Source organism: Lathyrus oleraceus, chromosome 3 (assembly GCF_024323335.1).
Source record: "Lathyrus oleraceus cultivar Zhongwan6 chromosome 3, CAAS_Psat_ZW6_1.0, whole genome shotgun sequence".
In the NCBI taxonomy this organism is placed as follows: domain Eukaryota; kingdom Viridiplantae; phylum Streptophyta; class Magnoliopsida; order Fabales; family Fabaceae; genus Lathyrus; species Lathyrus oleraceus.
The window spans coordinates 302,809,405-302,953,583 of record NC_066581.1 but is presented as its reverse complement, the minus strand read 5'-3'; the positions used below and the strand labels follow the sequence as shown (position 1 = coordinate 302,953,583).

Genomic DNA, 144,179 nt, shown 5'->3' with positions numbered 1-144,179 from the left:
TTTGCTTTGCTTTGCTTAAGCAACTTGCATCGAGGTATAACTTCCTAACTTCATGTAGTCTGGAGACCCGGTCTGTTATTAGACCGGGCAAACTGTCTGAAGTCCTCCTTAAGAGGCGATGTTTGTGATTGTTTAATATTGTGCCTAAGCAGGTAAAGTCCTTAATCAAGGCAATTGGTGGAAGGTAGGGATATGCAATCTATCCCCCACTATTCTGTGAGTCGTCCCTCTGCTCACACTGCTGTGTGTTGATGCATTGGGACACAAACCCAAGATCTTGTACTTTGTACAGTTGTGTCAGAGTCTTTGAGCGTAGAAGGGTCCCTCCATTCTGGACCCACGCTCTTTTGTCAGAAGCTCTCCCTGGTCAGGGATAAGAGCTGTGAGGTCTCATCCTCACTTCACCTTTTCATCTGCTTCACCTTAGCCTCGTAATGGCAAGGTTAAGAGCAAACACAGCCTGTACAGATGACTTGCTGAGGCAGTCAAACCTATTGATTGAGCCCACTTGTTTGGTTATAGTGTGTGCTATGTGGATATCTGATTGACATGGTTGTTTGAAATGCTTGATGATTATATGCTTGTATGCTTGCTTCTTTCCTGGATAGGAGTAGCTTGCAGTTGTGCAAGTAGGATAGAAACCTGAACGTAGGGTAATGATGCATGACAACACTAGGCTCGAGTCCAGCTCCCTGGTAGTGTGTCTTCCCTCGGTTTCTGGCTAGATTTTCTTTCCCTTTAGGGGGAACTACATCGCCCTGATCCTTGTTCCAGACGAGGTATGTAGGCAGGTGGTCGTGCGAGACCACTCCGGGCAACCTTTTTCTTTTTGTTGGTTTATTTGCTATGTGTTGTTTGGTGTTTTGGGTTCGGATGCTGACGTAAGCCCAGTGATTGGCTGTCGGGCTTCATGTTTGCCCTTTTGAGTGTGTTTTGGTTCGGATGCTGACGTAATTCCATTGAGTGGTCGTCGGGCTCCATGTTTGCCATCTGTTGGTGTGTTTGCTTGTTTGGCGTGCGTAAGCCGAACTACAGTGGCTCTGATTCTCGTTCCAGACGAGATATGTAGGCATAGGACGCGATGTCCTATCGAGCTCCCTTCTTTTAACCCCACCTGCGTTGTCTTCGGTGTGTGTGTGTGTGTAATGTTTTAGCAACCTATTCTTTTTTTTAGAACGTGGATCCCGTCGAGTACGACGGACGTGAGGGGTGTTAATACCTTCCCCTTGCGTAACCGACTCCCTTACCCTTTCTCTTTGGTCGCGAGACCATTTCCTTTCCAGGTTTCTCTGAGCGTTTCCTTTCCCTATTTTGGGATAAATAACGCGCAGTGGCGGCTCTGTGTTGTGTTTTTATTTGAGTCTCGCCGGTTGTTTTTCGCGGATGCGACAGCTGGCGACTCTGCTGGGGATTGCAAGATGTTGACCTATGCTGGTCCATCGTCCCTAAGCGAGTCCTTCCTAGCGTTTTAGGATAGTTTAGGTTGCTTGTGATATGTTATTTATTGCATTTATTATTCTAACCAGTGTATATATTTGCATTAAATATGTGCATGCATCATACTATCATGTTGCCGTCCTCTGTGCAGGTGGTTCCTCTGTTTGGGGTGGGTGTTTTGAGTGGGGCTAAAACCCAGGCCCGAGTATACACCTAGGATTAGTGTGGTCTCATGTCGCCTCTTTCATGTTAGGTGAACATGTGCTTGGCAATGTGATGTACCACAAACCGGACGAGGTTCATTTGATAGTGCTTTCCATTGTGGAATACTTCACTTTGGTTGAGCGACTTCATTTGAGCTGTTGACTCTGGTGACCGATCATTTCCCGGATCTTTGGTTCAGACGGTCTTAAGGGAGCTACAATGGCACACCCGAAAGGGCAAACCCATTGAGTATCTCTGCCCGATTGTCGAGACTATTATCCGCCTTAGGATGACCTGATTAGAATTTACCTGTGAGGGGAGGGTGATTCTTTCAGATGCGTGTTCGGATGGTAACTTTGATGGTGACTTTTTGTTCCGTGGATCAGAGTCGTATTTATGAGTCGGGTTTATGGCCATTTATTGCTGAGACGCCGGAGTGCTGTCCGAGATTTGTCAGTGGGGATCCGTTTATTTCAGGATTCCCCGGGCCGAGTGATTTATTAGTGGGGATCCGCTTATTTCGGGATTCCCCGGGCCGATTCAGAGATTATGGGTGTCTGCTCAGAGGTTGTGATTATTTATTCAGTGGATCTCTGATGATGATGATGATGATGATGTATCTTTCTTCCGTTTATTTCGGAACCCGTGGGTCAGATTTGTGATGGTACATTCCTCAGATGGTTATGATCAGTTCAGAGACCAGATTCAGTGCAGATGATCAGATGGCTTGGAGGATGGCAACGCATTGCATTCATTCATCAGCATCATTACATTTTGCATTAATTGCATCTAACACATGTTTATCCATATGCAGGGACATTTTTGATCAAGATCCTGGTAGAGAGACTTTCCATTCAGATATGAGGATCGGTCTGAAAGACAACGTTGCCTACAGTTTCTTCAACCCAGAGATTGACGGGTTGAGAGATATGATAGCATTGATCACACCCGACTATGTGGGGATGTTCAGAGAGTCATACGGCAGTATCCTGAAGTTGGTTTTCAAACTCAGTGACAGTGATAGGAGTGCCATTCATACCCTTCTCCAGTTCTATGACCCAGGTCTGAGATGCTTCGTGTTTCCAGATTATTTGTTGGGGCCTCTGATGGAGGACTATGCTAGTATTCTGGGTATTCCGATCCGAGATCAGATTCCTTTCGGTGCTATTAGAGGAGAGCCTGATGTCCTTGGGATTTCCCGTGCTCTTTATTTGAGTCCGGAAATAGTCAAGGAGGGTTTGAAGGAAAAAGGAAAGTTACCTGGATTTCATTTGAGTTTCTTGGAGGCTAATACCAAGGAACATGCTGCAGTGGGTAATTGGAAGACGGTTTGCGCATTGATTGCTGTTAGCATTTATGGGATTGTTTTGTTTCCTAATCAGAAGAATTTTGTGGACCATAATGCTATCAGGTTGTTCATGCAGAGAAACCCTATTCCTACTCTGATCGGAGATGTCTATTACTCGGTTCATAACAGGAACGAGAAGCGGCGTGGGGGTTTGATCCGGTGCTGTGCTCAGTTGCTATTCCGGTGGTTTATGGGATATTTGCCTTCCCGAGGTGCTTTTGCTCAGATTGATCCCACTATTAAGTGGTCCTTCAGATTGATGGGTTTGCGGGCTGATGATATAGCATGGACTCACAATGGTTTGGTAGGCCAGGATTTTATATATAGCTGTGGGAGATTTCCCAATGTGCCTCTCATAGGTGTTCAGGGTTGCATTAACTACAACCCGACACTTCTTAGGAGACAGATGGGGTTTGCCATGGAGGTTCCTCCTCTCGAGCGGGAGATTCAGGAGTCCTTTTACTTCTCAGCTGAGGGCGATCAGGCCAAGTTGATGCAAGTGTCGGGGTCATGGCGCAACATTCAGAGAAAGGGCAAGGTTCCGTTTGGTAAGGTCAACTGTCGGTATTTTCCACTATTCGAGGATTGGTTGCGGAAGAGAATTGAGATTACACTTCTACCATTTCCTGGAGGTGATCCTGTGTGTCCTATGATTGAGGGTCCAAGTTCTTCTGTCAGCATGGAAGAATTCCTCGAGATGAAGAGGACCAGAGATCAGTTACTTGCAGAGAAAGCTGAATTGGAGAGGAGTGTTGCTCGGTTTCAGGCAGCTAATCAGGAGATCAAAGTAAAGATGGAAGATCAAGACAAGCGACATGCCCTAGAAGCCAAGCGCTTTGAGATGGATACAGCCTACTATGGGAAGATTAGTCAGGCCTTAGCATCATCCAACCGGGAGCATGACGTCACCAAAGAGAGATTGGCTAGAGCTTCACAGATCATTGAGGATCAGAAGAGGAGGCAGATTCTCGTAAAGGATCAGAGAGACGACAGAGTCAGAGTTCTCATTGCTGAGTGGGAAGCCAAGCTGAAGGCCAAGGAATCAGAGAATGTGAAGATCGTCACCGAGAGAGATCATTATATGGCCGAGAGAGATCACTATATGGCAGAGAGAGATCATTACTTCAGGCAGATGAAGATTCACCAGAAAGAAGTAGGGAGATTACAGCAGGAGAATACCGAGCTCAGGTTCGCCGCAGAGTTCGCGAGGATGGAAGACGAGATAGGGCCATCTGTGGGACCCTCATCCAGCTAGATCTTTCATTTGTTGTGGATTACCGTCAGGCTTGTTGACGGAATTCATTTGCTTGTATTTCTTTCTCTGATTCTGGAGGATTGTATTCGAATTTTATCTGATTTGATGTATGACTATGGCACTGATTGTGCACTCTTGGTTATGTGATGGTTATTTTCATTCAGTGTTTGGTTTTCAAGCTTTATTTGCTTTACCGTATGCACTCACACAAGCACACACATGGTTGGGGGTATCATGCTAAATCATATATCTCCGATCTGCACGATGAAATCAGATGCTAAATATCAGAATATTGATGCCGGATTGTTATTTTGTCTCGATGAAACCAGGATCAAGAGACAAAGTGTTCCTCATGTGGATAAACACTGCATTCATGCATAATAACTTGTTTTTGTTTTGCAGGTGTCAGTTTCTAACCTGTTTTGATTGACGCAGGAAGGATGAATCCGCCCAACGACGATATACTCGAGTTGAAAGAGATGGTGAGGGATTTGTTCAGTATTGTGCAAGGGCTTGCCTTGGGGCAGAAAGCCATGGCTGAGAGATTGGAAAGGATTGAGGGTTGGTTGATCAAGGAGAAAGTTCGGGGAAAGGCTCCGTCGTCCGAAGTAACAAATCCCCCTGGATCTATAACAAAGAAGCCCTTTGGCAATGGTCACCTTGAGAAGGAAGTGGAATCAGGTGGTGTGCAGGCCAAAAGAGGACGCGGTAAGGATCGTTATCACCCATATGTTGATACGGTAACAATCCCTACCAGTAATCAATCTGCACAACAGCAGCAACCACCACCTCAACAGAGGACACAAAGAGCAGTGGGCCAAGTGAGAAGGAGGACGACAGATCGTCATTTCAATAAGCCGCCCGTGACTTACGCCTCTCTATTCAAAAAGTTGATGGATCTTGGATTGGTGCAGCCAAGGATGTTGACTCTGTTGAAACCTGATCAGAGGCCTGCCAGTTACGATGAGAATGTCAGGTGCGAGTTCCATGCTGGGGCACCCGGACATCACATTGAGGATTGCAAAGCTTTTAAACATGTGGTCCAAGATTTGGTGGATTCTAAAGCCATCAATTTGGCGCTGATGTCGGATGTTAATGCTAACCCTATGCCGATGCATGGCCCTATGGGGGTGAATGTGATGTCCAAAGACAAGAGGAAAATAGATGAAACGAATGGGGATCAGCTAAAAGCTCCGATGTCTGTGGTTCAGAGACCTCTGATGAAAAATAGAGCTTTCCTTCGTGTTGATGATTGTTGTGCGGTCGTCGCCGCAGAGAGGGGTGTACTGATGGGGGATAGGACCCAGAAGATGAAGGGAGTGGAAATAGGCGGTGGAAAATTTGAAACACCTAGTCTGGTAGCTGGAGCCATCAAGGTGAAAAATGCCATCGGCATTGGAAAAGAGAAAAAACCGTCTGTGTCTTCTTACAAACAGGCACTGGAAATGTTGAGAAATGGAGGGATCCCAGGCTGGGGAAAAATTATAGGCATTGTGGTAAAGTCGGATATGTTTGGGATTGGCTATCAGCCAGGTCAAGATTCGTCTGAGCAAAACAAAGGACGTAGTTCGTCGTTCACCTTTGTCAGTGCTGGAATGTTGGATTCGGATCACGCCTGTGCGGTAGGTGGAGAAACTGGCAGTGACTGGGAGATTGATCAATGGATAAGATCGTGCGTACCAGGAAGCTGGAAGGCTTAAAAAGGGATCAACACTGTCACTCATCCGGAAGAGTAATGATTTCTGTTTTGATTTTATTTGCATGAAAGCCATACGTGTTGCCCGACACGTAATGGTTCATTGTAAGGGCCACATCATGTTTACATTTGCAAATTCTGCATCATGAATAAAAGGATGTTTTTCAGTCAAAAGCGGTGTTCCCTGTTTTTCATTTATTTTTGCAGTTTAAAAACAAATAAAAATGGCAATGTTTATTTTCATTTTTCTTTTTGTGTTTTGTCTCGTTCCGACTTCGAAACAATAATTCTCCGGATCTCGTTGATAACAATTTGGTTACACCTCTGTATGACTTCGACAAACCGATCTCTCATGCCGAAGAAGAAGGCGAAGAAGATTGTGATCTGCTGGAATTAGCCAGGTTATCAAAACAAGAGGAGAAGGTGATTCAGCCACACATGAAGCGAGTTGGGATTGTTATTCCAAGTACCGTCGAGGGCAGGAAGGAAATGGAAGATGAGGCCGCTTCAGAGGCGAATCGAGAGCAGAATGGTAGCCTTGTTGAAGGAGCACGTGGATACCTTCACCTGGTCATGTCAGGATATGCCAGGGTCGAATACTGGTGTCGTGGTGCACAAGCTACCATGGGAAGAGGACTGTCCTCTAAAGAAGCAGAATGCCGGTGCCACGTATTAGAGAGCCGTGGTGACTTTGTTTCATGATCTGATTCATCATGAAGTTGAATGTTATGTTATGACATGATAGCAAAGTCCCAAACAGGAAAGGGGCATCTAGCAGACCGGGGCAAGTCGTTTGACCAGTTGAGACAATTCAAACTGAGGTTGAATTCGAATCAGTGCACTATCAGAGTGTGGGGCCGGTAAGCCGATGGGGTTCATTGTAAAAAAGGAATCAAGGTTGATCCTGCTTAAAAAAAAAAATAAAAAAAAATGCCTGAACCGAGAAGAATAAAGAGAGAGGTTCGTGGTTTCTTAGAAAGAGTGAACTACCTGTCGTGGTTCACATCTCACCTAACAGCCACGTGGGAACCCATTCAAAAAAAAAATCAAACGGTCAGGTGGAATAATGATTGCCAAGGGGCATTGAAAAATAAAAGAATAAGTTGCAGGAGCCTCCGATTCTGATACATCCTATGGAAAGAGACTGTTAATCTGGTACTTGACAGCCTTCGAGGGGTCTACGAGGTGAATTGGGTCAGCATGACGAGTCTTGTCGAAAAGAGCATGCAATTTACCTTAGCAAAAAGTTTACCGACTATGAAACAATACATTCACTGATCGAGAAAACTTGATGTACTTTGGCATAGGCTGCTCGCCGACTGAGACAGTATATGCTGGTTCATACCACTTTGTGGATTTCGAGAGGGAGTTGATCAGGTAAATTTCTGAAAGAGCCAGCGATGACCGGACGGGTTGCGAAAGGGCCAGTGATCTTGATTGAATGCGATATTCAGTACGCCGCTCAGAAAGAAATCAAGGGGTGTATTGCCTGATTACATCTCTCAGCAACTCGTTGAGGATTATCAACCAAGGAAGTTTGAGTTCCCTGATGAGGACATCTCGAGGTGCTCTAATCGAAAGATTGAGAGTAACCGATCCTGGAGGAGGGGCCTGACCCTGAATCCGAACGGATTCTGATGTATGATGGGGAGGTTAAGGTGAATGAGCTTTTGTTGCCCGGATAACGTTTGAATACATCGATGGTGTGATCGAGTATGGAGCTTGTATCCTGGGTATCGAACGTCGGTACGCACGTCCACTGGGGCAACTCCTTTCTCATTGGTATATGGGATGGAAGCTGTATTACCTGTTGAGGTTCAGATTTCTTCTCTGAGAGTCCTGATGGACGTGAAGTTGCAAGAGGCTGAATGGGTAAGGACCCGGTATGAAGAGTTAAGCCTGATTGAAGAGAAGAGGCTAGCAGCCATTTGTCATGGGCAGTTATATCAGCAAAGGATGAAGCGTGCCTTTGACAAGAAGGTACGACCTCGGGTGTATCACGTGGGTGATATGGTGCTGAAAAGGATCCTTCCTCCTCAAAACGATCGAAGGGGCAAATGGACACCGAATTATGAAGGTCCATTCGTGGTCAAGAAGGTTTTCTCTGGTGGAGCCTTGTTGTTAACGACCATGGATGGCGAAGATTTTCCATCCCCTGTGAATGCGGACGCAGTTAAAAAATACTTCGTGTAAAGAGACCCGCTGGACGAAAAGAATAAAATAGTCCAGGCAAAAAAAGGGCATCCCGGCGAACCAAAAACAGAAAAGAAAAGGTTCGGGGAAAAATTAGGGATAAAATGAAAAAATGTACTCCCGGCGAGTCGAAAACCTGGAAAGGCGGCTTGGGCAAAAATGGGTATCCCGGTGGACTGAAAACCCGAAAGGGCGGTCCAGGCAAAAGAGGGATTGAAACGAACAACTGCGTCCGGCATAATCGTTTGCGCTTTGGTTAAAGCATCATGGATAATACTCGGTAGGGATCAGTTGGAATCGTCTTGTTCAGAAGGCAGAAAGCACGGAGAGTCTGAGGACATATGGGGTGTAACCGAGTTGGAACTCGATGAGATTACGGGTTTCACATTGCCATTAGGATAGATTTTTCCTTTTGCGCAATTACCTCTTTTCAGGAATTGCTTCCTTGGTATTGCTCATTTGAGCCACACTTTTCAATCAATAAAATGCACATTCAGTCAAATAATTTTGTTTTTGTTTCTCATTACCGCTTTGATTGCAAAAACATTCGATTATTTTGATATAGAATCTTTGCATTTTAAGACATACAGGTTCCTTCCAATGCATGCTTATAAGATTGAAAACTTGAAATCTTATTTGGAAGGTTGAGTGACCCAAGTGTTGAAATCTCGACACGCCTGGGGCACGGTTTTATCTAACGATCTGTTTTGCAGGAACTGTTAGATATTTTTCACTCACTTGCAGGTTGTGATTTAGAAGCTTTGTAACATTTCCCCAGAGAGTTCGCTCAGGAACGAATGTATGAAGGGATGACGAAGACGTTGAGACGTACGACGATACTTGATTTTAATCAAGAAGACTCTTCAAAATCTGAAGATTTGAAAGTTTGTGAAAATTCCCCGCAGGGTTCGATCAGGAACGAATGGGTGAAGAAGCAGTGAGAGACGTCCGACGACCTTTGAAATTAACCAAGAAGACTCTTCAAAATCGGAAAATTGAAAAGTATGTATAAATCCCAGGAGTACGATTTCCGTCGATCGCGGCGCGACCTTGGAATACAAGATGATGGAGCAGAAAAGGTCCATAAGAGTCTGGGAATTCTCAAAAGTGGAAAGCTGATACGAGTTTGGGGAGGTGTATACCGTGGTTCGACGAATCGATGGGTGTTCTGTACCAACTTTTCTCATTTCCCCAGCGGGATCCCCAAGCAGAATTAAAGGTCCAAATCCCTAGCAGATCGAGGTCTGTGGATTCCCCAGCCGAGTCAAGATGATTATTCCTGTCAGATTTAAGCGATGTTTCCTCAGCAGCCAGGCCTGAAGGTTGCTATTCCCCGAGTGGAGCGGGTTTCAAGGAAATATATCTCCAGCAGTGTGCATACCCAGCTGAGTTAGTTCTACCTATGGATTGCATGGGTTGTCCCCAGCGGAGTAGCATTCATTTTCCCTAGCAGGGTCAAGATGGTTATCCCCAGCAGGTGTCAAATTGATTCTTTCCCCAGTCACCAGGCCTGGAGATTGCTATTTCCCCGGCAGAGTATCTGTGAGTATTTCCCCAGAGAAGTCGTTGGGTGTCTGTGAGGGTTTCCCGAAGCAGGGTCGGGATTGATATCCCCAGCAAGTCAAAGACTGTTATATCCCCACAGAGTGTTGGTGGTGCTTATCCCCAGCAGTTTCTCGAGAGGATTGGGTGCAAAGAAGGTTCTTCCCCAGCAAGGGTTGCCTTTTCCCAGCAGCAGTACTTATTCCCCAGCAGGGCGAAATCGGAGTATTGGCGAGTTCCTCAGCAGAGTCCCTTGAGGGGGATACGTTTTTATGCATTCATCATGAAAAATAGCATAGCATATTGCATAGAAAAAATAATAAAGCGCGTAGCATTTCCATAATTATGGAGCATTACGCAGAAAAAATCAATCATGCATCATATTGCAAGCATAGAGCTAGTCTCAAGTTGTGGTTATCGTTTGAGAGGTGGTTGTGCCAGAAAGCGAAGATGTTACTCTGTGGAGTTTAGCATCACGACGTCCGGTCAGCAACGTTCCCCAGTAGTGCGATATTGGAGGAAATGTTTCCGTCGGACAGAGATGGAAATAACAGCAAAGGACGTTACGCGATCAGCGCGATTCAAGCCGTATTTAACGCTTGAGATTGGGTTTCGACAGAAAGAGGTGAAGATGATACTCCGAGGAGTTCGGCATTTGGAGTTTGGAGCAACAGTTTTCTCCCAGTCATCAGTAAGTGTCTGGTCGAGTTTTCTTTGGTGTCAGTAAACATCATTGTTCGATGTCCAGTAAACGTCGAGTTTTCTCCAAGTCATTAGTAAGTGTCTGGTCGAGCTTTCTTTGGTGTCAGTAAACATCATTGTTCGATGTCCGGTAAACGTCGAGTTTCTTCCCAGTCTTCAGTCAGTGTCTGGTTGAAGGGGTTACTCTGAGGAGTTTGGCATCAAGACGTCAGATCAGCAACGTTCCCCAGTAGTGCGATATTGGAGGAAATGTTTCCGTCGGACAGAGATGGAGATAAAAACAGAAGACGTTACGCGATCAGCGCGATTTCGGGGTTCAAATGGAGAAAAGGAGATACTGAGGTATTTTCTGGGGTTCAAATGAAGATTGGAGTTGAAGATTATATCCGGGATGAGGTCCTTAGGATTATCTTCTGTTCATGTGTCACCTTAGACTCCGGCTGAGGCCAATGGAGGTCGTTATAGGTGTCTTCTGAGGAAGAGATACACATGTTACCTTCCTTTGTGAAGGTTTACCCTCTGACATGTCGCCCTCAGAGTGGTTTGGTGTTATTTCCGTCATTGCCAGCGGAATTATCACGAGAGATAGGAGATACTGAGGTATTTTCTGGGGTTCAAATGGAGAAAAGAAATGCTGAGGTATTTTCTGGGGTTCAAATGGAGAAAAGAAATGCTGAGGCATGTTCTGGGGTTCAAATGGAGAAAAGGAGATGTTGCGGCATTTCCTGGAGAACGGGGTTCATATTGGCGATCGCGAGTTATCGTCAGGCGACTGGGGTTCAAATCGGAGAATGGGGTTCATTATTTTGGCAAACAGGAGAGCGGGGTTCAAATGCAGTGATCCGAGGATCATTCGCGCAAGAGAAAATTGCGGGGTTCAAGAAAATGAAAAAAGCAGAGCAGAGAAAATTTCGGGGTTCAAGAAAAGTATAAAAGAGAAGAGAGAATAATAATCCCGAGCGGATGAGTGGTGTTCAGGCCATGGTTATCCCTGTGTTACCATTTATTTTGGTATCCAGGTCGACGCTTCATTTCGGTGATCAGGCCGACTTCTCCGTGCCAGACGGATTTTCTTTCAAGATTGTGTTCTTCGCCGATTCTGATAGGCGTTGTTAATTATTTTCCCATCAGAGTGCAAATTGTTCGTCTGTTCTTGGTATTCAATCACTCTTCACCCTGATCATCTGAAAGCCGAGGCTATTCATATCGACAGGTTCATAGTGGATTGAATAGGGGCAGCTGTAACACCTCAAAATTTGCCCTCCTCTCTTGGGACTAGCATATCATGTTGCATATCATTTTTAGGTCATTAGGCATTGCATATTGCATATCATGTGGTTACATTGTGCAAAGTCATCCTCACAAGTCTTGATCAGAAGATGAAGAGGTCATGTGCCAGCTAGGGTTTTATTGGACTGATCATTAATCATCTGAGGATGTGGAGGTCCAAATTAGGGTTTCATGGTTCTCAAAGGATATTGGTCTTCATCTTGATTGAAGTGATACATCATCATCATCAGGGTTGGATTTCATCAAGAGATTGAAGCAGATTCCTTGAAATTAGGGTTTTGACCACTGGTCAACCCTAATCATTTGCATTGGGCCAATCAGGGCATAATCAGGAGATGGGGTCTATGATGGTTATGGGGTTCATTCTTTGATTATATTGTGCTTATTGAGGCTAGGGTTTCACCCTTGAGCCATTTCAGTTGAAGATTGGAGCTCAGTTTGATCTATGCATTGCTAAATTCATCTATCAGATGAAAAAGTCAACTGTGGTCAACTGTGCATGATCTGATGGATTTGGAGGTGGAAGTGAGTTGGATACACTTCATTCATGTTGGAACAAGTGTTATTTGACATTACAAAGCTTAAGAATGAAGAAAATCAAGTCAGGACAAAAACTGCCAAAAATAGAAAGTGACTTGTAATGGAAGTTTCCAAAAATGGAAAGTTTTTGACCTCAAGACCACGTGTCCAAAAATGCTTCAAATGAAAAATTGTTCAACATGAAAGTTGTAGATCTTGGTCTAACCTTTCCAAAAAGTCCAAGAACTTGAAAATCCCATGTATGGTTGGAAAATTATGGCTCAGTGAATTTCAAAAATGACCCATAATCAGGAGGCCATAATTTCCACATGGTTTGTCCAAATTGCAAGTTCTTTATATGCACAAACTCCATTTGACATGTACTTTTATGGTGCATAATTGGATTTTATCAAAAGTGGCCAATGCAAAAAGTCAAATTTCAACTGGACAGTTAAAATGGACCAGGGGCAAAATTGTCCAACTTGTGAAATATTTGGAATTTTTGAGTGGGGATTTTTGCAACATCTCATAAATGGTATTTGAAACTTGTTGGAATCATCATAACATGCATAGGCCTTGTGGTTTGGAAATTGGCTATTGGAATAAACTTGAACAATTGAATGCATAACCATCACATAGTGAATTTCCAAAATACTCATCCAATGAGAGTGAAACAAGTTGCAACAGCTCACACATGTCATTTTGAGAGTGTGTGAGCTGTCAATGAGCTGGCATTGGCTTATATGTGAAAGTACCATTTTGTCCCTTGCTTGAATTAACACATTTGCACTAATCTTTGCACTTTGGTTAATTGGAGTGATTAAGTGGTGATTAAGCACTCATATATATTCCTAATCATCATCTAATCATAACAGAATGACACACATCCCAAAATCAGATCTCAAATTCATCCAATTCTCTCAAATTCCTCAAGAACACCAAAACCAAAATTGGCAAGAACTCTCTCATTTCTTGATCAATCTTCGAATTTCTTGTTGCTGCAAATTCCTTTCATCATCATCATCAACTGTTTGTGGAAGTTGGAGTGAAAAGAGGTGCAAATCGTGACTGTCCAAAGTGCACTCATCAATGGCAAATCGAGTTTTCATGCACTAGGAGCTGATTTGTTCGAACCTGAGCACATCATTCACTTTCCTTATCACACTACTACATCTGTTTGTGGAGAAAGCACGAAAAAGAGCATCAGTTTCATCACTGCGATTTCCAGGTTCAATTTTTCGAATCTCAAGATTTGTTCAATTGTTGGATGCGTTTTGTAGAGCGTAGAATGTAGATCGTAGTGATATGATTGGTTTTGCAAATGGTGAACTATAGCTTATGAAATCTTGATTTGAAGATACGACACCAAACCCTAACTCCATCGATTTAGAAAACATAGGAAGAATTGGACAAAATCAGGTTGATATTTGAGATCCTCATGCTCAGACGGTTCCAACGAGTATTCGCACGAGAGTTTTGGTTGAGTTTCATGGATCATCGTGTTCTTGCGTGTTCTTGTAATTTCTGGGCGAAAACGATGATGAATAAGCCTTTTGATCCAAAACCTCGTTTGAAAATTCAAATAAGGAGTTTGCCGCTCCCGCGCTTAGGTATTTACCATAGTGCCATTGGTTAATTCATTTAATTCTAAAAAATTCTTAAAAATCATAAAACACTTTAAAAATTCACCAAAAATTCATAAAAAATCATAAAAATATGGGAATTTTTGTGTTGACTTCCTTTTTGACTGTAGAATTTTATTGACCTATTGATTGAAGTTGTGCTTGGTGGAAATTAAGTTTGACTTAGGGTTGTTTAACATGTATGTCATTTTGATACCTTTGGCCATTTTGATTGTGAAATTCTCATGGTTTAAAATAAATGCTTGAAAATTTTTGTGATGATTGTGGACTGGTTGATGTTTATTTACATGTAAATTTCATGAATTTTGGATTCCTGGTGATTGAGTTACAAATTTTTGAACTTAGGTGTGACAATGTGTGTCACACCTCATTATGTCAACTTGCTGGATTTATTTGAGTGACCTAGACTTGTTGGAATGATGTGAAATTTTGCATGAATGTTCACTAACATGTTAAGATGCTATGTGAATTTTTGTGGAATTTTATGTGGCATTTTCAAATTGATTGCTATTTTTCATCTATGTTGGTCAAATTTGCAAGTTCATGTGACATAGGTTGGTAGATCTTTTGGGAAATGCTCATATGGTATTGAATGATCATGAAATTTGGTATGCTGGTTAAAGACACATGATAGGACATGATGCTTTTGGTCCCATTCATTTCTTTATTGTTTTCATTGACTTATGAATTTTTGAAGTGAATGCATGTGTTGATGTTATGATTTGGAGCATATGATTGTGTTTGTTTTTCTTGATTTTCATTGACATGGTTCCTTTTGTCCAATTGAGCTAAAATTTGACATGCCATACCTTGAATATGTCCTGTTTAGGTGTAAATTATTTGAGGATTTTTGGAATTGTTTTGATATGGAATTGAATGCAATAGTTCTGTTTGGGTGTTTGGTGTTCCATTTGACCTAAATTGGATTGTTTTGTGCATAAAATGAACATGATGAATGATATGGACATGGGACTAATTGTGTTGGCTTTTGTTTGACATTAATTTGACTTTGGTTAGAGATACCTTGCTGTTTAGACATTTTTGTCACTTTTGGACCCTAGGCTTGGCCTAGTGGTCTAGTTTCTAACATTTGATTGAGTTTTCAGGATGAAAAGGTGCAATGCTTATGGAGAATGATCCAAGTCAATTCAATTGATGTTGTTTGATGTTTGTACACTAACATAACTTTGTTTTGTAGGTGGTGAAGCTTGGGCTTGAGCTTATAGCTTGCTTTGTTGTGAATTAGTTTGCATAGTCTGATTGACCATTTGCTGTTTATTTTTGTATGTCTGAGTACTAACTGTGTTTGACTGTTTCCAGGTACTTTTAGTTGCTCAGTTCCTTGTGAACTTTTGCTTTGCTTTGCTTAAGCAACTTGCATCGAGGTATAACTTCCTAACTTCATGTAGTCTGGAGACCCGGTCTGTTATTAGACCGGGCAAACTGTCTGAAGTCCTCCTTAAGAGGCGATGTTTGTGATTGTTTAATATTGTGCCTAAGCAGGTAAAGTCCTTAATCAAGGCAATTGGTGGAAGGTAGGGATATGCAATCTATCCCCCACTATTCTGTGAGTCGTCCCTCTGCTCACACTGCTGTGTGTTGATGCATTGGGACACAAACCCAAGATCTTGTACTTTGTACAGTTGTGTCAGAGTCTTTGAGCGTAGAAGGGTCCCTCCATTCTGGACCCACGCTCTTTTGTCAGAAGCTCTCCCTGGTCAGGGATAAGAGCTGTGAGGTCTCATCCTCACTTCACCTTTTCATCTGCTTCACCTTAGCCTCGTAATGGCAAGGTTAAGAGCAAACACAGCCTGTACAGATGACTTGCTGAGGCAGTCAAACCTATTGATTGAGCCCACTTGTTTGGTTATAGTGTGTGCTATGTGGATATCTGATTGACATGGTTGTTTGAAATGCTTGATGATTATATGCTTGTATGCTTGCTTCTTTCCTGGATAGGAGTAGCTTGCAGTTGTGCAAGTAGGATAGAAACCTGAACGTAGGGTAATGATGCATGACAACACTAGGCTCGAGTCCAGCTCCCTGGTAGTGTGTCTTCCCTCGGTTTCTGGCTAGATTTTCTTTCCCTTTAGGGGGAACTACATCGCCCTGATCCTTGTTCCAGACGAGGTATGTAGGCAGGTGGTCGTGCGAGACCACTCCGGGCAACCTTTTTCTTTTTGTTGGTTTATTTGCTATGTGTTGTTTGGTGTTTTGGGTTCGGATGCTGACGTAAGCCCAGTGATTGGCTGTCGGGCTTCATGTTTGCCCTTTTGAGTGTGTTTTGGTTCGGATGCTGACGTAATTCCATTGAGTGGTCGTCGGGCTCCATGTTTGCCATCTGTTGGTGTGTTTGCTTGTTTGGCGTGCGTAAGCCGAACTACAGTGGCTCTGATTCTCGTTCCAGACGAGATATGTAGGCATAGGACGCGATGTCCTATCGAGCTCCCTTCTTTTAACCCCACCTGCGTTGTCTTCGGTGTGTGTGTGTGTGTAATGTTTTAGCAACCTATTCTTTTTTTTAGAACGTGGATCCCGTCGAGTACGACGGACGTGAGGGGTGTTAATACCTTCCCCTTGCGTAACCGACTCCCTTACCCTTTCTCTTTGGTCGCGAGACCATTTCCTTTCCAGGTTTCTCTGAGCGTTTCCTTTCCCTATTTTGGGATAAATAACGCGCAGTGGCGGCTCTGTGTTGTGTTTTTATTTGAGTCTCGTCGGTTGTTTTTCGCGGATGCGACAATAGCATGTCATTAGCCAACATCAAAGCCTAATCTCATTCAAAATTTCACATGCACTAGCCAGTCATAAAACATCACTTGAACACATTCCATTAAGTTAAACAAATCTTTGGGCTGAATGTACATTCAAATTTTTGTTGGATTTTTCCAACCCAGTCCCCAATCTTTGGGCTTATTTCTGTTTGGGCTTGTCACATTCCAAGCCCAATGCAGCATCCTATCATCCCAATTTTTCTGCTGCACCCCTTGGTTGAAAAAATCTGTTTAGCATTGGGCTTTGGCAACTGAAGCCCATGAATTTGGACCTTGTTTTGCTCTCTTTTTCCTGCATGCATACAAACTAGGCTTGCATCCCCTGTTCTGCACAGGCCCATGCTATTTTATTTGTTTTATTTGTTTGATACTTGTTAATTAGATAACTTTGATTGATAGAATTGGACCAAATAGGAGTACAACTAGAATTTGCATAATTAGAATTTTAGATTCGATAATAATTGTCAAAAGAGAATTTTACCCTAATTTTGGACATTTTACTCATATAATCACATGCTCCCCTAGGATTAGGATTTTACATATAACTTTAACCATTTCTTAACAATAACATGTTCCCTTAGGAATTTTAACATAGGCTTCTAATCAAATTTTTAACTAATCATGACATGATCCCTTAGATTAGTGTGATTAATTTTAACCATTGTATTAGGTGCTAACATAGTCATCCCAATCAAAATAAACTCATGATTAAGTTGATCAAAAGAAAATTTGACCAATTAAATCCTTTGAACTTGTATAATCCCACAGTCTAATTTGAGTGACCAAAAGACCCTTGGTCACTTAATAAGACTTTTCTTCTAAGTTGTGGAGCTCGAAGCCTCAAGTCAGATTTGTCAATCAAGGCATCCTCAGTCATATCAAGCAGCGGATTATACAAATTCTTCAAAGGTGGAAAAGTACAAGATCTTGTTAAATCAAAGTTGGAATTGTGTGGCATGAGCCTTAAGCAATAGAGAAAGAATTGGACTAGAGAATTCCTACCCCCATTCTGGATATCTTTGGGTATGGGACGATTGACCTAGTGCTCATCGTATCCACCTCTATTCATAGACTTTAGCAAAATTCTAATCATACGATTGGCAAGTCTCTCTTCACAAAGCAACGCAAAGCAAGGACCACATCAACAACTTATCAATCATGAATCAAGTTGTACGACACGAGCCTTAAGCAATAGAGAAGGAGTGGGACTGGAGGATTCCTACCCCCATTCTGAGTATCTTTAGGTATGGGACGAATGACCCAACGCTCATCGTATTCACCTTTATTCATAGACTTTAGTGCAACTCGGATCGAACGATTGTTAAGGTCTTACTCAACATAAAAAACAACAAAGATTCTTCTCTCTTCACTTGAAGGTTAAGACGAGAGTTACATGCCACGAGCCTTAAGTGGTAAAGAAGGAATGAGCCTGGAGCTTTCCTACACTTATTCTAGATATCTTTGGGTGTGAAACTTTGGCTCGTTGCTTATGGTATCCACCTTTACCCATAGACTTTAGTGTGATTCTTATTCTACAACTACCAAGTCTACTCATTCTCCATTCTAATCATTTCTATTCAATCATTTAATCATCTCTTCTTGCCTCTTTAATCACCTTGTTTTTTGTCCTAGTGGGCTGAACTACGAAAGCTCTTATTTCCTTATTGCATTATAAGGATACATAGGCAGGAGGACCCAGTTTCTTCGCGAGCTACCCTATTTATAAATCAATCATTCTTCATTCATTTAATCAATACAATCTTTTTGAGATCAACTATGCTTCTCCTTAGACTCCTTATCTATCCTTTTGGGACGTCCTAACGACGGTCCACCTCATCAATCGAGAGTTGTTTGGCCCTGTCACCCAAACATTTAATTCATTCTTTTTTGGCTAAGACGCCACTTTGCTCTCCAATTCAGAATCTATCCCTTTCTTGGATCCAATATACCATTCTTAGTTGATCTTGAACTGTTTGTTCCCCATCCATTGATATACTCTTCCTTGTACACAACAATACTTTCTCTTGGGCCCCGCTTTTACCCCTTTGAAACATTGTAGCACTAGTTCATCTTGTGAATCAAGAGTTGTTTGGATCGTAACCCAGACATTTAATTCATTCCTTTGGTTGAAAGGCTTATTTACTCTTTGGTTCCAAGTTCCCTCCAGTTGTGGGTTCCCTTGATACCATTCTGTTGGTACAAGCTATACTTTTCATCATTGTGTGTCCCTCTCTCTATTCTCGTAGTCCCGAACTATGATTGCTCTGACTTTCTCATTGCACAGTGAGGGTACGTAGGTAAGAGAATTCAGATTCTTCATGAGTTATCTTATTTATCAATCTAACTTATCTATCGCTACCCTATTTATCAATCAATCATTCTTCATTCATTCAATCAATACCATCTTTTTGAGATCAATCATACTTTCTCTTGGGCCTCGCTTTTACCCCTTTGAGACGTTGTAGTAGCAGTTCATCTTATGAATCAAGAGTTGTTTGGCTCGTAATCCAGATATTTAATTCATTCCTTTGGTTGAAAGGCTTGTTTACTCTTTTGGGATGTCTTAACGACAGTCCGTCTCCTCGATCGAGAGTTGTTTAGGGGCTATGCCCAAACACTTAATTCAGTCTTTCTTTTTTGTTTTACCCTATAGTGGCGGCCTGCTGGTCCACGTATTGGTAAATGCCTACCTTGCTCTTTGATTAATAGTTTATCCCTTTCTTAGATCCAAGATACTATCCTTCGTTGATCTCGAACTGTTTGTTTCCCCAGTAAGTGATACTAATCTTTGTACTATCCGATACTACAATCATTCCTTGAAGTGGTGTTTGTCTTGTGAGCCCCCGTTGCATAGACAAATGTCTCTCTTTCTATTCTAGTGGTTCCGAACTACGATTGCTCTGACTTTCTCCTTGCACAATGAGAATATGTAGGCACGAGGATGTGAATCCTTTGCGAGCATACTTCTAATTATTCCTCTTCCACCTTAGGGCATCATTCATATCTTTCATTATTCGTCATCTACCTTTAATCATAAATTGTTCACCCAATGACATATTATTCCTTTTACATCGAAACACATTTTCTTTGGGATTCCATATACATCCTTTTAGGACACATAATGTAGTCCTCCTTTCTACCTAGAGTTGTTTGGGCTACAAACTCAAACATTTAATTCCTTCTTTTTTGGTTATACACCCTATAGTGGAGGCCTGATGGTCCACGTATCGGTCAAAGTTGTTTCCCTCTATGGTATGAATCCCATTTCTCTTATGGATTCTGATACACTTTCACCTTTCGATTTCAAACAATACTTCTTCGGTCACTTATCACCAAATATTCAATTATGTGACTTTGGTCACTTCATTATGTTCATCTCTATGATGCATTCATATTCTACCTACATTCACTCCATATGATATACCTTTTATTTGAGCCAAACACACTACACCTTTGTGCTCCATCTTGTATCTCTTGTGAACCAAGAGTTGTTTGGCCCGTATCCCAAACACCTAATTCCTCTCCTTTTTGGTTGTCTCAGTATATTGATATTGTGTTGTAGGCCCTCACTTGTTGGTTCATACCTGTTTACTCTTGGGTTCATCTTTTCACCCTTGTTGGAGCTCAAAAAACACAATCCTTTGGTTCAGACCATATTTCTATCACAATTCTCTTCATCTCCCACCTCTAGTTCCTTGAACTACGAAGCTCTGAATTCCTCATTGCACTATGAGGATACGTAGGCATGAGGGCTCCAATCCTTACCGAGCACTTTATCTATATCTTCCAACCCCATTCTTTTGCGAGTAATCTTTGAGATAACACCTATTCGAGTGAGAATAATTAAAATGGTTCCCATTAAGTACCATGGATGTTCGGGGTGCTAACATTTTCCCCTTGCATAACCGACTTCCTTACTAGTATATCTCTTTCCCCCAGGTTTTATCGATATTTTCCCTTTCCTTCTGGAATAAATAAAGTTCGATGGCGATTTTGTTGTATGTTCGAGCGTGCGATACATTCGGGTATATTTCTGCTAGCTTCAAGTACTAGTGGTTGTCCCAAGCTCAGAGTCCGGGCTTGAAGCTCAGAGTGAGAGCTCGGGGTTCGCAGTTGATTGGGACCTGGTTCGTATAAAGAACCAAATATTGAGTCGGTACCACATGTATATAGAGTTGAGTTGTGAGTCTGGTTCAGAATGGGGACCATGACGAGCATGAGTTTAGTCGATTGTTGTATTGCATTACATAAGGAATATGAAAATGAGATGCTTGTGTATTGATGGATACTCTTGTATGATTTGTGCGGGTTTAAGTATAATGGGGTGATATGTAAATACATGGTTTTGAGGTGCATATGTGATATGTGTATGACTCTGTAGTGTATAAATCTATCATGATTATTTTGTACATCATTTGTTATTTGATTGTATTCCCACCCTCTTTTGTGTTGTTGTGTTTGTGCCCCTCTGGAGTGAAACTAATTAGGTGATTGTGTAGGAGCTTGAGGTTAAGGACGATGTTGTGCCTCTTTAGTTGCTTGTCGTTCAAGTCTATAGTGGGAGTCACTCTGATAAGTAACATAAGGGAAACATGTTATTCTATTATTTACGTTTATGTTGCATATCTTTTTGTTAATTTTTTATGTTTGAACCACCTTTTCAAACTTATTTTCGTTGAGGCTCTTTGTGCCAAATGTTTGAAAATTCTGATGCTTATCAAATGAGTCAAGTTTTATTATTATGTGGTTCATTACATGTTTTATTGATGTGGAGTTACAACCTGCTTGGAGATTATTCGTTATATGCATGTTTTATTTATTTAGTTGTTGAGTCAGGAAGTATAGTGTTACTTTGTGGTATCAGAGCAAGTCGGTCAATCCAGGCAAGTTTTTGTAGATTTGTATATCCCCTGGTACGCGACATGTGTGTGAAACATTGTTGGTGCTATTTATTTTTCTAACTGCTTTCCAGCAAGAGCGGTATTGAAACAAATGAGGGAGAAGCTTCTGCTTCTCTAAGATGTTTCAGGTGTGGAGGATTGGTCCAGCATGCCACTGATTGCAAGAGTGCGGGCGTTGTTGAGGTTATTTTGTTTCTTGAACCCAGAGAGAGTATGGTTCAATGACTACTTCATTGGTGTGTGTGAATTATCCTTTGACAATTTATGGTAGAGATTTTGGGATTGACTTAGTTTGCTTTCCTCTAAGTCAACCTGATGTTATTATGAGAATGAATTGGTTGGAGCTCAACCACGTGTTTATCAATTTTTTTGATAAACCAATGAAGTTTCTTAAATCCGAGGAGAGTACGGAGTCGAGTTTCATGACCGTGAGACAGGTAGAGATGTTCTTGAGTGAGAGTGCTCAAGTTTTTATGGTGTTAGCATCCTTTAATGGGGGGAAACGAGAGAATGATTACGTATCTACTTGTTATGTGTTAGTTTCTTGAAGTGTTCCCATATGACATTAATGATTTTCTACCAGAGCATAAGGTGGAGTTTGTTATATACTTAGTACTTGTTACTAGTCCTATGTCGATGGCTACTTATAGGGTGTATGCTTCAGAGCTGAGTGAGCTGAAGAAACAGTTAGAGGATATTCTTGAGAAGAAGTTTATTCGATTGAGTTTTTCACTGTGGGGAACGTCGGTACTATTAGTTAAGAAGAAAGATGGTCGCATGAGGTTATGTGATGACTATTGACAAATGAACATGGTTACTATTCAGAATTATTATCCACTTCCGAGGATTGATGATCTGATGGATCAATTGGTTGGTGCTTACGTGTTCAACAAGATTGATTTGCGCTCGGGTTATCATCAGATTCGTGTGAAGTCAGACGACATTCTGAAGACTGCATTCGGGATGAGATAGGTCACTATAAGTATTTAGTGATGTTGTTTGGTGTGTCTAATGCGCCTAGAGTGTTCATAGAGTACATGAATAGAATATTCTATCCGTACTTAGATCAGTTTGTGATTGTGTTCATCAATGACATTTTGATATATTCGAAGTTTGATGAAGAGTATATGGAGCAATTTGAGAGTTGTATTGCATACTTTGAAAGAGAGGAAGTTATATGCAAATTTATCTAAGTGTGAGTTATGGTTGAAAGAAGTGAGTTTTCTTGGTCACGTGATTTCTAGTGGTGGTATTGATGTTGATCCATCGAATATCGATATTGTATTGCAATGGGAAACTTCGAAGTTTGTTACTAAAATTAGAAGTTTTCTTAGTTTGGTTGGTTACTACAGGAGATTTATCGAAGACTTTTCAAAGTTGGCATTGCCTTTAACTCAATTGACTTGAAGGGTCAAACTTATGTGTGGAGTGATCAGTGTGAAGAGAGTTTTAAAGAACTCAAGAAGAAGTTGACATCTGCTCCAGTTTTGATTTTACTGGGTCCAAGTGAATCCTTTGTTGTGTATTGTGATGCTTTGAAGATAGGTCTAGGTGGTGTTTTGATGCAAAATGCCCAGGTTATGGTTTATACTTCTAGACAAATGAAAGTTCATGAAAGGAATTATCCTATGAATGATCTAGATTTGGTAGTCGTGGTGTTCATGTTGAAAATTTGGAGGCATTATCTGTTTGGTTCCAAATTTGATGTGTTCAGTGACCATAAGAGTTTAAAGTACTTGTTCGGTCAGAAAGAGTTTAATATGAGGCAAAGAATATGACTCAAATTTTTTAAGGATTATGATTTTGGTTTGAGTTACGATCCTGGTAAATCCAATATCGAAGTTGATGCTTTGAGTAGAAAGTCGTTGCATATGTCGATACTTATGGTTCAAGAATTCAAGTTGATTGAGCAATTCATAGACATGAGTTTGGTGTGTGAAGAGACTCCTAATAATGTGAAGTTAGGTGTGTTGAAGCTGACTAGTGGTATCCTTGAAAAGATCAGAGAATGTCATAAAGTTGTTTTGGGATTGGTTAACCGGATAATGTTAATCAATCAAGGTAAAAGAGGTGATTTCAGGATAATGATAATGGTGTGATGAGATTCAGGGATGGAGTTTGTGTACCTGATGTGCCAGAGATTAAGAAGAGTATTCTTGAGGAAGTACATAGGAGTCGTCTGAGTATTCATTCGGGTGCTACTAAAATTTATCCATACTTGAAGAAAATGTTTTGATGACCAGGAATGAAGAAGAAAGTAGCTGAGTTTGTTTACGCTTGTTTGACTTGCTAGAAGTCGAAGATTTAACATCAGAAGTCGTCGGGTCTGATGCAACCGACAAGTTTGTCAAAGATGACAAAAGGATGTGATTCCATCTAGGTTATTATTGATAGACTGACTAAATTAACTCATTTCATACTGATTAAGATTAGTTATCCTTTGTAGAAGTTAGTCGAGTTGTATATTCAAAAGGTTATTAGCCTGCATGGTATTTCGTCGAGTATTGTGTCAGATAGAAATATGAGATTCACATCGAGGTTTTTGAAGAGTTTTCAAGAAGCGATGGGTGTTAAGCTGGAGTTGCGTTCTGCTTATCATTCACAGACAGATGGTCAGACGGAGAGTGTCGCATCCGCGAAAATCAACCGGCGAAGCTCAAATAAAAACACCACACAGAGCCGCCACTGCGCGTTATTTATCCCAAAATAGGGAAAGGAAACGCTCAGAGAAACCTGGAAAGGAAATGGTCTCGCGACCAAAGAGAAAGGGTAAGGGAGTCGGTTACGCAAGGGGAAGGTATTAGCACCCCTCACGTCCGTCGTACTCGACGGGATCCACGTTCTAAAATAAAGAATAGGTTGCTAAAACATCACACACACACACACACCCCGAAGACAACGCAGGTGGGGTTAAGAGAAGGGAGCTCGATAGGACATCGCATCCTATGCCTACATATCTCGTCGGGAACGAGAATCAGAGCCACTGTAGTTCGGCTTACGCACGCCAAACAACATAAAACACACCAACAGATGGCAAACATGGAGCCCGACAACCACTTGATGGAATTACGTCAGCATCCGAACCAAAACACATGCAAGAGGGCAAACGTGGAGCCCGACAGCCAAGCACTGGACTTACGTCGGCATCCGAACCCAACACACAATCAGATAACAAGTAAACACACACAAAAAAGAAAAAGGTTGCCCGGAGTGGTCTCGCACGACCACCTGCCTACATACCTCGTCTGGAACAAGGATCAGGGCGATGTAGTTCCCCCCAAAGGGAAAGAAAATCTAACCAGAAACAGAGGGAAAGACACACTACTAGGGAGCTGGACTCGAGCCTAGTGTTGTCATACAAAGTTACCCTAAGTTCAGGTTTCTATCCTACTTGCATAAGCAAGCTACTCCTAACCAGGAAAGAAGCAAGCATACAAGCATACATACATACATAAAATGAGAACAAGCATCTCAAACAAGCATGTCAATCAGATATCCACATAGCACACACTATAACCAAACAAGGGGGCTCAATCAATAGGTTTGATTGCCTCAGCAAGTCATCTGTACAGGCTGTGTTTGCTCTTAACCTTGCCATTACGAGGCTAAGGTGAAGCAGATGAAAGGATGAAGTGAGGATGAGACCTCACAGCTCTTATCCCTAACCAGGGAGAGCTTCTGACAAATGAGCATGGGTCCAGAATGGGGGAACCCTTCTATACTCAGAGACTCTGACACAATGTGCACTGCACAGGATCTTGGGCTTGGATCTCAATACTACAACCATGTAATGGGAGCAAGGAAAAGACTCACAGAATAGTGGGGGATAGATTGCTTATCCCTAACTTCCACCAATTGCCTTGTTTAAGGACTTTACCTGCTTAGGCACAAAATTAAACAATCACAATCATCGCCTCTTAAGGAGGACTTCAGACATTTATTTGCCCCGCCAAATAACAGACCGGGTCTCCAGACTACATGAAGAACAGAAATTATACCTCAATGCAAGTTGCTTAAGCAAAGCAAAGCAAAAGTTCACAAGGAACTGAGCAACTAAAAGTACCTGGAAACAGTCAAACACAGTTAGTACTCAGAAAGACAAACATAAACAGCAAGTGTTCAATCAATCAGACTATACAGACTAATGCACAAACAAAGCAAGCTATGAGCTCAAGCCCAAGCTTCACAACCTACAAAACAATGTTATGTTAGTGTACAAACATCAATCAACATCATTTGAATTAACTTGATTCATTCTCCATGTGCATTGTGCTATTGATCCTGAAAAATCAAGCAAACATTAGCAACAAGACCACTAGGCTAAGCCTAGGGTCCAAAAGTGACAAAAATTCCCAAACAGCAAGGTATTCACCAACCATACTCAAATTAATGTCAAACAAGAGCAAACACAATTGATCCCATGTCCATATCATTCATCATGTTCATTTTAAGCACAAAACAAGGCAAACTAGTTCAAATGAAACACCAAACATACAAACAGAACTATTGCATTCAAATCCATATCAAAACAAATCCAAAAATTCTCAAATAAATCACACCTAAACAGGGGATATTCAAGGCCTAGCATGTCAAATTTTAGCTTATTTGGGCAAAGGGAACCATGTCAATGAAAATCTACAAAAACAGACACAATTACATGAGCCAAATCACAACATCAACACATGCTTCCACTTCAAAAATTCATAACTCAATGAAAACAATAAAGAAATGGATGGGACCAAAACAGGGATGTCACATTATGTGTCTATTACAAGCATATCAAATTTCATGAACATTCAATACAATAGGAGCATTTCACAATCAATCTACCAACCTATGTCACATGAACTTGCAATTATGACCAACAGAGATGAAAAATAACAATCAATTTGAAAATGCAATGTAAAATTCCACAAAAAATCACAAAGCATCTCAACATGTTAATCAACCATCATGCAAAATTTCATTTCATTCCAACAAGTCTAGGTCACTCAAAAAAATCCAGCAAATTGACCTAATGAGGTGTGACACACATTGTCACACCTAAGTTCAAAAATTTGTATCTCAATGACCAGGTATCAAAAATTCATAAAGTTCACATGTAAATAAACCTTGATGTGTCTAGTATCACCACAAAAATTTTCAGGAATTTATTTTACACTATGAGCATTTCACAATGGAATTGGCCAAAGGTATCAAAAATGAGTACATGTGAAAGATCCCTAGGTCAAACAAAAATATTACCATGCACAACTTTGACCAATAGGTCAAAAATATTCTACATTCAACAAGAAAGTCAACACAAAAATTTCCACATTTTTTTGATTTTTTATGAATTTTTTAAGGTCATGGTAACTTTTTTAACATTTTATGAGTTAATTATAATTAATTGAAAAATGCCAATGGCAATCTGGTAAATAAGTTATGGCGGGAGCGGTAAACTCCGAGTTCAAAAATTCAAATCATATTTTGGATCAAACCAGTCAATTTTCCAGAACTTCATCGTCCCTAACCCAGAATACCTCAAGAACACTCGAATTTCAAACCAACACCAAAACGCACATGCGAGTAACCGTTCGAACCGTCTGAGTATAAGGATCTCAATTATCAACTTCATTTGACCTAATTGTTCCTAAATCATACGAATCGCGTGAGTTAGGGTTTGGACATGAAAATTTAAATCACGATTTCGTGCGCTACAGTCGTCTATTCACAAAACTACCTATATCATTGGATTCTACGTGAGATGAACTTTAGAACGCATATGAACATTAAGCATTTCGTGCGATTCGATTTTTACTCACCTGGAGATGGCAGTGATGAAACCGATGGAATTCTTGCGTTTTGGCTGCAAACAGTTCAACTAGAAGCTCCAGGGAATGGAATGATGCGCTCAGGTTCGAACAACTCTACTCCTATTGCACACAATCGTGATTCACCATGGATGATGTTGGTATGAACAGTCGAGATTCACCACTCCATATGCTCCAATAACCAAAAACAGTTGATGAGGATGATGAAAGGAGATTGATGCAACAAGAAATTCGAGAATTGGTTGAGATTTGATGAAGTTTGATGAACTTTTGTGTGAAGTGTTCTTGAAGAATTTTGAGAGAATGAAGAGTTTTTGGATCTGATTTTGGTGAATGTGCAATTCTGTTAGGATTAGAATGAGATTAGGATTATATATGTGTGCTTAATCATCACTTAATCATGTTAATTAACCATTTGGAGATTGTTAGTGAAATTGGTTTTTTCCAAGTGAGGGCAAAAAAGGGATTTCACATGCCAGCTCAATGCCACCTATTTGACAGCTCACACACTCTCTAAATGACATGTGTGAGCTGTTGCAACTTGGTGCACTCTCATTGGATGTGTATTTTGAAAAATCACCATGTAATGCCACTTTGTCCAATTTTACACTTTCATTTTTCAAGCCAAATTCCAAACCACAAGCCTTTGCCATGAAATGACGATTCCAACAAATTTCAAATACCATTTGTGAGGTGTAGCAAAAATCCCCACTCAAAAATTCCAATTATTTCACAAGTTGGACAATTTTGCCCTTGGTCCATTTTAACTGTCTAGTTGAAAATTGACTTTTTGCATTGACCACTTTTGGAAAAATCCAATTATGCACCATGAAAGTACATGTCAAATGGAGTTTGTGCATATAAAGAACTTGCAATTTGGACAAACCATGTGGAAATTATGGCCTCCTGATTATGGGTCATTTTTGAATTTCACTGAGCCCTAATTTTCCAACCATACATGGGATTTTCAAGTTCTTGGACTTTTTGGAAAGGTGAGAACAAGATCTACAACTTTCATGTTGAACAAATTTTCATTTGAAGCTTCCTTGGACACGTGGCTTTGAGGTCAAAAACTTTCCATTTTTGGAAACTTCAATTACAGGTCACTTTCTATTTTTGGCAGTTTTTGTCCTGACTTGATTTTCTTCATTTTTAAGCTTTGAGATGTCATATAACACTTGTTCCAACATGAATGAAGTGCATTCAACTCATCTCCACTTCCAAATCTATCAGATCATGTACAGTTGACCACAGTTGACTCTTCATCTGATAGATGAATTTGGCAATGCATAGATCAAATTGAGCCCCAATCTTCAACTGAAATAGCTCAAGGGTGAAACCCTAGCCTCAATAAGCACAATATAATCACATAATGAACCCCATAGCCATCATAGACCCCATCTCCTGATTAAGCCCTGATTGGCCCAATGCAACTGATTAGGGTTGACCAGTGGTCAAAACCCTAATCTCAAGGAATCTTCTTCAATCTTCTGATGACATCCAACCATGATGATGATGATGTATCATTGCAACCAAGATGAGTACCAATATCCTTTGAGAATCATAAAACCCTAATTCACTGCCCAATCCTCAGATGGCCAATGACCAGTCAATAAACCCTAGGCTTGCACTTGACTTCTCCATCTTCTGATCAAGACTTGGGAGAATGGCTTGCACAATGTAACCACATGATATGCAACATGCAATGCCTAATGACCTAAAAATGTATGCAATATGTTAATGCTAGTCCCAAGAGAGGAGGGCAAATTTTGAGGTGTTACAGAGAGGACTATTCAGTCTTTGGAGGATTTGCTGAGAGCGTGTGTTTTGGAGTAAAGAGGTAACTAGGATAGTTACTTATCGTTGATTGGGTTCACCTACAACAACGGTTTTCATTCTAGTATTGGAATGGCATTGTTCGATGTGTTGTATGGTATGAGGTGTAGAATTTTGTTATGTTTGTATGATTTTGGTGAAAGTGTTGTGCTTAGACGTGAGATAGTTCAACAAACTACTGAGAAGATCAAGATGATTTAAAAGAATATGAAAGCCTTGCAGAGTCGTCAGAAGAGTTATCATGACAAGAGGAGGAAAACACTTGAATTCTAAGAGGGAGGCCATGTATTCTTGAGAGTTACTTTGGTAACTGGTGTTGGTCGTGCATTGAAGTTTAATAAACTTACGCCGCGTTTCATTGGTCCATTCCATATTGGCCTACTGTGTGGCATTACCGCCATATCTTTTGAATCTTCATGATGTATTTCATGTGTCTCAATCGAGGAAGTAGATTCATGATCCATCTCATGTGATCCGGTTGGATGATGTGCAAGTAGAGGTGGAAATAGGCTAGACTGACTAACAGGGGCCTACAGTCTAGCCTACACAGGCTCAAGCCAGGCCAAGTTTTTTTAAATAGAAAGGGCCTAAGCTTTTTTATAAGCCTATTTAGTTAAAAAAGGTCGGACTTCAGGCCATAAAAAAACCTTTTAAGTCTATTTGGTCGACCTATTTAAATAAATATGAATATTTTTTATTATCATTATGTTATGTTTTGTATTTTGAATTAAAATACATAAATAAAACTTGGTTATCTTGGAAAACTTATGAAAATAAGATGAAAATATCTTATGAACAATGTCATAAGTTGTTTTCATAAGTTCTCTTAAACAAATGGACTCATAAAACTTATGCTAATAGGTAAGTTAAAATAAGTCAACGCAAACAAACTTTTAGTCTCATTGGTCTTTTAATTTGTTAGTCTATTTAAACATTATTTGAATTACTTATTTATACATGTATAAAATAAATAGGCTTTTATGAAGGCTAATAGGATAAAAGAGGTCAGGCTCAGGCCTAAAAATAAGCATATGACAGGCTACAAGTCAGACTTAGGCTTCGGTTTTTTTTGCAGACCATGCTTAAGCTTAGCAAAGCCTAACTCTGCTCAGCCTATTTCCACCCCTACGTGCAAGTTAGAGAGAACTTGACAGTTGAGAATTTTCCGTTGAGAATTGAGAATAGTGAAGTGAAACACTTGAGAGGAAAGGAAATCGCTTCAGTGAAGGTTGTTTGGAGAGGTCTTGCTGGTGGCAGTATTACGTGGGAGATCGAGAGTAGGATGTGAGAGTCTTATTCAGAGCTTTTTTCGTCATGTAATTTTTTAGGGTGAAAATTCATTAAATAAAGGATAGATGTAACACCCCAACTTAATTAGCTTTTTATTTATTCAATTATTTATTTGATTTAATTGTTTGAATAATTATTTTATTTAAATTATGACATGTTTGACCGGTGTCGACATTTGTGATAATTTATGCTAATTTAATTAGTTTTGCGTGAATTAATTAAATTAATTAATATAAATTAGTAGAATGGGATGAGTTTGTTTATTTTGATGAATTATTGGAAACTATTAGAATATTAGATAATATAATTTAAAATATTAGAGAATAATGAGGATTATTATTATTAAAATAAAATTAGAGTCAAAAGGGTATTTTGGTGAATAGGGGAATAAGTGAGGGTATTGTAGGAATCACTAATTGATAATATTAGGCTTCTAATAAAAAGGAGTCGGTAGAGAGTTTTTGGGGTTAGTACATGAAAACTGATTTTGGAAAAGAATATGATAAGAGAGCAAGGGCTTAGGAAGAACCTTCATTGTTAGAGCTTGAAGACACTTTTGCTGGAAATCCAAGGTTGGGGGGATGTTATTCAATTAAGGGTGTCTAAATCATGAAAGGGTGTAGATGTTTCTCTTAACCTCCAATAGGATATTGGTTTTCTCTATTACTTGATATGAATATGATGGATGATGTTATGTGTCATACGGTGAACTGACCTTATGTGTTTTTGCTTTAGAAAGCGAATGTCGCGGTTAGCAAGAGTCGCCACCGACTTTTCTTTTATCCCATAAGGAAAGGTGGAAAAGAACAGGAAATACCTTAATTCAGATTTAGGTTCGGGAGGTACATTATACAAAGGGAAGGGGTTAGCACCCTTTGTATCCATGGTTATTCATGGGCTCTTAATTGCTTAATCATTTATGTTTTTCTAGTTTGAAAAAGTGCTTGAGAAATGTTGAGAAAATTATTTGAAAAGGAGAATTTAACTTTGTAATGATTCTTGTATGAATGTATACAAAGTGGTTATCTCGTTTAGTTTTGAAAGTCGTTTAGAAAAATATAACTCGGCAATGATCCTAGTACGAATGTATGCCAAGTGGTGATTTTCTAGAAGATGTTTTGAAAGGTGTGAGGTGTGAAAAGTATTTTAAGTTATGAATAAGCAATTAAGAATTATACCTATCCAAGGTCTTTACGGGCATTTCCTATCCTTATGAGGGTAAAACTGTCCTTACTATTGAGAAGTAAGTAGTTTTATCCTTTGGATGTTAAAGGGTCATCGTAGGGTCATCGATTGGTCATTGAAGGCAACAGTTGTGAGGATACCTTAGCATTCGAAGGGACAATCATCATTTAACCGTGGGCTACACCGAAGGGTCATCGAGGGACAAAGGCAACATTCGAGGGACTATGATGATTTAACCGAAGGGTCTTTGGGTCTTTGCTAAGTGCATCCCATATTCGCGGGACATGACCATAATACCGTAATATCGTAGGGTAACAAAGAGAGGTCCAAGATCGCATATTTAAAGGCAAGGTTTTGCAATTAATTGGATAGCCGTAATCGATTAAGTAATTAGGTCTACATTAAAATCGATGAAATCAATACATTAAAATCAGCTAGATAATTTAGGATGAATCTCCACATTAAAATTAAGTAATTCAGAATCCATCTCCATAAGGATATCCCACACATAAAGTGGAATACTTAGCCGGCCATTTCCTCGGGAATATGTAAACCTTTACACAATTCAGCACACGGGTTAGAGCATCGAGATAAAGTACAATTGAAAATTGCACTACAACACAACAGTCATAAAGTCAGGCCAAATAATGCAAAATTATAATGAATCTTGATTAGATAAACATAAGGCAGAACAGAAAAGAAACAAAACAGCCACTGTCTCGTTCGCTCCTGCTTTGCCTAGCGAAGGCTTAGCGAGTGCTCGCTACAGGCTCGCTTAGCGATGTGCTAGCGAGCGGCTACGGGTTTTGAGTTTGACAGCAGCATGATCTCTGGAACCCTGACCTTTATGGTATTTAATTACAGGAATAGCATGGACAAACATTCAGGATATTCAAGCATACTTAAATTCGCATGTGAAGTCAAATTACATATCCGAAAATTTAATCATGATGCTTTATGTATATAGAGATTACCGATTAAAAGCATAAAATAGTAGCGATGCGCAAACCTGTTTGCAACTGAGCTGCGATGTTGAAGGGACTGACCACTCTTGGTATCGGATGGAGTTGGGCGGCGGTAGCTTCGGAGCGGATGAGCGGCCTTTAGGGTTTCTTTACTCGGAATTCCTTAAGCTGGTCTCCAGGGTTTCTATGCCAGGGTTTCCGTCCGTCTTCGTCTTCCCTTTTTCCGTGACTGAAGTGTCGGTATTTATAGTGATTGTGGTGATCTAATGGGCTCAGAATGAAGCCCGAAAATTCTGATATATCGCAAGCTTCGCTAGGCGAGTATTGTAGCGAAAGGTTCGCTAGGCGAAGGAGTTGCTCGCCTAGCGAGCAAGCTAGTCTGGGCCTTTTTCTGGATTGAGTCTGTTGTGAGTTGGGCTTCTGTTCCTTTAAGGTCAGTGCCTTGCAGAATAAGTTGGAGTGCTTCGAGAAGTGTTTTGCAAGATCAATGGGCAAATTTTGGGGTATGACAGCTGCCCCTGTTCGATATTCTTGAACCGAGAGAGTTAGGATGGCAAGTATGCCGTTCGCGGTCTGGAGGTGGAAGATTATTGAACACTAGAATGCCCCAAAAATTTGCACTTGTCAATCGAGAGGTGGGCTTAAAGATGCCCTCCAGGAAGTTTGATGATGAGAGCTTCAGAGTGCGTCGTACACTAGACGATATCTGAAGGCAGGGGTGTCGTACTGGGTCATACGCTAGACCGTATAGTGAGTCCTCCATTATGCTGTCGACTTCGCTGGGGAGTCAGAGTGTGTTATACGCTGCTGGGGATAAGGGATCAGAATGGATCATACGCTAGACCGTATCTGAATAGCAGAGTGAGTTGTTCATTAGGCGGATGACTTCACAGGTGACTCCACTGGGGATGAAAGATCAGAATGGATCGTACGCCAGATCGTATCTGAGTTGCAGAATGAGTCGTACGTTAGGCTGTATCTGACGAAGGTAGAATCAGAATGGATCATACGCTAGATCGTATCTGAGTTGAAGATCCAAATGGGTTGTACGTTAGACCGTATTGGAGTTGTAGAATGAGTCGTATGTTAGGCCGTATCTGAAGAAGAAAGTAGTCGTACGCTAGACTACACCCCGGAAGGTACCGTACGCTGGGCAGCATCTGAGGATTTGAAGATCCAACTGGGTCGTACATTAGACCGTATTGGAGTAGTTGAAGGTCAGAATGGATCGTACGCTAGATCGTATCTGAGTTGAAGGAGTCATATGTTGAGCTGGATCAGAATGAACCGTATGTTAGGCTGTATCTGATAATATTTGTTGTGTTTGCAGTAAATGTCTGGGATGGGCTTAGAGATGCCATCATTAGGAGAATGTCAGAATGAATGTTGACACGGAGTATATCTGAAAGATGTATCTGAACCTTGGGTGTGATTGATAAAGATCCGTCCGAATGAATCTTTATTTTGACTGTATCAGGAGGATAATTAACCTGAAAAATAAAGTTAGTTTCATGCAATGTCATGATGCATGAGATGTTTTATGCTTGCGAACATGGTATGCATGTGTATGCTATGAAATGATGTAATGTATAAGATGCGGAATGATGCATGGATGAATTATGTGTCTGAAATGTCTTGCCAGGGGAAAATAAATCCCCCTATTCTGGTCGGAGATATTTGTATTGATGACCCTTTCTCAGCTGGGGGTATTTGATTTCTGTCTGATGGCAGAAATGCTCAGCAGAAGCCTGGCTGGGGGCGGAAGAGATGACCAATTTGTCTAGTGATGCCAATTTCTTCTGGGGAATAACTGGCTTTTGTTGGGGAATAGAATTAGCAACTGGATTCCTTGGAAAGCATGGTTAGACCTTATCCTTGATCCTGAAGTCTTTTAGTAACCACTATTGCTATTTTATGCATGTATTTTTGGTAAAAAATGATCATATTCAAATGCATATATTAATTCAAATTAAATCAATGGACGTTTACGCAAACAGAACAGAAAAAGTAAAAACAAAATATCTTTTTGGAAATGACATTGTATTGATTTTGAAAGAGGGCCTATAAACAGGCAATTTGTGTACAAGGAGACAGAAATCCTAGTAAGAGGAAATTGTCAAGAAAACAAAGAGAAAGCTATGCAGAAAAAGTCCTGTTGATTTTAATTCCACTATTGTCATTATGTCTTCAAGCCTCTCATCTCCTGCGGTCGGATAAAAGTGATTAGCTTGTTCAGTCCTTTGAACTTGGGTGAAGCTGACTGAGAACGGGACATAGTCATACGCTTTAATCCCTAATTTTTGCCTGGACCGCCTTTTTAGGTTTTCAGTCCACCAGGATACCCTTTTTAGCCGCCTTTTCAGGTTTTCGACTTGCCGGGTGTACATTTTTATATGTTTATCCCTAATTTTTGCCCGAACCCTTTTGGTTCGCCGGGATGCCCTTACTTTTGCCTATATACGTCGACCTAGCGGGTCTTTCATGCGTAGTATTTTTTAACTATGTCCGCGTTCACAAGATGCGGGAAATCTTCTCCATCCATTGTAGCAAGCATCATGGCTCCACCAGAGAATACTTTCTTAACTACAAACGGCCCTTCGTATGTGGGAGTCCATTTGCCTCTGGGATCACCTTGTGGTAGGATGATACGCTTGATTACCAAGTTGCCAATTTGATACACCTGTCTCTTGACCTTTTTGTTAAATGCCTGGGTCATGCGCTTCTGATATATCTGCCCATGACCAACAGCCGCAAGTCTCTTCTCATCAATCAAATTTATCTGATCGAGCCGAGTCTGAATCCATTCATCCTCATCTAAGCCCGCCTCTTTCATGACTCTTAGAGAGGGAATCTGAACTTCCATTGGTAAAACGGCTTCCATTCCGTAGACTAAAGAGAACGGAGTTGCCCCTGTCGAAGTGCGCACTGAAGTGCGATAACCATGGAGAGAAAACGGTAACATCTCATGCCAGTCTTTGTACGTTACTGTCATCTTTTGTATAATCTTCTTAATATTCTTATTAGCAGCCTCCACGACGCCGTTCATCTTTGGCCGGTACGGAGAAGAGTTATGGTGTTTTATCTTGAACTGCGTGCAGAGTTCAGTAATCATCTTGTTGTTCAAATTAGTACCATTGTCAGTGATAATTCTTTCAGGGATGCTATATCGACAAATAAGACTATTCTTGATGAACCGTGCCACCACATTCTTGGTAACAAAAGCGAATGAGGCTGCCTCTACCCACTTGGTAAAGTAATCAATAACAACAAGAATGAAACGATGTCCATTAGAAGCAGTAGGTTTAATCTCTCCAATCATATCAATGCCCCACATTGCAAAGGGCCAAGGAGCTGTCAACACGTTTAATGGAGCAGGAGGCACATGTACTTTATCCGCATAGATCTGGCACTTGTGACAAATTCTGGAGTGATGGTGGCAATCAGTTTCCATGGTAGACCAATAATACCCTGATCTCAGAATCTTCTTGGCCATTGTATGTCCACTAGAATGGGTCCCGAAAACACCGTCATGCATGTCTTCCATAATCCTTTCTGCTTCCTTTCTATCCACACAGCGAAGCAGAGTCGAATCATGATTACGTTTGTATAATACTCCATTACTCAAAAAGAACTTAGCGGAGAACTTCCTCAGGAATTTTCTGTCATTGATGGATGCCCCTTCAGGGTATTCCTGAGTTTCTAAATATCTTTTCACTTCGTGGAACCAAGGTTTCTCCTCTACTCCCTCAGTATTAAGTTGATAACAATATGTTGGTTCATCTAATCGTTCAATGGTAATCCTGGGAGCTTCATTGTCCCATCTGACTCTGAACATAGATGACATGGTAGCCAATGCGTCCGCCAACTGATTCTCTTCCCGTGGAATATGTTCAAATGTAATCTCTTCAAAGTATGGGATTAACGTCAATACCCGCTCTCGATAAGGGATGAGATTCGGATGTTTAGTATCCCATTCTCCTTTGATATGACTGATTACTAAGGCTGAGTCTCTGTACATGCTCAAAAACTTGATTCGCAGGTCTATAGCAGCCTTGAGTCCCAAAATACATGCTTCATACTCAGCCATATTATTGGTACAATGAAAACATAGTCTAGCGGTGAAAGGTGTATGGTAACCCCTGGGAGAAATAATTACAACACCGACGCCATTGCCCAATGCATTAGAAGATCCATCAAAAACCATAGTCCATCGGGATCCCAGTTCGGATCCTTCATCCGGTCCAGGTTTTTCATAATCAGTAACAAGCATGACATCCTCATCTGGGAACTCAAAATTCATAGATTGGTAATCGTCCACCGCTTGATGAGCCAAATGATCAGCTAGCACGCTTCCTTTGATTGCTTTCTGGGTAGTATACTGGATATCATACTCTGTTAAAATCATCTGCCATCTTGCTATCCTTCCGGAGAGAGCAGGTTTCTCAAATATATATTTGATAGGATCCATCTTAGAAATCAATAAAGTGGTATGATTCAACATATACTGTCTTAGTCGGCGAGCAGCCCAGGCCAGAGCACAGCAAGTTTTCTCGAGCAGTGAGTATCTTGTTTCACAGTCGGTAAACTTTTTGCTAAGGTAGTATATGGCATGCTCTTTTCGACCAGACTCGTCATGTTGCCCCAACACACACCCCATTGAACTTTCTAATACGGTCAAATACATGATTAGAGGTCTTCCTTCAACTGGTGGTATCAGAATGGGAGGTTCCTGGAGATACTTCTTGATTTTATCAAAAGCTTCTTGACATTCATCATTCCATATCATCTCTTGATTTTTCCTCAGTAATTTGAAGATGGGTTTGCAGGTAGCGGTCAAATGGGAGATAAATCGGGCAATGTAATTCAACCGTCCCAAGAAACCTCTGACTTCTTTATCCGTACGGGGAACTTGCATTTCTTGAATAGCTCTCACCTTAGCCGGGTCGACCTCAATTCCTTTACCACTGACAATAAAGCCTAAGAGTTTACCGGATCTTACTCCAAAGGTGCATTTGTTCGGGTTCAATCTCAACTTGTATTTCTTCAACCTCTCGAACAGTTTGTATAAATGATCGAGATGTTCTTCTTCAGTATGAGATCTGGCTATCATGTCATCCACATATACTTCTATCTCATGATGGATCATATCATGGAACAAGACCACCATAGCACGCTGGTACGTTGCCCCCGCATTCTTTAAACCGAATGGCATTACTTTGTAACAGAAAGTGCCCCATTGCGTCACAAACGTAGTTTTCTCCATGTCCTCAGGCGCCATCTTAATCTGATTATAACCTGAGAAGCCGTCCATGAATGAGAATATCTTGTGTTGAGCGGTGTTATCTACCAGAACATCGATGTGCGGGAGAGGAAAGTTGTCTTTGGGACTTGCTTTATTCAAATCTCTGTAATCTACGCACATTCGCACCTTACCATCCTTCTTCGGCACTGGTACCACATTAGCAACCCATTGAGGATAAGAAGTAACGGCTAGAAAACCGGCATTGAATTGTTTCATAACTTCGGCTTTGATTTTCTCAGACATTTCAGGACGCATGCGACGAACCTTCTGCTTAACAGGACGACAATCTTCCTTCATCGGCAGCCGATGCACTACTATATCAGTATCCAGTCCGGGCATGTCTTCATAAGACCAAGCGAAAATCTCTACATAGTCATGTAACATCTGGATCAATCTTTCTTTGACACTGTTTTCCAAGCCCGCTCCTATTTTGACTTCTTTCCTGTCTACTTCAGTACCCAGATTTACAATTTCAATTGATTCCTCATGCGGCTGTATGGTATTTTCCTCTTGCAGTAACAGTCTGGCCAGTTCACCAGGGACTTCACACTCTTCCTCACTTCCCTCCTCGGCTTGGTAGATCGGATTTTCAAAGTCATAATGAACAGTAGTAGGACTATTATCAACAGGATCCAGAGTGGGTACGGATCTGCAATTTGTTACGTGAGTGTGTGTAAGAAAACATAGCTTGTTTGGAAGATGGCAAGAAAGATAAAGAGCGCAATATTTGAATGCAAAAAGTCCATTGATTTATTGAATGTGAATATGCTTATGAAATGACAAACCCTTAACAAACTAGCTATTGTGCCCCGGGCCTAGACACAATGCTTTAAGAAGTTCAATTATAAACATTAAAGAATTTGCAACACTAAAATAGACAATAACAATTACTCCTGACTAAAGGAAATCGGGATAGTGTCCTCAGCCTTCCAATTATTGAGTCCGTCACCAATTGTTGGGTAAATCCAGCTATCCAGGTTGCAATCGCTGTCAGCATCTTCTACGGCATTAATCTGATTCTTGACTACCTTCCTAGAGCTAAACCCTAGGCCAAATTTATCAGACTTGTACGGTACATCGATCAGTTGACCCCAGCCAGTACGACCACCATCTTCAACCACGGCTTGAGCATCTTTCAGAGAAATCATGGCGGGAGGAGCACGAACAACCTTGGGCACACGGGGAGTCGGCTTAAGGACATGACTGGTTGGAGGAACTACTTCAAATGACTGAGAGGGAGTCTCAAAGAATTCACCATCCATCTCGACGTATCTGAAGGTATGCACACTACTGACCATATACTCTTCTTCTCCACACACAATGACAATCTTACCCTCTATTGGATACCTCAGCTTTTGGTGGAGAGACGAAGCTACAGCACTTGCCCCATGAATCCAAGGGCGTCCCAGCAAGTAGGAATAGGCGGGACGAATGTTCATTACATGAAAGGTAGTGTTGAAAACCTGAGGTCCTATCTTGATAGGGAGAACCACTTCACCATGGACAACACTCTTCGCACCATCGTAAGCACGCACCACAATGTCACTAGGCTTCAGTTCAATGCTCTTGCAGTCAAGTTTATCGAGCACGGCTTTCGGTAGCACATTCAAAGAAGAGCCATTATCGATCAACACATGAGACAAGGTGATCCCCTTACACTCAATGGAGATATGCAGAGCTTTATTGTGATTCTTCCCTGCTGGTGTCAGGTCAGCATTAGAAAAACCTAGGCCATCGTCAACAGTCAGGTTAGCAACATAGTTTTCGAACTGATCGACGGAGGTCTCCTGAGGTACATGGGCAGTCTTCAAGAATTTTATCAAGGCATTGGCATGAGATTCAGAAGATAACAACAAGGATAACATCAAGATCTTAGACGGGGTATGCCCCAACTGTTCTACCACATCAAAATCACTCTTGCGGATGATTTTCAGCACTTCTTCCATTTCTTGTTTGGCAATATCTTCAGTAGTAACTTCGACCGGTGTCTCTGACTGAGAAGGGTTGACTGGTTCCTTTCCTCGGTTTTCGGGAACTGGAGGTGAGATCTCTGGAGAAAAGATCCTTCCGCTTCGGGTAATTTTACTAGTCCCAACAATGTCATTAGGATTAGCAGCATTACCAACTTGCTTTACGCCATGGATGTAAACATCACCTCCGTAATTCCACGGAATGGCTTTGCTTGAGGAATACGGTACTGGGCCAGGTGCAGTAATGATTAGGGGAGCTACCTTCGGCTCAGCAGTAATCTTTACAGGTACTCTGGGAGCCGTAATCTTCACTGGAACTTTGGACCTTGCAATCACAGATATTTCTTCAACAGTGTTTTCCACCTTAGGAATCCTTTCAAAGAGAATTGTACGATCATCTATCAGTCGTTGAATACCATTCCTCAATTTCAGGCAATCATTGGGTCGGAGTATACAGAGATCGCAATTTTCCGCACAACCTGGAAATAAACCAGCTTGCAACAACTTCTTCTTGATGGCCAGGAGAGGAGATGCTAAGTCAGCTACATTAGAAATATGAGAGTAGTCATCCACAACATTAACAGCCTTGTCATGATTAGGCATAGGTGCAGTGATGACATTAGGAATCTCCGGAGGCTCAAATTCAATTTCCCCAACATCGATCATATCCTGGATTTTATTCTTCAACGACCAACAATCGTTTGTATCATGCCCGGGGCTATCGGAGTGATACGCGCACCTGGCATTGGGATTATAACGAGGGGAAGTGGTGTTGGGATTCGTAGGAGGATCTTTGAGGGTGATCAAATTTGCTTTTAGCATACCCTACAGTGCCTGTGCTAAAGTCATATTGATCTTGGTAAACTGCCTTCTTGGCCTGTCTTGTCTGTGCTGGAAGTTTTGAGATGGCGGTGCTGCAATCGTAACTGCTCCAATGGTATGGTCACGATTCTTCTTGCTACGACCCCTTTGACTGTACACAGCATTTGATTCGTTCCTCCCCTGATAGGACCTTTTGGCGCTCGCAGAGGTAGTCGCCTGTATCTTTCCACTTCGAATGCCGCTCTCCACCCGTTCACCTGTCAGTATAAGTTCAGTGAAACCCGATGAAGAACTTCCCAGTAGATGGCTGTAGAATGGGCCAGTCAGCGTACCAATGAACATGTCTACTAATTCCCGATCCGTCATAGGGGGTTTGACTCTGCCAGCCAAATCTCTCCATTTTTGAGCATATTCTTTGAAACTTTCTTTAGATCCCATAGTCATATTCTGCAACTGTAGCCGAGTAGGTGCTAGTTCAGAATTATACTGGTACTGTTTATAGAAAGCTGTTGCTAAATCAGTCCAGGTGCGGATATTAGAGCTCTCGAGCTGATAGTACCACTCTAACTGTGTGCTAGACAGACTCTCTTGGAAGAAATGGATCCATAGCTTCCTATCAGTGGTATACGGCTGAATCTTCCTCACATAAGCTCTCAGATGCATCTGAGGACAAGACGCACCATCGTACTTAGTGAAGGTGGGGATCTTGAATTTGCGGGGAATGACCACGTCGGAAACCAGACCCAAACTTTCAAAATCTAGACCGGGCGCCTTCTGGCCTTCCATAGCTAGCATACGTTCTTCTAGCAACTTGTACTTGCCATCTTTTGGAGAGTACTGTTCATTCTCATAATCTTCATCGTCGTCCTCAGGGTTGAAGAGATCAACATTCTCCTATTCTGAATCATTCTCTGTTTCCTCTTCTTGATCCTTCGGCATTCTGATCTTGATTCCTGCAGCCTGTCCTTTACGCCTCCTTCCCGGGTTAATGTAACTCACAGGTTTCGGGTCTTTCTTCTGCTCGAGCAAGAGAGCCTTCAGTTCTTCCTGCCCCTTGGATAAGCTCAGCATCATCTCCTGGAATTGAGCATTCTGAGCCTGGAGATCTTTGACAGTTTGTTCGAGAGCCATTTTTCTATTTAAGAGGAAGACTGTGAGAATATGGTCTTTTGGAATACCTGTTATGCAATGTTATGTCATGCAATGCAATGTATGAAATGTTTTCAAGGGCTTTTGGAATTTAACTTTGCGTAAACTACCAAAAAGAGAGGAACTTTTATTACTAATTTCTTGATCAATGTTCATTACAAAAAGAAAATAATAAAAATACAATGAAAGCTTAAGTCTCCCAGGGGCGGCTTCTTTTTGGGCGAAGATACGCATTGAGTCTTCGCTCCTCATTAAGCTGGCTGGTGAGCTCTAGTACTTTCTTCTTTTCTGCATTGAACTGAACTTCGAAAGTATCCCTTTCCTCTCTCAACTGGGTCCAGGATCTCTTCAATTCCTCAACATCGGTAGGCATATCTGGATAAGGAATGATCTGAGAAACATCCCCTTCAACTCCTGGTTCAACAATCAATGGCCCAACTGCAAGATATGGCATGACAAGTTCACGAGCTCTTGCGCGTACCCATCTGAGATAAGGCTCCATAGGAATAAAGTTTTTCTATCCTAAAGTACTTCTTTTCACCATGCCCCAAGCTCGTACAAACCTTTGACGGAGACCTTGAGAGTCATTGTCATAGTCAAACACTGCACCTTGAATAATCATTTCATGTGGACCATCTCTTCGAGCACAACCAAACTGACGTAAGGCTAAGGCAGGATTATAAGTAATACCTCCTCTTATCCCCATGAGTGGTACATTAGGGAATTCTCCACAACGGTCGATGAGGATAACATTTTCTCTGAGATGAGGACACCAGCGGATGTCTGAATGGGAGAGCGACATTATCCTTTGAGACCATTTCAAGTTTTGATCATTCTTCAAGACTGATTGAGGAAGGTGCGAAATAAACCACCTAGACAATAAAGGTATGCAGCACATGAGAGTCCCTTGTCTCTTCATAGTACGGGTGTGAAAAGAATGCAAAATATCTCCGAGCAAAGTAGGCACAGGGTTATGAGTGAGGAATATCTTAATAGCATTCATGTCTATGAATTGGTCTGGATTAGGGAACAACACCAAACCATAGATTAGTAATGCTAGGACATCTTCGAAAGCATGGACATTCATAACCTTTAGGAATTCTCGGGCCTTATTTATTAGAAATTTGGCAAGTAAACCCTTACCTCCACTTCTTGTTACCCAATTAGCTTCAATGTCAGACTTTGTCATGTGTAAAGCTGCGGCAACTTCTTCAGACTTCGGAATCTTTTCTAAACCACTGAAAGGTGTTTGATCAAGAATAGGTATCCCAAGCAGCCTGGAAAATTCTTCTAATGTGGGTACCAACTGATAATCTGGGAAGGTGAAGCAATGATGTTTAGGATCGAAGAACTGGAATAGAACTCTCATCATATCTTCTTTGAAACCAGTGGTAACCAAATTGAGAATAGAACCATGTTTCTTGATGAACTGAGCATGGTCGGGAAGTTCCGACACTAAATCCTTGAGTTGAGGAGAGATTGCTACAAGATTGATCCGGATAGTTTTCCTGGAAGCCATAACCTGTTTAATAGAGCAAAGCTAAATCCCTAAGTCCTTGAAATGGTTAGTATGATGCCATGGTGTTATGATGTTATGATGTTATGATGTTAAGTAAATAACAAGCACAAGCAAGTCACACAACAATCATTCCTAGGTTTTAAGGCTTGCATGAGTTCCATAGGTAAGTACCCTCCCCACTGAAGTTTGGTTGGTTCAACCTGTCCTAGAATAGTAACCGGGTTCTAGAAGGATCTCCAATCATTGACCTTTATTTAAGTCCACTTCAGTGCAACACCAGGTGGTTGACCGAAGCTTCCCTAAAGTCCAATCTCAAAGAGTGTAGTATCGAGTCTCAACCAACCTCAGTCGGAACTGAAGTCAGTTATCTCACTACTTTCTAATGGCTAGGATGAGTCAATTAGGGTTCTAAAGGTCTGGTTAATGCTTTGATGACGCCACGCGAATGCCAAATTTTTCCTCAAGTAAACATGAGGAACATCAGGACATCCAAAGTGTCACATTAACCGTAGCCATCATTTTGACCATTCCAGTATACGCCGGATAGTCGTGATGATCTATTGCTACTTACCTAAGGTACACTAGATCCGGGTGTAGGATCTTTCACTCAAAAATACCCTTAAAAGAAGGAACAATCTGAAAACATAAATGATTTTTTTTTTAAGGTGACCTCTCTTTGTGTCCCCAGCAGAGTCGCCAGTTCTGTCATACGGTGAACTGACCTTTTGTGTTTTTGCTTTAGAAAGCGAATGTCGCGGTTAGCAAGAGTCGCCACCGACTTTTCTTTTATCCCATAAGGAAAGGTGGAAAAGAACAGGAAAGACCTTAATTCAGATTTAGGTTCGGGAGGTACATTATACAAAGGGAAGGGGTTAGCACCCTTTGTATCCATGGTTATCCATGGGCTCTTAATTGCTTAATCATTTATGTTTTTCTAGTTTGAAAAAGTGCTTGAGAAATGTTGAGAAAATGATTTGAAAAGGAGAATTTAACTTTGTAATGATTCTTGTATGAATGTATACAAAGTGGTTATCTCGTTTAGTTTTGAAAGTCGTTTAGAAAAATATAACTCGGCAATGATCCTAGTACGAATGTATGCCAAGTGGTGATTTTCTAGAAGATGTTTTGAAAGGTGTGAGGTGTGAAAAGTATTTTAAGTTATGAATAAGCAATTAAGAATTATACCTATCCAAGGTCTTTACGGGCATTTCCTATCCTTATGAGGGTAAAACTGTCCTTACTATTGAGAAGTGAGTAGTTTTATCCTTTGGATGTTAAAGGGTCATCGTAGGGTCATCGATTGGTCATTGAAGGCAACAGTTGTGAGGATACCTTAGCATTCGAAGGGACAATCATCATTTAACTGTGGGCTACACCGAAGGGTCATCGAGGGACAAAGGCAACATTCGAGGGACTATGATGATTTAACCGAAGGGTCTTTGGGTCTTTGCTAAGTGCATCCCCATATTCGCGGGACATGACCATAATACCGTAATATCGTAGGGTAACAAAGAGAGGTCCAAGATCGCATATTTAAAGGCAAGGTTTTGCAATTAATTGGATAGCCGTAATCGATTAAGTAATTAGGTCTACATTAAAATCGATGAAATCAATACATTAAAATCAGCTAGATAATTTAGGATGAGTCTCCACATTAAAATTAAGTAATTCAGAATCCATCTCCATAAGGATATCCCACACATAAAGTGGAATACTTAGCCGGCCATTTCCTCGGGAATATGTAAACCTTTACACAATTCAGCACACGGGTTAGAGCATCGAGATAAAGTACAATTGAAAATTGCACTACAACACAACAGTCATAAAGTCAGGCCAAATAATGCAAAATTATAATGAATCTTGATTAGATAAACATAAGGCAGAACAGAAAAGAAACAAAACAGCCACTGTCTCGTTCGATCCTGCTTCGCCTAGCGAAGGCTTAGCGAGTGCTCGCTACAGGCTCGCTTAGCGATGTGCTAGCGAGCGGCTACGGGTTTTGAGTTTGACAGCAGCATGATCTCTGGAACCCTGACCTTTATGGTATTTAATTACAGGAATAGCATGGACAAGCATTCAGGATATTCAAGCATACTTAAATTCGCATGTGAAGTCAAATTACATATCCGAAAATTTAATCATGATGCTTTATGTATATAGAGATTACCGATTAAAAGCATAAAACAGTAGCGATGCGCAAACCTGTTTGCAACTGAGCTGCGATGTTGAAGGGACTGACCACTCTTGGTATCGGATGGAGTTGGGCGGCGGAGCGGATGAGCGGCCTTTAGGGTTTCTTTACTCGGAATTCCTTAAGCTGGTCTCCAGGGTTTCTATGCCAGGGTTTCCGTCCGTCTTCGTCTTCCCTTTTTCCGTGACTGAAGTGTCGGTATTTATAGTGATTGTGGTGACCTAATGGGCTCAGAATGAAACCCGAAAATTCTGATATATCGCAAGCTTCGCTAGGCGAGTATTGTAGCGAAAGGTTCGCTAGGCGAAGGAGTTGCTCGCCTAGCGAGCAAGCTAGTTTGGGCCTTTTTCTGGATTGAGTCTGTTGTGAGTTGGGCTTCTGTTCCTTTAAGGTCAGTGCCTTGCAGAATAAGTTGGAGTGCTTCGAGAAATGTTTTGCAAGATCAATGGGCAAATTTTGGGGTATGACATTATGATTCTATTTTCACCATACATTGATGTGATAAATTGTGTTTGCTATTGTGTTATTGTTTGTTCATGAATCAATTGATTGTATGATGAAGTTTTGTTGAGGGTTGGGATTTTAGGGCATGATTATAATTGATCAATTCATGATAAAAATGATAGATAAATGTAATTGGTGGGTAGGGGGGCTAATTGATGTGTTGGTCCTATTAGAATGTGAAATTGTTGTGTTTTGAATGTTATAATGAAGATTGGTTTATCTATGAGATGTAGATGATGAGGGAGATGGACGTTGCTGCGAAAATTGGATTTTTTGGGAAAATTGTATCATGTCAATCGATTGACTCCATATGTCAATCGCTTGCTTTCTTGTTAATTTATAAATTTTTACTATGTCAATCGATTGACACAAGATGTCAATCGATTTCATGTGTGTATTTTTAGAGAAAAAAATTTGATGGCGATTGGTTGTCATTGTGAATTAAATTGATTGCATGAAGTCCTGGAGTGAATTTTTGGAAAGGTAATGAGAAAATGAGTTTAATGTCAGTCAATTGATATCTTATGTCAATCGATTGATGTTGAGTAATATTTGAAGAAAAATCTAAGTTTAACCATATTTATTCCCCGACGATTTTGACCATAAATTTGGTTCCGTGAGTCCAAATGAAGTGTCGTTCGAAGCGCTGGAGAGCTAACATACAGAGCTACCTCATGGTAGTGCATTATGATATGATTTTTATATAAATGTATATTCAATGTGTGAATATATGTTGTGTATTGTATGTATAATTGTGTGATAATTCTACATGCTTAGTGATGATTGATAAGACGAGTGTTTCAAAGTGAGAACGACTCGTGGCGCAGTGAATGTGTGAGTGATTTCAGGCAGAGTAGGGTTATAATATTTACCATGTTGTTCTTATGTGAGTGTTTAAAATCAAAGTGGGATTGTATTCATTGTTATATTATTGTCATTGCATTTTGAAATGTCATGCATCATGTGTTGTCGTTGTTGTGAAAAGGCATGTTTGATAGGTCATAGTGAGGACCAGTGGCTTATCCTAAGATCACATTGGAGGCTTGGAGATCGGACTAAGGGCTCGGGTCTCGCAGTTGATTGAAATTTGGTTCGTATGAAGAACCAAATGTTGAGTCGATATTGCATGCATATATAGTTGAGTTCTGATCCGGTTCAGGGTGGGGACTGTGACGAGTATGAGTTAAGTCGATTGTTGCATTGCATTACATAAGGAATGTGAAAATGAGATGATTGTGTATTGATGAATACTCTTGTATGATTTGTATGGGTTTGACTATGATGTGTGTGAGATGTAAATACATGATTTTGAGGTGCATATGTGATATGTGTATGACTCTGTAGTGTGTGAATCTATCCTGATTGTTTTGTACACCATTTATTATTTGAATATATTAACACCCCATTTTGTGTTATTGTATTTGTTCTCCTATGAAGTACAGATGATCAGGTACCTGGGTAGGAGCTTGAGGTTGAGGGTGGTGTTGTGCCTCTTTAGTTGATTGTGACCGAGTCTATAGTGTGAGTTGCTCTGATATGTAACACAATGGGGAACATGTTATTTTGTTATTTAATTTTAGATTGCATATATTTATGTTGATTTTTGATGTTTGAACCACCTTTTCAAACTTATTGTGGGTGTGGCTCTTTGTGCCAAATGTTTTAAAATTTTAATGCTTATCAAATGAGTCAAGTTTTATTATAATGTGGTTCATTACATGTTTTATTGATGTGGAGTAGCATCCTGCTTAGAGATTATTTGTATATACATATTTTATTTATTTATTTTTCGAGTTGGGAAGTAGGGTGTTACACATGAAGAATTTAGATTTTTTCAATAAAGAAACAAAAATATTTGATGGAATGAGTTTTTGTGAACAAATTAGTAATATGTGAAGTTGAATAAAAAATGGAAAAGTAATGGTTCCACTCTAAAAGTGATTATGAGTGAAATGAAAATCAATCTCGATATGTTTTGTACGCTCATGAAAGACTTAGTTATGGGAAATTTGAATCGAACTCTTGTTATCACAATACATATGAGTCGATCCAGAAAGAGAGACACCCATATTAGAGAGTAACCAACGAAGCCAAACTATTTCAATGGTAGTGGAAGACATTGCACGATACTCTGCTTCTATAGAAGCGCAAGAGAAGATGTCTTATGTTTTACTCTTCCAAAAGATAAGAGAGTCTCCTAGAAAGATACAAAACCACATGGCCGACTTACGATTAATAGGATCCCTAACCCAATCAGTATCAAAGTAAGCATGTAATTCTAAGGAAGAGGTTTACGGGAATAAGGGACTTTGAAATTACGTTCCTCAAAGATAACAGAAAATACGAAGTACAGATGCCCAATGTATTATAGTAGAAAAAAATGAGTCACAACATATACTACATAAGCAATATCAGGTCTAGTAATAGTAAGGTACACCAAACTTCCAACCAAAGTATGATACAAGGTGAGATCTGGTAGAATAACTCCATCAGAATAAGCATATTTCATATTTAGCTCAAAAGGGATATCTGATGCTCGAGTATCAGATAAGCGAGCTTGTTCAAGAATGTTAGCAATGCACTTGCATTGGGAAATAAGATAACCTTTAGCGGAGTAGGCAACTTCAATCCCTAAAAATAACGAAGAGTGCTTAAATCCTTCATCTCAAACTACTTAGATAATTGTAACTCCAACTTATTAATCTGACCAATGTCATCACCAATAATAATCATATCATCAACATACAAGGAGAGTATAATACGACCATGAGAAACGGACTTGACAAATAAAGCACAGTCATTATCACTAGGGTGGAATCCAAGAGATGTAATCACAATAGAAAACTTCTCATACCAAGCTTGTGGAGCTTATTTCAAACCATATAGGGCTTTCTTTAACTTACACACTTCCCCTTGATTATGAGAAACACCTTGAGGAGGAATCATATAAACTTCCTCATGAAGATCACCAAATGAATTTTTTACATCCATTTTAGAAACATGCCACTGACAAATAGATGCAACAACAATAAGGGTGTGAATAATGGTCATATTGGCAACAAGATGAGCTTTATATCGCTCAATTGTACCATCAAATTTAGTTTTGATCTTGCATACCCAATGAGACCCAATAACATGTTTCCTGGTGGAAGAGGTACTAAGTCCCAAGTATTTGTCTTGTGCAAAGAAGCAAGTTCCTCTGTCATAGCCTGTTTCTAAAGGGGATCAAGTATATCTTTTTCATAAGAAGACAAAATATACAAACTATAAATACATGTTATAAAAGAATAAAAATAAGTATAATAAGTGGAATAAACAAAATCATGAAATTTAGTAGACTTACAATCATGGGAAGGATAACGACAAGACCCAATAGCACATTTCCTGGTGGAAGAGGTACTAAGTCCCAAGTATTTGTCTTGTGCAAAGCAACAAGTTCCTCTGCCATAGCCTGCTTCCAAAGAGGATCAAGTATAGATTTTTTTATAGGAATATAGAACAAACAAGCTATGGATAAAGGTTAGAAAAGAAGAAAAATAAGTAGAATAAGTGGAATAAACAAAATCAGGAAACTTAGTAGACTTACAATCACACGAAGGATAACGACGAGGAAGATGGGGTGAAGAGGTGTTGTTGTTGTTGTTGTATGTGGAGTAGAACCAAAAATTGCAATAGGTTGTTGGAAAACCATGGGGACAAAAGGGAAATTTGTATCTGGAATAACATGGGTATCAACCCTGCAGTTCTCAACATTACAATCACTAAAAATATCATCACCAAAGGAAAAAGGATCTATATTAATAAGCTCGGACCTAGTATGAGTATGCAAATAAAATAAAAATAGTAAAATGATATGTGTTCGAGAAAGACAACATGATGATAAATATACATTTTTCTAGTTCCACCTTCGGTAAGAACTGGTGAAGAACCTCACACATCAGAATCAACTAGATCAAAAGGTGAATTTGAAACAAATACACTTTTATTAAATGGAAAAGTAGAAAATTTAGCAAGTTTACAACCACAAAAATCAGATATGTCACCAGTTTTCAACTTTCCTAAAGCTCCATTAGAAGCCAAGTATTTTAGTCTAGAGGCAGAAGCATGCCCAAGTTGAGAATGCCATAAATAAAAACTAGTAGAAGACAATCAAGCGAAATGATGGTAAATCATACATGGAAGTTGAAGCTGCAGTATCTAGAACTTTCAACTTATCCAAAATATATAGCCCCCTTTGTCTACGGCTTGTCCCAATCTTCCTCTCAGATTGTGAATCATACACATGACAAGATGTGGAAGAAAACACAAATGAATAACCAGAATCACACAATTGATTAACAGAAGCAAGAATCAAAATGAGGTTAGGAAATATAATAAACATTAGATAAATATAAGTTAGTTATGGAGACAGGCCCTACACTTGCCACGGGCATATGAGTACCCTTAGCAGTCAAGACAGACATGGATGATGCAAAATTTAAATATGCAAATGACTTATGATCATATGACATATGATGTGATGCACCAAAATAAAAAATCCATATGGAAGATGATATACTTTACATGTTATATGGGGTTAAACCTCTAATAGATGAGGCAGACATATCATGTGGCTGAGTGGCAAGAAACTTTTTTGACCTTTCATTGGTGGACATCTCAAAGGTTTTCAGGTTACCAATGAGTTCATCAACCTTAGTACTACTTAAAACCTGAGCTTCTTTAATATCAGTCACTTTCATATCAAACCTCTTAGGTAATGTTTTTCTGGCCAGCTTTTCTTCAGACATCTTTTCACCTAAGGCAAAAGAAGTGTTGGCAATATCACACAGCCTGATATAGAATTCAGAGAAAAATTCATCTTCATTCATCCTTAGGTTCTCAACGTTAGTGGTAAGGAGTTGCAGCCTTGGCATACGAACTTTGGAGGTGCCTTCATGTGCAGTTTTGAGAATCTCACATGCTTCTTTATCTTATGAGCATGTGTTGATCAACTTGGAAATGTTCCTATCCACACTATTGAAGATAACATTCAAAACCTTGGAGTTCCCAAGAGCTCCATCATCTTCTGTATTAGTCCATTTAGCTTCTTATTTCAAGCTAGTAGTTTCATCTTTAGAAGTAACCACTAGATGTTTCCATCCTTTTATCACAACTTTCCATGCTTTGTTGCCCATGGGTTTGAGAAAAGAAACCATCATGACCTTTCAATAATCATAATTTGTGCCATCTAAAACAGGTAGTTTGTTGACTGATCCTTCATATTTAATTATGTCTATTTGAGTAGAATTTATCTTCTCTGGAGCTCACCCAACTGGCTAGGGTGTCTGTGTAACACCCCGATAATAATAAAATAATTATTTGAATTGAGTTAATAATTTAATTATTAATTTAATTAAATAATTGGAAATTTTATTATTATTATTTTTTGGATTATTATTATTGGAAAATATATATATGTTGGAAATAAGAGAAAAGAGCCTCATTTGGAACAGAAGGGTTTTCACGTGAAAAGTTGAGAAGCTGCAGAGAAGAGGAAAAAGGGCAAGAGAAAAACTGAAGAGCACGGTTGAAGAACGGAAAAGCTAAAGCTTAGAATCGCCGGATTAACTCAGGTAAGGGGGGTTTATCGTCGATTAATGGGTATTATGGGATAATATGTAGTGGGTAGTGATAAGCCGTTAAGTTAGCCCTAATTGGAACTGTATATGCTGAAATTGATGTTGGTTAAACTGTGTAAAATCTGTAAATTGAATCGGTAGTTGTGTGAGTCTTGAATGTTAGACTAGGGCAAGAACCCCAACCAAAACTTGAATCGGTACTACCAATTTACCAAAACAAATTGTTATGTTTAGAGATGGTTTCAGATGAGGAAACGGCCGGAAAACCGGATCTGCGTAAGCTGACAGAACCCTGGAATAATGCAGAAAATCTGAGTCTGCGCGCGAGCGGTCGACCATAGGGTCGGCGTGCGCTGACCCGTGAGGCATGCGCCGACTGCATGCGTCGACGCAAGGGATTTTGCGCTGACCCGTGAGGCATGCGCCGACTGCATGCGTCGACGCAAAGGAGTTTCGCGCTGACTCCCTCCAGTTGGGCAGAGTGGAAAAATTGGATATTTAATGTGGTGTACATAATTGAGAGCTGAACTACGTTGGTACATGATGTGATAGGGAATTATACCCCTCTGTTGTGAGCAGTATAAGTATTAGTGGAGAATGCTAATACTGTGTTTAATTGATTTGCATAATAATGATGTGTTGATGATGTATGATGGCATGCATAGTGAGGTGAATGTATATATTATGTCTGTGTTGTGAATGGACTGCTGTATGGCTTATATGTGTGAGCTTAGGTCCGTTGTGAATTGTTGTTGATGCTGCATTGCTAGATGATTAGTGTGCATAGTCTAGCCTTCGGGGCTGTAGCTAATTCCCATGGTGAGGAATTAGTGAGTGAATCAGTGTGGATTTGTTGTTGATGTTTGCATGCTAGATGATTAGTGTGCATAGTCTAGCCTTCGGGGCTGTAGCTAATTCCCATGGTGAGGAATTAGTGAGTGAGTCATTAGATCTCAATGAGTGGGACTAGTGGGCTCAGTAGCCGTATCTGGAGGGATCGGTGAGCTTGAACTATATGTTCGAGAATAGTCGGTACCGCATTTCATGGAGTCTCATTGCATAATGAATGCATGGCATAGCCTGTGGGGCTGTAGCTAATTCCCATTGTGAGGAATTAGTGAGTAAATCGTTGTGTTGTGTTGTTGGTGTTGAATATGGTTTGAGGATTATACATATGATATATATTATTGTTGAATATGATGTTGGGACGGATATTGCCGTTGCTGAATGCGTAGTCTGGTTAGGGTGAATTGATGTGTTATTTACTTAGCATTACATGTTGTTCTATAATGCTTATTATATTGATTGAGGGACTCACCCTTACAACCTATTTTTCAGGTAACGAGAAATGAGTCGAGTAGAAGCTAATGCTTGGAGTCTAGAGTAGTTCTTATGGGTCATGCTCTGATAGATGTAACATCGGGCGGGAACACTTTGATTATTATTGTTGTTGTTGTTGAACTAAATTACATGTGATGTTACATGTTTTAGCATGATTGAGTTGATCTCTATCCGCTGCGTAATTGTGCAAATACTTTATATTTAAATTAAATAAAAGAGCATGACTGTTATATTGGCTATGGTGTGGAATGTTTGTGTGACACCCTTGGTGCACTAGTACTCTGATTTTATGTTTATTATTTTAATTAATTTTTGGGGTATTTAGAAGGGTGTTACAGTCTGCTCTGATGCCAATTGAAATTCTATTCCTTAGGGGATAAATGTCGAATGTGATGTCCTAGATAACTAGTTTGAATTTTTATAACATAACCCATACAATTAACATAATTTATGGAAAAGAAAATAAATAAATAACACAATAATTCGTAACCTAGTTTGATGCAACAACACTTACGTCTAAAAGGTTGACTTCTAACATCAGAAAAAAAATTAACTATTAGTAGTTTAATATATTTAGTCTTACAAGAAACAACAAGCCCTATGTTGTTCAATGATTCTTCCTAACACTACCTAATGACTTTCTATTTAGGTCTCGCCATAAATATGAGAACCCCTCTCACTTTTTCTCAATCACTAAACCCTAGTGATGAGCTTCAATTAACAACATTGAATGTTGATTTATAAGTCAGCTAGACAAACCTACAACTATGCCAAGTTATTGGAACATAGTATGGTGTATATACAACAATAACAAGGACTCAAATAAACCCTAGCACTCTAATATATTCAATGTATTGCTTTCTTTTCAATGTAGGTTTTGAGCTCTTTATATAGAAAAAGTATTTTGGGCTTTTCTCCTTGGATCTTTGATTTAATTTCATCCAAAATCTATGCACAATTTGTTGGATATGATTTGTTCCATAAATATCTCCAACAGAGAGATATGATTCGGTTTGTTTCAAGTTCAAATTTCAATCACATTTAAATCTAATTTGATCTTCACATCTGTCCAACCAATCATACAATCATATTGCTAAATAAAATAATAAAATCCAACTGAATCTTCAACAGAAATTCATCCCAAAACGCAACAATTTTCCTTGTTTAGCAAGGTCCAAATGTCATACCCATATTTTGTGACATCGCGTCCAACATGTGTCGCTTCTGCACTAGAAAAAAAAAGTAGCTTGATAATCTCAAACGCTTCTCCATGTTGTTGTTTTGCAAAATGCAGTCAATCCAAAAGGAACAATAGTTTATATAAAATTGAATATGATAGTATAACTATAATGCATCATCAATTACATCATTGTATCTCTACAACAAATTCAAAAATTATTGTCTTGTGTGAATACCAAAATGAATCTTTAGATTCTGTTTGGTGTAAATACGAAGATGCATCTCTGAATCAATTTATGTCAAAATGAGTGTGCTTCAGTTATGAATGCATGAGGTGTGTATAGGGTGAATTCAGAGACGCATCTCCGAACTATATTTTGGAAAAAATATGGGGTAAGACTCACTTAGGATGTGGTTTGGTGAGACAAGGGTGCGTCTAGAAATGCACTTATAGAATCAGAGGGGAATTTTTGAATTTCCTTAAGGTGTTTTTCCACCATTTAGGGTGGGATAAGCAATTCCCAAAATAAATTTTATTTTTCATTTTGCCAATCAAGTTGAGTAGTATTTAAATACATCTTATAAGTCCATGAAAGTAGGCCAAGTTAGTTAGAACTACTAAATAAACTTAAAAATAACTTAGAGACAATTAAGGCCCAAATAAATCAAATAAAATATTAACTAGTTTTAACACCCCCTCAAACTGGAATATATGGAAAACGTTCCTAGTTTGTGAAACAGAATAGAGAAAGGTCCATAGTGAAGGGCCTTGATGAATATATCAGCAACCTATTGTATGGATTGAATGGGCATGAGGTGAATAATTTGAGCTTGAATTTTGTCACTGGAGACATGGCAGTCCATTTGGATATGTTTCGTACGTTTGTGAAACATCGGGTTATTGGCAATGTGAATAACAGACTGGTTATCACAATATATTTTAACCGGGTTGGTGTGTTGAACTCGAAGATTATTGAGAAGATACATCAACCATTGGGCTTCACATGTTGCATTGGCTAATGCATGATATTCTGCTATAGACGATGATCAAGAGACGACATGTTGTTTATGGCTTTTCCATGAAATGAGAGAGCTTCCAAGGTAAAAATAGAATTTGGTTGTGGAACATATTATTTCTGAGCATAAGCCCCAATGTGAATATGTGAATCTTGTTAATGTAGTGTTGGAAGATGCTTTAAATAGGAGTCTTTATGCCGGTGCTATTTTGATATGGCGGAGAATGCGGAAGGATGCCTGGAGGTGAAGATTTGTTAGGTTTGACATATGTTGACTTAGCCTGGAAACAAAAAAGCAAATATCAGGCCGTGTGTGAGTTAGAAAAATAAGTTTCCCAATCAAACTTTGAAACACAATAGGTTTGAAAGTGGGGTCAAATTGTCAGATTAAAGTTTGTGAAATGGATCCATTGGTGTATTGGATGGTTTAGCACTAAGTAGGCTCGTTTCTTGAAGCAGGTCAATACTATATTTCTGTTGGCATATTGTAATTCTTTGAGAGGATTGTGCTACTTCAAATTCAAGAAAATACTTTAAGTTGCCAAGATCTTTGATGTTGAATTTAGTATCTAAGACATATTTTAAGTTAGAAATTTCTTCCATATTATTTCATGTAATCATTAAATCATCAACATAAACTAAGACAGTGGTAAATGAAGTGTTATGATATTTAGTTAATAAGGAGTAATTTGATTTATATTGAATGTAACCTAAGTTAGTAAGAGCATAAACGATCTTTTAATTCCACTGTCTACTAGTTTGCATTAGGCCATTGATAGATCTATTTAATTTACAAACTAAAGATTTGTTAGAGACCTTTAGGCAAGACATATTTTAATGTACACATCTTCCTCCAAATCTCCATGTAAAAAGTCTATATTAACATCTATTAGTGGAGATACCAATTGTAAGACGCAACTAAAAAGAGAAGGATGTGCATAGTAGTCATCTTCACTATTAGGCTAAAGGTTTCTAAGTAGTTAATACCTCCTGTTTGATTAAATCCATTAGCTACTAAACGAGATTTATACCTATCAACAGTCCCATTGACAAAAAAAAATATTTTGAAAATCCATTTGCAGACAATGGGTCTCTTGTTAGGTGGTAAAAGGACTAAATCCAAAGTATTATTAATGGTAAGGGATTGGAGTTCGTTATCAATCACAAGTTGTGTATTAGGATTAGTTATGGCTTGCGTGTAAGATGAAGGTTCAATAAGAGTAGAAAGATTTATATTAAAGCATTTGTGATAAGGAGATAATTTATCATATGAGATTACCTGTTGAATGGGGCATAAGGAATTACCTGACTAATGAGTAGATTGAAGGGGAATATCTTTGAGTAAAGAACAATGACAGTCCTCCAGGTAGGTTGGAGAGTAACTGATACATGAATATTTTTTGACAAAGTTCGGTGGGGTGGGTGTAGGAGGGTGGTTTCAGTTAGGTGTATGGGTTGTGTGTACAAAAGAGTAGGTATGGATGAAAGAGTCTCATATGTAATTGGTGTCTAGGTTGGGAAAGGTATAGTGATTAGAGGTGAGCTAGGTAATTTATGGTTCAGAGGTTGGTTGTGGGTGGTAGGGGTGTTGAATGGTATATAAGTAGGAGGATAGTCGAATATGGTTGGTTGGCCAGGAAAGGTGGTATGTGGGGGAATGGTTTGGGTGAATGTGTGGTAGGGAAAAATGTGTTCAAAGAATATGGTGTTGCGAGAAACAAAAATATGTCTATTGTGCAAATCAAATAATATGTTGCCTTTAATGTCATACCCAATGCCTAGATAAATGAATTTTCTAAGACAATAATCAAATTAAGTTCTACCTGATTTAGAGGAAACAACATACACAAGGCAATCAGATATCTTTAAAGCGGAGTAGTTAGTTAATTGGTTATGCATGATAAAATAAGGATATTTTTTGTTCAAAAACTTGGAAGGCAGTCTATTTATAAGAAAAACAACATGAGATATAACATGTGCCTAAAGGTATTTTGGAAGGTGAGATTGGAAAATGTAGTGGTAAATTCATGACCATTAAGCTATGGATAAACTTAACGTCAATAAAACCAGAGTCGTCGTCGCGCTTTTATTGTTTCCAAAGGAAAAGGAAAAAGTACGAACAAAACCCAAAGATAAGAAGTTTTCAAATCAAAACTAATAAAATTTCAGAGATTACAGGTAAGGGGGTTGGTTACACAGAGGGAAGGTGTTAGCACCCAAAGTGTCCTAGGTACTCCTAGGGAGCCCTTTTTTATGTGTGTATGTGTTTTTGGTATAAAATGATGTTTGCAACAAATAGTGCGGGGATGAAAAAATAATTCATTAATTATATTTTTGTGTTTGACAAGACCTTCGGACTTGTGCCTACGTACCAACATAAAATGAGGGATCAAAACCTCGTAGTTCGTGGTAACAATTTCAAAGTGAGTGAATTGCTTTTAACAAAAAATTTAAGTTTAAAAGAGGCACAAAGGGCCTAAAAGAGTTTGAATGAGTGTTAGTTCTTTTTGTATTTTGAAATTTTAAGTCATATATGGTTAGATTCATTTACAAACTTGATTAAGAAAAGAGTTTAAAAATGCAATGGCATAAGGTCAAAGTTTCTAACTTGCAATAAAGTCTAAGTTTAGAAACCTCAAGCAAAGAAGATTTTGAAAAGAGGGAGAGATTTGAAATTTAAGAAGTGGGAGGAGATAAAGAGACTAATCCTAAGCAAAAAATTAAAAGTTAAGAGTTGAAAAGATCTGACCAATGGGATGCAATCCAATAGACAAGAATGTCATATAGAAACCCACTTTTCCTTTGCACTTTAGAATCAAGCAATATCAATAAACAAGTAGCAAGATGAAGAGCAAGGCATCAAATAAAAATAGCCACATCCAAGCAAGCAAATTCATAGTCTTCTTCTTAATCCTCCCTTGCATCAGATGACATACTCCTTGAATGGCTCAAAATAAGGTATTAGATACAGGTTCAAAGTAACATTTGCATTAATACCATGTAGCAGATGAACTTATGTGGATCTCAATAATTGTATGAGATGAAAATTCAATTCACAGTAACTTGGTTTCAGAAATGTTGGCATTGGCCATGTCCTTTTGCATAGGGAATGTTGCCTAATTCTAAGTCCGAAGCTCAGATCAAATCCAATAGTCCACATAAACATTTTTTAGGGTTTTTGTTATTTATTATGTACTTTAAGGTCCTAAGACTACAAACACAAACAAGATACACAAACAAATATCTACAATCATAATATATGGCTCAAGTGAGCAAAGTAAAAATGACATAAACATAAAATAAGTTAAATGATATGTAAATGGAAAATGAAATGATAAATGACTTGAATTTAAATTGCATAAAGTAAATGACTTGAAATTAAAAACAAGAATTATAAGAGTTAGTCAAATGTTAGTTGATTAGATGTTAGTGGAGTTTTTGCTTTTCAATTGATTAAGTCATTCTTTGGAGAACACTCAACCCTCTATTCACAAGCATAGATCCTTGAACCAAGACATCTTCCAAAGGAAGGAAAAAAGGCCAAGTTTCCATACAATACCATGAGGGGGGGGGGGGGGGGGGGGGGGGGGGGGACTGACAATCTCGCTTACTAGAATGCTATACTTTTGGGTCAAAATTTAGCGCTATGTTAAGCAATCGTAATTGGACTTATGTAGAAGTCACAACTATTTGAGACTAGGCAATAATTTTTTTAGTGTTAATGCATGTTAGAAATATGGTATAATGAACCATACTCCTAAAACATACCACACACAAAAATAAAATGATCAAAGGATGGACCTAATCTCATCCATACTTGTATTGGTTCATCTAACACAAAATTATTGATGAACCAATTAGCCTTAGGATATTGAGACTTCATTGGTCAATGAGAGAAATGGAATAGAATGGGATTGAAGATGAAAAGGGAGGGGAAATGAGACAAACACAAATTGGTCATGGGATGGAATTTTATCAAATTAAAATCATTCATTCATTTTGGGAGATAAAATGTACATTTCATCAATCCCCTAAATCCAATGATTTTAATCCAACAAAAGTCAAATCAACCTTGACCAAGGCCCAAACACATATTCAAACTTCATAAGTCAATAAAAATGGCTCAACACAATTTCTATACAATTAATCAATTAAAAATCAAATTAAAATGCATTTAAATTAAATTATGTTTGATTAAAAACCTAAAACCTCTTCAAAACACCAAATAAATGGTCAAGAGATTTATCATAGGTCAAACAAGGTGAAAGGACCTTGGACAAAAAATTTCATTATTTTTGAAAAGTCAGAAGTATTTTTAAACAATTAAAAATATGCACAAACGCAATTAAATAATGAAAAATATCAAAACTAATCTAAAAAATAATTTTAATTCAGAAAATGAAAGAGAAAAATATTTGAATTTTTTTGGTGAAAGTCCCATATTTTTTGGATTAATAATGAAATTAATATGAATTAATTAAAAATAAGAAATTAAATGAAATAATCAGAAATTAAAAAAAAATGAGAACCATTTGATCTCCCTCATTAATTAAGGTGGCAGATCAGATGGTGATAAACGCGCGTTCCATGATGCACTGCAGTCAACGCGACATAAGTTTGGTAATCAAAAGCAATGCATGAGATTAAAACATTTAAATTGGATCCTATGGTTGAGATGCATGATAACACATCACCAGAGCCATAGCTCCGGTCTTCTTCTCCGGTGGACCTCACCGGACTGGTCCACCATCAACCATCACCAAAATGAAAAAGTAAGACGTGGATTTAAAGAAAAAAATGCTCAGGAGCTCGAATCTGGCCTCAATTTTGTCCAATTCCAAGTATATAAAAAGATACAGGGATTTGAATTTTGAGAATCATGAACTGAGTTGCTTCAATTTAACATCAAAGCAACTCAATCTTCTTGCCTACATTGATAGGACTTCAGACAGCCAAAAATCAACAAGAATGGTGAAGAATTGAGAGAGAATCGAAGAGAAGAAGTTTCTAAAAAATCACCTTCGAGTTGATCTAATTCCACTTGATCTTGATCTGGATTTGATTGCTTTCTCTTCCTATTGCTTGCAAAAGAAGTCAATTGAGATGAAATGGGAAGTGAATTTCTGGAGTTTGAACTTCTAAACAGAATATGAAGTTCAAGCTCGATTTCAAGAGAAATATTTAGAATTTCTATGGCAGTGGGGGTTTGAATCAATCTAGTAAAGCTTGGGCAAGGTGTTGATGATGAATCTGAAGCCTTAAGCTTGTTTAAATAGGCAATGCACTTGATATTTGCACCACTTAAAATTTGGTCAATTTTAGAAACCTTCTTGCATGGATGCATGGTCAATGATTTGGGCCTTAGGAATGATGCAATCCACTTCCAATTCGTGTGCAAAGTGTACGGAATCCATCATGTAGGAGCATGTAAAAGAATTTGATCACTTGAAATCCAATCTTGCCAAAACACTTCCCATAATGAAGCCATACGCAAGTCCCTCAATTTTGATCCAAATGATATGATCTTGGACTTTTTGGAAAGTTGATATCAAGGGGAACAACTTTTATGTTGAACACTTTTTCATTAGAAGCTTGGGTTATGATGAATTTTGAGTTGTAAGTTTGGGAAATCAAACACATTTGAAAATTTTCTAAGTCCCAAGTCAAATGTTCACTTCTTCCACCTTGAATAACTTTTTCTATGGACTTCAAATGAGAAACGTTCCTTCATAAATGTTGTATATATTTAAAACCTCTTCAATTTAGTCATAAATTTGACCTTATTTGGATTTGGCATGAAGGAGTTATGCATTTTAGAAGTTGAGGAAAATCACTTGTTCAATGGTATTGGCCCAAAATGACCTATAATGTTTCCTCTTGGCATATGCATTTTAAAGTTGAATTTGCACTTCCTATAAACATAAAAGTTGAAGTAGACATATTGAATTTTATCATGCAATTTGAATGTCTTTCATATCATAAACATTGAGCAAGTTATGGTCTTGGGAAGTTGATCTCCAAACTAAGGTTCAGACAAAATGACCTATAATCTTTCCCCATGAAAAATGATTTTCCAAGCAAAACTAGTTCTAGACTTAAACATGAAATTTGTTTGTAATATCATTTTGAGTAACCTTTCTCTTGAAATAATTTTCAGTGGACAAAAATTGCAGGAGATAGGGTCTTGGGAACCCCGGTTTTGACCAGTTGACTTTCTCTGATCAACCACCATGAACCATCTTGCTAGCTTGATATTCTCTTGACTTTTGGGACTCATGGGGGATCATATATGAATAAGATGATGTAATGTGGAGTATCCCTTTAAATATTTGATCAGTTGTTGAAGAAACTTGTTGAAGAAATCACACAAGATACCCAGATGAATTAGGATTTCCAGGGCAAACCAACTCCAAACATTTAATGATTTCTTAATCAAAATAACATGTGAAGATCATGAGTATATGATACTTAGATCCAATGTGGATCATTTCTTGATTGAGCTCCTTGCATTGAGGGTCTTAAACCCTAGATATGAGCTTGCTAGAGTATAGGTGAGCATACATACTACCTACAAAAGCAACAAACTATACATTGACATATTTTTGGTATTTTGGTTAGTAAATAATAGAAAATGAAGTATGATACAATCAAATTTGCTTGGTTATCTCTCCCAATGCAAACCCAATGAATGAGGGGTAAGGAGGATGCCAAGTTGTGATCCCAATGCTAATGCATATGATGACATAGCATGAGGGATCTTAGGGTCAAAATTGAGGTCTTACAGAAAAGAAGAGATCTAGTAACACTTAAAAGGTTTTGATGTTTATGCTCAATAATTCCATTTTTTAGAGTCTCAACTCAAGAGGACTGATGATGAATGCCATTTTGAAGGTAAACATCTTTGAATAAATTTTTTAGTCCATTATCACTCTTGATGGTTTTAACAGTTTTATGAAATTGTGTTTGAATGGGGGAAACATGGGATTTCACAAGTTGGATACATTCAAATTTAACTTTCATTAGATATATGCAATAATAATTATTGTAATCGTAAACAACAAGAAGAAAGTATTTATGACCCATCATGGATGGTGTGGAGTATGGATTCCAAATGTCCATGTGGATCATATCAAAATAAGCAATAGATCTACAATAACTAGACGGGAAAGGCAAACACTTTTATTTAGGTGAAAAACAACCCATGGGGAGAATGGTGTTTAACAAAATTATGCAAAGGGAAATTTTTATTTATGTGTGTGGTTGTGTTATGGGTAGGATATCCAAGTATATAATGCCACAAGTTACAATTGTCTACAGAATTCAACACATAAATCCTAGTCATATCACTGATGTGGGGGAAAGTAACTAGATCTCATCTTGAAGACTAGTTGCACCAATCATCTCCAGGGTAAGATTCCCATGTATAAGACAAGTGCTAGAGTTAAAAGTGATGTTGCATTTTAATAATTTAGTTAACCTAGGGATATAAATAAGATTGGTAAAGAAACTTGGGACATATATAAAACATCAGATAAGTAGGCCAATCAAGTGGAATAGTCTTTAAATATATCTCATATTCCCATGAAGGTAGGTCAAATTAGTTAGAACTACTAAATAAACTTAAAACTAAATTAGATATAATTAAGGCCCAAATAAGTCAAATAAAAAACTAACTATTTTAACATAACCAAATGTTTACATTATCATCACCAATATTGAAATAACAATAAAAGCTTTGAAAATAACACTCCATGTTGTTGAACCATGTGTCTTTTTATCAAAGAATACATTTTCTTTATTATGATACTTATTCATGAAAAAATATTATCAAAACAACTAGAGTGTCATTCACCTTTCTAATATCAATAAATGTATATTCCTAAATTTCACGGGTTGGTTTGGTGGTGAATGTTTGAGACTTAAAAGGGTCATTCTCTAAAGATCTCATATTTAAATATTGCATGTGCCAATAACTTTTGTGTTGAACTAATTTATAGATAACCTTGCTCCAGTTCAATTGGGTCTCCTTTTAGTGAATAGTGAGATTGGTCTTTCAAATTAGCCAATCATTGTGTTAGATATTAATTTTTAAAAAAAAATTATATTTCCTCCTTATCCTGAAAGTATTACGAGATATCAAATTAATTAAAGAATATAATAAAATATAAGTATAAATTTATTAATCATTAAAATTGGTTATATAGGTGTTAAAAGTAAGTGTGAGTGATAAAGTCATGCATCGACTAGAATTAGAGGAAACAATGACTATATGAAAAATGTGACTCATTTACCTAATATCATAAGATTTTTGGGAAATGTTTCACTTTTATCTTTTCTTTCGTGACCCTCAGATTGCTTGTTTGTTCACTACTTCATTATTAAAAAAATGAGTAAGAACAAAAAAACCTTCTAACTGCAATGAAATTATGAAACTCCTTAGGGATGCTCAATTATTGAAGATTGTTATGAATGTTGGTCCTTATTATTCTAAGTTGTTAAAAGAGTTTGTTGTTAATCTACCAAGTGGTTTAATAATGATGAAAGTCGGGAATACGTGAAGGTCCATGTTAGAGGATATTGCTCGGTGTTTTATCTTGATATTATTAGTGAATATCTTGTTAGAAATTTATTGTAAGTTAAATGGACCAAAGCTAGAACCGTGCATATGAATACTTTTCTAATAGTATTTCAAGTACTCTCTAAATTATCTTAGAATCTACATGCATGAATACTCAGGATAATTCAGCTTGTTTCAAGTTTGCACGAGACAAATCAAATGTATGGAAGAAGGAAATCTTTAATTAAGTAATGAAGATGAGAGTTCAAATGCATACATTTTTCTCAATCCCAAACAGTTTATTTATATACTAAATGGTGTAGTTTATTTATATACTAAATGGTGTACTTTTACAAGGTTGCGATTCTTGATAAAAATACACATTTCACAAAGTATTGCAACTCTTCCCACTAAGTGTTGCAACTCTTTACTAAGTATCACAACTATGCAGATTCAAAATGTTAACGTATTCACTTGCAAGGTGTCACGTTATTATTGGAACACAACTATGGTTATGTATGTAATTAATCTTTTAATAATTACAACATATCTTATCTTGAAAGACTGATCATTGTTGGTCGTCTTCTTCATTTGAAGATCATTGCTAGAGATATCACTAGGAATGTGCATGAGGATTGTCTGTCAAAAGGCATGTCGCTAACTACAAATCTAATTATGAAGCATGTCATCCTATATAAAATTGGACTGGCCAATTAGGCTCCATCATCTCATGGATCAGGTATCACTTCAAGCCTTGTTGGTCTTTTGTACCAAATAGGTACTCATGCAGTTTTTTATTTATTTATTTTGGAGAATGTGTGTTTGATCAATTTGTGAAACATGTTGAGTCATATCCTGTCAAACTTTCAATTATTTTTCCATCCCTAATTTATGGTATATTGAGTACTTAAAAGAATGATATTGTCACAAGTGAAGACGAAGATGGTGCTATCTCTTGTGTGTTGAAGTTTAATTATAAGCTATTTGTTGGGAAACATGTTGATATTGTCATTTATATTGTTTTTATTGATGGAATTGGTTTGAATATAGATGAAGATATGTTAGACGTGACTCCTCTCTTTAAACTTGTGAGAAGTCATATTCTTAAGGCTTTAATTCATGAAGCAAATGCTATGTGTCATACGGTGAACTGACCTTATGTGTTTTTGCTTTAGAAAGCGAATGGCGCGGTTAGCAAGAGTCGCCACCGACTTTTCTTTTATCCCATAAGGAAAGGTGGAAAAGAACAGGAAAGACCTTAATTCAGATTTAGGTTCGGGAGGTACATTATACAAAGGGAAGGGGTTAGCACCCTTGGTATCCATGGTTATCCATGGACTCTTAATTGCTTAATCATTTATGTTTTTCTAGTTTGAAAAAGTGCTTGAGAAATGTTGAGAAAATGATTTGAAAAGGAGAATTTAACTTTGTAATGATTCTTGTATGAATGTATACAAAGTGGTTATCTCGTTTAGTTTTGAAAGTCGTTTAGAAAAATATAACTCGGCAATGATCCTAGTACGAATGTATGCCAAGTGGTGATTTTCTAGAAGATGTTTTGAAAGGTGTGAGGTGTGAAAAGTATTTTAAGTTATGAATAAGCAATTAAGAATTATACCTATCCAAGGTCTTTACGGGCATTTCCTATCCTTATGAGGGTAAAACTGTCCTTACTATTGAGAAGTAAGTAGTTTTATCCTTTGGATGTTAAAGGGTCATCGTAGGGTCATCGATTGGTCATTGAAGGCAACAGTTGTGAGGATACCTTAGCATTCGAAGGGACAATCATCATTTAACCGTGGGCTACACCGAAGGGTCATCGAGGGACAAAGGCAACATTCGAGGGACTATGATGATTTAACCGAAGGGTCTTTGGGTCTTTGCTAAGTGCATCCCCATATTCGCGGGACATGACCATAATACCGTAATATCGTAGGGTAACAAAGAGAGGTCCAAGATCGCATATTTAAAGGCAAGGTTTTGCAATTAATTGGATAGCCGTAATCGATTAAGTAATTAGGTCTACATTAAAATCGATGAAATCAATACATTAAAATCAGCTAGATAATTTAGGATGAATCTCCACATTAAAATTAAGTAATTCAGAATCCATCTCCATAAGGATATCCCACACATAAAGTGGAATACTTAGCCGGCCATTTCCTCGGGAATATGTAAACCTTTACACAATTCAGCACACGGGTTAGAGCATCGAGATAAAGTACAATTGAAAATTGCACTATAACACAACAGTCATAAAGTCAGGCCAAATAATGCAAAATTATAATGAATCTTGATTAGATAAACATAAGGCAGAACTGAAAAGAAACAAAACAGCCACTGTCTCGTTCGCTCCTGCTTCGCCTAGCGAAGGCTTAGCGAGTGCTCGCTACAGGCTCGCTTAGCGATGTGCTAGCGAGCGGCTACGGGTTTTGAGTTTGACAGCAGCATGATCTCTGGAACCCTGACCTTTATGGTATTTAATTACAGGAATAGCATGGACAAACATTCAGGATATTCAAGCATACTTAAATTCGCATGTGAAGTCAAATTACATATCCGAAAATTTAATCATGATGCTTTATGTATATAGAGATTACCGATTAAAAGCATAAAACAGTAGCGATGCGCAAACCTGTTTGCAACTGAGCTGCGATGTTGAAGGACTGACCACTCTTGGTATCGGATGGAGTTGGGCGGCGGTAGCTTCGGAGCGGATGAGCGGCCTTTAGGGTTTCTTTACTCGGAATTCCTTAAGCTGGTCTCCAGGGTTTCTATGCCAGGGTTTCCGTCCGTCTTCGTCTTCCCTTTTTCCGTGACTGAAGTGTCGGTATTTATAGTGATTGTGGTGACCTAATAGGCTCAGAATGAAGCCCGAAAATTCTGATATATCGCAAGCTTCGCTAGGCGAGTATTGTAGCGAAAGGTTCGCTAGGCGAAGGAGTTGCTCGCCTAGCGAGCAAGCTAGTCTGGGCCTTTTTCTGGATTGAGTCTGTTGTGAGCTGGGCTTCTGTTCCTTTAAGGTTAGTGCCTTGCAGAATAAGTTGGAGTGCTTCGAGAAATGTTTTGCAAGATCAATGGGCAAATTTTGGGGTATGACAGCTGCCCCTATTCGATATTCTTGAACCGGGAGAGTTAGGATGGCAAGTATGTCGTTCGCGGTCTGGAGGTGGAAGATTATTGAACACTAGAATGCCCCAAAAATTTGCACTTGTCAATCGAGAGGTGGGCTTAAAGATGCCTTCCAGGAAGTTTGATGATGAGAGCTTCAGAGTGCGTCGTACACTAGACGATATCTGAAGGCAGGGGTGTCGTACTGGGTCATACGCTAGACCGTATAGTGAGTCCTCCGTTATGCTGTCGACTTCGCTGGGGAGTCAGAGTGTGTTATACGCTACTGGGGATAAGGGATCAGAATGGATCATACGCTAGACCGTATCTGAATAGCAGAGTGAGTTGTTCATTAGGCGGATGACTTCACGGGTGATTCCACTGGGGATGAAAGATCAGAATGGATCGTACGCCAGATCGTATCTGAGTTGCAGAATGAGTCGTACGTTAGGCTGTATCTGACGAAGGTAGAATCAGAATGGATCGTACGCTAGATCGTATCTGAGTTGAAGATCCAAATGGGTTGTACGTTAGACCGTATTGGAGTTGCAAAATGAGTCGTATGTTAGGCCGTATCTGAAGAAGAAAGTAGTCGTACGCTAGACTACACCCCGGAAGGTACCGTACGTTGGGCAGCATCTGAGGATTTGAAGGTCCAACTGGGTCGTACATTAGACCGTATTGGAGTAGTTGAAGGTCAGAATGGATCGTACGCTAGATCGTATCTGAGTTGAAGGAGTCATATGTTGAGCTGGATCAGAATGAACCGTATGTTAGGTTGTATCTGATAATATTTGTTGTGTTTGCAGTAAATGTCTGGGATGGGCTTAGAGATGCCATCATTAGGAGAATGTCAGAATGAATGTTGACACGGAGTATATCTGAAAGATGTATCTGAACCTTGGGTGTGATTGATAAAGATCCGTCCGAATGAATCTTTATTTTGACTGTATCAGAAGGATAATTAACTTGAAAAATAAAGTTAGTTTCATGCAATGTCATGATGCATGAGATGTTTTATGCTTGCGAACATGGTATGCATGTGTATGCTATGAAATGATGTAATGTATAAGATGCGGAATGATGCATGGATGAATTATGTGTCTGAAATGTCTTTCCAGGGGAAAATAAATCCCCCTATTCTGGTCGGAGATATTTGTATTGATGACCCTTTCTCAGCTGGGGGTATTTGATTTCTGTCTGATGGCATAAATGCTCAGCAGAAGCCTGGCTGGGGGCGGAAGAGATGACCAATTTGTCTAGTGATGCCAATTTCTTCTGAGGAATAACTGGCTTTTGTTGGGGAATAGAATTAGCAACTGGATTCCTTGGAAAGCATGGTTAGACCTTATCCTTGATCCTGAAGTCTTTTAGTAACCGCTATTGCTATTTTATGCATGTATTTTTGGTAAAAATTGATCATATTCAAATGCATATATTAATTCAAATTAAATCAATGGACGTTTACGCAAACAGAACAGAAAAAGTAAAAACAAAATATCTTTTTAGAAATGACATTGTATTGATTTTGAAAGAGGGCCTATAAACAGGCAATTTGTGTACAAGGAGACAGAAATCCTAGTAAGAGGAAATTGTCAAGAAAACAAAGAGAAAGCTATGCAGAAAAAGTCCTGTTGATTTTAATTCCACTATTGTCATTATGTCTTCAAGCCTCTCATCTCCTGCGGTCGGATAAAAGTGATTAGCTTGTTCAGTCCTTTGAACTTGGGTGAAGCTGACTGAGAACGGGACATAGTCATACGCTTTAATCCCTAATTTTTGCCTGGACCGCCTTTTCAGGTTTTCAGTCCACCAGGATACCCTTTTTTGCCCAAGCCGCCTTTTCAGGTTTTCGACTTGCCGGGTGTACATTTTTATATGTTTATCCCTAATTTTTGCCCGAACCCTTTTGGTTCGCCGGGATGCCCTTACTTTTGCCTAGATACGTCGACCTAGCGGGTCTTTCATGCGTAGTATTTTTTAACTATGTCCGCGTTCACAGGATGCGGGAAATCTTCGCCATCCATTGTAGCAAGCATCATGGCTCCACCAGAGAATACTTTCTTAACTACAAACGACCCTTCGTATGTGGGAGTCCATTTGCCTCTGGGATCACCTTGTGGTAGGATGATACGCTTGATTACCAAGTTGCCAATTTGATACACCTGTCTCTTGACCTTTTTGTTAAATGCCTGGGTCATGCGCTTCTGATATATCTGCCCATGACAAACAGCCGCAAGTCTCTTCTCATCAATCAAATTTATCTGATCGAGCCGAGTCTGAATCCATTCATCCTCATCTAAGCCCGCCTCTTTCATGACTCTTAGAGAGGGAATCTGAACTTCCACTGGTAAAACGGCTTCCATTCCGTAGACTAAAGAGAACGGAGTTGCCCCTGTCGAAGTGCGCACTGAAGTGCGATAACCATGGAGAGCAAACGGTAACATCTCATGCCAGTCTTTGTACGTTACTGTCATCTTTTGTATAATCTTCTTAATATTCTTATTAGCAGCCTCCACGGCGCCGTTCATCTTTGGCCGGTACGGAGAAGAGTTATGGTGTTTTATCTTGAACTGCGTGCAGAGTTCAGTAATCATCTTGTTGTTCAAATTAGTACCATTGTCAGTGATAATTCTTTCAGGGATGCCATATCGACAAATAAGACTATTCTTGATGAACCGTGCCACCACATTCTTGGTAACAGAAGCGAATGAGGCTGCCTCTACCCACTTGGTAAAGTAATCAATAGCAACAAGAATGAAACGATGTCCGTTAGAAGCAGTAGGTTTAATCTCTCCAATCATATCAATGCCCCACATTGCAAAGGGCCAAGGAGCTGTCAACACGTTTAATGGAGCAGGAGGCACATGTACTTTATCCGCATAGATCTGGCACTTGTGACAAATTCTGGAGTGATGGTGGCAATCAGTTTCCATGGTAGACCAATAATACCCTGATCTCAGAATCTTCTTGGCCATTGTATGTCCACTAGAATGGGTCCCGAAAACACCGTCATGCATGTCTTCCATAATCCTTTCTGCTTCCTTTCTATCCACACAGCGAAGCAGAGTCGAATCATGATTACGTTTGTATAATACTCCATTACTCAAAAAGAACTTAGCGGAGAACTTCCTCAGGAATTTTCTGTCATTGATGGATGCCCCTTCAGGGTATTCCTGAGTTTCTAAATATCTTTTCACTTCGTGGAACCAAGGTTTCTCCTCTACTCCCTCAGTATTAAGTTCATAACAATATGTTGGTTCATCTAATCGTTCAATGGTAATCCTGGGAGCTTCATTGTCCCATCTGACTCTGAACATAGATGACATGGTAGCCAATGCGTCCGCCAACTGATTCTCTTCCCGTGGAATATGTTCAAATGTAATCTCTTCAAAGTATGGGATTAACGTCAATACCCACTCTCGATAAGGGATGAGATTCGGATGTTTAGTATCCCATTCTCCTTTGATCTGACTGATTACTAAGGCTGAGTCTCCGTACACGCTCAAAAACTTGATTCGCATGTCTATAGCAGCCTTGAGTCCCAAAATACATGCTTCATACTCAGCCATATTATTGGTACAATGAAAACATAGTCTAGCGGTGAAAGGTGTATGGTAACCCCTGGGAGAAATAATTACAACACCGACGCCATTGCCCAATGCATTAGAAGATCCATCAAAAACCATAGTCCATCGGGATCCCAGTTCGGATCCTTCATCCGGTCCAGGTTTTTCATAATCAGTAACAAGCATGACATCCTCATCTGGGAACTCAAAATTCATAGATTGGTAATCGTCCACCGCTTGATGAGCCAAATGATCAGCTAGCACGCTTCCTTTGATTGCTTTCTGGGTAGTATACTGGATATCATACTCTGTTAAAATCATCTGCCATCTTGCTATCCTTCCGGAGAGAGCAGGTTTCTCAAATATATATTTGATAGGATCCATCTTAGAAATCAATAAAGTGGTATGATTCAACATATACTGTCTTAGTCGGCGAGCAGCCCAGGCCAGAGCACAGCAAGTTTTCTCGAGCAGTGAGTATCTTGTTTCACAGTCGGTAAACTTTTTGCTAAGGTAGTATATGGCATGCTCTTTTCGACCAGACTCGTCATGTTGCCCCAACACACACCCCATTGAACTTTCTAATACGGTCAAATACATGATTAGAGGTCTTCCTTCAACTGGTGGTATCAGAATGGGAGGTTCCTGGAGATACTTCTTGATTTTATCAAAAGCTTCTTGACATTCATCATTCCATATCATCTCTTGATTTTTCCTCAGTAATTTGAAGATGGGTTTGCAGGTAGCGGTCAAATGGGAGATAAATCGGGCAATGTAATTCAACCGTCCCAAGAAACCTCTGACTTCTTTATCCGTACGGGGAACTTGCATTTCTTGAATAGCTCTCACCTTAGCCGGGTCGACCTCAATTCCTTTACCACTGACAATAAAGCCTAAGAGTTTACCGGATCTTACTCCAAAGGTGCATTTGTTCGGGTTCAATCTCAACTTGTATTTCTTCAACCTCTCGAACAGTTTGTATAAATGATCGAGATGTTCTTCTTCAGTATGAGATCTGGCTATCATGTCATCCACATATACTTCTATCTCATGATGGATCATATCATGGAACAAGACCACCATAGCACGCTGGTACGTTGCCCCCGCATTCTTTAAACCGAATGGCATTACTTTGTAACAGAAAGTGCCCCATTGCGTCACAAACGTAGTTTTCTCCATGTCCTCAGGCGCCATCTTAATCTGATTATAACCTGAGAAGCCGTCCATGAATGAGAATATCTTGTGTTGAGCGGTGTTATCTACCAGAACATCGATGTGCGGGAGAGGAAAGTCGTCTTTGGGACTTGCTTTATTCAAATCTCTGTAATCTACGCACATTCGCACCTTACCATCCTTCTTCGGCACTGGTACCACATTAGCAACCCATTGAGGATAAGAAGTAACGGCTAGAAAACCGGCATTGAATTGTTTCATAACTTCGGCTTTGATTTTCTCAGACATTTCAGGACGCATGCGACGAACCTTCTGCTTAACAGGACGACAATCTTCCTTCATCGGCAGCCGATGCACTACTATATCAGTATCCAGTCCGGGCATGTCTTCATAAGACCAAGCGAAAATCTCTACATAGTCATGTAACATCTGGATCAATCTTTCTTTGACACTGTTTTCCAAGCCTGCTCCTATTTTGACTTCTTTCCTGTCTACTTCAGTACCCAGATTTACAATTTCAATTGATTCCTCATGCGGCTGTATGGTATTTTCCTCTTGCAGTAACAGTCTGGCCAGTTCACCAGGGACTTCACACTCTTCCTCACTTCCCTCCTCGGCTTGGTAGATCGGATTTTCAAAGTCATAATGAACAGTAGTAGGACTATTATCAACAGGATCCAGAGTGGGTACGGATCTGCAATTTGTTACGTGAGTGTGTGTAAGAAAACATAGCTTGTTTGGAAGATGGCAAGAAAGATAAAGAGCGCAATATTTGAATGCAAAAAGTCCATTGATTTATTGAATGTGAATATGCTTATGAAATGACAAACCCTTAACAAACTAGCTATTGTGCCCCGGGCCTAGACACAATGCTTTAAGAAGTTCAATTATAAACATTAAAGAATTTGCAACACTAAAATAGACAATAACAATTACTCCTGACTAAAGGAAATCGGGATAGTGTCCTCAGCCTTCCAATTATTGAGTCCGTCACCAATTGTTGGGTAAATCCAGCTATCCAGGTCGCAATCGCTGTCAGCATCTTCTACGGCATTAATCTGATTCTTGACTACCTTCCTAGAGCTAAACCCTAGGCCAAATTTATCAGACTTGTACGGTACATCGATCAGTTGACCCCAGCCAGTACGACCACCATCTTCAACCACGGCTTGAGCATCTTTCAGAGAAATCATGGCGGGAGGAGCACGAACAACCTTGGGCACACGGGGAGTCGGCTTAAGGACAGGACTGGTTGGAGGAACTACTTCAAATGACTGAGAGGGAGTCTCAAAGAATTCACCATCCATCTCGACGTATCTGAAGGTATGCACACTACTGACCATATACTCTTCTTCTCCATACATAGTGACAATCTTACCCTCTATTGGATACCTCAGCTTTTGGTGGAGAGACGAAGCTACAGCACTTGCCCCATGAATCCAAGGGCGTCCCAGCAAGTAGGAATAGGCGGGACGAATGTTCATTACATGAAAGGTAGTGTTGAAAACCTGAGGTCCTATCTTGATAGGGAGAACCACTTCACCATGGACAACACTCTTCGCACCATCGTAAGCACGCACCACAATGTCACTAGGCTTCAGTTCAATGCTCTTGCAGTCAAGTTTATCGAGCACGGCTTTCGGTAGCACATTCAAAGAAGAGCCATTATCGATCAACACATGAGACAAGGTGATCCCCTTACACTCAATGGAGATATGCAGAGCTTTATTGTGATTCTTCCCTGCTGGTGTCAGGTCAGCATTAGAAAAACCTAGGCCATCGTCAACAGTCAGGTTAGCAACATAGTTTTCGAACTGATCGACGGAGGTCTCCTGAGGTACATGGGCAGTCTTCAAGAATTTTATCAAGGCATTGGCATGAGATTCAGAAGATAACAACAAGGATAACATCGAGATCTTAGACGGGGTATGCCCCAACTGTTCTACCACATCAAAATCACTCTTGCGGATGATTTTCAGCACTTCTTCCATTTCTTGTTTGGCAATATCTTCAGTAGTAACTTCGACCGGTGTCTCTGACTGAGAAGGGTTGACTGGTTCCTTTCCTCGGTTTTCGGGAACTGGAGGTGAGATCTCTGGAGAAAAGATCCTTCCGCTTCGGGTAATTTTACTAGTCCCAACAATGTCATTAGGATTAGCAGCATTACCAACTTGCTTTACGCCATGGATGTAAACATCACCTCCGTAATTCCACGGAATGGCCTTGCTTGAGGAATACGGTACTGGGCCAGGTGCAGTAATGATTAGGGGAGCTACCTTCGGCTCAGCAGTAATCTTTACAGGTACTCTGGGAGCCGTAATCTTCACTGGAACTTTGGACCTTGCAATCACAGATATTTCTTCAACAGTGTTTTCCACCTTAGGAATCCTTTCAAAGAGAATTGTACGATCATCTATCAGTCGTTGAATACCATTCCTCAATTTCAGGCAATCATTGGGTCGGAGTATACAGAGATCGCAATTTTCCGCACAACCTGGAAATAAACCAGCTTGCAACAACTTCTTCTTGATGGCCAGGAGAGGAGATGCTAAGTCAGCTACATTAGAAATATGAGAGTAGTCATCCACAACATTAACAGCCTTGTCATGATTAGGCATAGGTGCAGTGATGACATTAGGAATCTCCGGAGGCTCAAATTCAATTTCCCCAACATCGATCATATCCTGGATTTTATTCTTCAACGACCAACAATCGTTTGTATCATGCCCGGGGCTATCGGAGTGATACGCGCACCTGGCATTGGGATTATAACGAGGGGAAGTGGTGTTGGGATTCGTAGGAGGATCTTTGAGGGTGATCAAATTTGCTTTTAGCATACCCTACAGTGCCTGTGCTAAAGTCATATTGATCTTGGTAAACTGCCTTCTTGGCCTGTCTTGTCTGTGCTGGAAGTTTTGAGATGGCGGTGCTGCAATCGTAACTGCTCCAATGGTATGGTCACGATTCTTCTTGCTACGACCCCTTTGACTGTACACAGCATTTGATTCGTTCCTCCCCTGATAGGACCTTTTGGCGCTCGCAGAGGTAGTCGCCTGTATCTTTCCACTTCGAATGCCGCTCTCCACCCGTTCACCTGTCAGTATAAGTTCAGTGAAACCCGATGAAGAACTTCCCAGTAGATGGCTGTAGAATGGGCCAGTCAGCGTACCAATGAACATGTCTACTAATTCCCGATCCGTCATAGGGGGTTTGACTCTGCCAGCCAAATCTCTCCATTTTTGAGCATATTCTTTGAAACTTTCTTTAGATCCCATAGTCATATTCTGCAACTGTAGCCGAGTAGGTGCTAGTTCAGAATTATACTGGTACTGTTTATAGAAAGCTGTTGCTAAATCAGTCCAGGTGCGGATATTAGAGCTCTCGAGCTGATAGTACCACTCTAACTGTGTGCTAGACAGACTCTCTTGGAAGAAATGGATCCATAGCTTCCTATCAGTGGTATACGGCTGAATCTTCCTCACATAAGCTCTCAGATGCATCTGAGGACAAGACGCACCATCGTACTTAGTGAAGGTGGGGATCTTGAATTTGCGGGGAATGACCACGTCGGAAACCAGACCCAAACTTTCAAAATCTAGACCGGGCGCCTTCTGGCCTTCCATAGCTAGCATACGTTCTTCTAGCAACTTGTACTTGCCATCTTTTGGAGAGTACTGTTCATTCTCATAATCTTCATCGTCGTCCTCAGGGTTGAAGAGATCAACATTCTCCTATTCTGAATCATTCTCTGTTTCCTCTTCTTGATCCTTCGGCATTCTGATCTTGATTCCTGCAGCCTGTCCTTTACGCCTCCTTCCCGGGTTAATGTAACTCACAGGTTTCGGGTCTTTCTTCTGCTCGAGCAAGAGAGCCTTCAGTTCTTCCTGCCCCTTGGATAAGCTCAGCATCATCTCCTGGAATTGAGCATTCTGAGCCTGGAGATCTTTGACAGTTTGTTCGAGAGCCATTTTTCTATTTAAGAGGAAGACTGTGAGAATATGGTCTTTTGGAATACCTGTTATGCAATGTTATGTCATGCAATGCAATGTATGAAATGTTTTCAAGGGCTTTTGGAATTTAACTTTGCGTAAACTACCAAAAAGAGAGGAACTTTTATTACTAATTTCTTGATCAATGTTCATTACAAAAAGAAAATAATAAAAATACAATGAAAGCTTAAGTCTCCCAGGGGCGGCTTCTTTTTGGGCGAAGATACGCATTGAGTCTTCGCTCCTCATTAAGCTGGCTGGTGAGCTCTAGTACTTTCTTCTTTTCTGCATTGAACTGAACTTCGAAAGTATCCCTTTCCTCTCTCAACTGGGTCCAGGATCTCTTCAATTCCTCAACATCGGTAGGCATATCTGGATAAGGAATGATCTGAGAAACATCCCCTTCAACTCCTGGTTCAACAATCAATGGCCCAACTGCAAGATATGGCATGACAAGTTCACGAGCTCTTGCGCGTACCCATCTGAGATAAGGCTCCATAGGAATAAAGTTTTTCTATCCTAAAGTACTTCTTTTCACCATGCCCCAAGCTCGTACAAACCTTTGACGGAGACCTTGAGAGTCATTGTCATAGTCAAACACTGCACCTTGAATAATCATTTCATGTGGACCATCTCTTCGAGCACAACCAAACTGACGTAAGGCTAAGGCAGGATTATAAGTAATACCTCCTCTTATCCCCATGAGTGGTACATTAGGGAATTCTCCACAACGGTCGATGAGGATAACATTTTCTCTGAGATGAGGACACCAGCGGATGTCTGAATGGGAGAGCGACATTATCCTTTGAGACCATTTCAAGTTTTGATCATTCTTCAAGACTGATTGAGGAAGGTGCGAAATAAACCACCTAGACAATAAAGGTATGCAGCACATGAGAGTCCCTTGTCTCTTCATAGTACGGGTGTGAAAAGAATGCAAAATATCTCCGAGCAAAGTAGGCACAGGGTTATGAGTGAGGAATATCTTAATAGCATTCATGTCTATGAATTGGTCTGGATTAGGGAACAACACCAAACCATAGATTAGTAATGCTAGGACATCTTCGAAAGCATGGACATTCATAACCTTTAGGAATTCTCGGGCCTTATTTATTAGAAATTTGGCAAGTAAACCCTTACCTCCACTTCTTGTTACCCAATTAGCTTCAATGTCAGACTTTGTCATGTGTAAAGCTGCGGCAACTTCTTCAGACTTCGGAATCTTTTCTAAACCACTGAAAGGTGTTTGATCAAGAATAGGTATCCCAAGCAGCCTGGAAAATTCTTCTAATGTGGGTACCAACTGATAATCTGGGAAGGTGAAGCAATGATGTTTAGGATCGAAGAACTGGAATAGAACTCTCATCATATCTTCTTTGAAACCAGTGGTAACCAAATTGAGAATAGAACCATGTTTCTTGATGAACTGAGCATGGTCGGGAAGTTCCGACACTAAATCCTTGAGTTGAGGAGAGATTGCTACAAGATTGATCCGGATAGTTTTCCTGGAAGCCATAACCTGTTTAATAGAGCAAAGCTAAATCCCTAAGTCCTTGAAATGGTTAGTATGATGCCATGGTGTTATGATGTTATGATGTTATGATGTTAAGTAAATAACAAGCACAAGCAAGTCACACAACAATCATTCCTAGGTTTTAAGGCTTGCATGAGTTCCATAGGTAAGTACCCTCCCCACTGAAGTTTGGTTGGTTCAACCTGTCCTAGAATAGTAACTGGGTTCTAGAAGGATCTCCAATCATTGACCTTTCTTTAAGTCCACTTCAGTGCAACACCAGGTGGTTGACCGAAGCTTCCCTAAAGTCCAATCTCAAAGAGTGTAGTATCGAGTCTCAACCAACCTCAGTCGGAACTGAAGTCAGTTATCTCACTACTTTCTAATGGCTAGGATGAGTCAATTAGGGTTCTAAAGGTCTGGTTAATGCTTTGATGACGCCACGCGAATGCCAAATTTTTCCTCAAGTAAACATGAGGAACATCAGGACATCCAAAGTGTCACATTAACCGTAGCCATCATTTTGACCATTCCAATATACGCCGGATAGTCGTGATGATCTATTGCTACTTACCTAAGGTACACTAGATCCGGGTGTAGGATCTTTCACTCAAAAATACCCTTAAAAGAAGGAACAATCTGAAAACATAAATGATTTTTTTTTAAGGTGACCTCTCTTTGTGTCCCCAGCAGAGTCGCCAGTTCTGTCATACGGTGAACTGACCTTATGTGTTTTTGCTTTAGAAAGCGAATGTCGCGGTTAGCAAGAGTCGCCACCGACTTTTCTTTTATCCCATAAGGAAAGGTGGAAAAGAACAGGAAAGACCTTAATTCAGATTTAGGTTCGGGAGGTACATTATACAAAGGGAAGGGGTTAGCACCCTTTGTATCCATGGTTATCCATGGGCTCTTAATTGCTTAATCATTTATGTTTTTCTAGTTTGAAAAAGTGCTTGAGAAATGTTGAGAAAATGATTTGAAAAGGAGAATTTAACTTTGTAATGATTCTTGTATGAATGTATACAAAGTGGTTATCTCGTTTAGTTTTGAAAGTCGTTTAGAAAAATATAACTCGGCAATGATCCTAGTACGAATGTATGCCAAGTGGTGATTTTCTAGAAGATGTTTTGAAAGGTGTGAGGTGTGAAAAGTATTTTAAGTTATGAATAAGCAATTAAGAATTATACCTATCCAAGGTCTTTACGGGCATTTCCTATCCTTATGAGGGTAAAACTGTCCTTACTATTGAGAAGTAAGTAGTTTTATCCTTTGGATGTTAAAGGGTCATCGTAGGGTCATCGATTGGTCATTGAAGGCAACAGTTGTGAGGATACCTTAGCATTCGAAGGGACAATCATCATTTAACCGTGGGCTACACCGAAGGGTCATCGAGGGACAAAGGCAACATTCGAGGGACTATGATGATTTAACCGAAGGGTCTTTGGGTCTTTGCTAAGTGCATCCCCATATTCGCGGGACATGACCATAATACCGTAATATCGTAGGGTAACAAAGAGAGGTCCAAGATCGCATATTTAAAGGCAAGGTTTTGCAATTAATTGGATAGCCGTAATCGATTAAGTAATTAGGTCTACATTAAAATCGATGAAATCAATACATTAAAATCAGCTAGATAATTTAGGATGAGTCTCCACATTAAAATTAAGTAATTCAGAATCCATCTCCATAAGGATATCCCACACATAAAGTGGAATACTTAGTCGGCCATTTCCTCGGGAATATGTAAACCTTTACACAATTCAGCACACGGGTTAGAGCATCGAGATAAAGTACAATTGAAAATTGCACTACAACACAACAGTCATAAAGTCAGGCCAAATAATGCAAAATTATAATGAATCTTGATTAGATAAACATAAGGCAGAACAGAAAAGAAACAAAACAGCCACTGTCTCGTTCGCTCCTGCTTCGCCTAGCGAAGGCTTAGCGAGTGCTCGCTACAGGCTCGCTTAGCGATGTGCTAGCGAGCGGCTACGGGTTTTGAGTTTGACAGCAGCATGATCTCTGGAACCCTGACCTTTATGGTATTTAATTACAGGAATATCATGGACAAGCATTCAGGATATTCAAGCATACTTAAATTCGCATGTGAAGTCAAATTACATATCCGAAAATTTAATCATGATGCTTTATGTATATAGAGATTACCGATTAAAAGCATAAAACAGTAGCGATGCGCAAACCTGTTTGCAACTGAGCTGCGATGTTGAAGGGACTGACCACTCTTGGTATCGGATGGAGTTGGGCGGCGGTAGCTTCGGAGCGGATGAGCGGCCTTTAGGGTTTCTTTACTCGGAATTCCTTAAGCTGGTCTCCAGGGTTTCTATGCCAGGGTTTCCGTCCGTCTTCGTCTTCCCTTTTTCCGTGACTGAAGTGTCGGTATTTATAGTGATTGTGGTGACCTAATGGGCTCAGAATGAAGCCCGAAAATTCTGATATATCGCAAGCTTCGCTAGGCGAGTATTGTAGCGAAAGGTTCGCTAGGCGAAGGAGTTGCTCGCCTAGCGAGCAAGCTAGTCTGGGCCTTTTTCTGGATTGAGTCTGTTGTGAGTTGGGCTTCTGTTCCTTTAAGGTCAGTGCCTTGCAGAATAAGTTGGAGTGCTTCGAGAAATGTTTTGCAAGATCAATGGGCAAATTTTGGGGTATGACATTATGATTCTATTTTCACCATACATTGATGTGATAAATTGTGTTTGCTATTGTGTTATTGTTTGTTCATGAATCAATTGATTGTATGATGAAGTTTTGTTGAGGGTTGGGATTTTAGGGCATGATTATAATTGATCAATTCATGATAAAAATGATAGATAAATGTAATTGGTGGGTAGGGGGGCTAATTGATGTGTTGGTCCTATTAGAATGTGAAATTGTTGTGTTTTGAATGTTATAATGAAGATTGGTTTATCTATGAGATGTAGATGATGAGGGAGATGGACGTTGCTGCGAAAATTGGATTTTTTGGGAAAATTGTATCATGTCAATCGATTGACTCCATATGTCAATCGCTTGCTTTCTTGTTAATTTATAAATTTTTACTATGTCAATCGATTGACACAAGATGTCAATCGATTTCATGTGTGTATTTTTAGAGAAAAAAATTGATGGCGATTGGTTGTCATTGTGAATTAAATTGATTGCATGAAGTCCTGGAGTGAATTTTTGGAAAGGTAATGAGAAAATGAGTTTAATGTCAGTCAATTGATATCTTATGTCAATCGATTGATGTTGAGTAATATTTGAAGAAAAATCTAAGTTTAACCATATTTATTCCCCGACGATTTTGACCATAAATTTGGTTCCGTGAGTCCAAATGAAGTGTCGTTCGAAGCGCTGGAGAGCTAACATACAGAGCTACCTCATGGTAGTGCATTATGATATGATTTTTATATAAATGTATATTCAATGTGTGAATATATGTTGTGTATTGTATGTATAATTGTGTGATAATTCTACATGCTTAGTGATGATTGATAAGACGAGTGTTTCAAAGTGAGAACGACTCGTGGCGCAGTGAATGTGTGAGTGATTTCAGGCAGAGTAGGGTTATAATATTTACCATGTTGTTCTTATGTGAGTGTTTAAAATCAAAGTGGGATTGTATTCATTGTTATATTATTGTCATTGCATTTTGAAATGTCATGCATCATGTGTTGTCGTTGTTGTGAAAAGGCATGTTTGATAGGTCATAGTGAGGACCAGTGGCTTATCCTAAGATCACATTGGAGGCTTGGAGATCGGACTAAGGGCTCGGGTCTCGCAGTTGATTGAAATTTGGTTCGTATGAAGAACCAAATGTTGAGTCGATATTGCATGCATATATAGTTGAGTTCTGATCCGGTTCAGGGTGGGGACTGTGACGAGTATGAGTTAAGTCGATTGTTGCATTGCATTACATAAGGAATGTGAAAATGAGATGATTGTGTATTGATGAATACTCTTGTATGATTTGTATGGGTTTGACTATGATGTGTGTGAGATGTAAATACATGATTTTGAGGTGCATATGTGATATGTGTATGACTCTGTAGTGTGTGAATCTATCCTGATTGTTTTGTACACCATTTATTATTTGAATATATTAACACCCCATTTTGTGTTATTGTATTTGTTCTCCTATGAAGTACAGATGATCAGGTACCTGGGTAGGAGCTTGAGGTTGAGGGTGGTGTTGTGCCTCTTTAGTTGATTGTGATCGAGTCTATAGTGTGAGTTGCTCTGATATGTAACACAATGGGGAACATGTTATTTTGTTATTTAATTTTAGATTGCATATATTTATGTTGATTTTTGATGTTTGAACCACCTTTTCAAACTTATTGTGGGTGTGGCTCTTTGTGCCAAATGTTTTAAAATTTTAATGCTTATCAAATGAGTCAAGTTTTATTATAATGTGGTTCATTACATGTTTTATTGATGTGGAGTAGCATCCTGCTTAGAGATTATTTGTATATACATATTTTATTTATTTATTTTTCGAGTTGGGAAGTAGGGTGTTACACATGAAGAATTTAGATTTTTTCAATAAAGAAACAAAAATATTTGATGGAATGAGTTTTTGTGAACAAATCAGTAATATGTGAAGTTGAATAAAAAATGGAAAAGTAATGGTTCCACTCTAAAAGTGATTATGAGTGAAATGAAAATCAATCTCGATATGTTTTGTACGCTCATGAAAGACTTAGTTATGGGAAATTTGAATCGAACTCTTGTTATCACAATACATATGAGTCGATCCAGAAAGAGAGACACCCATATTAGAGAGTAACCAACGAAGCCAAACTATTTCAATGGTAGTGGAAGACATTGCACGATACTCTGCTTCTATAGAAGCGCAAGAGAAGATGTCTTATTTTTTACTCTTCCAAAAGATAAGAGAGTCTCCTAGAAAGATACAAAACCACATGGCCGACTTACGATTAATAGGATCCCTAACCCAATCAGTATCAAAGTAAGCATGTAATTCTAAGGAAGAGGTTTACGGGAATAAGGGACTTTGAAATTACGTTCCTCAAAGATAACAGAAAATACGAAGTACAGATGCCCAATGTATTATAGTAGAAAAAAATGAGTCACAACATATACTACATAAGCAATATCAGGTCTAGTAATAGTAAGGTACACAAAACTTCCAACCAAAGTATGATACAAGGTGAGATCTGGTAGAATAACTCCATCAGAATAAGCATATTTCATATTTAGCTCAAAAGGGATATCTGATGCTCGAGTATCAGATAAGCGAGCTTGTTCAAGAATGTTAGCAATGCACTTGCATTGGGAAATAAGATAACCTTTAGCGGAGTAGGCAACTTCAATCCCTAAAAATAACGAAGAGTGCTTAAATCCTTCATCTCAAACTACTTAGATAATTGTAACTCCAACTTATTAATCTGACCAATGTCATCACCAATAATAATCATATCATCAACATACAAGGAGAGTATAATACGACCATGAGAAACGGACTTGACAAATAAAGCACAGTCATTATCACTAGGGTGGAATCCAAGAGATGTAATCACAATAGAAAACTTCTCATACCAAGCTTGTGGAGCTTATTTCAAACCATATAGGGCTTTCTTTAACTTACACACTTCCCCTTGATTATGAGAAACACCTTGAGGAGGAATCATATAAACTTCCTCATGAAGATCACCAAATGAATTTTTTACATCCATTTTAGAAACATGCCACTGACAAATAGATGCAACAACAATAAGGGTGTGAATAATGGTCATATTGGCAACAAGATGAGCTTTATATCGCTCAATTGTACCATCAAATTTAGTTTTGATCTTGCATACCCAATGAGACCCAATAACATGTTTCCTGGTGGAAGAGGTACTAAGTCCCAAGTATTTGTCTTGTGCAAAGAAGCAAGTTCCTCTGTCATAGCCTGTTTCTAAAGGGGATCAAGTATATCTTTTTCATAAGAAGACAAAATATACAAACTATAAATACATGTTATAAAAGAATAAAAATAAGTATAATAAGTGGAATAAACAAAATCATGAAATTTAGTAGACTTACAATCATGGGAAGGATAACGACAAGACCCAATAGCACATTTCCTGGTGGAAGAGGTACTAAGTCCCAAGTATTTGTCTTGTGCAAAGCAACAAGTTCCTCTGCCATAGCCTGCTTCCAAAGAGGATCAAGTATAGATTTTTTTATAGGAATATAGAACAAACAAGCTATGGATAAAGGTTAGAAAAGAAGAAAAATAAGTAGAATAAGTGGAATAAACAAAATCAGGAAACTTAGTAGACTTACAATCACACGAAGGATAACGACGAGGAAGATGGGGTGAAGAGGTGTTGTTGTTGTTGTTGTATGTGGAGTAGAACCAAAAATTGCAATAGGTTGTTGGAAAACCATGGGGACAAAAGGGAAATTTGTATCTGGAATAACATGGGTATCAACCCTGCAGTTCTCAACATTACAATCACTAAAAATATCATCACCAAAGGAAAAAGGATCTATATTAATAAGCTCGGACCTAGTATGAGTATGCAAATAAAAATAAAAATAGTAAAATGATATGTGTTCGAGAAAGACAACATGATGATAAATATACATTTTTCTAGTTCCACCTTCGGTAAGAACTGGTGAAGAACCTCACACATCAGAATCAACTAGATCAAAAGGTGAATTTGAAACAAATACACTTTTATTAAATGGAAAAGTAGAAAATTTAGCAAGTTTACAACCACAAAAATCAGATATGTCACCAGTTTTCAACTTTCCTAAAGCTCCATTAGAAGCCAAGTATTTTAGTCTAGAGGCAGAAGCATGCCCAAGTTGAGAATGCCATAAATAAAAACTAGTAGAAGACAATCAAGCGAAATGATGGTAAATCATACATGGAAGTTGAAGCTGCAGTATCTAGAACTTTCAACTTATCCAAAATATATAGCCCCCTTTGTCTACGGCTTGTCCCAATCTTCCTCTCAGATTGTGAATCATACACATGACAAGATGTGGAAGAAAACACAAATGAATAACCAGAATCACACAATTGATTAACAGAAGCAAGAATCAAAATGAGGTTAGGAAATATAATAAACATTAGATAAATATAAGTTAGTTATGGAGACAGGCCCTACACTTGCCACGGGCATATGAGTACCCTTAGCAGTCAAGACAGACATGGATGATGCAAAATTTAAAGATGCAAATGACTTATGATCATATGACATATGATGTGATGCACCAAAATAAAAAATCCATATGGAAGATGATATACTTTACATGTTATATGGGGTTAAACCTCTAATAGATGAGGCAGACATATCATGTGGCTGAGTGGCAAGAAACTTTTTTGACCTTTCATTGGTGGACATCTCAAAGGTTTTCAGGTTACCAATGAGTTCATCAACCTTAGTACTACTTAAAACCTGAGCTTCTTTAATATCAGTCACTTTCATATCAAACCTCTTAGGTAATGTTTTTCTGGCCAGCTTTTCTTCAGACATCTTTTCACCTAAGGCAAAAGAAGTGTTGGCAATATCACACAGCCTGATATAGAATTCAGAGAAAAATTCATCTTCATTCATCCTTAGGTTCTCAACGTTAGTGGTAAGGAGTTGCAGCCTTGGCATACGAACTTTGGAGGTGCCTTCATGTGCAGTTTTGAGAATCTCACATGCTTCTTTATCTTATGAGCATGTGTTGATCAACTTGGAAATGTTCCTATCCACACTATTGAAGATAACATTCAAAACCTTGGAGTTCCCAAGAGCTCCATCATCTTCTGTATTAGTCCATTTAGCTTCTTATTTCAAGCTAGTAGTTTCATCTTTAGAAGTAACCACTAGATGTTTCCATCCTTTTATCACAACTTTCCATGCTTTGTTGCCCATGGGTTTGAGAAAAGAAACCATCATGACCTTTCAATAATCATAATTTGTGCCATCTAAAACAGGTAGTTTGTTGACTGATCCTTCATATTTAATTATGTCTATTTGAGTAGAATTTATCTTCTCTGGAGCTCACCCAACTGGCTAGGGTGTCTGCTCTGATGCCAATTGAAATTCTATTCCTTAGGGGATAAATGTCGAATGTGATGTCCTAGATAACTAGTTTGAATTTTTATAACATAACCCATACAATTAACATAATTTATGGAAAAGAAAATAAATAAATAACACAATAATTCGTAACCTAGTTTGATGCAACAACACTTACGTCTAAAAGGTTGACTTCTAACATCAGAAAAAAAATTAACTATTAGTAGTTTAATATATTTAGTCTTACAAGAAACAACAAGCCCTATGTTGTTCAATGATTCTTCCTAACACTACCTAATGACTTTCTATTTAGGTCTCGCCATAAATATGAGAACCCCTCTCACTTTTTCTCAATCACTAAACCCTAGTGATGAACTTCAATTAACAACATTGAATGTTGATTTATAAGTCAGCTAGACAAACCTACAACTATGCCAAGTTATTGGAACATAGTATGGTGTATATACAACAATAACAAGGACTCAAATAAACCCTAGCACTCTAATATATTCAATGTATTGCTTTCTTTTCAATGTAGGTTTTGAGCTCTTTATATAGAAAAAGTATTTTGGGCTTTTCTCCTTGGATCTTTGATTTAATTTCATCCAAAATCTATGCACAATTTGTTGGATATGATTTGTTCCATAAATATCTCCAACAGAGAGATATGATTCGGTTTGTTTCAAGTTCAAATTTCAATCACATTTAAATCTAATTTGATCTTCACATCTGTCCAACCAATCATACAATCATATTGCTAAATAAAAATAATAAAATCCAACTGAATCTTCAACAGAAATTCATCCCAAAACGCAACAATTTTCCTTGTTTAGCAAGGTCCAAATGTCATACCCATATTTTGTGACATCGCGTCCAACATGTGTCGCTTCTGCACTAGAAAAAAAAAGTAGCTTGATAATCTCAAACGCTTCTCCATGTTGTTGTTTTGCAAAATGCAGTCAATCCAAAAGGAACAATAGTTTATATAAAATTGAATATGATAGTATAACTATAATGCATCATCAATTACATCATTGTATCTCTACAACAAATTCAAAAATTATTGTCTTGTGTGAATACCAAAATGAATCTTTAGATTCTGTTTGGTGTAAATACGAAGATGCATCTCTGAATCAATTTATGTCAAAATGAGTGTGCTTCAGTTATGAATGCATGAGGTGTGTATAGGGTGAATTCAGAGACGCATCTCCGAACTATATTTTGGAAAAATATGGGGTAAGACTCACTTAGGATGTGGTTTGGTGAGACAAGGGTGCGTCTAGAAATGCACTTATAGAATCAGAGGGGAATTTTTGAATTTCCTTAAGGTGTTTTTCCACCATTTAGGGTGGGATAAGCAATTCCCAAAATAAATTTTATTTTTCATTTTGCCAATCAAGTTGAGTAGTATTTAAATACATCTTATAAGTCCATGAAAGTAGGCCAAGTTAGTTAGAACTACTAAATAAACTTAAAAATAACTTAGAGACAATTAAGGCCCAAATAAATCAAATAAAATATTAACTAGTTTTAACACCCCCTCAAACTGGAATATATGGAAAACGTTCCTAGTTTGTGAAACAGAATAGAGAAAGGTCCATAGTGAAGGGCCTTGATGAATATATCAGCAACCTATTGTATGGATTGAATGGGCATGAGGTGAATAATTTGAGCTTGAATTTTGTCACTGGAGACATGGCAGTCCATTTGGATATGTTTCGTACGTTTGTGAAACATCGGGTTATTGGCAATGTGAATAACAGACTGGTTATCACAATATATTTTAACCGGGTTGGTGTGTTGAACTCGAAGATTATTGAGAAGATACATCAACCATTGGGCTTCACATGTTGCATTGGCTAATGCATGATATTCTGCTATAGACGATGATCAAGAGACGACATGTTGTTTATGGCTTTTCCATGAAATGAGAGAGCTTCCAAGGTAAAAATAGAATTTAGTTGTGGAACATATTATTTCTGAGCATAAGCCCCAATGTGAATATGTGAATCTTGTTAATGTAGTGTTGGAAGATGCTTTAAATAGGAGTCTTTATGCCGGTGCTATTTTGATATGGCGGAGAATGCGGAAGGATGCCTGGAGGTGAAGATTTGTTAGGTTTGACATATGTTGACTTAGCCTGGAAACAAAAAAGCAAATATCAGGCCGTGTGTGAGTTAGAAAAATAAGTTTCCCAATCAAACTTTGAAACACAATAGGTTTGAAAGTGGGGTCAAATTGTCAGATTAAAGTTTGTGAAATGGATCCATTGGTGTATTGGATGGTTTAGCACTAAGTAGGCTCGTTTCTTGAAGCAGGTCAATACTATATTTCTGTTGGCATATTGTAATTCTTTGAGAGGATTGTGCTACTTCAAATTCAAGAAAATACTTTAAGTTGCCAAGATCTTTGATGTTGAATTTAGTATCTAAGACATATTTTAAGTTAGAAATTTCTTCCATATTATTTCATGTAATCATTAAATCATCAACATAAACTAAGACAGTGGTAAATGAAGTGTTATGATATTTAGTTAATAAGGAGTAATTTGATTTATATTGAATGTAACCTAAGTTAGTAAGAGCATAAACGATCTTTTAATTCCACTGTCTACTAGTTTGCATTAGGCCATTGATAGATCTATTTAATTTACAAACTAAAGATTTGTTAGAGACCTTTAGGCAAGACATATTTTAATGTACACATCTTCCTCCAAATCTCCATGTAAAAAGTCTATATTAACATCTATTAGTGGAGATACCAATTGTAAGACGCAACTAAAAAGAGAAGGATGTGCATAGTAGTCATCTTCACTATTAGGCTAAAGGTTTCTAAGTAGTTAATACCTCCTGTTTGATTAAATCCATTAGCTACTAAACGAGATTTATACCTATCAACAGTCCCATTGACAAAAAAAAATATTGAAAATCCATTTGCAGACAATGGGTCTCTTGTTAGGTGGTAAAAGGACTAAATCCAAAGTATTATTAATGGTAAGGGATTGGAGTTCGTTATCAATCACAAGTTGTGTATTAGGATTAGTTATGGCTTGCGTGTAAGATGAAGGTTCAATAAGAGTAGAAAGATTTATATTAAAGCATTTGTGATAAGGAGATAATTTATCATATGAGATTACCTGTTGAATGGGGCATAAGGAATTACCTGACTAATGAGTAGATTGAAGGGGAATATCTTTGAGTAAAGAACAATGACAGTCCTCCAGGTAGGTTGGAGAGTAACTGATACATGAATATTTTTTGACAAAGTTCGGTGGGGTGGGTGTAGGAGGGTGGTTTCAGTTAGGTGTATGGGTTGTGTGTACAAAAGAGTAGGTATGGATGAAAGAGTCTCATATGTAATTGGTGTCTAGGTTGGGAAAGGTATAGTGATTAGAGGTGAGCTAGGTAATTTATGGTTCAGAGGTTGGTTGTGGGTGGTAGGGGTGTTGAATGGTATATAAGTAGGAGGATAGTCGAATATGGTTGGTTGGCCAGGAAAGGTGGTATGTGGGGGAATGGTTTGGGTGAATGTGTGGTAGGGAAAAATGTGTTCAAAGAATATGGTGTTGCGAGAAACAAAAATATGTCTATTGTGCAAATCAAATAATATGTTGCCTTTAATGTCATACCCAATGCCTAGATAAATGAATTTTCTAAGACAATAATCAAATTAAGTTCTACCTGATTTAGAGGAAACAACATACACAAGGCAATCAGATATCTTTAAAGCGGAGTAGTTAGTTAATTGGTTATGCATGATAAAATAAGGATATTTTTTGTTCAAAAACTTGGAAGGCAGTCTATTTATAAGAAAAACAACATGAGATATAACATGTGCCTAAAGGTATTTTGGAAGGTGAGATTGGAAAATGTAGTGGTAAATTCATGACCATTAAGCTATGGATAAACTTAACGTCAATAAAACCAGAGTCGTCGTCGCGCTTTTATTGTTTCCAAAGGAAAAGGAAAAAGTACGAACAAAACCAAAGATAAGAAGTTTTCAAATCAAAACTAATAAAATTTCAGAGATTACAGGTAAGGGGGTTGGTTACACAGAGGGAAGGTGTTAGCACCCAAAGTGTCCTAGGTACTCCTAGGGAGCCCTTTTTTATGTGTGTATGTGTTTTTGGTATAAAATGATGTTTGCAACAAATAGTGCGGGGATGAAAAAATAATTCATTAATTATATTTTTGTGTTTGACAAGACCTTCGGACTTGTGCCTACGTACCAACATAAAATGAGGGATCAAAACCTTGTAGTTCGTGGTAACAATTTCAAAGTGAGTGAATTGCTTTTAACAAAAAATTTAAGTTTAAAAGAGGCACAAAGGGCCTAAAAGAGTTTGAATGAGTGTTAGTTCTTTTTGTATTTTGAAATTTTAAGTCATATATGGTTAGATTCATTTACAAACTTGATTAAGAAAAGAGTTTAAAAATGCAATGGCATAAGGTCAAAGTTTCTAACTTGCAATAAAGTCTAAGTTTAGAAACCTCAAGCAAAGAAGATTTTGAAAAGAGGGAGAGATTTGAAATTTAAGAAGTGGGAGGAGATAAAGAGACTAATCCTAAGCAAAAATTAAAAGTTAAGAGTTGAAAAGATCTGACCAATGGGATGCAATCCAATAGACAAGAATGTCATATAGAAACCCACTTTTCCTTTGCACTTTAGAATCAAGCAATATCAATAAACAAGTAGCAAGATGAAGAGCAAGGCATCAAATAAAAATAGTCACATCCAAGCAAGCAAATTCATAGTCTTCTTCTTAATCCTCCCTTGCATCAGATGACATACTCCTTGAATGGCTCAAAATAAGGTATTAGATACAGGTTCAAAGTAACATTTGCATTAATACCATGTAGCAGATGAACTTATGTGGATCTCAATAATTGTATGAGATGAAAATTCAATTCACAGTAACTTGGTTTCAGAAATGTTGGCATTGGCCATGTCCTTTTGCATAGGGAATGTTGCCTAATTCTAAGTCCGAAGCTCAGATCAAATCCAATAGTCCACATAAACATTTTTTAGGGTTTTTGTTATTTATTATGTACTTTAAGGTCCTAAGACTACAAACACAAACAAGATACACAAACAAATATCTACAATCATAATATATGGCTCAAGTGAGCAAAGTAAAAATGACATAAACATAAAATAAGTTAAATGATATGTAAATGGAAAATGAAATGATAAATGACTTGAATTTAAATTGCATAAAGTAAATGACTTGAAATTAAAAACAAGAATTATAAGAGTTAGTCAAATGTTAGTTGATTAGATGTTAGTGGAGTTTTTGCTTTTCAATTGATTAAGTCATTCTTTGGAGAACACTCAACCCTCTATTCACAAGCATAGATCCTTGAACCAAGACATCTTCCAAAGGAAGGAAAAAAGGCCAAGTTTCCATACAATACCATGAAGGGGGGGGGGGGGGGGGGGGACTGACAATCTCGCTTACTAGAATGCTATACTTTTGGGTCAAAATTTAGCGCTATGTTAAGCAATCGTAATTGGACTTATGTAGAAGTCACAACTATTTGAGACTAGGCAATAATTTTTTTAGTGTTAATGCATGTTAGAAATATGGTATAATGAACCATACTCCTAAAACATACCACACACAAAAATAAAATGATCAAAGGATGGACCTAATCTCATCCATACTTGTATTGGTTCATCTAACACAAAATTATTGATGAACCAATTAGCCTTAGGATATTGAGACTTCATTGGTCAATGAGAGAAATGGAATAGAATGGGATTGAAGATGAAAAGGGAGGGGAAATGAGACAAACACAAATTGGTCATGGGATGGAATTTTATCAAATTAAAATCATTCATTCATTTTGGGAGATAAAATGTACATTTCATCAATCCCCTAAATCCAATGATTTTAATCCAACAAAAGTCAAATCAACCTTGACCAAGGCCCAAACACATATTCAAACTTCATAAGTCAATAAAAATGGCTCAACACAATTTCTATACAATTAATCAATTAAAAATCAAATTAAAATGCATTTAAATTAAATTATGTTTGATTAAAAATCTAAAACCTCTTCAAAACACCAAATAAATGGTCAAGAGATTTATCATAGGTCAAACAAGGTGAAAGGACCTTGGACAAAAAATTTCATTATTTTTGAAAAGTCAGAAGTATTTTTAAACAATTAAAAATATGCACAAACGCAATTAAATAATGAAAAATATCAAAACTAATCTAAAAAATAATTTTAATTCAGAAAATGAAAGAGAAAAATATTTGAATTTTTTTGGTGAAAGTCCCATATTTTTTGGATTAATAATGAAATTAATATGAATTAATTAAAAATAAGAAATTAAATGAAATAATCAGAAATTAAAAAAAAAATGAGAACCATTTGATCTCCCTCATTAATTAAGGTGGCAGATCAGATGGTGATAAACGCGCGTTCCATGATGCACTGCAGTCAACGCGACATAAGCTTGGTAATCAAAAGCAATGCATGAGATTAAAACATTTAAATTGGATCCTATGGTTGAGATGCATGATAACACATCACCAGAGCCATAGCTCCGGTCTTCTTCTCCGGTGGACCTCACCGGACTGGTCCACCATCAACCATCACCAAAATGAAAAAGTAAGACGTGGATTTAAAGAAAAAAATGCTCAGGAGCTCGAATCTGGCCTCAATTTTGTCCAATTCCAAGTATATAAAAAGATACAGGGATTTGAATTTTGAGAATCATGAACTGAGTTGCTTCAATTTAACATCAAAGCAACTCAATCTTCTTGCCTACATTGATAGGACTTCAGACAGCCAAAAATCAACAAGAATGGTGAAGAATTGAGAGAGAATCGAAGAGAAGAAGTTTCTAAAAAATCACCTTCGAGTTGATCTAATTCCACTTGATCTTGATCTGGATTTGATTGCTTTCTCTTCCTATTGCTTGCAAAAGAAGTCAATTGAGATGAAATGGGAAGTGAATTTCTGGAGTTTGAACTTCTAAACAGAATATGAAGTTCAAGCTCGATTTCAAGAGAAATATTTAGAATCTCTATGGCAGTGGGGGTTTGAATCAATCTAGTAAAGCTTGGGCAAGGTGTTGATGATGAATCTGAAGCCTTAAGCTTGTTTAAATAGGCAATGCACTTGATATTTGCACCACTTAAAATTTGGTCAATTTTAGAAACCTTCTTGCATGGATGCATGGTCAATGATTTGGGCCTTAGGAATGATGCAACCCACTTCCAATTCGTGTGCAAAGTGTACGGAATCCATCATGTAGGAGCATGTAAAAGAATTTGATCACTTGAAATCCAATCTTGCCAAAACACTTCCCATAATGAAGCCATACGCAAGTCCCTCAATTTTGATCCAAATGATATGATCTTGGACTTTTTGGAAAGGTGATATCAAGGGGAACAACTTTTATGTTGAACACTTTTTCATTAGAAGCTTGGGTTATGATGAATTTTGAGTTGTAAGTTTGGGAAATCAAACATATTTGAAAATTTTCTAAGTCCCAAGTCAAATGTTCACTTCTTCCACCTTGAATAACTTTTTCTATGGACTTCAAATGAGAAACGTTCCTTCATAAATGTTGTATATATTTAAAACCTCTTCAATTTAGTCATAAATTTGACCTTATTTGGATTTGGCATGAAGGAGTTATGCATTTTAGAAGTTGAGGAAAATCACTTGTTCAATGGTATTGGCCCAAAATGACCTATAATGTTTCCTCTTGGCATATGCATTTTAAAGTTGAATTTGCACTTCCTATAAACATAAAAGTTGAAGTAGACATATTGAATTTTATCATGCAATTTGAATGTCTTTCATATCATAAACATTGAGCAAGTTATGGTCTTGGGAAGTTGATCTCCAAACTAAGGTTCAGACAAAATGACCTATAATCTTTCCCCATGAAAAATGATTTTCCAAGCAAAACTAGTTCTAGACTTAAACATGAAATTTGTTTGTAATATCATTTTGAGTAACCTTTCTCTTGAAATAATTTTCAGTGGACAAAAATTGCAGGAGATAGGGTCTTGGGAACCCCGGTTTTGACCAGTTGACTTTCTCTGATCAACCACCATGAACCATCTTGCTAGCTTGATATTCTCTTGACTTTTGGGACTCATGGGGGATCATATATGAATAAGATGATGTAATGTGGAGTATCCCTTTAAATATTTGATCAGTTGTTGAAGAAACTTGTTGAAGAAATCACACAAGATACCCAGATGAATTAGGATTTCCAGGGAAAACCAACTCCAAACATTTAATGATTTCTTAATCAAAATAACATGTGAAGATCATGAGTATATGATACTTAGATCCAATGTGGATCATTTCTTGATTGAGCTCCTTGCATTGAGGGTCTTAAACCCTAGATATGAGCTTGCTAGAGTATAGGTGAGCACACATACTACCTACAAAAGCAACAAACTATACATTGACATATTTTTGGTATTTTGGTTAGTAAATAATAGAAAATGAAGTATGATACAATCAAATTTGCTTGGTTATCTCTCCCAATGCAAACCCAATGAATGAGGGGTAAGGAGGATGCCAAGTTGTGATCCCAATGCTAATGCATATGATGACATAGCATGAGGGATCTTAGGGTCAAAATTGAGGTCTTACAGAAAAGAAGAGATCTAGTAACACTTAAAAGGTTTTGATGTTTATGCTCAATAATTCCATTTTTTAGAGTCTCAACTCAAGAGGACTGATGATGAATGCCATTTTGAAGGTAAACATCTTTGAATAAATTTTTTAGTCCATTATCACTCTTGATGGTTTTAACAGTTTTATGAAATTGTGTTTGAATGGGGGAAACATGGGATTTCACAAGTTGGATACATTCAAATTTAACTTTCATTAGATATATGCAATAATAATTATTGTAATCGTAAACAACAAGAAGAAAGTATTTATGACCCATCATGGATGGTGTGGAGTATGGATTCCAAATGTCCATGTGGATCATATCAAAATAAGCAATAGATCTACAATAACTAGACGGGAAAGGCAAACACTTTTATTTAGGTGAAAAACAACACCCATGGGGAGAATGGTGTTTAACAAAATTATGCAAAGGGAAATTTTTATTTATGTGTGTGGTTGTGTTATGGGTAGGATATCCAAGTATATAATGCCACAAGTTACAATTGTCTACAGAATTCAACACATAAATCCTAGTCATATCACTGATGTGGGGGAAAGTAACTAGATCTCATCTTGAAGACTAGTTGCACCAATCATCTCCAGGGTAAGATTCCCATGTATAAGACAAGTGCTAGAGTTAAAAGTGATGTTGCATTTTAATAATTTAGTTAACCTAGGGATATAAATAAGATTGGTAAAGAAACTTGGGACATATATAAAACATCAGATGAGTAGGCCAATCAAGTGGAATAGTCTTTAAATATATCTCATATTCCCATGAAGGTAGGTCAAATTAGTTAGAACTACTAAATAAACTTAAAACTAAATTAGAGATAATTAAGGCCCAAATAAGTCAAATAAAAAACTAACTATTTTAACATAACCAAATGTTTACATTATCATCACCAATATTGAAATAACAATAAAAGCTTTGAAAATAACACTCCATGTTGTTGAACCATGTGTCTTTTTATCAAAGAATACATTTTCTTTATTATGATACTTATTCATGAAAAAATATTATCAAAACAACTAGAGTGTCATTCACCTTTCTAATATCAATAAATGTATATTCCTAAATTTCACGGGTTGGTTTGGTGGTGAATGTTTGAGACTTAAAAGGGTCATTCTCTAAAGATCTCATATTTAAATATTGCATGTGCCAATAACTTTTGTGTTGAACTAATTTATAGATAACCTTGCTCCAGTTCAATTGGGTCTCCTGTTAGTGAATAGTGAGATTGGTCTTTCAAATTAGCCAATCATTGTGTTAGATATTAATTTTAAAAAAAAAATTATATTTCCTCCTTATCCTAAAAGTATTACGAGATATCAAATTAATTAAAGAATATAATAAAATATAAGTATAAATTTATTAATCATTAAAATTGGTTATATAGGTGTTAAAAGTAAGTGTGAGTGATAAAGTCATGCATCGACTAGAATTAGAGGAAACAATGACTATATGAAAAATGTGACTCATTTACCTAATATCATAAGATTTTTGGGAAATGTTTCACTTTTATCTTTTCTTTCGTGACCCTCAGATTGCTTGTTTGTTCACTACTTCATTATTAAAAAAATGAGTAAGAACAAAAAAACCTTCTAACTGCAATGAAATTATGAAACTCCTTAGGGATGCTCAATTATTGAAGATTGTTATGAATGTTGGTCCTTATTATTCTAAGTTGTTAAAAGAGTTTGTTGTTAATCTACCAAGTGGTTTAATAATGATGAAAGTCGGGAATACGTGAAGGTCCATGTTAGAGGATATTGCTCGGTGTTTTATCTTGATATTATTAGTGAATATCTTGTTAGAAATTTATTGTAAGTTAAATGGACCAAAGCTAGAACCGTGCATATGAATACTTTTCTAATAGTATTTCAAGTACTCTCTAAATTATCTTAGAATCTACATGCATGAATACTCAGGATAATTCAGCTTGTTTCAAGTTTGCACGAGACAAATCAAATGTATGGAAGAAGGAAATCTTTAATTAAGTAATGAAGATGAGAGTTCAAATGCATACATTTTTCTCAATCCCAAACAGTTTATTTATATACTAAATGGTGTAGTTTATTTATATACTAAATGGTGTACTTTTACAAGGTTGCGATTCTTGATAAAAATACACATTTCACAAAGTATTGCAACTCTTCCCACTAAGTGTTGCAACTCTTTACTAAGTATCACAACTATGCAGATTCAAAATGTTAACGTATTCACTTGCAAGGTGTCACGTTATTATTGGAACACAACTATGGTTATATATGTAATTAATCTTTTAATAATTACAACATATCTTATCTTGAAAGACTGATCATTGTTGGTCGTCTTCTTCATTTGAAGATCATTGCTAGAGATATCACTAGGAATGTGCATGAGGATTGTCTGTCAAAAGGCATGTCGCTAACTACAAATCTAATTATGAAGCATGTCATCCTATATAAAATTGGACTGGCCAATTAGGCTCCATCATCTCATGGATCAGGTATCACTTCAAGCCTTGTTGGTCTTTTGTACCAAATAGGTACTCATGCAGTTTTTTATTTATTTATTTTGGAGAATGTGTGTTTGATCAATTTGTGAAACATGTTGAGTCATATCCTGTCAAACTTTCAATTATTTTTCCATCCCTAATTTATGGTATATTGAGTACTTAAAAGAATGATATTGTCACAAGTGAAGACGAAGATGGTGCTATCTCTTGTGTGTTGAAGTTTAATTATAAGCTATTTGTTGGGAAACATGTTGATATTGTCATTTATATTGTTTTTATTGATGGAATTGGTTTGAATATAGATGAAGATATGTTAGACGTGACTCCTCTCTTTAAACTTGTGAGAAGTCATATTCTTAAGGCTTTAATTCATGAAGCAAATGCTATGTGTCATACGGTGAACTGACCTTATGTGTTTTTGCTTTAGAAAGCGAATGGCGCGGTTAGCAAGAGTCGCCACCGACTTTTCTTTTATCCCATAAGGAAAGGTGGAAAAGAACAGGAAAGACCTTAATTCAGATTTAGGTTCGGGAGGTACATTATACAAAGGGAAGGGGTTAGCACCCTTTGTATCCATGGTTATCCATGGACTCTTAATTGCTTAATCATTTATGTTTTTCTAGTTTGGAAAAGTGCTTGAGAAATGTTGAGAAAATGATTTGAAAAGGAGAATTTAACTTTGTAATGATTCTTGTATGAATGTATACAAAGTGGTTATCTCGTTTAGTTTTGAAAGTCGTTTAGAAAAATATAACTCGGCAATGATCCTAGTACGAATGTATGCCAAGTGGTGATTTTCTAGAAGATGTTTTGAAAGGTGTGAGGTGTGAAAAGTATTTTAAGTTATGAATAAGCAATTAAGAATTATACCTATCCAAGGTCTTTACGGGCATTTCCTATCCTTATGAGGGTAAAACTGTCCTTACTATTGAGAAGTAAGTAGTTTTATCCTTTGGATGTTAAAGGGTCATCGTAGGGTCATCGATTGGTCATTGAAGGCAACAGTTGTGAGGATACCTTAGCATTCGAAGGGACAATCATCATTTAACCGTGGGCTACACCGAAGGGTCATCGAGGGACAAAGGCAACATTCGAGGGACTATGATGATTTAACCGAAGGGTCTTTGGGTCTTTGCTAAGTGCATCCCCATATTCGCGGGACATGACCATAATACCGTAATATCGTAGGGTAACAAAGAGAGGTCCAAGATCGCATATTTAAAGGCAAGGTTTTGCAATTAATTGGATAGCCGTAATCGATTAAGTAATTAGGTCTACATTAAAATCGATGAAATCAATACATTAAAATCAGCTAGATAATTTAGGATGAATCTCCACATTAAAATTAAGTAATTCAGAATCCATCTCCATAAGGATATCCCACACATAAAGTGGAATACTTAGTCGGCCATTTCCTCGGGAATATGTAAACCTTTACACAATTCAGCACACGGGTTAGAGCATCGAGATAAAGTACAATTGAAAATTGCACTACAACACAACAGTCATAAAGTCAGGCCAAATAATGCAAAATTATAATGAATCTTGATTAGATAAACATAAGGCAGAACTGAAAAGAAACAAAACAGCCACTGTCTCGTTCGCTCCTGCTTCGCCTAGCGAAGGCTTAGCGAGTGCTCGCTTAGCGATGTGCTAGCGAGCGGCTACGGGTTTTGAGTTTGACAGCAGCATGATCTCTGGAACCCTGACCTTTATGGTATTTAATTACAGGAATAGCATGGACAAACATTCAGGATATTCAAGCATACTTAAATTCGCATGTGAAGTCAAATTACATATCCGAAAATTTAATCATGATGCTGTATGTATATAGAGATTACCGATTAAAAGCATAAAACAGTAGCGATGCGCAAACCTGTTTGCAACTGAGCTGCGATGTTGAAAGGACTGACCACTCTTGGTATCGGATGGAGTTGGGCGGCGGTAGCTTCGGAGCGGATGAGCGGCCTTTAGGGTTTCTTTACTCGGAATTCCTTAAGCTGGTCTCCAGGGTTTCTATGCCAGGGTTTCCGTCCGTCTTCGTCTTCCCTTTTTCCGTGACTGAAGTGTCGGTATTTATAGTGATTGTGGTGACCTAATAGGCTCAGAATGAAGCCCGAAAATTCTGATATATCGCAAGCTTCACTAGGCGAGTATTGTAGCGAAAGGTTCGCTAGGCGAAGGAGTTGCTCGCCTAGCGAGCAAGCTAGTCTGGGCCTTTTTCTGGATTGAGTCTGTTGTGAGCTGGGCTTCTGTTCCTTTAAGGTTAGTGCCTTGCAGAATAAGTTGGAGTGCTTCGAGAAATGTTTTGCAAGATCAATGGGCAAATTTTGGGGTATGACAGCTGCCCCTATTCGATATTCTTGAACCGGGAGAGTTAGGATGGCAAGTATGTCGTTCGCGGTCTGGAGGTGGAAGATTATTGAACACTAGAATGCCCCAAAAATTTGCACTTGTCAATCGAGAGGTGGGCTTAAAGATGCCCTCCAGGAAGTTTGATGATGAGAGCTTCAGAGTGCGTCGTACACTAGACGATATCTGAAGGCAGGGGTGTCGTACTGGGTCATACGCTAGACCGTATAGTGAGTCCTCCGTTATGCTGTCGACTTCGCTGGGGAGTCAGAGTGTGTTATACGCTGCTGGGGATAAGGGATCAGAATGGATCATACGCTAGACCGTATCTGAATAGCAGAGTGAGTTGTTCATTAGGCGGATGACTTCACGGGTGACTCCACTGGGGATGAAAGATCAGAATGGATCGTACGCCAGATCGTATCTGAGTTGCAGAATGAGTCGTACGTTAGGCTGTATCTGACGAAGGTAGAATCAGAATGGATCGTACGCTAGATCGTATCTGAGTTGAAGATCCAAATGGGTTGTACGTTAGACCGTATTGGAGTTGCAGAATGAGTCGTATGTTAGGCCGTATCTGAAGAAGAAAGTAGTCGTACGCTAGACTACACCCCGGAAGGTACCGTACGCTGGGCAGCATCTGAGGATTTGAAGGTCCAACTGGGTCGTACATTAGACCGTATTGGAGTAGTTGAAGGTCAGAATGGATCGTACGCTAGATCGTATCTGAGTTGAAGGAGTCATATGTTGAGCTGGATCAGAATGAACCGTATGTTAGGCTGTATCTGATAATATTTGTTGTGTTTGCAGTAAATGTCTGGGATGGGCTTAGAGATGCCATCATTAGGAGAATGTCAGAATGAATGTTGACACGGAGTATATCTGAAAGATGTATCTGAACCTTGGGTGTGATTGATAAAGATTCGTCCGAATGAATCTTTATTTTGACTGTATCAGGAGGATAATTAACCTGAAAAATAAAGTTAGTTTCATGCAATGTCATGATGCATGAGATGTTTTATGCTTGCGAACATGGTATGCATGTGTATGCTATGAAATGATGTAATGTATAAGATGCGGAATGATGCATGGATGAATTATGTGTCTGAAATGTCTTTCCAGGGGAAAATAAATCCCCCTATTCTGGTCGGAGATATTTGTATTGATGACCCTTTCTCAGCTGGGGGTATTTGATTTCTGTCTGATGGCATAAATGCTCAGCAGAAGCCTGGCTGGGGGCGGAAGAGATGACCAATTTGTCTAGTGATGCCAAATTCTTCTGGGGAATAACTGGCTTTTGTTGGGGAATAGAATTAGCAACTGGATTCCTTGGAAAGCATGGTTAGACCTTATCCTTGATCCTAAAGTCTTTTAGTAACCGCTATTGCTATTTTATGCATGTATTTTTGGTAAAAATTGATCATATTCAAATGCATATATTAATTCAAATTAAATCAATGGACGTTTACGCAAACAGAACAGAAAAAGTAAAAACAAAATATCTTTTTAGAAATGACATTGTATTGATTTTGAAAGAGGGCCTATAAACAGGCAATTTGTGTACAAGGAGACAGAAATCCTAGTAAGAGGAAATTGTCAAGAAAACAAAGAGAAAGCTATGCAGAAAAAGTCCTATTGATTTTAATTCCACTATTGTCATTATGTCTTCAAGCCTCTCATCTCCTGCGGTCGGATAAAAGTGATTAGCTTGTTCAGTCCTTTGAACTTGGGTGAAGCTGACTGAGAACGGGACATAGTCATACGCTTTAATCCCTAATTTTTGCCTGGACCGCCTTTTCAGGTTTTCAGTCCACCAGGATACCCTTTTTTGCCCAAGCCGCCTTTTCAGGTTTTCGACTTGCCGGGTGTACATTTTTATATGTTTATCCCTAATTTTTGCCCGAACCCTTTTGGTTCGCCGGGATGCCCTTACTTTTGCCTAGATACGTCGACCTAGCGGGTCTTTCATGCGTAGTATTTTTTAACTATGTCCGCGTTCACAGGATGCGGGAAATCTTCGCCATCCATTGTAGCAAGCATCATGGCTCCACCAGAGAATACTTTCTTAACTACAAACGACCCTTCGTATGTGGGAGTCCATTTGCCTCTGGGATCACCTTGTGGTAGGATGATACGCTTGATTACCAAGTTGCCAATTTGATACACCTGTCTCTTGACCTTTTTGTTAAATGCCTGGGTCATGCGCTTCTGATATATCTGCCCATGACAAACAGCCGCAAGTCTCTTCTCATCAATCAAATTTATCTGATCGAGCCGAGTCTGAATCCATTCATCCTCATCTAAGCCCGCCTCTTTCATGACTCTTAGAGAGGGAATCTGAACTTCCACTGGTAAAACGGCTTCCATTCCGTAGACTAAAGAGAACGGAGTTGCCCCTGTCGAAGTGCGCACTGAAGTGCGATAACCATGGAGAGCAAACGGTAACATCTCATGCCAGTCTTTGTACGTTACTGTCATCTTTTGTATAATCTTCTTAATATTCTTATTAGCAGCCTCCACGGCGCCGTTCATCTTTGGCCGGTACGGAGAAGAGTTATGGTGTTTTATCTTGAACTGCGTGCAGAGTTCAGTAATCATCTTGTTGTTCAAATTAGTACCATTGTCAGTGATAATTCTTTCAGGGATGCCATATCGACAAATAAGACTATTCTTGATGAACCGTGCCACCACATTCTTGGTAACAGAAGCGAATGAGGCTGCCTCTACCCACTTGGTAAAGTAATCAATAGCAACAAGAATGAAACGATGTCTGTTAGAAGCAGTAGGTTTAATCTCTCCAATCATATCAATGCCCCACATTGCAAAGGGCCAAGGAGCTGTCAACACGTTTAATGGAGCAGGAGGCACATGTACTTTATCCGCATAGATCTGGCACTTGTGACAAATTCTGGAGTGATGGTGGCAATCAGTTTCCATGGTAGACCAATAATACCCTGATCTCAGAATCTTCTTGGCCATTGTATGTCCACTAGAATGGGTCCCGAAAACACCGTCATGCATGTCTTCCATAATCCTTTCTGCTTCCTTTCTATCCACACAGCGAAGCAGAGTCGAATCATGATTACGTTTGTATAATACTCCATTACTCAAAAAGAACTTAGCGGAGAACTTCCTCAGGAATTTTCTGTCATTGATGGATGCCCCTTCAGGGTATTCCTGAGTTTCTAAATATCTTTTCACTTCGTGGAACCAAGGTTTCTCCTCTACTCCCTCAGTATTAAGTTCATAACAATATGCTGGTTCATCTAATCGTTCAATGGTAATCCTGGGAGCTTCATTGTCCCATCTGACTCTGAACATAGATGACATGGTAGCCAATGCGTCCGCCAACTGATTCTCTTCCCGTGGAATATGTTCAAATGTAATCTCTTCAAAGTATGGGATTAACGTCAATACCCGCTCTCGATAAGGGATGAGATTCGGATGTTTAGTATCCCATTCTCCTTTGATCTGACTGATTACTAAGGTTGAGTCTCCGTACACGCTCAAAAACTTGATTCGCAGGTCTATAGCAGCCTTGAGTCCCAAAATACATGCTTCATACTCAGCCATATTATTGGTACAATGAAAACATAGTCTAGCGGTGAAAGGTGTATGGTAACCCCTGGGAGAAATAATTACAACACCGACGCCATTGCCCAATGCATTAGAAGATCCATCAAAAACCATAGTCCATCGGGATCCCAGTTCGGATCCTTCATCCGGTCCAGGTTTTTCATAATCAGTAACAAGCATGACATCCTCATCTGGGAACTCAAAATTCATAGATTGGTAATCGTCCACCGCTTGATGAGCCAAATGATCAGCTAGCACGCTTCCTTTGATTGCTTTCTGGGTAGTATACTGGATATCATACTCTGTTAAAATCATCTGCCATCTTGCTATCCTTCCGGAGAGAGCAGGTTTCTCAAATATATTTGATAGGATCCATCTTAGAAATCAATAAAGTGGTATGATTCAACATATACTGTCTTAGTCGGCGAGCAGCCCAGGCCAGAGCACAGCAAGTTTTCTCGAGCAGTGAGTATCTTGTTTCACAGTCGGTAAACTTTTTGCTAAGGTAGTATATGGCATGCTCTTTTCGACCAGACTCGTCATGTTGCCCCAACACACACCCCATTGAACTTTCTAATACGGTCAAATACATGATTAGAGGTCTTCCTTCAACTGGTGGTATCAGAATGGGAGGTTCCTGGAGATACTTCTTGATTTTATCAAAAGCTTCTTGACATTCATCATTCCATATCATCTCTTTATTTTTCCTCAGTAATTTGAAGATGGGTTTGCAGGTAGCGGTCAAATGGGAGATAAATCGGGCAATGTAATTCAACCGTCCCAAGAAACCTCTGACTTCTTTATCCGTACGGGGAACTTGCATTTCTTGAATAGCTCTCACCTTAGCCGGGTCGACCTCAATTCCTTTACCACTGACAATAAAGCCTAAGAGTTTACCGGATCTTACTCCAAAGGTGCATTTGTTCGGGTTCAATCTCAACTTGTATTTCTTCAACCTCTCGAACAGTTTGTATAAATGATCGAGATGTTCTTCTTCAGTATGAGATCTGGCTATCATGTCATCCACATATACTTCTATCTCATGATGGATCATATCATGGAACAAGACCACCATAGCACGCTGGTACGTTGCCCCGCATTCTTTAAACCGAATGGCATTACTTTGTAACAGAAAGTGCCCCATTGCGTCACAAACGTAGTTTTCTCCATGTCCTCAGGCGCCATCTTAATCTGATTATAACCTGAGAAGCCGTCCATGAATGAGAATATCTTGTGTTGAGCGGTGTTATCTACCAGAACATCGATGTGCGGGAGAGGAAAGTCGTCTTTGGGACTTGCTTTATTCAAATCTCTGTAATCTACGCACATTCGCACCTTACCATCCTTCTTCGGCACTGGTACCACATTAGCAACCCATTGAGGATAAGAAGTAACGGCTAGAAAACCGGCATTGAATTGTTTCATAACTTCGGCTTTGACTTTCTCAGACATTTCAGGACGCATGCGACGAACCTTCTGCTTAACAGGACGACAATCTTCCTTCATCGGCAGCCGATGCACTACTATATCAGTATCCAGTCTGGGCATGTCTTCATAAGACCGAGCGAAAATCTCTACATAGTCATGTAACATCTGGATCAATCTTTCTTTGACACTGTTTTCCAAGCCTGCTCCTATTTTGACTTCTTTCCTGTCTACTTCAGTACCCAGATTTACAATTTCAATTGATTCCTCATGCGGCTGTATGGTCTTTTCCTCTTGCAGTAACAGTCTGGCCAGTTCACCAGGGACTTCACACTCTTCCTCACTTCCCTCCTCGGCTTGGTAGATCGGATTTTCAAAGTCATAATGAACAGTAGTAGGACTATTATCAACAGGATCCAGAGTGGGTACGGATCTGCAATTTGTTACGTGAGTGTGTGTAAGAAAACATAGCTTGTTTGTAAGATGACAAGAAAGATAAAGAGCGCAATATTTGAATGCAAAAAGTCCATTGATTTATTGAATGTGAATATGCTTATGAAATGACAAACCCTTAACAAACTAGCTATTGTGCCCCGGGCCTAGACACAATGCTTTAAGAAGTTCAATTGTAAACATTAAAGAATTTGCAACACTAAAATAGACAATAACAATTACTCCTGACTAAAGGAAATCGGGATAGTGTCCTCAGCCTTCCAATTATTGAGTTCGTCACCAATTGTTGGGTAAATCCAGCTATCCAGGTCGCAATTGCTGTCAGCATCTTCTACGGCATTAATCTGATTCTTGACTACCTTCCTAGAGCTAAACCCTAGGCCAAATTTATCAGACTTGTACGGTACATCGATCAGTTGACCCCAGCCAATACGACCACCATCTTCAACCACGGCTTGAGCATCTTTCAGAGAAATCATGACGGGAGGAGCACGAACAACCTTGGGCACACGGGGAGTCGGCTTAAGGACAGGACTGGTTGGAGGAACTACTTCAAATGACTGAGAGGGAGTCTCAAAGAATTCACCATCCATCTCGACGTATCTGAAGGTATGCACACTACTGACCATATACTCTTCTTCTCCACACACAGTGACAATCTTACCCTCTATTGGATACCTCAGCTTTTGGTGGAGAGACAAAGCTACAACACTTGCCCCATGAATCCAAGGGCGTCCCAGCAAGCAGGAATAGGTAGGACGAATGTTCATTACATGAAAGGTAGTGTTGAAAACCTGAGGTCCTATCTTGATAGGGAGAACCACTTCACCATGGACAACACTCTTCGCACCATCGTAAGCACGCACCACAATGTCACTAGGCTTCAGTTTAATGCTCTTGCAGTCAAGTTTATCGAGCACGGCTTTCGGTAGCACATTCAAAGAAGAGCCATTATCGATCAACACATGAGACAAGGTGATCCCCTTACACTCAATGGAGATATGCAGAGCTTTATTGTGATTCTTCCCTGCTGGTGTCAGGTCAGCATTGGAAAAACCTAGGCCATCGTCAACAGTCAGGTTAGCAACATAGTTTTCGAACTGATCGACGGAGGTCTCCTGAGGTACATGGGCAGTCTTCAAGAATTTTATCAAGGCATTGGCATGAGATTCAGAAGATAACAACAAGGATAACATCGAGATCTTAGACGGGGTATGCCCCAACTGTTCTACCACATCAAAATCACTCTTGCGGATGATTTTCAGCACTTCTTCCATTTCTTGTTTGGCAATATCTTCAGTAGTAACTTCGACCAGTGTCTCTGACTGAGAAGGGTTGACTGGTTCCTTTCCTCGGTTTTCGGGAACTGGAGGTGAGATCTCTGGAGAAAAGATCCTTCCGCTTCGGGTAATTTTACTAGTCCCAACAATGTCATTAGGATTAGCAGCATTACCAACTTGCTTTACGCCATGGATGTAAACATCACCTCCGTAATTCCACGGAATGGCTTTGCTTGAGGAATACGGTACTGGGCCAGGTGCAATAATGATTAGGGGAGCTACCTTCGGCTCAGCAGTAATCTTTACAGGTACTCTGGGAGCCGTAATCTTCATTGGAACTTTGGACCTTGCAATCACATATATTTCTTCAACAGTGTTTTCCACCTTAGGAATCCTTTCAAAGAGAATTGTACGATCATCTATCAGTCGTTGAATACCATTCCTCAATTTCAGGCAATCATTGGGTCGGAGTATACAGAGATCGCAATTTTCCGCACAACCTGGAAATAAACCAGCTTGCAACAACTTCTTCTTGATGGCCAGGAGAGGAGATGCTAAGTCAGCTACATTAGAAATATGAGAGTAGTCATCCATAACACTAACAGCCTTGTCATGATTAGGCATAGGTGCAGTGATGACATTAGGAATCTCCGGAGGCTCAAATTCAATTTCCCCAGCATCGATCATATCCTGGATTTTATTCTTCAACGACCAACAATCGTTTGTATCATGCCCGGGGCTATCGGAGTGATACGCGCACCTGGCATTGGGAATATAACGAGGGGAAGTGGTGTTGGGATTCGTAGAAGGATCTTGAGGGTGATCAAATTTGCTTTTAGCATACCCTACAGTGCCTGTGCTAAAGTCATATTGATCTTGGTAAACTGCCTTCTTGGCCTGTCTTGTCTGTGCTGGAAGTTTTGAGATGGCGGTGCTGCAATCGTAACTGCTCCAATGGTATGGTCACGATTCTTCTTGCTACGACCCCTTTGACTGTACACAGCATTTGATTCGTTCCTCCCCTGATAGGACCTTTTGGCGCTCGCAGAGGTAGTCGCCTGTATCTTTCCACTTCGAATGCCGCTCTCCACCCGTTCACCTGTCAGTATAAGTTCAGTGAAACCCGATGAAGAACTTCCCAGTAGATGGCTGTAGAATGGGCCAGCCAGCGTACCCATGAACATGTCTACTAATTCCCGATCCGTCATAGGGGGTTTGACTCTGCCATCCAAATCTCTCCATTTTTGAGCATATTCTTTGAAACTTTCTTTAGATCCCATAGTCATATTCTGCAACTGTAGCCGAGTAGGTGCTAGTTCAGAATTATACTGGTACTGTTTATAGAAAGCTGTTGCTAAATCAGTCCAGGTGCGGATATTAGAGCTCTCGAGATGATAGTACCACTCTAACTGTGTGCCAGACAGACTCTCTTGGAAGAAATGGATCCATAGCTTCCTATCAGTGGTATACGGCTGAATCTTCCTCACATAAGCTCTCAGATGCATCTGAGGACAAGACGCACCATCGTACTTAGTGAAGGTGGGGATCTTGAATTTACGGGGAATGACCACGTCGGAAACCAGACCCAAACTTTCAAAATCTAGACCGGGCGCCTTCTGGCCTTCCATAGCTAGCATACGTTCTTCTAGCAACTTGTACTTGCCATCTTTTGGAGAGTACTGTTCATTCTCGTAATCTTCATCGTCGTCCTCAGGGTTGAAGAGATCAACATTCTCCTCTTCTGAATCATTCTCTGTTTCCTCTTCTTGATCCTTCGGCATTCTGATCTTGATTCCTGCAGCCTGTCCTTTACGCCTCCTTCCCGGGTTAATGTAACTCACAGGTTTCGGATCTTTCTTCTGCTCGAGCAAGAGAGCCTTCAGTTCTTCCTGCCCCTTGGATAAGCTCAGCATCATCTCCTGGAATTGAGCATTCTGAGCCTGGAGATCTTTGACAGTTTGTTCGAGAGCCATTTTTCTGTTTAAGAGGAAGACCGTGAGAATATGGTCTTTTGGAATACCTGTTATGCAATGTTATGTCATGCAATGCAATGTATGAAATGTTTTCAAGGACATTTGGAATTTAACTTTGCGTAAACTACCAAAAAGAGAGGAACTTTTATTACTAATTTCTTGATCAATGTTCATTACAAAAAGAAAATAATAAAAATACAATGAAAGCTTAAGTCTCCCAGGGGCGGCTTCTTTTTGGGCGAAGATACGCATTGAGTCTTCGCTCCTCATTAAGCTGGCTGGTGAGCTCTAGTACTTTCTTCTTTTCTGCATTAAACTGAACTTCGAAAGTATCCCTTTCCTCTCTCAACTGGGTCCAGGATCTCTTCAATTCCTCAACATCGGTAGGCATATCTGGATAAGGAATGATCTGAGAAACATCCCCTTCAACTCCTGGTTCAACAATACATGGCCCAACTGCAAGATATGGCATGACAAGTTCACGAGCTCTTGCGCGTACCCATCTGAGATAAGGCTCCATAGGAATAGAGTTTTTCTGTCCTAAAGTACTTCTTTTCACCATGCCCCGAGCTCGTACAAACCTTTGACGGAGACCTTGAGAGTCATTGTCATAGTCAAACACTGCACCTTGAATAATCATTTCATGTGGACCATCTCTTCGAGCACAACCAAACTGACGTAAGGCTAAGGCAGGATTATAAGTAATACCTCCTCTTATCCCCATGAGTGGTACATTAGGGAATTCTCCACAACGGTCGATGAGGATAACATTTTCTCTGAGATGAGGACACCAGCGGATGTCTGAATGGGAGAGCGACATTATCCTTTGAGACCATTTCAAGTTTTGATCATTCTTCAAGACTGATTGAGGAAGGTGCGAAATAAACCACCTAGACAATAAAGGTATGCAGCACATGAGAGCCCCTTGTCTCTTCATAGTACGGGTGTGAAAAGAATGCAAAATATCTCCGAGCAAAGTAGGCACAGGGTTATGAGTGAGGAATATCTTAATAGCATTCATGTCTATGAATTGGTCTGGATTAGGGAACAACACCAAACCATAGATTAGTAATGCTAGGACATCTTCGAAAGCATGGACATTCATAACCTTTAGGAATTCTCGGGCCTTATTTATTAGAAATTTGGCAAGTAAACCCTTACCTCCACTTCTTGTTACCCAATTAGCTTCAATGTCAGACTTTGTCATGTGTAAAGCTGCGGCAACTTCTTCAGACTTCGGAATCTTTTCTAAACCACTGAAAGGTGTTTGATCAAGAATAGGTATCCCAAGCAGCCTGGAAAATTCTTCTAATGTGGGTACCAACTGATAATCTGGGAAGGTGAAGCAATGATGTTTAGGATCGAAGAACTGGAATAGAACTCTCATCATATCTTCTTTGAAACCAGTGGTAACCAAATTGAGAATAGAACCATGTTTCTTGATGAACTGAGCATGGTCGGGAAGTTCCGACACTAAATCCTTGAGTTGAGGAGAGATTGCTACAAGATTGATCCAGATAGTTTTCCTGGAAGCCATAACCTGTTTAACAGAGCAAAGCTAAATCCCTAAGTCCTTGAAATAGTTAGTATGATGCCATGGTGTTATGATGTTATGATGTTATGATGTTAAGTAAATAACAAGCACAAGCAAGTCACACAACAATCATTCCTAGGTTTTAAGGCTTGCATGAGTCCCATAGGTAAGTACCCTCCCCATTGAAGTTTGGTTGGTTCAACCTGTCCTAGAATAGTAACCGGGTTCTAGAAGGATCTCCAATCATTAACCTTTCTTTAAGTCCACTTCAGTGCAACACCGGGTGGTTGACCGAAGCTTCCCTAAAGTCCAATCTCAAAGAGTGTAGTATCGAGTCTCAACCAACCTCAGTCGGAACCGAAGTCAGTTATCTCACTAATTTCTAATGGCTAGGATGAGTCAATTAGGGTTCTAAAGGTCTGGTTAATGCTTTGATGACGCCACGCGAATGCCAAATTTTTCCTCAAGTAAACATGAGGAACATCAGGACATCCAAAGTGTCACATTAACCGTAGCCATCATTTTGACCATTCCAGTATACGCCGAATAGTCGTGATGATCTATTGCTACTTACCTAAGGTACACTAGATCCGGGTGTAGGATCTTTCACTCAAAAATACCCTTAAAAGAAGGAACAATCTGAAAACATAAATGATTTTTTTTTTAAGGTGACCTCTCTTTGTGTCCCCAGCAGAGTCGCCAGTTCTGTCATACGGTGAACTGACCTTATGTGTTTTTGCTTTAGAAAGCGAATGTCGCGGTTAGCAAGAGTCGCCACCGACTTTTCTTTTATCCCATAAGGAAAGGTGGAAAAGAACAGGAAAGACCTTAATTCAGATTTAGGTTCGGGAGGTACATTATACAAAGGGAAGGGGTTAGCACCCTTTGTATCCATGGTTATCCATGGGCTCTTAATTGCTTAATCATTTATGTTTTTCTAGTTTGAAAAAGTGCTTGAGAAATGTTGAGAAAATGATTTGAAAAGGAGAATTTAACTTTGTAATGATTCTTGTATGAATGTATACAAAGTGGTTATCTCGTTTAGTTTTGAAAGTCGTTTAGAAAAATATAACTCGGCAATGATCCTAGTACGAATGTATGCCAAGTGGTGATTTTCTAGAAGATGTTTTGAAAGGTGTGAGGTGTGAAAAATATTTTAAGTTATGAATAAGCAATTAAGAATTATACCTATCCAAGGTCTTTACGGGCATTTCCTATCCTTATGAGGGTAAAACTGTCCTTACTATTGAGAAGTAAGTAGTTTTATCCTTTGGATGTTAAAGGGTCATCGTAGGGTCATCGATTGGTCATTGAAGGCAACAGTTGTGAGGATACCTTAGCATTTGAAGGGACAATCATCATTTAACCATGGGCTACACCGAAGGGTCATCGAGGGACAAAGGCAACATTCGAGGGACTATGATGATTTAACCGAAGGGTCTTTGGGTCTTTGCTAAGTGCATCCCCATATTCGCGGGACATGACCATAATACCGTAATATCGTAGGGTAACAAAGAGAGGTCCAAGATCGCATATTTAAAGGCAAGGTTTTGCAATTAATTGGATAGCCGTAATCGATTAAGTAATTAGGTCTACATTAAAATCGATGAAATCAATACATTAAAATCAGCTAGATAATTTAGGATGAATCTCCACATTAAAATTAAGTAATTCAGAATCCATCTCCATAAGGATATCCCACACATAAAGTGGAATACTTAGCCGGCCATTTCCTCGGGAATATGTAAACCTTTACACAATTCAGCACACGGGTTAGAGCATCGAGATAAAGTACAATTGAAAATTGCACTACAACACAACAGTCATAAAGTCAGGCCAAATAATGCAAAATTATAATGAATCTTGATTAGATAAACATAAGGCAGAACAGAAAAGAAACAAAACAGCCACTGTCTCGTTCGCTCCTGCTTCGCCTAGCGAAGGCTTAGCGAGTGCTCGCTACAGGCTCGCTTAGCGATGTGCTAGCAAGCGGCTACGGGTTTTGAGTTTGACAGCAGCATGATCTCTGGAACCCTGACCTTTATGGTATTTAATTACAGGAATAGCATGGACAAACATTCAGGATATTCAAGCATACTTAAATTCGCATGTGAAGTCAAATTACATATCTGAAAATTTAATCATGATGCTTTATGTATATAGAGATTACCGATTAAAAGCATAAAACAGTAGCGATGCGCAAACCTGTTTGCAACTGAGCTGCGATGTTGAAGGGACTGATCACTCTTGGTATCGGATGGAGTTGGGCGGCGGTAGCTTCGGAGCGGATGAGCGGCCTTTAGGGTTTCTTTACTCGGAATTCCTTAAGCTGGTCTCCAGGGTTTCTATGCCAGGGTTTCCGTCCGTCTTCGTCTTCCCTTTTTCCGTGACTGAAGTGTCGGTATTTATAGTGATTGTGGTGACCTAATGGGCTCAGAATGAAGCCCGAAAATTCTGATATATCGCAAGCTTCGCTAGGCGAGTATTGTAGCGAAAGGTTCGCTAGGCGAAGGAGTTGCTCGCCTAGCGAGCAAGCTAGTCTGGGCCTTTTTCTGGATTGAGTCTGTTGTGAGTTGGGCTTCTGTTCCTTTAAGGTCAGTGCCTTGCAGAATAAGTTGGAGTGCTTCGAGAAATGTTTTGCAAGATCAATGGACAAATTTTGGGGTATGACACTATGTAGGAGATTATTTCTACGTCTACTACAGGGAAAAATATGTGTGAAAGAATCATTAAGATGTTGAACCCTCTGTGTGTTCGAACTTCCTCGTTTGATCCTGCTGTTATTGATTTTGAGAAAGATGTTGCGCATGTGGATATGATTGAAGATATGTCAAATTTTGAATATGATGATGACGACGACTTGGATGAAACTTCCGTTGATAGTGACTCTACCACTATGTCTTTGTGTAAGCTCACTCTTCTTTTATATATTGCTTGGCCAAAGGCCTTGGTCTTAAAAAAATGGAAGAGTAACTGTAATATCTTATTCACTATTTTAATCATATTTTTATAAGAGTTTGTCGTAAATTGTTTACTTAAATACAATCTCAAAAAGTGTAATTAATAAACACTTATTAATGAAAAATAGAGAGAACCCATCTAAAAATACTATTATTTTATTTTGTCCTTCCGAAATAAAACAATAACAAAAAAGAATAGATAAGACAATATAGTTGTCATGAAAATATATTCAAATGTGAACTTTAAATAATAAATAACTTTTCCCTTTTTGCTCTGATAGGGTTTAACAACCATGGGCAAACGTGGCGTTGGCCGGCCAAGGCTTGCGGTGGCGGCGCGACGGAAAGGGGAGGAGCGAACAATAGTCACTCAAGCGATCATGGAATCAAAAGAGCAGCAAGTAGGGGACCATGAAAGACAAGACACATTGGAATCACAAGAACACCAAGCAGGAGAACATGAAGGGCAAGACGCCACTCGTAAGGAAAAGGAGATACCGGATATGGAACCTCCTATGTCGATGGAGAGCGAGATCGAAATGCCAGGGGTTGAGGTGCCAGAGACTGTGCAACTAAGGAAACCCTGGGTAGATGTCATAAGAGGCAATAGAAGAATCAATAGAGCGGTGAGTATGGAGTATATCCCACCCACGATTGTCGATGGCGAAGTGGAAGTAAAAATTGAAGAATCTGATGTTGAAGACGAGCTCGAGTTTTGGTCGAATTCGATTATATTGTTTGCCCTAGGAGATTCTCTGTCAATGAATGCAGTCAAGAAGTTCATGGAGAAGAATTGGAACTCGGTTTCGCTACCAGAGCTGTATTACAATGAGGAAGGATATTTTATTGTGCGATTCAGGAACCAAGAGGATAGAGAACATGTGCTAGCTCAGGGCCCGTATTTCATTTATGGGAAGCCATTGTTCTTAAGACAATGGAGCTCAGATTTTGAGATGAAAGAGGACATATTGCGGGTTATGCCGTTGTGGGTCACATTTCCCCAATTACCCCTTCACCTGTGGGGAGAGAAATGCTTGGCTAAGATAGCAAGCTCCATTGGAAAACCAATTACAATGGATGAATGTACAACAAAGAAGCTAAGGGTCTCATATGCCCGAATGTTGGTGGAGGTAGATGTTACACAAAAACTTCGAAACAGCATCAACATCAGGGATCATAACAACAAGCTTGTCCAACAATGTATTGAGTATGAATGAGTACCCAAATATTGCCATAAATGCCTGAAAATAGGGCATGACTGTGCACTAAAGAAGCCAATGAACCACCAAGTCAAGAAGATATGGCAACCAGTTGGGAATTTACAGAAGTCAGAGCCTTCCCAAGGGGACCAAACTCAAAGGGGAGAGGTTCAGCCAGTCATAATGGTAGCAGAGAAACCAATAGAAGAAGAGGGTACTAGCACAGACTGGACTATGGTGGCAGAAAAGGACAGAGGTAAAAGAGTAATGAATTATTCACCAAAGAGTTCATCCATGGAATACCAAAACACTTTCACACCTCTAAGGATTGGAGAAGGTCTTGTAGGGGATGATAGAAGGCTACGATGCTAGTGACCTGGAATGTGAGAGGAATTAATAAAGGAGCTAGACACAGGGAGGTATTTTCTTATATTGCTTCTTTTAAGTCTCCTATTGTTGGCTTGTTAGAGACTAGAGTTAAAGAAGATAAGGCTGCTGGAATAAGAAGATATTATGAAAATAAGTGGTGTTTTGAAGATAACTATGACAAACACTATAATGGTAGGATCTGGCTTCTGTGGAATAAAGCTGAAGTGATTATTAGGATGATTCAAGTCCATGAACAATTTCTGCACTTTGAGGTTTATGGAATAGATAACTCCTTTCGATATGTTGCTACAATGATTTATGCCTTCAATCAAGTGGAACATAGGAAAACATTGTGGAGCAAGTTGGAAAGTCTGGGAAGCAGTATGGATAGGCCCTGGGTTGTCATTGGGGACTTTAATAATGTCTTGAAGGAGGAGGATAGAATTGGTGGGCAACCAGTTAGTTATGCAGAATATAGAGATCTAGATGAGATGATGCACAATGTTAGCTTGTTTGAAAATGTTTCCAAAGGAAGCTACTTCACCTGGTCCAACAAACACACCCAAGGAATCATCCACTCAAGAATTGATAGAATGGTGTCTAACATCCAGTGGTTGCAGAAGTATCCTGATGCTGTAGTGGAAAACTTGGCACCTAATATTTCTGATCATACCCCTGTCAAAGTTAGTGTTAGCCAACAGCAGATAAGGAAGGGATCGATGTTTAAATTCCTGAATTGTAGTGTTAAAGAGCCTACCTATATGCAGATTGTGAAGAACAGTTGGCAAGAAGAGGTGATAGGTAATAACATGTACAGATTATGGAGGAAATTATTGAGACTGCAACCGATTCTGAAGAAGCTGAATTCCCAATACTCAGACATTCAGGACCAAATCCAGAAAGCCAGACAATTGCTTCTAGACGAACAGAAGGATCTCCAAAATAATTTGTTTGATGTGCAAAGTATTGAGAGAGTGAAGCAGTGTACTGAGAACCTCATCCATTTGAACCAAACAGAGGAAAATATATTGAAGCAGAAAGCCAAGGTGAATTGGTTACAACTAGGAGATGGTAATAATGCTTTTTATCATGCCTATGTGAGGGACAGAAACAAGCAAAAGGGGATGTATTCTTTGGAGTCTGTAAATGGAGGTAGCCTAAGCAAACCAGAAGATATAGAAGAAGAAGTTTTGCAATTCTATGACAAACTGGTAGGTACTAAATCCCTGAACCTGAGATGTATCGATATTACCACTGTAAGGAATGGTAAAACTCTTGATAGAGAGAGTGCTTGTCAGCTGATAAGACCTGTTGAGGAAGGGGAAGTGTGGAGTGCTCTGAAAAGTATAGGCCAGAATAAGGCACCGGGGGTGGATGGATTCAACGCTTACTTCTTCACAGCTACATGGCAAATTGTGAAAAATGATGTGACAGCTGCAGTTAAATAATTTTTTCATAATGGAAAGATGCTGAAGGTTTTTAACTGCTCCTTGGTAACTCTTATCCCCAAAAATCCTGATGCTAAAACTGTTAAGGATATGAGGCCTATAGCTTGCTGTAGTACAATTTACAAGATTATATCAAAAATCCTAACAACTAGACTGGGTAAGGTGATCAGTAAGCTGGTGGATGAATCACAATCTGCTTTTGTTCCAGGTAGACACATACAGGACAACATCATCTTGGCTCAAGAACTGATGAAAGGGTATAACAGGAAGAATATTTCTCTGAGGTGCATGGTTCAGATGGATATTCAAAAGGCGTATGATACGGTTGACTGGAATGCTTTAGCTCAGATTATGCAAGAGATGGGAATACCTCAGATGTTCAGAAATTGGGTAATGGAATGTGTAACCACTACTTCTTATCGGTTCAATATCAATGGGAGTCCCTCAAAAGTCCTGGAAGCAAAAAGGGGATTGAGACAGGGAGATCCCATCTTGTAACACCCTTCTAAAATACCCCAAATATTTAATTAAAATAACAACATATAAATCAGAGTAATTATGCATTTAAGGGTGTCACACAATTATTTCACACCATTCACCATAATATTTAGTCATGCTCATTATTTAACTCAAAACGTAAAGTATTGCACAATACGCAGCGGATAGAGATCAAATCGATCATTCAAAACATGTAACACATTACATGTAAAATGGTTCACAACCAATCAATAAAACATTCAAAACATCCCATCCCGATGTTACATCTATCAGAGCATGACCCACTAAGGAGACTACACTAGACTCCAAGCATTAGCTTCTACTCAATCACTGCTCGTTACCTGAAAAATAGTTGTAAGGGTGAGTTCCTCAATCGATATAATAAGCATTATAGAATATAATGTCATGTTAAGTAATTTAACACATTAATCACCCTAATCGTATCACACCTTCAGTAACGGCACATCAACTCAAATATCATACTCAATATCAACACAATTCATACTCATGCTCAATGCCAACACAACACACGTATAACATTGGAATACATCCATTCATATTATACACTACACATATATTATGCAATGAGACTCCATGCATGCGGTACCGACTATTCGTGAACGTATAGTTCAACTTCACCGTCCAAATCCAGGCACGGCTACCAAGCCCACCAGTCCCACTCATTTGAGACCTAGTGACTCCCATCACTAATTCCTCACCATGGGAATTAGCTACCACCCCAAGGGCCATGCTATGCACGCTAATTCACCTAGCATGCACACATCAAAAACAGTCCAATTGACTAACATCACTAATTCCTCACCATGGGAATTAGCTACCACCATAAAGGCCATATTCTGCACGCTAATCACCTAGCAATGCAACATCACAACAATAATCCACAATGGACCTATGCTCACACTCTAAGCCATAAAACAGTCCATTCACAACACATGCATAACATACACATTCACAACATTATGCATACCATCATACCTTATCAACACATGTATCAACACATCATATCATGTCAAATAAATAAACACAGTATTAGCACACTCTACTAATATCTATACTGCTCAAAACAGCGGGAAATAATCCCTACTATATCACCCACCGATATAGGCAACCATCAATTAGGCACACAACATTTTAATTAACAATTTTTCCACTCTGCAACAGTGTTAACCGGTTAACGCCCTGGGTTAACCGGTTAACGCAGCACAAACACGCTTCCTGCCCAAAACTTAACAGTGTTAACCGGTTAACGCCCTGGGTTAACCGGTTAACGCAGACAAAACAGCAATTATTCAAAATACATAACAGTGTTAACCGGTTAACACCCTGGGTTAACCGGTTAACGCAAGACAGAAGCTGTTCCTGCGCTAACACAAGGCAGAATGCAGAATTCTCCGCATTTTCCGCCGTTGGAGGACTTCCGGACCTCCGATTCCAATTCCGTAAAAAGCTATACGTTCGGAAATTTACGACGCACACCATTATCGATTCAATTACAGTTTTCACACAACTTATTCATCACAATTTCTCAGCATTCCAAATCCCAATTAGGGTCAATTCAACGGTTTATCACTACCCATTACATGCTAACCCATAATACCCATTAAACGACGATAAACCCCCCTTACCTGAGTAATCCGGCAAAATCTTTGAGCTCCAAGCTTTTCCGTTCTCCAACCCTTGCTCTCTAGCTCTTCCTCTTGCCCTTTCTCCACTTTTCCAATCGCTTCTCTGTTTTCACGTGAAAACCTTTTCTTTACCAAATGGACTCTTTTCCTTATTTCCAACTTATATATATTTTCCAATAATTATTATTCCAATAAAATAATAATAATTCAATAATTCCAACAATAATAATAATAATAATCCAATTATCTAATTAAATTAATAAATATATTATTAACTTAATTTAAATAATTATCATATTATTATCGGGGTGTTACAACTCTCCCCCACTAAAAGAGTTTTCGTCCTCGAAAACATACCTCAAGCGAATAACTCGGGATAAGACTCCTTCATCTGACTCTCAAGTTCCCAAGTCACATTGCCACCTGCTGGTCCTCCCCAAGCTACCTTCACCAAGGCAATCTCTTTACCCCGCAACTGCTTCAACTCTCGATCCTCAATCCTCATAGGTGATGTTTCAACAGTCAGTTTATCTCTCACCTGGACATCATCTACTTGGACCACATGCGACGGATCATGAATGTACCTCCTCAACTGAGACACATGAAAAACCTCATGCAAATTCGCAAGTGACGGCGGTAAAGCGATACGATAGGCTACCTCCCCTATCCTCTCCAAAATCTGATAAGGACCAATAAATCGAGGTGTCAACTTCCTCGACTTCCAAGCTCGACCAACCCCAGTTATCGGAGTAACACGAAGAAACGCATGATCTCCCTCTTGGAACTCAAGTGACTTCCTCCTCTTGTCATGATAACTCTTCTAACGACTCTGAGCAATTCTCATCTTCTCCTGAATCATCTTAATCTTTTCAGTAGTTTGTTGAACAATCTCCGGTCCAACCACAGCACTCTCACCGGACTCATACCAACATAAAGGTGTCCGACATCTCCTACCATACAAAGCTTCAAGCGGCGCCATACCAATGCTCGAATGAAAACTATTGTTGTAGGTAAACTCAATCAAAGGTAAATAACAATCCCAAGCACCTCCCTTTTCCAAAACACAAGCTCTCAAAAGATCCTCCAGTGACTGAATCGTCCTCTCAGTCTGACCATCAGTCTGCGGATGATATGCAGAACTCAATCTCAGCTTAGTCCCCAAAGCCCTCTGCAAACCTTCCCAGAACTTCGATGTAAATCTAGGATCTCTGTCCGAAACAATACTAGACGGAATACCATGCAAACTTACAATCTTCTCAATATACAACTCAGCTAATCTCTCTAACGGATAATCCATTCTGATCGGAATGAAATGAGCCGATTTTGTCAATCTGTCTACAATCACCCAAATAGCTTCAAAATTCTTAATTGTCCTCGGTAAACCAGAAACAAAATCCATACTGACACTGTCCCACTTCCACTCTGGAAGAGCCAACGGTTGCATTAGCCCAGACGGCTTCTGATGCTCAATCTTTGACTTCTGACAAGTCAAACAAGAATAAACAAAACTCGCAATTTCTCTTTTCATTCCCGGCCACCAAAATAACCTTTTCAAATCATGATACATCTTCGTAGCTCCGGGATGAATACTCAAGCCACTACGATGTCCTTCCTCCAGAATACTCTTCTTAAGTTCGGTAACATCCGGAATACACACCCGATTACCAAATTTCAAAACACCATTCTCATCAACTCTGAATTCACCACCTTGACCTTGATTCACTAGAGTCAACTTATCAACCAAAAGCACATCGGATTTCTGACTCTCTCTAATCTCATCCAGAATACCACTCGTTAACTTCAACATTCCCAATTTAACACTCTTGTGAGTACTCTCACACACCAAACTCAAGTCTCTAAATTGTTCAATCAAATCCAATTCCTTAACCATTAACATAGACATATGCAATGATTTCCGACTCAATGCATCAGCCACTACGTTTGCTTTACCCGGATGGTAATTCAAACCAAAGTCATAATCCTTCAGAAACTCTAACCATCTCCTCTGTCTCATATTCAGCTCTTTCTGATCAAACAAATACTTCAAACTTTTATGGTCACTGAAAACCTCAAATCTTGACCCGTACAAGTAATGCCTCCACAACTTCAGAACGAATACCACAGCTGCCAACTCTAAATCGTGTGTCGGATAGTTCCTCTCATGAACCTTCAGTTGTCTCGAAGCATAAGCTACAACCTGCTTATTCTGCATCAAAACACCACCCAAACCCAACAATGAAGCATCACAGTAAACCTCAAATGGTTCCGATGGACTCGGTAATATCAGAATAGGAGCAGTAGTTAACCTTCTCTTTAACTCTTGGAAACCTTCTTCACATTTTGAGTCCCAAACAAACGCTTGCCCCTTTCTAGTCAACATCGTCAACGGTAACGCCAACTTAGAAAATCCTTCAATGAATTTCCTATAATAACCTGCAAGTCCAAGAAAACTTCGAATCTCAGCAACAGACTTCGGAGCTTCCCACTTAGATACCGCTTCTATCTTAGAAGGATCAACAGCAACACCACCTCTTGAAATCACATGACCAAGAAAACTAACCTCTTCTAACCAAAATTCACATTTAGAGAGTTTAGCAAATAACTTCTTTTCCCGGAGAACTTCTAAAACCACTCTCAAATGTTCAGCATGCTCTTCTTCAGATTTCGAATACACCAAAATGTCATCAATAAACACCACAACAAACTTGTCTAGGTACGGATGGAAAATCCTATTCATATACTCCATGAATACTCCAGGCGCATTAGTCACACCAAAAGGCATTACAGAATACTCATAATGTCCATACCTTGTTCTGAAAGCAGTCTTCTGAATATCCTCAGTTTTCACACGTATCTGATGATATCCCGACCTCAAACCTATTTTGCTGAACACACTCGCACCAACCAACTGATCCATCAAATCATCAATCCTCGGCAAAGGATACCGATTCTTGATCGTCACTTTATTCAGTTGCCTGTAGTCCACACACAACCTCATAGTACCTTCTTTCTTCTTAACCAACAACACTGGTGCACCCCACGGTGACACACTCGGACGAATAAATTTCTTATCCAACAGATCTTCCAACTGACTCTTCAATTCAGTTAACTCAACAGCAGACATACGGTACGGAGCCATCGATATCGGCCTAGTACCAGGTACTAAATCAATCGAGAACTCAATTTCACGCTCTGGCGGCAATTCATTCACTTCTTCTGGAAACACATCAGGAAAATCACACACCACGGCTAGATCGCGAATCACCAGTTTATCTTTAGCCTCCAAAGTCGCTAACAGCATAAACAACTCTGCCCCATCTGCTACTTCCTCATTCACTTGCTTTGCAGATAGAAATAAACTCTTTCCTTCCTCAATCTCAGGAAAGATCACAGTCTTATCAAAACAGTTGATATAGACTCGGTTAAACACTAACCAGTTCATACCCAGAATAACATCAATCTGCACTAGTGGAAGACACATTAGGTCCATCCCAAAGTCTCTACCAAAAATACGCAAAGGACAATTCAAACAAACTGAAGTAGTAGTCACTGAACCCTTCGCAGGAGTATCAATCACCATACTACCAAGCATCTCCGATATCTCTAACTTAAGTTTCACAGCACAATCCAAAGATATAAAGGAATGAGTAGCACCGGTGTCAATAATAGCTACAAGAGGAAAGCCATTAATATAACACGTACCTCGGATCAAACGATCATCTGCAAAAGTCTCAGAACCCGATAAAGCAAAGACCTTGCCTCCCGACTGATTCTCTTTCTTCGGCTTAGGACACTGTGGACTGATATGACCCACCTCTCCACAGTTGAAGCAAGTCAGAGTCTTCAACCGGCACTCTGCAGCCAAATGACCACCTTTACCACACTTGAAACACTTCTTCTCAGCACTGGTACACTTGTGGAAACGATGTCCCGCCTGACCACATCTGTAACACTTAGCAGGAGCACTAGAGTCTCCCCCACTAGGCCTCTTCATCCCACTCTGCTTCTGAAAACCCTTGCCAGCTGCATACGGTTTTCCACGATCATTCTGATTCTTGCCTTTTCTATCAACCCTTTGCTGATAGCTCTCTACTCTGGCCTTAGTATCCTGTTCAAAAATCCTGCAACAGTCAACCAAGTCAGAAAACACTCTGATCCGCTGATATCCAATAGCCTGCTTGATCTCGGGACGCAACCCGTTCTCAAACTTCACACATTTTGAAAATTCTCCAGCAGCCTCATTATAGGGAGTGTAATACTTCGACAGCTCTGTGAACTTAGCAGCATACTCAGTAACAGACCTGTTACCCTGTTTCAATTCCAAGAACTCTATCTCTTTCTTTCCTCTGACATCCTCTGGAAAGTACTTCCTCAGAAATCTCTCTCTGAATACAGCCCAAGTGATCTCAGCATTCCAAGCAGATTCCAACTCAGTGCGGGTAGCAACCCACCAATCATCCGCTTCCTCTGACAGCATATGTGTACCGAACCTGACCTTCTGGTTTTCGGCACACTCAGTCACTCGGAAGATTCTCTCGATCTCCTTCAACCACTTCTGAGCGCCATCTGGATCGTATGCTCCCTTGAACATTGGAGGATTGTTCTTCTGGAACTCACTCAGTTGACGAGCAGCTCCCATTCCCACAACATTCAGATTCCCTCCAAGTACTCCAGCTAGCATACCCAGAGCCTCAGCAATCGCAGCATCGTCTCTACCTCTTCCAGTCATCTCTATTCTGAAAACCCAACAAGCTAAAACAATAAGTACTGATAGGGTTACACAACACCTATCCCGTACAGGGGAAACAGAACAATTACGACTCGACTCGACCGACTATGCTCTGATACCACTAATGTAACACCCTTCTAAAATACCCCAAATATTTAATTAAAATAACAACATATAAATCAGAGTAATTATGCATTTAAGGGTGTCACACAATTATTTCACACCATTCACCATAATATTTAGTCATGCTCATTATTTAACTCAAAACGTAAAGTATTGCACAATACGCAGCGGATAGAGATCAAATCGATCATTCAAAACATGTAACACATTACATGTAAAATGGTTCACAACCAATCAATAAAACATTCAAAACATCCCATCCCGATGTTACATCTATCAGAGCATGACCCACTAAGGAGACTACACTAGACTCCAAGCATTAGCTTCTACTCAATCACTGCTCGTTACCTGAAAAATAGTTGTAAGGGTGAGTTCCTCAATCGATATAATAAGCATTATAGAATATAATGTCATGTTAAGTAATTTAACACATTAATCACCCTAATCGTATCACACCTTCAGTAACGGCACATCAACTCAAATATCATACTCAATATCAACACAATTCATACTCATGCTCAATGCCAACACAACACACGTATAACATTGGAATACATCCATTCATATTATACACTACACATATATTATGCAATGAGACTCCATGCATGCGGTACCGACTATTCGTGAACGTATAGTTCAACTTCACCGTCCAAATCCAGGCACGGCTACCAAGCCCACCAGTCCCACTCATTTGAGACCTAGTGACTCCCATCACTAATTCCTCACCATGGGAATTAGCTACCACCCCAAGGGCCATGCTATGCACGCTAATTCACCTAGCATGCACACATCAAAAACAGTCCAATTGACTAACATCACTAATTCCTCACCATGGGAATTAGCTACCACCATAAAGGCCATATTCTGCACGCTAATCACCTAGCAATGCAACATCACAACAATAATCCACAATGGACCTATGCTCACACTCTAAGCCATAAAACAGTCCATTCACAACACATGCATAACATACACATTCACAATATTATGCATACCATCATACCTTATCAACACATGTATCAACACATCATATCATGTCAAATAAATAAACACAGTATTAGCACACTCTACTAATATCTATACTGCTCAAAACAGCGGGAAATAATCCCTACTATATCACCCACCGATATAGGCAACCATCAATTAGGCACACAACATTTTAATTAACAATTTTTCCACTCTGCAACAGTGTTAACCGGTTAACGCCCTGGGTTAACCGGTTAACGCAACACAAACACGCTTCCTGCCCAAAACTTAACAGTGTTAACCGGTTAACGCCCTGGGTTAACCGGTTAACGCAGACAAAACAGCAATTATTCAAAATACATAACAGTGTTAACCGGTTAACACCCTGGGTTAGCCGGTTAACGCAAGACAGAAGCTGTTCCTGCGCTAACACAAGGCAGAATGCAGAATTCTCCGCATTTTCCGCCGTTGGAGGACTTCCGGACCTCCGATTCCAATTCCGTAAAAAGCTATACGTTCGGAAATTTACGACGCACACCATTATCGATTCAATTACAGTTTTCACACAACTTATTCATCACAATTTCTCAGCATTCCAAATCCCAATTAGGGTCAATTCAACGGTTTATCACTACCCATTACATGCTAACCCATAATACCCATTAAACGACGATAAACCCCCCTTACCTGAGTAATCCGGCAAAATCTTTGAGCTCCAAGCTTTTCCGTTCTCCAACCCTTGCTCTCTAGCTCTTCCTCTTGCCCTTTCTCCACTTTTCCAATCGCTTCTCTGTTTTCACGTGAAAACCTTTTCTTTACCAAATGGACTCTTTTCCTTATTTCCAACTTATATATATTTTCCAATAATTATTATTCCAATAAAATAATAATAATTCAATAATTCCAACAATAATAATAATAATAATAATCCAATTATCTAATTAAATTAATAAATATATTATTAACTTAATTTAAATAATTATCATATTATTATCGGGGTGTTACACATCTCCCCCTCTTATTTGTGCTGGTGATGGAATACCTTCATAGGATGTTCCAAAACTTGAATAATAATCCAAACTTCAATTTTCACCCAAAATGTGAAAAGTTGAAGCTTATCGACATGTGTTTTGCTGATGATATTGTGATTTTTGCGAGAGGGGATGTTGGTTCTCTTCAACTCATTATGCAGGTGGTGGAAAAATTCACTAACTCAACTGGCTTGCAAATGAGCATTCCTAAAAGAAAGCTATTTGTGGGAGGGGTAGATGGCATAACTAAAGGAAACTTGCAGCAAGCAACTGGATTCTCTTTGGGGCAGCTTCCAGTCAAGTATCTTGGAGTGCCTCTGAACAGTAGAAAGCTCACCATCAACAATTGTCAAGGGCTGCTAGATAGAATGACGGTTAGAATTAACCATTGGTGTAACCGTCTTTTGTCGTATGCAGGTAAATTACAGTTGGTGAGAAGTGTGATGTTTGCTATAACCAATTATTGGATGCAAACTTTTCTTCTACCCAAAAAGATCATTAGGCTCATTGAAAGCATGTGTAGAAGATTCATTTGGGCTAGAAATGACGAGAAGAGTAAAAGAGCGCCGGTGGCCTGGGACCATGTTTGTGATTCGATTGCAAATGGTGGAAGGAACATCATAGCCTTAGGGGAGTGGAATAAAGCCACCATTGGCAAGCTTCTCTGGAATTTGAGCGAGAAGAAGGATAAAATGTGGGTTAAATGGATGCATATTTACTACTTGAAGAATGGAGTGATTGAGGAATACCAGCCCAACAACAACAGTTCATGGTTGATGAAGTCCATGTGTAAACATAAAGCTGAATTGATGTCTAATGATATTTGGGTTGAATTCCAGGCTAATAATATGTATAGCACTCGAAGAATGTATCGGCATCTGCGTGGGGACAAGCCAAGAGTTGATTGGAGGAGGTTAATGTACATAAACATGGCTAGACCAAGGGCTGTTTTTACTCTTTGGCTGGTCTGTCAGGACAGATTGCAAACCAAAGACAGATTGATGAAACACGGGACTTATACTGATGGGAATTGTCTGTTTTGTGATGTGCAGGAAAATAGATGCCATTTATTCTTTGAGTGTGCAATCACAAAGAAGATTTGGAAGGAGATTCTTAATAGGCTTGGGCTTGGTTATATCCATATTGATTGGAATGAGCATACTGCTTGGCAACAAGCCAAAGGGAAGGGCAACAAAATGCGTATTTTCAAAGCTGCGCTGGCTGAAACGGTATACCACATTTGGTGGGTGAGAAACAGGATTTGTTTCCAACAGGGGAGGAAGGAAGAGCTTCAAAGCCAACATATTCATGACATACTTATGGATAGATTTAGAATGAATAGAAAATTGACAGCGTATTGTAATAGCCTTTAGTGGTCGTTGTTTGTATCCGTGTCGGTTGGGGTCTGGATCTGAGGATCGGCGTGTATTTCTTTGTTTTTGGCAATAAAGATTATTATTATTCCAAAAAAAAAAAAAAAAAAAGTTGTCATGAAAATAAAAATTACGAGTAGAACACTACATGTGAGTGAAGAAAAGTACATAAAATGAGTGACTTGACAAAGTTGGTTGGTTCCCTATGAATTTCTTTCCTTATTTCTATATTAAAAAATAGAGAACATTAATTACAATTTAGGTGACTCGTATGCATTGATAGACAAAATATGATTAATATACATTATCAATGTATATTTTCTCTTTTTTACTAAAGGAAGTAAAAAATACCAATTATTTAAAGTCACAAACTTTTAATATAAAATCACTATACATCTAAAATAATTAGATAAAATAAATAATAAAAAATTAATATACACACTTATGGTTAACCTATTACAATCACAAGAGTACTCATTTCATTTATATCTTTAACTGAAAAGTAACTCTAGTTATCCCGTGTATTATTTTAATCATATTTTTAGAGAAATTTGTTGCAATTAACTTAAATATAATTGACAATATTAAAAAAAGAATATAATTTAAAATAATTAATATTAAAAAATAGTAAGAATTCATCAAAACAATACTATCTTATTGTGTCTTGCCCTTCCTTTAGTAAAAAAAAAAGATAAGATAATTGTAGTGATTGTCTTGGAATACATGTATAAGAACAAAATTCACAAAATCAATGAGTTAGTATAATTGATTATTTAAATGAATGAGTTTGCTTGTTTTTTTCCCAGACACTAATAGCCCTATTGTTAATCTCTCCTCTAAGTCTGCTCTCATATTTCTGCATGAAAAAATGAAGAGCATTACGATTTAGATGGGCCACGTGAAATGAGAGATAAATGATGGTTAATAAAACCCACAAGTCCGAATCAAACTACGCGGTTTTTTAGTGTTGCGGGCGAGTTAAAATGAGTCTCGGTTGAAAAAATATCATTACATGGTTATAAGTGAGTTCTAATGGGCATGTGCGGTTAACTGAACAACTCAAAAATATTTTATTTTAAGATAGTGTGTTATCTAACTTTCAACTTCTAAGTAGAATCAGATGTTGAACCATGAGAGAGAAGCTCCTTTCCAACCTAAAATTCTTACCCAAATATTTCTCACTCTTTTTCAATTCATTACCCTTAAACCAGTTTTTTTCATCCTTTTCTATGGCTAGATTATCCACAACAAGGTTAGAGAACGATTGATATCAAGTTAGGGGACACAGAGTTTCCATCACTCGATGGGACAATGTTAGGACCTTGAAGCATCATGGCAAGAAGGAGTTTCGAAGTTGATCCTCATTCTTCTTCACCAACTTCCCAGATAACTTTGGTGCTAAGGAAATGTATGAAGTATTATAGAGTTATGGAGATATTTATGAAGTCGTCATACCTTCCAAAAGGGATATTAGAGGTATAAGATATGGTTTTATCAGGTTTTTTGAGGTAAGAGATGTTGAAAATTTTTATGTAAAACTTGATAATATCTTCATCGAGAGAAGGAGAACTTTTGTTAATTTCCCGCGGTTTCAAAGGAATTATCCCCGTAAAGTCAACAATGGTGGAAGAATGAAGTAGGAATAGGTAAGACCGATAAAAAAGGATCCAAATCAATTTGCAACAGACTTTTATGCTGAGAAGGTAAAGTCGAATGTTGGTCATGTTGCACTAGAGGCTAAAAGATCTTTTGAGTTTGATGTTAAAGAAAGCGAACTATCTAGATTTCGTAAGACATTTGTAGGATTCGTGGTAAATCTTGGGGCTACATACAACATGCTGGAAAACTTCAACAAGGAGGGTTGCTTCTCTATTCAAGTAACTCCTTTAGGTGCAAACATCAGCTTATTAGAAGATAAAGTGGAAGATGAACTAGAATCTTTAGCGAAAGAAGGAAATTCATGGTTACTTCAATGGTTCAGAGAAGTCAGGCATTTGGATTCCTTCACACGTTGATGCTGAATGAGTTACTTGTCTTATATGTTATGGTATTCCAGTTCAAGCTCGGAATCATGAGTTTTTTCACTAATAGGAGATATGGGTGTATACCTTTGTGCTGATGACAATATTAGAGTTTGTAACAATACGGATGTAGCCAACTGCTTGTGAGAACCAAACATTATAAAGTCTTATCAGAAGAGGTTGAAGTTGTCATTAATGGTTGTTCTTTCAGTATCAATATTATGGAGGACTCTCAAGGAACCAAACATCCTTCTTTCAGTATCAATATTATATATTCTTCAAGTGATGATTCATGTGAGTCTGATGATGATAATTTGAATAAATAGTATGAAGACGATGATGCTTTTATCGATAGGGAAGTTAAAGAGATGAAGGTTAGGGATGAAGATGTTGATGAAGTCGATACCCTAAACAAAAACAAGATAATTAATGTCTTGTCAAAGTCAAAGCATAATGAGTTGGAGGGAAATGAGAAGTGTGATAGAGACTCCTTAGAGAATAAGGATATTGCATGTATTAGGTCGCATATTGGTCAGGTAAACCAAAAAGGGGATTTTTGTCTCAAGACATGTGACCCTGATTCCTCAAAATCTGGAACTAAAAAGTCAAATTTGGATCCTATAAAGCAACCATCAGCATCATTGGAGCATGAGCCAAAGGTTGTGGGCTACCAGAAAGATACTTGTTATTATCACTTAGGCCATCTTATTCACTTGGCCTTGTGGCCACACCCTAAAGGAAAATTAAGTTTCTTAAGGAAATTGGGGAAAACCCTAAGACGGTGCCCGAAATTCCAATTTCTAAAGTTTCTAGATCAACGTTGCCTATCAGGGGGCCTTCCTTATTTCATGTGCTAATCCATCCCAAATCCAAACCACCTAAAATAATTGTATCTTCATCTGATAGATTCTCTGGAGGTTCAATTTTTTGTTATGAATCCACTTTAGATATGAATGTTACTTAAGGTAATGTCAGGTTTCAGAATAAGGAAGAAGAAGCGGTGGCATCGAAGATTTAGAAGAAAACCTCATAATTAGGTATCAGAGGAGGTGAGGATTATGTGGATTATGTAGCGGAGACTATACACCTAGAGAAAACATTGAAAGTTGCTCAAGAAAAAGGGTGAAAGAAGGATGAATTTCACAACGGTCTTGATGAGTTTGCTATCCTATAACATTGGGGGGGATGCGAATTCGGCTAAGCTGAGTTCAATCAAGAATCTTATTTTATTGGAGAATATTTACATTTTTATGTTACAAAATATGAAGGTTCATGAGAATGAAGATCTCATTGTTAAGCTTTTATATGATGGTGTAGAGATACAATGGATAGCTAAGAAGGCAATTGGTAGATCGGAATGATTGTTAACTATGTGGAATCCGGATCAGGTTTATGTTTCATTTAGTTTTGAGGGTCATGGTTTCATCGGTGTTCATTTTCTTTGGAAGGATTCTTTTTCTAGTAAATGTATATACTTTTTGTTATAGAATTTCCAAAAAGAGAATGTGGGCGGATGTTCGGAGGATGAAAAAAAGTTCCCGGACAAAGAATGGTGTGTGGGTGGAAATTTTAATGCTATCAGAAGAAGAAATTAAAGGAAATGGAAATTGACACATATCAATAACTTAGAGTTAGTAGAATTTGCTGATTTCATTGATAAAATTGACCGACCTTCCTGCCATGGGCAATAGGTTCACCTGCCATGTGTCAACCAAATTTTTAATCATGGATAGATGCCAAAAGCTATTACTTCATCATTTTTAACTTTAATTACTAAGAAATCTAATCCTCAAGATTTCAATGACTTCCGAAGAATTTTTTTAATTGAAGTGTGTACAAGATCATATCCAAGTTGTTGGTGTTGGTGTAAGCCCTAGAGGCCAATATTTTTTGGTACTTGTATCGAATTATTTATTAATAATAAAAGGCATTTTCTTTATTATGGTTGATTAATAAAGTCCCTAGAATAGATAGTCTGTTTAATGTATTAAGTGTGACTTAATCATGAGAACACATTAAACATAAGGGCACTATTCTTAAAGTATCCGTAGTCGAGCTTTAATGTGAAGTGGGATAACATTAAAGCATTAAGACTATTATGTTTGTAGACTGATGATCACATCTCATGGATCATGGATAAAGAGTTATCAAGTCTTAAACATAGGTATGAATATTAGGAGTAATATTTATACCGGATTGACCCGCTGTGAGAATACTATATAGAAAGTTATGCAAAGTGTCATAAGTTATTCTCATGGTGATAATAGTGTATACCACTCTTCGACCTGAAACCACTATGGATCCTAGATGTAGAGTTGAGTGCTTTATTACTGATCCAACGTTATCCGTAACTGGATGACCATAAAGACAGTTGATGGGTACTCCACGAAGCATGCTGAGGGACATGAGTGTCCTAGATGGAATTTGCCAATCCTGCGTAACAGGATAAATGTCTATGGGCCCAATATTGAACTGGACAAGGGTGACACGGTCTATACCTTGTGTTCAATATAGACATAAGGGCAAAGGGGTAATTATGCACATAATTATTATCACAGGAGGTTTTGTCAGATCACATGACATTTTCGTGACTTGGGTAGCAGTGATGTGTTGCTAGATACCGCTCACTGTTTATTATGTTAAATGCATGATTTAATATAATTGCCAACGCCGCGAAAACCTATAGGGTCACACACAAAGGACGGATTGATGAGAGATAGAATAATTGAGGAACATCGTAAGGTACGGTGTACTTAAGCAGAATACGAAATATGGTAAGGTACCAAATACTTAAGTGATTTTGGCATATTATGAGATATAGGCCAAAATGCACTTAAGTGGGCTTTTTGGCTTGAAGCCCACACAAGTGGTTCTATAAATAGAGCTCTTGTGCAGAAGCTTTGTAAGGAAATTCATACTCTAGACAACACAACTGAAGAGTTGGAATTTCGTATCTCTCTCTCTCTCACTCAAAGCCTTCACTCACAAACAGCTAGCACTGCGATTGAAGGAATCCGTTCGTGTGGACTGAGTAGAGACGTTGTCATCGTTCAACGTTCGTGATCGCCCCGTGGATCTGTATCAAAGGTTGATCATTGTCAGAGATCTGCACCAAAGGTTTGAATCTCCACAAGAGGTAACGATTCTATCACTGATCATGCTCATTCGTAAGGATCATTAAAGGAGAAAATTTTATATTCCGCTGCGCCTTGGATGGCTATTCTCCTTCAGTGGTATCAGAGCCACTTACGAAACCATGAATCTGATAACTGTTTTTGTTCTGTAATAATATGATTAAAACAGAATGAATCAAAGTTAAATTGAGATCGATCAAGTTACATATATGTGATATATGTAACCCTGATGCAAAATACATTATATATGATATAGTGTTCTTGTTTCATTCATTCAAAAACCTCGATGATTGTTTTCCTTTGAGCGATCAATGGTCGTTTGCTTCTTGATCCGACATTAGTATGGTGAAGCAATGACGTGTTGATCAATCATACTGAATTAACAATCGAGACGTATTTGACGGTCTGAAATTGGTGCATCAGGGTTAGTGACGACACAAGGGTTGTGTTGTTAGAGAGTTATGCGATTGGGGTTTGATTGCACAAGAGTTGTGCGTCCTAAACACTTTTCCGAACAGTGTTAACCGGTTAACGCGTATGGTTAACCGGTTAACGTAATACGAAATAATTTTTTTTAATTTTTGGAACAGTGTTAACCGGTTAACGCATATGGTTAACCGGTTAACGGAATGCGAAATAAAATTTTTGAAATTTTCAAACAGTGTTAACCGGTTAACGCATTTGGTTAACCGGTTAACGCAAGGCAGAAAAGAGTTTTCTAAATGTTTTCAAACAGTGTTAACCGGTTAACGCATATGGTTAACCGGTTAACGCAAGGAAAAATTCACCGGTTCGGCTAGAAAAAGTGCTTTGAAGTATCAAGTGTTGATACGAAAAACGACGTCAAATTTTAAATGAATTGTTCATTAAAATTTTCGAGCGGGGCGCTGCCCCTTAGACCCCGCAAGGGGCGCTGCCCCCTTGACCCACCGTCCGCTGACCGGGCAGCGGAACACCCGTTCCCGCTGTCCGGGCAGCGGACCCCCGGCTAACTCTGCGTAGTGTGATCGGTCGACGAAATTTAATTTGATTTTATTAATTAAAGGAATTAATAATAATAATAATAAAGTGTTTATTATTGTCTTGTGGTGATCGGTTATGGCCTTAGTTTTCCTTTATTCTGCTTTGGGTTTTTAAAATACGACCTGCGTGTCGTGCCTCTCTCTTAATCTCCCAAATGTAACTTCTTTTCTCATCTCACTCCCTCGTATGTAAAACGAGTTTCTTTCATGTAATGTAATGATATGAAGAAAGCAAAGAAGTCGGTGCCAAAGGAAGACAACCTTGAAGATCTTGCTTGGAGAAGCTTAGATCGTTATAGGTTAGCTTAGGTTCTCTCATTGGCTTGGGAGAACAATTGCGCTAGGGGCCATAACTGTTTCATTCTGTTTATATGTATGTTGATGCATGTGTATGTATGTTGATGCATGTGAGAGACGGTTTATATGATAAACAAGCCGGTGAGATCAGTAAAATTGCAATTCCCTCAAAACTAAATATTAAGTTTTAAGCTTTCCAAGTTTTAACACTCATCAAGACTAGTAATGGATAATGTAGGTTTCGCCTACGCGAGGTGCATGATCTATATATTGGTAAGGTGCGATGGGATAATTGTAATATCCAACTGTTAAAACAATGGGTCAAACTTAACTAAACAAATTATGAGAATATTATATATGTTGGCTTTCCAAGTTTTAGCACTCATCAAGATTGGTATAGGATATGTAGGTTTCGCCTACGCGAGGTGCATGTTTTGTATTAGTTAAGGTGCGATGGGATAATTGTAATATCCAACTGCTAAAACGATGAGTCAAACTTGATTATAATTTTCTTATATATGTTTAGAAGCAAGAGTTGGGAATAATCCATATGATGGATTGGAATAAGGAGTTATTCACCCAACTGAAATTTTCGAGAGTTGTATAAGATACAATTGGAAGGAGTTCCTACCTAAATAACCTAGTTTTGTGTAATCCGCCTACGCGGACTTAGAACGAAGTGAAATATGGATCTCGACCCACTAGAAAATCTTCCAACGGGATTTTCCGAATCAGATGATGAGGGTCATTTGTTTTGAGTAAAATAGTGGGAGCATGTTTAATTAAAGGCCTGATTAAATATGTCAATGATACTTATATTTTCTTTAATCCTTATGTAGATTACCATGACAGCAAACACCTCTAACAACATCCTGCGATCAATCCTTGATAAGGAAAAATTGTCTGGGACAAATTTTCTGGATTGGCACCGAAACCTGAGGATTGTCCTCAAACATGATAAAAAGCTGTATGTCTTGGAGACACCTGTTCCTGAAGAGGAACCTCCTAGTTCTGCACCTAAGGCAGAAAGAGATGCTTATAAGAAGCATGTCGATGATGCCAATGAAACTGCTTGTCTCATGCTGGCTACCATGAACTCAGAATTGCAAAAGCAACATGAGAACATGTCAGCGTTCGATATGATCGAACACCTGAAGTTGCTCTATCAAGAGCAAGCAAGGCATGAGAGGTTTGAAGTTTCAAAAGCCCTTTTTCAAAGCAAGTTAGCTGAAGGAGCCCCTGTAGGTCCCCATGTACTCAAGATGATTGGGTATGTGGAAAACCTTGAGAGATTGGGTTTTCCCCTCGAAAAGGAACTTGCGACTGATTTGATCTTGCAATCGTTGCCAGATAATTTCAGTCAATTTGTCCTGAATTTCAACATGAATAATATGGACAAATCTCTTCCTGAACTGCTAGCCATGTTAAGAACTGCTGAGCAGAATCTGAAGACAAAAGGGAAGTCCATTCTGATGATCGGAAATGGAAAGAGACAGAACAAAAGGCCCATCAAGCAGGGCGATAAAGGGAAAGGCAAGGAAGTTGCAAGTCCCAAACCCACCGTTGCTGCTTTGAAGCCTAGTGGAGGCATAGCAAAAGAAGGCACCTGCTTCCATTGCGGTAAGACCGGACACTGGAAGAGAAACTGCCCAAAGTACCTGGAAGATAAGAAGAATGGAGTAGAGACTTCAACTTCAGGTATTTTTGTTATTAATTTATCTATTTCTGCATCATGGGTATTAGATACTGGATGCGATTCTCACATTTGTACAAATGTGCAGGGGCTGAAAAGAAGTAGAGATTTGGCAAAAGGTGAAGTCGACCTACGAGTTGGCTATGGAGCAAAGGTTGCTGCTTTAGCCGTAGGAACTTTTGTATTGACTTTACCTAGTGGTTTAATAATTCAGTTAGAGAACTGTTATTATGTACCTGCAATTAGCAGGAATATTATTTCCATTGCTTGTTTGGACAAGTTTGGTTTTTCATTTATAATAAAGAACAATTGTTGCTCAATTTATTTGAATGATATATTCTATGCTACTGCACAAATGAACAATGGACTATATGTCCTTGATCTTGAAATGCCTATTAATAACATTAATAAAAAGGGGTGAAACCTAACGAGTTAAAACCAACTAGGTAAGAATATTAAAACTCCTCGATCAGATCGAAGTGATGAGTATTTAATCCTAGAGTTTGATGACCATCTGAAAGAGTGTGGGATCCCATCCCAACTTACTCCTCCTGGAACATCCCAATGGAAGGGTGTACCTGAGAGAAGAAATCGAACCCTGTTGGACATGGTCCGATCCATGATGAGTCACACCAATCTTCCAAACTCCTTTTGAGGACATACACCATTAACATCAGCTTACACACTTAACCGTGTTCCATCCAAAAGGTTGAAAAGACATCATATGAGATATGGAGTGGTAAGAGACCACATATGTCTTACATGAAGATTTGGGGTTGCGAAGTTTATGTGAAACGACAAGTTTCAACTAACCTTGAGCCCAAATCTGACAAATGCTTATTTGTGGGATATCCTAAAGAAACAAGAGGATATTACTTCTACAATCTCTCTGAGGGCAAAGTGTTTGTCACTCGAACTGGAGTTTTCCTAGAAAAGGATTTTATTTCCAAAGGAACCAGTGGGAGGAAAGTAAAACTTGAAGAAATTCAAGAATCACAAAGCATCGACACACCTATGGAGGAATTAGAGCAGGAAACACAAGTAGTTGTGTAAAAGCAACCTGCTCAAGTAGAACAAGACCAGCATAGGTCAGGCAGGATACGTCACCTACCTGAGATATATGGATATCTAATCAAAGTGATGTATTACTCATGGATCAAGATGAGTCTGTGACCTACTCATGGAATCTTCGCCTTGATGAAAAGACTGTATGGATTCATCAAGGACGAAGATGAGCCTTGTGTCTACAAGAAGGTTAGTGGGAGCATGATCGTATTCCTGGTATTATATGTAGATGACATATTACTCATTGGAATCGATATCCCTACCCTGCAACAAGTAAAGTCTTGGTTTGGGAAATGCTTTTCTATGAAGGACCTAGATGAAGCAACCTATCAGAATCTATAGAGATAGATCATGAAATGCTTGGCCTAAGTCAGAGTACATAGACAAAGTGCTGAGACGCCTTAATATGAATGATTCCAATCTGATTATGTGTTTTGCTTAAATGGGGGCACTGTGAGCTTGAAAGGTTCAACGCAAGATGCAGTTGCTGATTCTACAACTGAGGCTGATTATATTGCTGCCTTAAGTGCAGCAAAGGAAGCTGTTTAGATCAATAAACTTGGCATAGTCCCTAGCATTGTGGATCCCATTGGTCTCTATTATGATAACAATGGTGTTATCGCACAAGCTAAGGAGCCTAGATCTCACCAACGATCCAAACACATACTTAGGCGTTGTGTGAAAATATGTAAAGTACCTACACTTAACAATGTTGTTAACCCACTGAGAGAGCCTCTTGTGCAGCAGAAGCATGATGGCCATACTAGATCAATGGGCATACGGGGTATGTCTGATTGGCTCTAGTGCTAGTGGGAGATTGTTGGTGTAAGCCCTAGAGGCCAATATTTTTTGGTACTTGTATCGAATTATTTATTAATAATAAAAGGCATTTTCTTTATTATGGTTGATTAATAAAGTCCCTAGAATAGATAGTCTGTTTAATGTATTAAGTGTGACTTAATCATGAGAACACATTAAACATAAGGGCACTATTCTTAAAGTATCCGTAGTCGAGCTTTAATGTGAAGTGGGATAACATTAAAGCATTAAGACTATTATGTTTGTAGACTGATGATCACATCTCATGGATCATGGATAAAGAGTTATCAAGTCTTAAACATAGGTATGAATATTAGGAGTAATATTTATACCGGATTGACCCGCTGTGAGAATACTATATAGAAAGTTATGCAAAGTGTCATAAGTTATTCTCATGGTGATAATAGTGTATACCACTCTTCGACCTGAAACCACTATGGATCCTAGATGTAGAGTTGAGTGCTTTATTACTGATCCAACGTTATCCGTAACTGGATGACCATAAAGACAGTTGATGGGTACTCCACGAAGCATGCTGAGGGACATGAGTGTCCTAGATGGAATTTGCCAATCCTGCGTAACAGGATAAATGTCTATGGGCCCAATATTGAACTGGACAAGGGTGACACGGTCTATACCTTGTGTTCAATATAGACATAAGGGCAAAGGGGTAATTATGCACATAATTATTATCACAGGAGGTTTTGTCAGATCACATGACATTTTCGTGACTTGGGTAGCAGTGATGTGTTGCTAGATACCGCTCACTGTTTATTATGTTAAATGCATGATTTAATATAATTGCCAACGCCGCGAAAACCTATAGGGTCACACACAAAGGACGGATTGATGAGAGATAGAATAATTGAGGAACATCGTAAGGTACGGTGTACTTAAGCAGAATACGAAATATGGTAAGGTACCAAATACTTAAGTGATTTTGGCATATTATGAGATATAGGCCAAAATGCACTTAAGTGGGCTTTTTGGCTTGAAGCCCACACAAGTGGTTCTATAAATAGAGCTCTTGTGCAGAAGCTTTGTAAGGAAATTCATACTCTAGACAACACAACTGAAGAGTTGGAATTTCGTATCTCTCTCTCTCTCACTCAAAGCCTTCACTCACAAACAGCTAGCACTGCGATTGAAGGAATCCGTTCGTGTGGACTGAGTAGAGACGTTGTCATCGTTCAACGTTCGTGATCGCCCCGTGGATCTGTATCAAAGGTTGATCATTGTCAGAGATCTGCACCAAAGGTTTGAATCTCCACAAGAGGTAACGATTCTATCACTGATCATGCTCATTCGTAAGGATCATTAAAGGAGAAAATTTTATATTCCGCTGCGCCTTGGATGGCTATTCTCCTTCAGTTGGCAGGTAGACTAAAGCTTGTTATTAGTAAGTTAACTTCTTACAATCAATCTGCTTTTCTTGTTAACAGGAACATGTTAGGCAAGATGCTTCATGTAAATGAGTTGGTTGATAATGCAACAAGGTTAAAAAATACATATTTGTTTTCAAAGTAAACTTGGAGAAAGCTTTGATTTTGTGTCCTGGGAGTATTTGTTGTATCTTCTCAAGCGTATGAACTTCGACCTTAACTGGATTTTTTGGATTCATAATTGCTTCAATAATAACTGTGAGTGTATTCTTCCATTTAGATATGTTTTTCATGATGTCAAAACTAGGAAGTATCGTTTATGTACATTGGACGGTATCATCCGAGTCTAGCTGTGCATTTTATCGTTCTTGCATTAGGAAATATATCAACATTAGAAAATGGTCTAGAAAACATTTGTGCATCAAAATAGTGTTATGCATGAGAAACTTATTTTTAAGTGAAAAATCCTCATTATAGGTTGACACATACGACTACAGGTCGACCTATAGATGAGTTTTTAAAACTTCAGGTCGACACATAGATGGTACAGGTCGACACGTATGCTGTAATATTAAAGCCTGCAGCTTTTGTCTCATGCGTTGAGTCTTCAAGTCGACCTATGGGCATCACATAACCTTACAGGTCGGCACATAACTTGAATATGTCGACACATGATTCGTATAGGTCGACCTATTGGTTAAATTTTTTGAAAAATTGCATTTGTTTTCATTCCTTTTGCTTCTTATGAGTCTCACGTATATAAATATATGATACGTGCATCTTTCTATAGTAAGTTTTCTAGAGTGAGTAAAACCTACATGAATCCATGATTTCAAAGCATCTCATCATCTTTAATTCAATCTATTGATACACATAATAAAACTACACATAATCATTTTTTGATTGGGTGTCATCTAAATTAGGATTGATAACGTCCAATTAGGTTTGTTGTACCGAGAATATTGCGTTGCGGTCTTTGATGGATTCAAATAAGAAAACCAGTTTGGGGTTTTCCTTTAAGATCTTTAGGATTTGAAGGTTTTTGTCAATATTGTAAAATTCGGATCCGATCTAGTGAAATCCTTTAGATTAGGTGTATCAGCAAGGGAGTAGCGTGAAATAGTGGATTGTATTGATAAATCTTGGGTTCAACAAGTGTGTTCTTGGAATTAATTCAGTCAGGTGAAGGCCTTGAGACAAGGAGGCCATGTAAGGAAGTAGAAACAACATGTGAATTGAAGCGACATTGTTGGTAACTTGATCAAACTTTAATCAAGTTTTTTGGAGGTGCTAGAGTCAAGAACAAACCTAGGGTTTGTGGGATTTGATTTCTGATCTCTTGTATTGATACATTTGCAAAGTAAGATTTATTATATTAATATCTCAATTCGAATTCGAATTAAGGGCAGACGTACCCATAGCGAAGTCGGTTGGGGAACTGCCTAAATAAATTCTTATGTACTCTTTCTCTCTCTCTCTCTCTCTCTCTCTCTCTCTCTATATATATATATATATATATATATATATATATATATATATATATATATATATATATATATATATATATATAGTTTATTTTTCGGTTCATAAGTTGTTAATTACTTTGATCTCTTGATCGACATTGTTTGGATAATAAATTTTGAATTCTTTGTTAAATTATGTTGTTGTAGTAATCACTTACTATTTGGTAGCGATTTATTTTTAAGAACTACAAACACTATACTAATATCCAAACTTTGTTGATTGCACGTAATGTGTTTGACGAATTGTGTCAACTAGTCTTTAGTGTGTTGTTGTTATTGGAGATAGATCGTTATTATAGTAGAGTATTCAATTTAGTGCTCTAAGTGTTGATAAATCAACTTGTGAATTATTATCATACCATTGGTACTCATACGCATATCCAGGCTTTTCAATAGAAGGTTCGATTAGACGATTTTGGATCCGAGAAATATTTTTAACTTGTTTAGGCACCATAAAATATTCTAAATCAAAATTTCGAATAAAATTTTAACTTGGGATCTATTCACCCCCTTTAGATCTAGTTCTATCGTCTAACAAGTGGTATCACGAGCTCCAGTTGTTTCTGGTCTTAAGATTTGCTTATTAGATAATGGTTACCGAATCTAAAGGAGTGTATAATAGAGCACCTATTTTCACTGGTGAAAAGTATGGCTACTGGAAAGCTTGTATGTGTATCCATATCAACTCTATTGATAGGGTGTATGGTTCGTCATCACAAGTGGTACTAATCAAATTACAATGACCAATGGTGAAGATGTCATCGTATAAAAATCAGAAAATCAATGGAATGATAATGATAAGAAGTTGTGGTCTCATGATTGGAAAGCAAAAAATATTCTCATATCTGCATTAGGTGTTAATGAGTATTATCGTGTCTCTCATTGTGAAACCGTCAAGGATGTGTGGGATGCATTAGAAGTTGCCCATGAGGGAACTAATGAAGTCAAACAAGCTAGGATCAACACTTTAAACCAAGAGTTTGAACTCTTTCTATGAAGCATGGTGAAACCATTGCCGACATACAAAAGAGATTGACATGTCTTATTAATAGATTGAATGCTTTAGGTAATCCTATCTCCAGTGCTATTTTTACTAACAAGGGTTTAATATGTCTTAATAGGGAATGACAACCCAAGGTCACCGCTATCAAAGAGGCAAATGATATTAAAGCACTTGATCTTACTACTTTGTTTGGTAAATTGGAAGAACATGAGCAAGAACTCACTTACTTGGAAAAACATGAAAAAGAATATGAAAGGAAGATGAAGAAAGAGAAAGGTAAAGCCAAGATGGAAGAGAAGAAGTCCATTGCTCTAAATACTTCTAGTTTAAAGTCCTCAAATTGTGAGCTTAGTGATTATGAAACTAAAGATGACGAAGACTCCAATGAAGAAGACATGGGGTTGTTCATCAAAAGGTACAATAGATATATGTAGGAACAAGCAAATAAGCACTCTGAGAAGAAGGATCATGACAAATCCAAAAGGTTGTCAAATTCCTCAAAGGATGGTGAGAAGAAGGAAACTAAGGGTAGAAGTACATGCTACCATTGTTTAAAAGAAGGTCACATTCAACCAGAGTGTTCTCAAATCGTGAAAGAAAATGAAAAAGGTCATCACAAAATATCAAATAAGCCTAGAAGGGCTTATGTTGCTTGGGAAAGTGAAAGTGGTTCTTCAAGTGGAGAGAGTTCTAGCTCAACCGACGAATCGACAAAGATGTGTTACATGGCCAACAAAGGAAAGAAAAAGAATGTAAGTAACTTTAAGCCTAAATATACTCATGACTTATCTTATTCTAAATTGCAAGAATCTTTTGAAAATCTACAAAGATAAGCCATATAAGCTTTCAAAAAGCTTGCTTCAAATAAAAGAATTTTCTCTCATTTGCAAGCTAAAATGTTAGAAAATGAAAAGAATATGGAAGCTCTAAGGAAATCTATGACATACATTTTAAAATATAATTGTGATGATAATATATCCTCTTGGTTTGGGTGTGAGACTTGTCATATTTGAAAAAAATAGTCAAAAGATCTTAAAGCCAAGTTGAATAAGGCTTTGCAACCCAGAGTCACTTTTGCTATTTACACTTCAAAATATGACATGCCTTCTAATAATCCTTATAGAAGGTATAGTCATGTTGAAAAGAGTTCAAATAGCAAAAGAGCATCTTTTCACAATGTTTATTCCCATTATTGTTGCATGAATGGTTATACCATTGTAAAATGTAACTTTAGGAGACTCTTGGTCCCCAAAGGTACTCATCAATGGGTTCCTAAGTGAAACCAAGGTTTAACTAATCATCAAGGACCCAATTAAGATTGGGTACCTAACACTAGTCGTTAATCTTGTAGGATAAATGTCTTGACACTATGAAGAGACTATGGGATCTTTTTCGTGGAAAATCAAGACATAATATTTGTAACACTTCTCTACATCTTGAATTTGTGACAAGAAAGATAAAATGTGTTGCTAAAGAGGTTAATGTTTAGTGCTATCTTAATTGGTAAAAGTTCGTTGATTATTACTAATATTTTCTATCCAAGAAGTGTCGGAAAATATTGTAACACCTCAAAATTTGCCCTCCTCCCTTGGGACTAGCTTAACACATTTGCATTGCATTTTTAGGTCATCAGTCATTGCATATTGCATATCATGTGGTTACATTGTGCAAGCCATTCTCTCAAGTCTTGGTCAGAAGATGAGGAAGTCAAAGTGCAAGCTAGGGGTTCATTGGACTGGTCAGCAATCATCTGAGGATGTGGAGGTCCAAATTAGGGTTTTGTGATTCTCAAAGGAGATTGGTCTTCATCTTGGTGGGAATGATTCATCATCATCATCATGGTTTGTCATCATCAAGTGTTGAAGCACCTTCTTTGAGATTAGGGTTTTAACCACTGGTCAACCCTAATCAGTTGCCTTGGGCCAATCAGATCATGGCTAGGAGATGAGGTCTACAATAGATATGGGGATCATTTTATGATTATATGGAGTTTATTGAGGCTAGGGTTTCACCATTAAGCCATTTCATCAGAGGATTGGGGCTCAATTTGATCTATGCATTGCCAAATTCATCTATCAGTTGAAAAGTCAACTGTGGTCAACTGTGCTTGATTTTATGGATTTGGAGGTGGAAATGAGTTGGATACACTTCATTCATGTTGAAACAAGTGATATTTGACATTTCAAAGCTCAAGAATGGAGAAAATAAAGTCAGGAAAAAAATTGCCAAAAATAGAAAGTGACTTGTAATGGAAGTTTCCAAAAATGGAAAGTTTTTGACCACAAAGTTACGTGTCAAAAAAAGCTTCAAATGAAAATTTGTTCAACATGAAAGTTGTAGATCTTGATCTCCCCTTTCCAAAAAGTCCAAGAACTTGAAATTCTCATGTATGGTTGGCAAGTTATGGTCCATTCATTTTCCAAAAATGTCTAAAATTAAAGTGGCATAACTTTCACATGGAATGGCCAAATTGGGTGATCTTTCTTGGAGCAAACCACATTTCACATGCACTTTCATGATGCATCATCATCTTTCATTAAAAATAATCATGGCAAAAAGTCATTTTTCAAGTGGATTATTTGAAAATTGGTGGGAAAAATGGTGAAATTTCAAATTACATGGATTTTGCATACAAAGCCTATTCCAACACATCACAAATGATCAAAGTGACTTGCTCCAGCTGGTTTTTACTGTTACATTGGCCTAATTTGCAAAAGGACTTTTTGGCACTTTCACATAAAATTGCATTTGTGCTAATCTCTTTCCAATTTGCTAATTGTGATTAGTAAGTGGATTAAGCATTGGTATAAGAGGTTAATTGTAACAGAATTGATAATGAGAATTCACTTTTCAGATCTAAACTCAGAAACTTCTCAAATTCTCTCAATTTTCTCACACTTTTCTCACACTTTTTTGCACTTTTTCATCAAGAATTCATCACTTTTTTGCTTTCTCTTGTGTTGATTAGCATTAACAAGTGATATTGAAGAACTGTTTGAAGCTATCATCGGAAGAATCGTGAAGAATCCGGACTGTAGCAACTTTGAGCTTCCATGGCAATTTGAGAATTCTTCATCATTAAGCGTTTCTGAGCTGAGCTATCACTTCTATTCATCTCCTGCATCATCCTAGTCCATCTGTTTTCACCATTGGAGCCTTGAGGAGCTCGATTTCGCAACTGTTGCTTCATAAGGTCAGAATTCAAACCTTTCGATTCTTGAAATTGACATGTGGTTTAGGTAGATCTTGCAACGTAGAACACACTGCAACTTGAATCATGCGTTTTCGTTAAGAATTGAATGAGATATGTAGATCTGAACTTTTGATGATAAACTTTCTTTTGCTCGATCTGGTTAGCATGAGTAGATTTAGGATGAATGCTTATTGTTTCGATGTTCTACGTGATGAGACGTTTTGATTGGTATATTGCTTGCATGATTTTGTGAAAATTTGTTCGTAAGTGTGTGTTGTGTTCACTGTTCCGTCGTCTTTTTCGCGAAGAAATCGCGCATTCGCCTAGCGAATGATCTGTTCGCCTAGCGAAGGTGAAGAAGATGAGTGTTCGCCTAGCGAAGCTTCCGGTTCGCTTAGCGAAGGTTTTCAGTCGAAACGCGCCGTTTCATAGAGGCGCCAGATTCAAATATTTCGCTGGATTTACGAGTTTGCCACTGGCACCAATTATTTCATTTTTTCCACAATTTCATTTCATTTTGATGCTTGATCTTTAGAAATTCATATCTCACTCGTTTCTTATCCAATTTTGGTGAGATTTTTTGCATTGTTCTTCTGGAAATGTGTAGAATTTTATCATGATTTTTGTGGAATTTTTGCATGTATAGAAAAATAATTGGCTTAGGGTTTGTGGAATGTGTCACATTTGTATATGTGTTGCCAAAACCTTCATGAAATACTCATATCTTTAAAGAAATGATTGAAATTGTTTGTGCTTATTCTGGACATCTTGATGGTGATTTTCATGTGAAGTTTGTGATTTTTGGATACTTGGTGATGGAGATATGATTTTTTGATTAGAGGTGTGACAGTTTGTGTCGCACCAAGCTAGGTCAACTTTCTGAATTTATTTGCATGGCCTATGATTGTTTGATTGAGTTGAAATTTTGCATGAATGATCATTGATATGTCAAGATAACATGTGAGTTTTTCTGGAATTTTTGATGGAGTTTTCAATTTAATTGATAATTTTCTTCACTGTTGGTTCATTTTGCAAGCTTGTGTGACACATGTTGGTATATCTTTTGTGAAATTCTCATATGGTATTGGATGAATGTGAAATTTTTTATGCTGGTTATAGACACATTGTAGGACATCATGATTTTGGTCCCATTCATTTCTTAATTATTTTCACTGTTTTATGAATTTTTGAAGTGAATGCTTGTGTTGATGCTATGAATTGGCTTGGATAATTGTGTCTGGATTTCTTGATTTTCATTGACCTACTTTCTTTTGTCCAATTGAGCTGAAAATTGACATGCTACTTGTTGATTGTGTCCTGTTTAGGTGTGAATTATTTGAGGATTTTTGGAATTGTTTTGGTATGCTTTTGAGTGAAGTAGTTCTGTTTGGATATTTGGTGTTGCATTTGACCTATTTTGTGATGTTTTGGTCATGAAATGATAATGATGAATGGTATAAGCATGGGACCAATTGCATTTGCTTTTGGATTGTGTTAATTTGATTTTGGTTGAGAATCACTTGCTGTTTAGATTTTTTCTCCCTTTTGGACCCTAGGCTTGGCCTAGCGGTCTTGTTTCTCACATTTGGTTTGACTTTTCAGGTTAAAAATGCACAATGCTTGAGGAGATTGCTTCAAGGCAATTTGAATTGAGTTTGGTTGATGTTTATGAACTAACTTGACTTTGTGTTGTAGGGATTGATGTTTGAGCTTGAGCTTATAGTTTGCATTTATGTGCATTAACCTGTGTTGTTTGTACAGATTAACTGATTAACCATTTGCTGTTTATTATTG

At 38.7% G+C, this 144,179-nt stretch overlaps 2 protein-coding genes across 2 annotated transcripts; both read left to right on the top strand.

The window, feature by feature from the left end:
• Nucleotides 1–112,144: 112,144 nt before the first annotated feature.
• On the top strand, nt 112,145–113,068 carry LOC127130969 (uncharacterized). Its single transcript, XM_051059919.1, has one exon. The coding sequence runs from the start codon at nt 112,145–112,147 to the stop codon at nt 113,066–113,068; it is 924 nt and encodes a 307-aa protein (XP_050915876.1).
• A 165-nt stretch (nt 113,069–113,233) lies between these two features.
• LOC127130968 (uncharacterized) lies at nt 113,234–114,867 on the top strand. The gene is made up of 2 exons (XM_051059918.1): nt 113,234–113,306; nt 113,519–114,867. Exons 1-2 carry the CDS (start codon nt 113,234–113,236, stop codon nt 114,865–114,867), a joined length of 1,422 nt encoding a protein of 473 aa, XP_050915875.1.
• Nucleotides 114,868–144,179: the final 29,312 nt, after the last annotated feature.

Bases quoted from the DNA above. Each gene is read 5' to 3' on its own strand.
- LOC127130969 (XM_051059919.1), top strand. From the start codon at position 112,145: ATGGGCAAACGTGGCGTTGGCCGGCCAAGGCTTGCGGTGGCGGCGCGA.
- LOC127130968 (XM_051059918.1), top strand. From the start codon at position 113,234: ATGGTAGCAGAGAAACCAATAGAAGAAGAGGGTACTAGCACAGACTGG. The intron at 113,307-113,518 runs GTAAAAGAGTAA...TTGGCTTGTTAG, and splicing joins GGTGGCAGAAAAGGACAGAG to AGACTAGAGTTAAAGAAGAT.